Raw genomic sequence first — 144,179 nt, 5'->3', positions numbered from 1 at the left:
AAGTGCTCGGTTGCTAAGCTCTGTAGCCGCTCACATAATCGAAGTCTTTTCTTATATGACCACCCTTTTGTCGATCTCACCATTCCAGTTTCCCGTCTTTGAACCCTTTCAAGAAGCTCAGTATTTTTTTAGATGAAGTCTCCTTACTTGGACACAGTGTTCCAAATGCGGTCTTACAATGGCCTGATACAGTGGAATTGTGACCTCTCTATGTCTACAGGATATAAAATTTTCTGTTTATACTACCGAACGATCACATAGTCAAAGGAGTTTACAAGTTAGAAAGAGAATACAATGAACAGTACGGTACTTAGCAGCCCCGGGCTTCATCCCTAGTCACTCAAGGCATGTGTACTATTCGATAAATCATCGATAGGACACCATGGACTTTTCTGGCCACCTGTTTACATTGCTCGGAAAACTTCATATCCGCCCTATCCTAACTTCCAGAACATTTTCTAGTGTTTTTTATTCAAGCTCACCAGATGTATAAGTTATTTTGTGGTTACCGTTCCCCAGGTGTAAGACCATGCATTTTGTTCGGGAAAAAGTTTCATGGTGTTCCCTCCCGAAAACTCGAGATTTTTATCTCACAGAACATGATAAAATGTCCGTGGAATACACACAGTTTACATACACAATGTATATGATCAAATACCTCCAGAGAAAATTTTAAACAAAGGTTATATCTGGTGAGCAGATATAACTTTCCAGTTATATCTGCTCACCAGAACTCCTACATGGAAAAGAGTCTCATCTAACCAAATATCAGCATTAGCATTAGTAGTAGCAAATAATGCGAGAAAAGAAAGCAAGCTTATACAGCATCAGCCAGGGAAGAAGGAAAAAAAAACACTTCCCATTTCACTGATCCATTACCTCCAATAGTTTGCTAGTTCTTCCTTGAATTTATTTAAGCTTTAAGCTATCAACGTCCACAGCAACAGATGGAAGTTTGTTCTAGCAATCAATCACCCGCTGGCTAAAGTCAAACTTCTGTACAGCTATTCTGCAACCGTCCTTCCCCAACTTGGATTTGTGCCCCCTCATGTGCGTAGTCTGAGCAAGAGGAAGAATCTCATCAGCAGCTTTCCCAGTCCTTTCAAAGCATTAAACACTTCAATCAATTCACCTCGTAGGTTCCCAGTTTCCAGACGCTGCAATTTTCAGAACTGAAGCCTTTCTTGGTAAGAGCACTATTTCGTTACACTCACCAATCTCGTTGCCCTTCTCTATTCTTGTTCCAGCATCTCTACATCCTTCCTAAAATGAGGCCTCCAGACCCTTATGAAGTACTCAAGACCCGTATGCAGTACTCAATCCCATTGCGTTATACAATGGGATTATTACCTCCTTATCCCTGCTTGGAAATTTCCTGTTTATCATTGACAAAACCCCGTGAGCTGTTCTGGCGCCTGTCAGCACTGCTCAGATAACTTGATATCAGACTGCACAATTACCTTCAGGTCTTTTTCACTTTCCACAACTATGAGTTTAGTACCACACAGTTGGTGCATTATTCTAGGGTTACTGCTACCCCTATGCATTACTTTGCATTTGTCAATATTAAACTTCAGTTTCCATTTCTCGGCCCATCTACTTAACTTTTATAGATCCTGTTGCAGTAGATCCCGATTCAAAGGTTGTCACCACCGTGACAACCTTTGTATCATCTGCAAACTTGTACATTAAGCCTGATATGCCTTCATCAATATCATTGATAAATATAGAAAACAGCAATGGGCACAACACCGAACCACGGGGAACCCCACTAATAACATTAGTCCACGGAGAGCATTGTCCATATGTAATGCATCTTGTAATATCAGTCCGTTATAATGTATATTTTACATTGTAATATCGATACATTTCTAGAAATGTTCACAAAACTCTTTTAAAAAGAACTGCTGAACATAAGGCAGTACCGTTTCCACTCTGAGTCATCAGAAATTAATTGAACTGCACTTCATTCCACCCTCCTTTCTACTTGAGAACAAATAGCCTCATAATTATCTGGTTAATATCTAGCGATGATTCCCCTGTGATTTTGTCTTCCTGTGTTTTTTTACGAATTTAACTGAACAAGGTGGGCTGTGCAGAGCATATACTATATGTATTTCAGAAGACTGTCTTTCCTTTTGCAGAACAAACATGGGAAGCAGTGTCCATCTAGTTCTTCCTGCATTTGTCTCTTAATAAAACATGCATTATAGTCTCGCTGCAGCCACTCCACAGCACTCATTATAATACGGTCATAAGGTGTCAATGTTAATATTTAAAAGTATAACTTAATCATGTTTATTTTTTTGCTATTATTACTAAATACCATGTTTATTTTTTGGTATTATTACTAGTATGAGGCAGTCATACTACTGTTCATAAAATAATAAAATTATACTCTTAATTAATACTGCACTGTATCATAAATATCGATTAAACCCAAATGACAATTAAACCAAAATTAAGCTCACCTTAATAAATGATATTGCACCAGGAAATACTAAGGCGGTAAGCTTTTACTGATAGACACATACATGAATATACTGTGGTGGTGGTGGTCTATATATTTATTGGCTGTTAGCTGATAATGGATATGCAGATAATGCATTGACCAATAGCAGCAAATGACAGAAAATAATTGAAGATTAGATTAAGTTCCGAAGTAGAGACTTATTTTGTAATGTCGTACAAAAAATCCATAAATTTGAAAATAAAGTAAAATTTAACCCACATGAGGAATCAGTGAAGATAGGTGTTTCATTAAGAAGTAATGAGAAATTACGTAGATGAAGAAACCTTACTGTATGGTTTGTGATTTATGGTTAGATGTACGTGCATCTAATTGAAAGGTTCAGGAATTAGTCTAATAGACTAATTACACTAAGAGAGAAAAAGAGAACTGGGACCACTTGTCAGCACTTTTCATTTCAAACACTGGTTCGAATGATTCTTATTTTCTTGCATAACCTTCTGCTTTCTTAATCAAACTTGCTATCTTTTTATCTAAACATTATAGCAGCCAGGAAAAGTTTGTTTAATGTTATGAGGGCTATTTAGTGTACTAGAAAGCAGCATTTTATAATACGACTTTCCACATTTTTATTATGGATAGTATAACTTTACATTTCGCTGAACGATCGGGATTAACTTTATAAACAACGCATCTACTGTGCACTGCAATCGTGGGCGATCATATTGTTCAGAAATCAATGCTGCTCTTACTTTCGTTATTACAGTAAACCTCGTTAATCCGCAGTAATTGGAGGGAGAAGGCATCCGAATTACGTGAAAATCCGGATTAGCGAAGCAAAAGATAGCCTAAAAGACATAAAAAATAATAAATAACTTAGAACACAAATAAATGGAAAATTTAATGATACAGGTAGTGCTGATGAAAATAAATAAAACAAAATCACTGTAGAGCCTTTATTTAAAAACTATAAAAAGACAATAGTTTTTATGTTGTTAATTATCTTTTGTCTTTTTATACATTTATCAGATGGCGCTGGCGTCGCACACTAACGCAACTTGATCGTTGCTGTGAATACCACTTAAATACAGCTTCTTCCAGCAACACTTATTTTAATGTCTCTCTTTTTAATGTCTTTTACTGCCTTTTTAATGTCTCACTATTCAATACACTGCTTTTATCGAATTTTAAAGGAAATGTCTTTATAGATTCTTTTTGTTTTTTAATATCTGACACATCCTATTGGCCAATACCAAATTCTTCAGCATTTTTTTTTCTTCCAGGAACACCTTCAAGCTAATGATAGTTAAAGTAAAGTGTTTTCTTTTTATTTCATTTTTTAATTCTTTAGAACCCATAATTATATAAAATATGTTAATTTATGTGCATGTATACGCAATAGCATCCGTTCGACTCAGAGTCAACAACGATATTGAACAACACGCATGGCAATGTAATGTATGTTCCATGTCTCTCTGCACAGATAACCACCGCGCAGAGAGTTTGTGTGTCTTTTAAAGTACTCAACTGTGAACAGAATTTTCATATTTCGATCCGGATTAACTGTAACCGGATTAGTGAGGGTTTACTGTACTTCGAATCCCTACTCCCTCGGCCTGAATCGGCTAGTATATTAAGTCACATTATTATTCCGTAATTGCGTGAATTCTTTGGTTGGTTTGTTGTTTTTGCTAGACGAAACACCACAGTTTCTAGGAGAAAAACCTCGTAGTCTTCACTTCAGACCGACTAACTGAGCTATCTTTTGAATAAAGCCTAAAAGTTTCTCACCTCATTGACGAGAATTGAACTCAGGGCTTTTCTGCTTAGTGAAGAACGACTGTGGTTATGAACTTATGAACATTGCAAGGCTTATAGTTTGTAGTATGCCTTTTGCTCGGATTTTAGTAGAATTCTAGTGGGTCACTGGAAGTTAAGAAAAGTTAGTGATAAAGTAGAAGTTCTGAAACGTTTGGACATAAATTTGAGGACTCATCCAGGACCGAATGAAGTTCAGATCTGTATCGAAAAGTATACTTAAAAGTCACAGGATTTCAACATGGCGAAGACTTTGAAACTCACCAAAGAGAGTGATACTCATTGATCACGGAATTATGACCACTTACCGAAAACATCGTTCGCACGGATAATAAGGAGCCGCTATTCGCATAAGTATCGCACTAGATTTCTGAAGACGTTCGTAGGAAGTTTCAGCCATGCTGCCTACAAGGCTTTGCACAGTGCCGGAATAGATGATGGTTGCGTGTCCATATGGCTCACTTCTTGTTCCAAAACATCCCACGGATGTTCAATTGGATTGAAGTCAAGCGTATTTGGAAGCCAATGAAGATAGGTGATACCTTCAGTGTTCCGAACTACTCGTGCACAGTGCGAGTCCGATGGCATGGCACATTATCATTTTGGAAGATTCCGTTGTTGTCCGGAAAAAAGTGCAACACGGCAAGGTACACATGGGCTCCTAAGATCTGCCGGTAAACCTCACTAGTGAAACGCTGGTCCGTAATCATCAGAGGTCCAAGTTCTTGCCAGCAAAACATGCCCCATATTAAGAATCACCGCCGCATATCTGGATAGTGGGCACCATGCACGATGAATTCGTGAACGAGTGCTTGCTCCACACATGGAGGCGTTGCACGAGGAATTTGGACTCATCCAATCAGTATATTACAGCCCTCCATTGTGCAACCAGCGTGTTCTTGACAGACTTCCCACGGTATTATTCTTGCCCAATCTATCAAGACCTTCAGCAAGAAATCTCAACCACATTTCAACATTTTCCTCCTGGAGATAAACATGATTTAATTGCAAATAAGGAAACTTGAAATCTTCCAAGAATTTGCCAAAGAAATCTTTAACAGAGCGCCAGCTATATTGCTTCCCTGCTATCAGCATATCTGCGTTATAACGCAATGCAATCTCTTACATGTCTTGAACCGAACCTATTCTCGATTAACATAAGTACATAAGTTATATACTTCTGTTTTTCCTTTTTTTTCTTAACGTTCATGTTTTTACTCTACTTAGTATAATGAACCTGCCATCGTTGACTATATATGTTTTCTCTTCTTCCTGTGATTTTTGGCATCAACTTATGTACAATGTACATAAGTTGATGCCAAGCTGAGGATTCTGTTTTGCCACTTGTCTCCCAATTTCGTCCTAGACAAGTCTATCTGATTACTTCCATGATGAGACTTCTAATTGCAACCCCCTGACTAGTCTACATGACGACTGCTGAATAAATCTACCTGTTCAGTATCTCACTTTTCAGTATTCCTGGTGTCCTTTTTTAAAGGTATTCTCAACATTCTTTATATTATATTACTTTTTTTGTTAATTTAATTTAATTTATATACTTCTGTTTTTCCTTTTTTTTCTTTTTCTCTATCTCTCTCTTTTTTTTCTTTCTTTTTTTTTCTGGTACCACCGATTTCTGTTTCTAATGGTACGGGTTCTGCTAGCATCCACTGGAATTGATATTTCCTTCAGTGTATGCTGGATTCTTACCTTGTCACTTTCTTCTGACCGTATAAATATTGTTTGGCCCGCCTCCTCGTGGCGTGGACAGGTACTAGGGAGCAGCCTTTCTGGTGATCGCTGCTCCCTAGTAGCTAAGTCTCCAGAAACAACACAACAAGACGCACACACTTCGCAGACATAATACAATACTACGCTGGTGTGCAAAACTTAAGGACAAACACTATTTCTAAAGATTACTACCACAAAATCAAACGAAACAGCCTGTGGTGATTTGCATAACTATGGCCATTCAGTTGAAATCTGGTGCAGATGCAAAAATTTGAACCGTGATGAGAGGGCTCACATAAACAGATAAAAGCAGCAGTTATGTGAAAATTACCGAATGGTGAGCACGATTGTTATAGACGTTCGATTTGTTTCATACAGTGCTAAAGATAACGAAATGGCCGGTAGACAACATCTGGATGACTTTACCCGGAATAAAGTCATCCAGATTACCCGGAGTCGAATAATTGGAAGAATTATTCGACACTCCTCGCACTTCAACTCGAGGAAGATCGAAGTGCGAGGAGTGTCGCTGCAGAGTTCGGTATCACCCATAGCATCGTCTCACGTGCATGGTCGGCCTTCAGGACGACAGGTACAGCTGTTCGAAGGACCAGTGGTGGTCGTCCACGAAAAACAACGCCCAATGATGACCGCTATATACGCCTACAGGCCAAGAGGGACCGACACCAAACAGCGGGATCCATTGCAAATCAGCTGCACAGGGGCACAGGATGCAGGATATCGCGGTTTACTGGGGCCATGCAACTCCACAAAGGTGGACTGTTTGCTCAACGGCCAGTACGCTGTGTCCCTTTAACGCCTGCCCATCGGAGACACCGTTTACAGTGGTGCATCGAACACAAGGACTGGACAGCAGCGCAATGGAATAAGGTACTCTTTACGGATGAGAGTAGATTCAGTCTCAGCAGCGATTCTGGACGTCAGCTAACCTGCAAGAGGTTGGCACACGGTATCACCCCGCAAACATGACTGAAAGGGATCGATATGGCGGTCGAGGTGTTCTCGTCTGGGGAGGCGTTATCTTGGATGGTCGTACACAACTTCAGATACTGGAAGGCGGTACTGTAACCGGTGCACGCTACTGTACTGAGGTAATTCTTCCCTATTTGCGTCTCTTCCGAGGTGCCATTGGCTCCGAGTTCGTGTTTATGGATGATAACGCCACACCCCATCGCACTGCAGCTGTTGATACGCTTTTGGAAAGTGATAACATTGTTCGCATGGATTGGACTGTCCGTTCCATCGATCTAAATCCCATCGAATACATATGGAACGCTCTGAGGAGACCCGTAGCGGCATACACCCACCAGAAAATGTTCACTAGCTGAAGACGGTGCTGACAGAGGAATGGACGATGTTACCGCAAGACCTTATCAAGAACAGTGTTCTAAGTATGGACAGGCGGTGCAAATCCTGTATCGACATTAGGGGTGGCCATATTTCCTACTGAGGACTACCTCTTCTCTTTGTTCCATCTTTGACAGTGATGCATCTGTATCATGTCAGCCAGTGCTGCGTTGCCATTTTTGAATAAAGTCCCTCTGTACCGATATGTTTCCGTTGTTGTGTCGGTGTTCTTTCCTTCTTCATTTCTGTACCTCACGAGGTTCCTTAAGTTTTGCACACCAGTGTATCCGGCTAATTTCCAGAGTTCTGTATTCCTCCCAGTGTACCATGGCGGAGTTGAACTAACGTTTAGGTGCCGCCGTACATAAGACACAACGCATATCCACGATGGCATCACTGTCGACGATGATCAACGGTAAGGAGAAGATATCTGTTGGGTCGTCTGCTGTGGAATCTCTATGAAACTAATGAAACTAAGAGCTGCTACTAAGGCTCAATATATCCTATGTTTTGTGGATATTTAAAATTACGCAAGGATTTACCTCGATACTTCTTCATAGGATGATTTCTGCACCATACTTCGAGAGTATGGTGCAGAAGTTATCCTGTGAAGAAGTATTGATGTAAACTCGTACGTATTTTTAAGCTGTGGATCTGAGTGTGGATCTCATACGTCTGAGTGTGCGGCGCATCTTAATTTGAGATATTGTTCCTGCATTCCCCATATTGTATTGCGATGTCAACTATCGCACAGTGACGTACAATTAAGCCCGTACAACGCGATGCACCCTTCATTCACCACGACCTTGCGTAATCCTTTACAGTTCTGTCGGCGGAGGTGGTTTGACCGTTCGACACCATTCCAAATTTGTACACCTTAAGCACAGTGGTCCGTGAGCAACCTCCAAGACGTGCCTTTTCCGACATGGACGCATTCGACGCACAAGCTCCCACAATCATACCCTTTTGAAACTCCGTTATATCTTTACTACATCCCATAACTGCTACTTTATCACTTTACTTTCACGACCAGTTGCAGGTTACCACTACTCTACCGTACGAAGCCGTTCGGCTTTTTATACTGCGATGTATGCGGCATAACCCATTACGGACGGGGTCGTCATAATTCAGTGATCACTGAGTGTAAGCCAAGGTATGATCTGTTTCCCAGGATTAAGAACGAAAGCTAAATAGAGGGCGTAGAAGATGCAGTAAAGTGGTATACAAAAAACATAACATGATAATCTTCAAGAACTGAAAGGCTCAGGTTGAATTTTTGTTTCAGTTTGGCTGAAACTAGACCTTCCTGCGCCCGATACAAATTAAATTTTGTGCCCCCTAACTCCCCATAAAATAACTAATATAAGTGAATAATGAATAAATATTAAAATAGTGCAAAATGCTTGTCATGATCACTGATTTTGTAGTATTTAAAATAATTTTTTCACCCCTGATTTTGATGTGCACACAGTAAGTGCCTCTCACCCTGCCTTAATTATGGCTCTATGTGGTGTTAAAGATTAAATCTCGTAATTGCAAGTAATGCGTTGTATGGTGCATATGTTCAAAGATAAACTGTATTTTTAAATTAAGCATTATTTAAATACAAATCCATAAAGAATGATGTAAAATTACATGCATCTGGTTTTTGTTTATTCATTGGTCAACTGTTGGTATTTCGTCTACTAAATTGTAATCATTTAAGAAATACTGATCAATTATTTATCATATAATAATTAAAGCTGTTGTTTTTATCAGTTTGTACTTCATAAATTAAAAAAAAGCGTAGAGTATTTTTTTCCACGCCATTAGTAACTTTCTTTAGAGGGGTAGTAAACTAAAATGTTAATCTTAACGTTCTCGAGTCCTAATGTATTTTTCAATAATCGGTGTTTAAGTAAAAATTACAGGTCAAGGGACAGGTAATTTTATACAAACGAGAAATTTGTGGTATTATCTTTGTTTATGGTATTACTGTATCACTTCTGGCTCAAGAATGGTCCTTTAAGAAAACCACTTCGCTCATTATGAATATGAGATGAACTTATAATACTCACCTGCTCCTGGACATGACTGACTGTTTTTTTGTTTTTTTTTTTATATTTTGTATATTACTGTTTATTTTGTATATTTTTGTATGTTTAATCCTGTAAATATCTCGGGTCGAGCACGCATGTACTCTTGTCTATTGTACATGTGTTCCTCGCACCTTAGTCTGTAAATATTCACACCCTTCTGGCACAGAGCCGTCCCAGGGTGACTCAAGGTTTCTTGGGAAATAAACTGATTTAATAATAATAATAATAATAATAATAATATACATCATTTGGAAATACAGCCTTTTTTTTTTTTTTTTTTTTTTTTGGTTCTTGAAGTGCTACAACTATCTGTCCAGTGTTGTAAATTGAAAATAATTTCATCTTGATTATCAGATTCAATGGTTCCGTTTTCCAGTTTGAGCAAACTTTTATCGTACTCACCAGAAAGTTCTTTTTATCTGTGGGAAGCACATGTTAGTTGTTGTTAAGTTATTCTGATTGAATTCTTAGAAATGCATGAAACTGTTAGGCAGGCCTGTTGATCACCTTTGGTTCCTTGGAATTCCAGGCAGTATTTTGCAAAATCACCAACCAGCACCGCAGTTACTTCTCTCATTCTTATGTTCTGACAGTGGAGGTCTTGAATGTTACCAAGAGCCTCTAAAGCAGTTTTGTGAATCGTATACTCATCCTGGACAACAAGCTGGCACTTTTGCAGGACGTTTGCTTTGCTAGTTCCTCTGGAAATGTTGCCGGTTCGGCCGACTTTATTTGCAATTTGAGGGCAACTTTAAAACTGACTGAGCTGTTATTTCGCTTGCTAGCAGAGTATAAGTGGTACCTCATGATGTTATGCAAGAGCAATCATGTGTCGCAGCCCAATTTTTGCCAAAAGAAAATTAATGAGACATTTTTCTGATGCCATTTGAAGCAGCATCCAAGAAGAAACCGTCCATTGAAAAACTGCTTCGACAAATTTTAAAGACGGCTCTTTGAATTGGAGCCAGGTTCAGCTTATTTTCTTAGCCGACTGGATTCTAGTGTCACCTTTTCAAAATTTCTGACCCTGAGATGATTGTTAGTGTGGGGGGGGGGGGGGGGACAGAGAGGAAAGTTGAAACAGTGAAAGTAATCTTGAAAGTTTATCACGTAAAATGCCCATTTTTTTTTTAGTTTACTTGCTAACTTAATTTCTTAAATGTTAATTATTACGGAAAATTTACCAAAAGGAGTTTTGTGATGACTATTTGTACAGGTTTTACTTGTACAGGTTTCTAATTTCAGTGTTGGACCTTATCAAACCCATGGTTTAAAGCAGGCGTTGGCAAATAATCTACCACGGTGCATAGAAATAAAAATATAATTATCTGGTGAACTTCAGAAATCTCATTAATTGATTTTCATATTTTTTTATTTTATTTCATTTAAGGTTACTTCAAATTTTTAAGTACCTATTTACGTAAATGTGTATGTATGATTAAAAAATATATAATTTTTAATAATGTATATACGTCAAAAAATTAAAATATAAATTTTATTAATAGAGATAACGCTTGTAAAGAGTTATGATAAAATGATATCGTGACTGTGTTTATTTTTGACATATATGAGCTACTCATACATGTCAAAGGCCACCAGCTTCTGGTTAAAAACATTGTGCTACATGATATGAATATTAATGTATATAGTTTCTTAAGTTACATATTTCCTAAAAAAAGGGGAAAAAAAACATGTTTATGTTTACCGCGCGAACTTTCCATAACTGTTGCTACAAGCGCTCTCCCTGATCGCTAGTGAACAGACTCTGTGTAGGCATGCCAGTACTTGTCGAGCTAGTGTTGCGTGAAGAGTTTTTTTTTTTTTTTAAGCCGCGAGTCACTGACGATTGTTTGGAAGCAAGTATCATGTCGGACATACAGATTGAATAGCGATATGTGATTCGTTATTATATCAGACGAGGCCTAACTGCATCGGAAACAGTTAAAGAGATGAATGGAGCATATGGTAATGAATGTCTTGGTAGGACAGCCATTTTCCGGTGTGACCGAACTTTCTGGTGTGAAGTGGTTCCTCCATCAAGACAATGCTATGTCCCCTATTAGTAATACAGTCGGTCCTCGTATAACACGTGTTTGCATTACACGAATTCGATCATACACGATTTATAAATAGGGGAACGTTATCTTATATAACACGAACCGAATTCGCTTATACACGATTCGCCTTTGTGTTTACAAGAAATGGCAGTGGAACGCGGAATCACCCCAACTGAACGCAACACGATAGGAATGAAGGAGATTCTGAAAATGTATTTATGTGTTTTATATCAGTGAAGGGGAAACACATTTCACCATAATAACGTAAAAACCAACCCAATTCCAGCTATCGATATACTGTAATCGCAAATGCAATTAGATCGAGTTTACTACCAGTTTATAACAGATTCCACTAGTAGAAACGCAACTGGAAAATGTTTTTATTGTTTTATGGTAGTAACCCCTAGAAATGTGCTTTAGTAAAATGTGAGGTGTTAATAGTGTATCTCGGGTTTTACAGTGTTGTTTATTCAGTTGCTACACGCGCGCAGCTTTGTTTATGTGTATCAAGCGTGCCTCCTCGTTTTGTAATTGTGCTTTATTCCCTAAAAATTAGTAAAATACTTAAAAGGTGTGAAAAGGAAGCATCCTGGCGAAGACACTGCAGATTCAGAGAGAGAAAAAAAAGCAATATGGATAAACAGAGGCGGACTGGCTCAAAAATTCTTACCCGGGAAAATTTATAGTGGCCTCATACTACGGTTTATGGCCAAAATCACACCGGCCTCCGGCCCACCGTGGTTTCCCCCGTAAGGCTTATGGCCATTCCGCTTCTGTCGATAGAGAAAAAATATGAAATTGTGAAACGCTTTGAGCGAAATGAAAGACCATGTGATATTGCACGTGCTACAGACCTAAATGAGGCAACGCCGAGAATTACAAAGAATGCAGAGAAAATAAAAACAACTTTCATAGCGGGAACAACTCAGTGTAATTAAAATCCATTAGATTAAGACACAAAGAATTGGAAGAGATGGAACGGATGTCATCTCTTTGGATAGAAAATCAAACAAAAAGCAAGTTTGCTTACGATAGAAGCAAAAGCATTAGCAATATTTTATTACGACTTACGTATTACGTATTATAAAATACGTAAGTATTTTATTACGACTATTTTATTTAATATAATAAATTTTTTACGAATAAAATACGTATTTTATTCGTATAAAATACTTTTTTAGTATTAAAAAATACTAAAAATACTTTATTATAATATAATATTATTTTTATTACGTATTTTAATCGTTATAAAATACGTAAGTATTTTATAACGATTAAAATTACCCGATTATTTATTGTGTTTGGTAATGTTTTGGTTCCAAATGGTGTTCAATCTTGGGTGGTCGGCACCTAACCCCACTTTTCCCATAGGGCCTGTTGTTTATATTGCACGATTTTGCATTGCACGAGGTTTTCTAGGAACGCAACTATCGTGCTATACGAGGACAGACTGTATTTTGCAGCCAGAGATCACTGCTATAGATGCCGAGGTTCTGCCACACCCCCCTTATTCACAGGACTTAATCCCGTGTGATGTCTTCCTGTTTCCACGTTTGAAGAAAGCTCTGAAAGGCAAGCGTTTCGTTTCCGACACAACGATGCTCGCAGAGCCACGACGGAAGCACATCGTAGCCTTTCGAAAAATGGCTCGATGCATCGTACCGTTTTTCAACGGCTCGATTTGATAGAACGATTCGATGCGTCGTTCCCACGCATTGAATGCAAGAAACATTCAATGCGTGATTGTAAAAAAATTGAGGTTACTCGAAGCTGAGGATGATAACTTGATTGAAATCTGCAGCACTGCCCTTCATTTCGAGGTTAAGATTTTTTACTTTTCTCTGGTGTAAAATATCTTCTGACAAATTCTGCTTGTGAATGTTCATAGTTGAAGATTTGTTTTGTGGTATTTTCTGTAACATGATGTCAAACAGGTTTCGTAGCATCCTTAGTTAATTAGTTTCAAAGACCTTCCTCAGTGCGCATCAGAAGCCCGGTTAAGCTGACAAGCTCTTTTGAAAGTTACACAGTTAGGGTGTGTGTGTGTGTGTGTGTGCGTGCGTTCAGCGCCAAAGCAACTAAGGCTGTGAAGCCTTAGTTTACTGTGTTTGTCTTTTCGTGTATTCTTTGGTCAGTTTGTTGTCTGTTTGACGAAAAACTCTAGCTTATGGAAGAAAAAACCGTGATACGATACTCTTTCCCAACTAATAGCCACATTATAAAAAAAAAATACTCACAAGTATTCCTCACGTCATCGAGAAGATTCGAACTCCGGCCTTTTCCATGTGGGAGGACTGTGATTAGCTGCTGTCTCCAATAGGATTCGAAATAGATCACTCCAAACAAGTGGAAAGTTACAAAACCACTATACTGTCATTTAGTACTTGGCCCTCCTCTTTTACCAAGAACACGAGAAAAATGAAAAAGAGATCTGTGTAAAGAAAGTTAATAGAGAAGCTGAAAAGTCCCCATAACCTTGGAGTAATTTAGGAGTAATTTGTGCAACGTTGCGTTTATCCAGTATCCTTTGGGAAGCACTGTGTCCAAAAGAAATATCCTGACGCTCGTATATTACTACTGGTAGGAAAACTGGATATATCTGACATTAGCCTGATGCCTACCTTCCACACAGTAAAAAACATATCTTAAATATGTTAGTGTCAGTTTCTTAAACTCCATGGAAATTAATAGTGAGTGCTGTGTGAAGACAAATCCTAAAGAATGGGCATATTCGAGGATTTGTTTTCTACTGAAATTATAAATTGAAAAATTGTGTCGCACTAATCATACATCTAAAATTACGGATTCATTGCCAAACAGTCCCTTTCATCATTGACTTTACCACCTTATGGACTTTTGAATGTTACATACTGAGTTTTCATAATCATTACATTTCCCGAAATTTTTTAATGGCATTAGGCTGTACCAGTGTCACAGTTTGTAAATTACAGGTTTGAACATTTTTCAGTTTGATTAAAATAAATAAATGCGTTCGTGGGTGCATAAGCACTGGTACCAATGCACTGTTTGTCCGTGTGGAGGTCTGCTAGAGGTGTCTACTACCCTGATCAAGGTACAAACCTTTATCACAGAATCGCTTTCCGCTGAATGGTTCCGGGCCTATAACTGTGAATATGACCCAGAGTTACCTGTAAATCGGAAAAAAAAATCCTTATCTGTTATCATTGTAGAGCTTTATCACTTACTCCTTTGGCCTGACATAATATTTGTCACTCGACTGAGTGATAAAAGCGTAATTTTTAAAATGAGTACGCTTGCACTCTAAATGATTCCAGTTAACTGAACTTTGCTCACAATATTGATACTGGCATCTGAAGGAAACTCAGAATGACTTTTGTATTTCAATAATTTGAAATTATTTGCGACTTGTATCTGATTTCTTGCCCATTCCGCATTATTTTGCCACTTATTTGAAAAGTGAAGTGCGATGAAAGCATGCATGTACACTCCGCCTAAAAATTTGGAATCTCGTTTCATTTTTCTTAATTTTCAAAAAAGTTTTTATTAAATAGGACCAACTTGTTTACCCATTTTTATTAAAATGTTTTCTATTATGTATAAAAATAAACTTAAAAAATAATATTTAAGAAATTTCTAGAATATTCGAGAATATTCCAGAAAGATGTAGAAGACTCCTGAATGTAATGGAACATTATAGAAGATTCCTGAACGTTGTGGATGATTCTAAAAAATGAGGGTATTGTTTCAATATTATAGGAGATTCTAGATGATTCTAGAGTATTTTGCAATGATATAAATTGAGGAGTAAGAGCTGTAACTTTTAAAATCGAACACCCGTCATTCAGAAAGAGTGTTTAGTGTTAGTTTTGTGTTTCGTGAAAAACATACGAAAGCGGCAAGAAATAAGGAACTCAGTGCTGAAAAAAGGTGCTGTTATTATATTACCTACCAATTGTGACTTATACATCTGAAACTTGGATGATGAGGAAAGCAGGAGGCAGAAATGAAACTTGTGAGGAGCATAGCCGGAATTAGGGAGAGAATTCAGGTCGAAAAACTCCAGAATAGGATTGAAAGGCCCCGTTTAAAATGGTTTGGACATGTCAAGAGAATGAACGAGAGGAGTTTTTCAAGAAGAATGTTTGATTTACAAATTAAGGGACAAAAGATCAAGGGTACCCCAAGAATTAGGTGGCAGGACATGATAAAGACCGATGTCATTATGAGAGGAGGAAACTTGAATGAAATCAACGACGGAGAGAAGTACATATACAGGGCATGGTGGCGAGGATTCATACATCGACCCATGGAATAGCGGAATAATGACAGATGATGAGGATGATTATAACTTTGTATAAAGAAAGTTATTCCATGAGAAGTATTGGCAAAAATCTAGGCATTACATTTAAAGGAGTACAAACTGCTATTCGACGATTCAAGGAGACTGGCAGTTTAAAGGATAAACCACGATGATTTGGATTACCGCACATAACGGAAGCACACGATAACATCTTAACACAGATTTCTAAATGCAATCACGGCTTACCGCACCTGAAATCCGAACTGAGTTCAATAGGAACAGCGAAACTGCCGTGTCTACATCCACTTTAAAACTTCCTCTTAAACCAGCAGGAGTTGGTTGTGTAGCGTTCCGAAAACCCTTATTAAAACTGGAAAATCGAAGAAACTGTTGGCTTGGGCTAAGAGCCATCAACATTGTACAATTTAGGAGTGGGAAAACGTACTGTGGACGGTTGAATCCAAATTTGAAATTTTGACTCCAAGCGTAGTTTATGTGAGACGAGAAATTGAAGAAAAAATGGTGTCACATTGTTTAGTGCTTACAGTCAAGCACGATAGTGGTTCCGTCGTGATCTGGAGTTGCTTCTGTTTTTACTGGAGTGACTCTATTCCACTCCCTAAAGAAGACTAACACGCTCTGTTCACAGGATGTCCCCAAGGTTCGTCCTGGACCCTTTCCTCTGGAACATTGTTCTAGATGAGCTTCTTACTCTTGATCTGGGTACTTTTACGACACAGGCATTCGCCGACAACCACACCATATCGGTCGCTGCAGACCCAGGCGCATCTCTTGAAACCATCGAAAATTACGCCATTCGGATCTTACAAGATCGGGCTAACTAACTCCATAAGCTACGTATCTCCCCGCAGAAAACGCAATCCATCATCCGTAAGGGATCCTTGCAAACAAGACCTCCACAGATTAAAATTCAAGGAACTGCCATCAAACTGGTCACCGAACTTAAACACGTGGGCATAGTTTTCGACTCTAAGCTCGCCTTTTTCCCACATCTTTCTCATCTCCATACCAAGGTCAGGAATTATACAGCCCTCATTGCTCTGGTTAGTTGGTCAGCCTAGAGATTGAACCACTGCTCGCTCAAGTTGCTCTACAAATTCATATTTCTATCAATCATTATATACGGCTCCGGGGTCTTTCACGGAACTACATTGAACAGCAACCAGCGCAATCTAAAAACTATCCAATGATATATCTACGTAACTATTACCAGCTGCACTGTCAGTTCTGCGGCCCTCCAGGTACTTTCGATTTAGAGGTCATCCGTCGAGATCTCTATTACAGCCTGTCCAGTGGTTTACCAACATTCATCCTTGGGCGGAAATAAACTGGGAAGAAACTTATTGCAACCATGTTTCTACAGACTCAGACCAGATGGACAGACGCTGACAAGGGTCTAATTACCAAAAAATTTCTTCCCGACGTTTCACTTGTTTTCCCCAAATCTCCACCCTGGATTTCCTAAGGTCTCTACGCAACGTATCTAATAACTAGGCATGGATCCATCAATCTCAAATTGACTTCCATGGGCATAATACACAACCCCTAATTGTTCTTGTGGACAGATCGAGAACGGAACCATCTACTATTACGTCTGCCCACTCTATGAGGAGCTTCGTAGAATCATTTACACTAGGATCCAAGACTTACCACAGGGATATGAACACTTTTTCATTACAGAACAGTATTATTATGAGGTCACCAAATTTTCCAAAGTTCTGTTCTCAAGACTGAAGACCATCCAGTCTACTCATAATGGGGATCATGACGATGCCTAGACTTTAACCTGCTGAATGCTCCTACCATATGCTTAACAGGCTCTACTCTCCGATCAGACTTTCAATATATCTGCCTACCATGATCTTATCATGATAGGATTTGCTAACCCTGTCTTTGGACAGAGTAGGATTGTAGTGATTACCACTACCTGGCTCCCTTGCTGTCTGACTTTCTTCCCTTTCCCGGGGCCTGTTCCCCTCCAGTTTCTTTCACCTGGTGGAACAACTTTGCTGCATTGAACTCGGGCGGCTGCCTCTGCTGCAGTCGCTACACTTTCTCTTAGCTTTATCCCCTTCTTGCACTGTACTTCCTATAATAATTTTTAATTTATTATTATTTATTATTATTATTATTTTTTTATTTTAGTACCGCCATGGAAAGCTTAGGCGACTCTATGGCGGGTCCTACCAGAGTACCATTGTCTCTCATCTACTGGCTGGGCTACCTCCACTTGGTGAGTGACAGGCAACGTGGGGATCCCAGTAGGACCTTGTGTCTAAGCAGCCCAAATAACAACACAACTCATCACTACACTTCATAAATCCTACTGAATTTATACATATACATTCTGGCCTTTACGGTGCCTCCGTAGCCAGGTGGGCAGGAGCAGCAGTGCTTAGCACACGCTTCTTGATTAGACCGGGGTTCGAGCCCGTGACCACCAAATACGGAGGATGCGGAAAGGTCAGGAATGACCACCGCATATCCCCGGAGCAATATGGCCTTAGTTGCTAATGCTCCTAAAAAAAAACAAAAAAAAAACAACAACACAACCTGGCCTTTACAATGAACTGTATGCATCAGAGAGTTACTACGGAGTTGGGAGAGATTCCCGATGCCGCTTGACACTGAACACTATGTCACTGCGACATAATGTATTTATGATTCAGCTTTAGTTGCTTTGGCACATATCACACACCTACCTAAAGTAATATTCACTGAAACGCAAATATACCACAACATACATACTAGCTACCACTAACACAATTCTACAATTCTGGAGCATTTCACGATAGAGAATTGGAATTCATCTGATCCCATAAATATACAAGTTTAAAGGCGATAGCCTTAAAAAAACTATGAACAAATATCCGTACAAAATTAACGTTGGTTATGCAAGGTTGGGTCCGTTCAGGATTCTTTTTTTTTACTGCCGCCGTTCATCTGTTCATTGTATCGTTCTTTCATTGTATCTATCTGGCAGCTATCTGTGCCTCAGTGTGGATGTCATTCAGCAGATATCCACCACACCAGTTTGCCAATCCACGTGAAGCACTAAGCAGCACCTGTCACTTGTTATTGACTATGACATCGTTCTGTAGTACAATGAATTCCCACTACATTAGGTAAACTATCCAATAGTGAGTTGTTCCTTCTTTAGTCCCCAGGACACCTGGATTCCTTGCTGCATGAATTCAAAGAGATGCGAAGTGTGTCACAGGGTTGCTGGTCCATGTTACATGCTGACTTAATTTGTTTACACACTTGTTGCAAACTGGATATATGTGTGTCTGTACTTCAAAGACCTCGTTGCACCTCATCCCACAGGTGCTCAATTAGATTAAGAGTTTTGAATGGGGAGGCCTTTTGAGTAAGCTGAATTTACTCTCATATTCCTGGAACCTATTCTGTGCAATTTTGCCCTTGTGATTTGGTACGTTGAATAAATCAATACTCCTTATTATAGACTGGTGTGCAAGACTTAAGGACCAACACTATTTCTAAAGGTTACAACCACAAAATCAAACGAAACAGCCTGTGGCTATTTGCAAAACTGTGGCCGTTCAGTAGAAATCTGGTGCAGATGCAAAAATTTGAATCGTGATGAGAGGGCTCACATAAACAGATAATAGCAGCAGTTCAGCAGTTATGTGAAAATTACCGAATTGTGAGCACGATTGTTATAGAAGTTCGATTGGTTTCATACAGTACTAAAGACAACGAAATGGCCAGTAGACAACATCTGGATGACTTTACCCGGGGTCGAATAATTGGGAAGCTCAAAGAAGGTCGAAGTGCAAGAAGTGCAGAATTCGGTACCGCCCATAGCATCGTCTCACGTGCGTGGTCGGTCTTCAGAACGACAGGTACAGCTGTTCAAAGGACCAGTGGTGGTCGTCCACGAAAAACAACGCCCAATGATGACCGTTATATACTCCTACAGGCCAAGAGGGACCGACACCAGACAGCGGGATCCATTGCAAACCAGCTACACACGATCACATGACGAAGGATACCGTGGTTTACCGTAGCCAGGCGCCTCCACAAAGGTGGACTGTTTGCCCAACGGCCAGTACGCTGTGTCCCTTTAACACCTGCCGATGGGAGACACCGTTTACAGTGGTGCATCGAACATAAGGACTGGACAGCAGCGCAATGGGGTAAGGTACTCTTTACGGATGAGAGTAGATTCAGTCTCAGCAGCGATTCTGGACGTCAGCTAATCTGGCGAGAGGTTGGCACACGGTATCACCCCGCAAACATCACTGAAAGGGATCGATATGACGGTCGAGGTGTTCTCGTTTGGGGAGGCGTTATCTTGGATGGACGTACACAACTCCAGATACTGGAAGGCGGTACTGTATCCGGTGCTATACTGAAGTTATCCTTCCCCATGTGCGTCTGTTCCGAGGTGCCATTGGCTCCGAGTTCGTGTTTATGGATGATAACGCCACACCCCATCGCACTGCAGCTGTTGATATGCTGTTGGAAAGTGAGAACATTGTTCGTATGGATTAGGCTGCCCGTTCCATCGATCTAAATCCCATCGAACACATATCGGACGCTCTGGGGAGACGGCTAGCGCCACGTCCACATCCACCAGAAAATGTTCACCAGCCGAAGATGGCAGATGGCGCTGACAGATGAATGGACGATCATGGTGCAGTCAAGACTTTGACATACTTTCATATGCTTCTTTCAAGCCAACAGCATGAAGCAGAGGAATTGATGGGAATGCATTTCCATTATGCAGCATATGACTTCCCTTAAACTTAATTTAGAGGCATAAATAAATATACCATTCATTAGAATTGCGTTGAATGCACAGTTCGTTCAGAAGACAACTAATATCTTTAGGGAAGCACATACCGTCATCCATAACGAAATATTCTGAAATTTTTTTTTTTTTTTTTCCATATACTGTAATTTTAGTTCCTGCTTCAACTAACTCCCACCGTTACAACCTAGAACCAAGGAGTTCTGCTTTCTCTTCAGATAAATTTAAGTCATTTAATTCTTTTTGCTTAATTAAGTACTACACTTTATATGATTTTGGTTGGTAGCCTAATTCATTGAAGTAGACCGTCCAGCAAAGTCTGCAACATAAGTTTCTTCGCTATATTCATCAATGCTTCGTTTATTCCATGAGTTTGAGGCACTGGTATCTGCAGAACTCCGTTATGTGAACAGGCCTTATTGCAGATGATACGAGGGGAATTCAGATATAGTTGTGATAGAAAGATTAACTTTTTTTTCGATACCTTGAAATTTCTATCGCAATCACACAAACTTTAGTTTCGATCTGACTATTCAATTTTTTTTTTCTTAACAGCGCTGAATGAAGTAAAGTGTCACTATGGATAAAGTTGAATACAGATCAGTGATTCAGTTCATGTTTTTTTCAAGGGGAAATACTCCAAAATAGCCTAATAAGAAATGATGATATTCATGGACAAGACTGCCAAGGTTACAATGTTGTTGCACATTTGTATAAACAGTTGAAATGTGGAAGAACTCAATGCATGATGAAGAAATCTTTCCAGGTTGCCCAGCAACTGCCTGTAACAGAAGAAAGCGTTAAAAATTGATGTATTAATGCTAGAAGATCGCTGTATTAGCGTCAAAGAACTGCATTACTTGACAACAAAATTAATAACAGGTAGAAAACGTGGTGTAACTCGTGCAGCTTGCGATGAAGAACAAAATTTGGTATGGTGGTGTATCATAGAATAACGATGAAATGAGGAGACAGCGAGAAACTTCAGACACGTGTAAGGGCCATTTATAGAGGTTGTATCAGAATTACCAGAAAGGTCACATTACAGTAGTCCATATAAGATTCTGAAAAATATGGTCTCTGACATCAGTACGGCGTATGATTATTAGCATCACATTAGCATTAGTAGAGGTATATGATGCAAGAAAGCAAGCTTATACAGCATCAGAAAAAAATATGAAAGGAAAAGAGGAATCTTCCAATTTCACCCAGCCATTCACTCCAAGGGTTTGAGTAGTTTTACCTTGAATTCATTTAAGTTGTCAACCCCCACAACGTCAGATGGAAGTTTGATCCGGCAATCAACCACCCGCTGGCTAAATTTGCGCACATATATTCTGCAACTGTCTTTCCTCAATTTGAATTTATGCCCCTTCAGGTGCGTAATCTGAACAAGAATCCCATCAGCATTCAACTTCCTAAAATCATTCAAGGCCTTATACACCTCAATCAGATCACATCGCAGGTGCCTAGTCTCCGGACGCTGCAATTTGCAAATCACCAGTCTCGTTGTGCTTCTCTGTACTCGTTCCAGCAGCTTTACATATTTTCTAAAAGTATGCCTCCAGAGCTGTATGCAGTACTCAAGGTGTGGCAAGGCCATTGCCTTATAGAATGGGATAATCATCTCCTTATCCCTGCTAACAAAATTCCTGTATATCATTGACAAGACCCCGTGAACTACTCTTGCAGCCCGTCTACACTGCACAGAAAACTTCATATCTGACTCGTTAGCCCCAGGTCTTTTTCACTCTTCATTACCCCGAGTCTAATACCGCACAGTTGGTACGTTACTCTGGGTTACCTATATACAGTACTTTGCATTTATCAATATTAAACTTCAGTTGGCACCTCTCAGCCCATCTGCTCAACTTTTCTAGATCCTGTTGCAGTAGCATACAGTCATTAACAACACTGCCAACCTTCGTATCGTCTGAAAACTTGGACGTTAAACCTGATAGGTCTTCGTCATTATCATTGATAAATATAGAAAACAACAATAGACCAACACGGAACCCTGGGGTACTCCACTAATAACAGTCCACGAAGAGCAGTGTCCATCGATTACCACTCGCTGTCTTCTCCCTCTCAACCTCTCTACTCTATGGCTCACCTATACTTTATTTGCGATTCTGACCCTCCTTCGCTATATTTCTCTTGCTCTCTCTTCTAATAAAAACTATTTTTCACTTAGCCTCTGTCAGGAAGCTCAGGCGAACTTGGCCTGAGCTTCCTGACAGAATAATCCCTACTGACCTGGCCCTCTCCCCATTGTCTCTGGACGGTAACGTGGGTTCCAATAGGGGCCCTGCCGTCTAGTGCCAGAAGAACAACATACCATCACACTACACGACACAAATCACACATCACTCACACTTCTGGCATCTAAAGACTGTAATATTCACAAGAGTACTAACGATGCAGTTGTGGGAACCGCCGGTGACACTTTACCCTCAAAGGTATGTCCACTATGTAGCGTCTGTGCAGAACATCATCCATCAACAGTTGCATATGAGTAAAATGTCTAGTAGATTGGTTCCCAGACTTAAGAAGAAGAAATAGGCACAATGTGCACATGAAATGTAGTCGATCTGCCAGGAAAAGCAAGAGGAGTTTTTCACGGATAGACAACATAGATGAAACTTGGATTCAAAAAAGGCAAAGGTTTTGCTCGCAGGGATAAGAAGGTGATTATCCCCTTGTATAAGGCAATGGTCAAGCCACACCTTGAGTACTGCATACAGGTCTGGAGGCCTCATTTTAGGAAGGACGTAGAGCTGCTGGAACGAATAGAAGGTCAGATTGGTGAGTGGAACAAAGGGTTGCTCTTTCCAAGAAAGGCTTAAGTTCTGAAAATTGTGGCGTCTGCAGACTAGGCACCTGCGAGGTGATGTGATTGAGGTGTATAATGCCTTGAATGGTTTAAGCAAGCTCAATGCTGATGGGATTCTTTTTCTTTGTCAGATTAAGAACCTGAGGGGGCATAAATTCAAATTGAGGAAAGGCAGTGGTAGAATAGATGTGCGGATATTTGCCTTTAGCCAGCGGGTAGTTGATTGCTGGAACAAACCCATCTGGCGTTGTGAAAGTTAATAGCTTAAATAAATTCAAGGAGGAACTGGACAAAGGTTTAGAGGAGTGAATGTGTGAAATGCTTTTCTTTTTCTTTTTTTTTTTTGCCGATGCCGTATAATCTTCCTTTCTTGCATCATATGCCTCTGTTAATGCTAATTCTAAGTACTGGCAAAGTGGTGCAGTCAGTTTTTTTTGTGAACAGCATGGTACAATACAAACAGATTGCCTTCAAAAGAGCTGTACTATGACGGCGAAGTATTATTACAGCCTCCTTGTAAATCTACATGCTGCTATAAAGCAACAATTCCCATTCTCATTCCTCGCATACTGCTGTGCTGTGCCCACGAATGTGAGTTTGAAATATTACTGAATCCTGATTATTCCTGAGATCTTGCATCCACGGATTTCTTCTTCTTTCCAGTCTTCAAGTCGTTTCTTTGTGGAAAACAATTTGCTGCTGTTGATGAGGTATTTCTGCTGTCGAGTCTTGGTTTGAAAGACAATCGTGGAACTTCTACAAAACTGGCCTGCGGAAGTGTATTGAGAAGTGGCGAAAATGTTTCATTTTGTCTGGTGACTATGTTGAAAAAGTGTAATTCATGGTGCTTGTTTCAATCTTCTATCACAACTACTTCTGGGTGAATACAAATATTTTTTGAACCTCCCTCGTATGTTAGGCTGTTTTAGGATACTTTATGATATTTGATTTTAGGGTATGTTAGGATCTCTGATGCTCTACTTGCTTTCATTGGACATTCCTGATATGTTGTTATGTAGCAATAGCAATCATCAGTGTGGTTTCGCGGTTCTGGACACACATTTATAGGTAATACGGGAGTCCAAGGTTTGTCCTGTGAACACCAGTTTGACACCAAAGTAGAAAGAATATGCACATTTGGTAATACTGTAGCGTCCATACAAACTTAGCTAAAATTGTTAGGGTAATTCAGACACTCTTTGCTTCTGCTCATAGATTTTAACAATACAGTGCTATGCAAAATACAAAAATTATGCAGCAGATACGCAAGTAAATTGTACCCTCACTCACAGTACAACTGTCTTTCCATTACTAGAAGAGAGAGAGAGAGAGAGAGAGAGATGGAGGCAGACAGAGAAGGTTGAATACGTTTACCTTTTCTAACATCACTGCCATCTATGAACACATGCAAACATTATTATTTACAGGTAATACAAGAGATCAGTATCAAATCTACTTCTCTGAATTGTAGTGAGGAACTCGTAAACACAGAAATCTGTATATGTAGAAATTGTGACGTGAGTGAACTTTTAAGAATTATTTTCGGACTCTACTTTATAAAATTTGACTGCAAACGGTTGGTATATTAGTGGAGGTAAAACTCATTTGACTAATGTTATTTTGGAATTTAACATTTTAAATATTGTAGCGTAGGATATATTTAAAAGTATACTGCTGTATTGTTTGTATTGGGAACTAGTTTCATATAAAACAGGACTAATTTTTACCTTATTCATTGTTAAAAATATCATAGTAATACCCTATTACTGGTATTATTATGATATTTTTTGCAATTTTGGTTTACTTTTCAAACGGGATATTTTAACATTATGATAATATTATATTTTTAATGTTGTGATATTATACTGGATATTATGATAACTCGTGAGTGCTTATTTTGATCATTATGTTATTTAAATTTTTACTTAAAGAGAATTATGTTGTTAATTAGAAAAGGTACGCATAACACGTTACGGAATATCATGACTGAGGGAGACTGTCGCTGACTATTCGCCTGTGGCTTATGGCTTTTTTTTCCTATAGTCGCTATCACACGTGAACTTTGTCTAGCTTTCTGTGTGCTAGATGTAGGGAGTGTAAGGACTTTAAATTATAACTCCGTGTACTATTAGGTAAGGTTGTTTCTGAAAACACAAGCTGATGCTCAAGAGAATATTCGAAATGGGGGGGGGGGCTGAAAAGAGATCTATGTGTCCGATTCTATACCGAGCTATGCTCTCCTGTGTTCGGCCCAAGTCAATGCATTCTGCATTGAAAGATTCCGTCTTAGTGAAGAATTTAATTGTAAGGAAACTTGGAAATATATATTTTTCGTAATAAATACATATGTAACGTATACATTGCCCTACCATTAATATCCGGACACCCATCCATGGATGGGGAAACAGGTTCTGTGCATGCAACACGCCACAGAACTTGCTATAAATATGCACACTGCGCTTCGAACAGACAATTGAAAAAGTGGGCATGCAAGATGACACGTTCAACCGAATTACCTCAACAGTTCAACAGAATTGATCGCCTCAACAGTTCAACAGAATTGATCGCCTCAACAAATTATAGACGCCTGTTAACATGGTGTAAGGAGCGCGAATCCTGGACTGCAGAGCAGTGGAAAACAGTCCTATGGACAAACGAATCGAGATTTGCACTCTACCAGTCTGATGGCCGATCGTGGGTGTGGCGAATGCCAGGAGAACAGTTCCTTCCTGATTGGATACTCCCAACAGTGAAGTTTGGTGGAGGCGGCGTCATGGTATGGGGCTGCTTTTCATGATTTGGCTTGTGCCCATTAGGCGTTATCGACAAAACCATGAATGCTGTGCAATACCAGAACAACCTGGACAATTATGCACTTCTAACATTATGGCATTACTTTGGGGAAAGCCCATACCTGTATCAGTAAGACAACGCGCCATGCCATACTGCTCTGGTCGTAACAGAGTGGTTCGAGGATATGGGTGTGTAAAAGTCGGATTGGCCAGCCCAGAGTGCTTATCTGAATCCTATCGAGCATCTTTGAGATATATTGGATCGTCGGGTACGTGCACTTCGAGATCGCCCAAAGAATAAGGCCGAACTGGCGGCTGCGTTAAAGGCCAAGTGGAGGAACATATCACCTGACATTTATATGCATTTAAAAGCAAAAGGTTTCAGTACAAAACATTAAATGACACAATAAAAGCTCTTTTTTTTTGTCTAAAGGAAGGTGTCCGGATATTAATGGTAGTGCAGTGCATGTATGTTCCTATGTATTTATTACAGATGACCATATGTATGAACATTTGTAATAAATATTTATATTTATTACATAATAAATACATATGGTCATATGTATTTGTTTTGTAATAAATACTTAAGAACAGCAGTATGTCTGCCAGGTTCTACAGTAGACGACGTGATTAACAGGTTATCAGTTTTTAAGATAATAAAGGGTGTACGAAGTGATGGGACTCGACTTATAAATATACGTAATGCTGGGAAAATGTCGTTAAAATTACTATTAGTGTACGTTACTGTACACTCCGTACTGAGAAAATGTCAGGTTAGTTTGTGCCAACAAATTCGGGACGGATATAGCGAAAAACGCTGTCCTTAATGTTCAGTATGCACCGTTTTTCGCTTGAATCCATCCCAAATTTTGTAGTGTAGCATTATATGATCTTCTTTCACTAGTGAAAATGAAAGTTTGAAAACTCCTACTACAAACGAAAGTTGGGGTTACTCCTGTCTATCGTATTCCTGCCAGCTCTACCCGCTTGCAGAATGGCATTCACTCAAAAGCAAAATCGTAGTGATTTGCAGCCACAGCAGTGGGCAAATTAGATCTGGCCATCGTTTGCTCAAATTAGATCTGGCCATCACAGAAATCCATGGGTAAGGATCTTATTTTGAATTTACACAAAATTCTATTAAACCAGGGCATGTCACGCGCGCTCCAAGTAATAGAGGAAATTTGTTTCGTAAAGAGAATTCATTTGAGGAGAGAACGTTCAAATTTTTGCTGGTGTTATTGGGAGGCTATAAGATTCAGGGAAATTGCTACTTTGTGGGGAGATTAGGGGAGTAATTGAATGACATGCCTTATTGACTTAGGCCAAAATCACACTTCTCCCAGTCCGACACAAAGCACTTACCTTGTGAGTTCTTGTGTCGGACCTGTAATTACATTATGTACAGAAAGAAACATGAAATAAGTGTAGAAAACTTCGTGTGTCATATCAGGCAAAACTTCTTTTTGAATTGGCAGGTATTCATTTTGTGTCACTGGAGGAATGGTTTGTTGGCATAAGAGATTCATCAGGATTGTAAACAGTCAAAAACTAAAAAAAAAAAAAAATAAATTTGTCCTTGTAGTAATGCCAGTAGTATTGTAAGTAAATTAAAGGAGGTTGAGTTTTCATTAGGTTATGGAATTCTGATATAATCGACTAACGGAGAACGCAGTGTGTCATTCAGAGATAGAATATGAAGAATTTCATTATGATGAGTATAGCGTTTTTAGGAACGAAGGGGAGGTGGGAGTCATGCTTCTTATCAAGGGCTTTCTGAAAGTGATCAGGCTATATCCGTAGTCAGATCAAGTTTAGATATATCCTTATGTTCTTGTATAACCCCTGGAATGGTGCCGTGAAGGGTATTGTAAAGTCGTGGTACCAGCGTGTACCGGTGAACCTTACAATAAAGATCATATTTATGGTCGTTGAGTGTGTATGGTACGAGATGACATGCTGTAAAAGGAAGATAATCGGAGTATGTTACAAGACCATGCGATTGTGAGGAGTATTGCAAAAATCAGTTTAGTCAGCCTGAATAGGTAGCCAATTGTGATTGCCTTATTTGTGCTGATTTCAACCTACCTTTCAGTCTATAATCTTATAGACTGGAAATCATGGCTTGGCAGTACGATAAGGGAACATAGATGTTTGAGCATCTGAATGATTGTTATTTATTCCCTGTCAGAAAAAGTACAAGAGGTTCTCATCAGTGATCCAAACAGCATCCAAAATTTTACAGTGAAGGAACAAGTAGTGGATAGTCACCACAATTTCCTAAAGTGGGAATTTCAAAAGTGATTTCTGTAGTCATGGAAAAGGTGTGAGCTTAAATTTCAAGAAATAGGACTGTAAGATCCAGTTATCTGGTGGAGCGACAGCTATAAGCATTGGTTACGAGTTCATTATGGGAAGTATTCAAGGGATTTATCCTGGAAGCTACAAATGCATTGGAAATTCTCCCCTGGAACAGTGGAGAATTTCCGCAAAAGAAAGACGTGTGTGATAACAGCGGTTACGGATTTAATTGGGCAAAAAGAAAAAAAAAAAAGCATGGAACAGTTATTCTGTCGCGGTGTGCTGATTAATATGAGTAATAAAAGGGTAGGTAACAAAACTACTAATGGTGTAAGAGAGCTAATTACGAAAGAGTAAAAGCTGATTACGAGAATTCACTAGCATAGATAGTTAAAATGAAGACAGTTCTTTTCCAAATTGAATACAATAAAGAAAAGATAGTGAACCTGTTTGGATATTTACTTGATCGAAGCAAAAAAGTCTCTTAGAGAGACTAGCAGAGGGCAGACGAATTGAATAGTTACTTTGCAGTGATTTTTACCGTTAAGACCATTCAAACCACGAGAGAACGTTTAAGTGAACGTTTCAAGCCAGCTTGTCTACTACTAAATATGGTAATGTTCTTGTATCTCTCTCTCTCTCTCTCTCTCTCTCTCTCTCTCTCTCTCTCTCATGATCTCCTCTGACTTTATGCGGTTGTTCCAGGATATTTAGATGAATAATTTATTTATTTATTTATAGACCAGCGAGATTGGCTTCAGTGGTAGGAAAGACGTGTGTGGTGACGGATACGATACAGGAACATGTTGATAGGAATGGTGTCCTTAATGGATCAGAGCATGAGTTGGTAAGGGGAAGTCTTTTGCTTGACCAATGCAGTTAATTATTATAACGACGCCATAAAACAGTTAAATGCAAAAAAACAACTTTGAAATTATTTACATTGACTTCAATAAAGCTTTTGATGCGGTTCCCCATGATAGGACATTATATGAATTAGAGCAAATTGGTGTTAATGACAATGCCCTTTCTCCGTTTAAATAACCATCAGGCTTTTGACAACATCTGCTGCACTTCTGTTTCTCATCTTCTTTAATGACTGATATGGTAGTGCAGCGGATGTTGTCAAAGCTTGCTCATTATTTAAAGGGAGAAAGAGTAATTAGCGATCAGAACCTAGTCATTTTGTTTCAGATGACAGATCGGTTGCGCACTTGGTCTGAAAAATGGCTAAAATGTTTAATGCTTTTAAGTGTAAGGTTTTGCACTCAGGAAATAGAAATCCAAGAGATGCTTATAAGCGAGAGAGAGGGAAGGAGTTTAAAACGATTCATTACGAAACTCATTACGAAAACAATACCTTCATCAATATCATTTATCAATGATATTAATGAAGGTATATCAGGCTTAGTGTCGAAGTTTGCAGGTGATACAAAGGTTGGCAGGGTTGTTAATGACAGTGTGCTACTGCAACAGGATCTAGATAATTTGGGCAGATGGGCTAACAAGTGGCAACTGAAGTTTAACATTGACAAATGCAAAGTACTACATATGGGTAGAAGTAACCCCAGAGAAACGTACCAACTGTGTGGCACTACACTTAAGGTGGTAGAAAATGAAAAAGACCTGGGAGTAATTGTGCAGTCAGATATGAAGTTTTCTGAGCAATGCAGACAGGCTGCCAGGGAAGGTCATGGGGTTTTGTCAATGATATATAGGAATTTTTCTAGCAGGGAAAAGGAGGTGATTATCCCTCTGTATAAGGCAATGGTCAGGCCACGCCTTGAGTACTGCGTACAGGTCTGGAGGCCTCATTTTAGGAAGGATGTAGATTTGCTTGAGCGTGTACAGAGAAGGGCAACAAGATTGGTGAGGGGAATGAAGGGATCCTCTTATCAAGAGAGGCTTAAGTTCTGCAAATTGCAGTGTCTGGAGACTAGGCACCTGAGCGGTGATCTGATTGAAGTTTATAAGACCTTGAATGGGTTGAGCACGCTGAATTCTGACGGGATCCTTCCACTTGTTCAGATTACGAACCTAAGGGGGCATAAATTCAAATTAAGAAAGGACAGATGTAGAATAGATGTGCGGAAATTTGTCTTTAGCCAGCGGGTGGTTAATTGCTGGAACAAACTTCCATCTGTCGTTGTGGAAGTTTATAGGTTAAATAAATTTAAGGAGGAACTGGACAGGCATTTGGAGGGAATGGTGTTTTTTTTTTTTTTTTTGGCTGATGCTGCATAAGCTCATACACTTGCGTCACATGCCACTATTACTACAACACGGATGTCCTGTTTGTGATGTATACATTCGCCCGTATGGAAAATGATCTCATTGCCATTTTATATAAGACAGTGCCGAGATTACATTTAGAATATTATGTTCAGGTCTGGAGGCTACTCCTGAAAAATAGACAGAGCTTCTAGAAAGGGTTCAAAGAAGGGCAACCAGATTGGTTACGGATGCTAATTCGATGTGAAGAACAGCATAGAAAGTGCGGACTGCAAAGCTAGGCATCTTGGTGTGCGAGTGGGGGGGGATGACTAGATATAGGTATATAAGGCCCTCATTGATATCAGTGAAGGAGATATGTTTTTTTCTGGCAGAAGAGAGAAGAACCAGGAGGTACAAATATGAAGTTCTGCGGAGTAACAGTTGACTGGATCTTATGAAGTTTATATTCGCACAGCGTGTTTTAGATCATTGCAATATTCCTGTGGCGATCGGTGAGGTAGAGAGTTTAATACAGCTCAAAGCAAAATTAGATGATCAGTTTTTTGACGGTGAAAGTAAGCGTGGTTGAATTTTTTTTCTTCGCATAAGCGGATGAAGTCCAATTCCTTGTATCATTTGGCCATTATATGATACTCGTATTAATGGGAAACGCGCTGGTGGTGCGTTTTCCATTAGTCTGCATGCAGAATGGTCGGCAGTTTAGTCTTATTTTCCTTATTTATGTTAATGCTTTATATAACAGATTCATTATGTTAAGTTAGATTAAGGATTTATAAAAGCTGACAGCAAGTAGTCAAAATTTAGAAACGAGAAATTTGCAATAGAGAACCGCAAGTTGCGAACGTTGTTTGCTGCCCAATAAAACACGCTACTGGACTTCGTATATTTACTTCTTATTGGATTTTGCCCATAAATCTTTATTATACTTGGAATGCAGTGTAATTTGTAGCTTCAGTTGTTTGATGTAGAGCTCGTTTTTTACGGATTGATTACATACGGCTACGCTGTGAGTGACATTCAACTGGGAAACGAATTCGCTCACCTGCGGAAGGATTCTTCTCCCATTGAATGTCACTAACGTTAAAAAAAATCAGTGCAGAATTTGAAAACAATTAATGAAGCTGATATTGTTGCTTTAATCAAAACTTTGAACAAGTTCTGTTTCTTTGCAGGCATTATCCATAAAAACTGATACCAATTACATTCTTTCTCGTGGATGAATAGTAGATCCTTGCGTTACCCGAGTGGTCATGTAAAGGTACAGAAAGACGATCTCTTCGGGTGACCATGGTGTTCAATCCCACAAAACCATTAAATACAGTGATGTTCTTGTATTTTTTTAATATTGTGTTACCTCTTCTGACCTTTGTGGTGGTCTTGGAGTATAAACAAAAAACTTATTATTATTATTATTTTTTTTTAATTTTTGATAGCTTGAAAACTGGATTGAAGTCCGGTTAATAAAAATATAATTTCCCAAGGGCACGTGGAAAAATGGACTGGAACTCAATTTCTATCCGTTCGTCATATAACTGTTATTGAATAATCCATTCCAAAGGTCAAACAGATCTGTCGTTTTTGTGTTGAGAGTTTGTTTTTGTTGCTGGTTTTTTTTTTTTTTTGCAGTAAAAATACTTTGATTTTCCTTTTAGTAAAATATTTTCTTCCACGAATGCTTAAGATACTTTCATAAATGCGAAGTTTAAGTCAGGGGTGTGTGAAATGCCAAAGCAGTTAAGACTATGGGCATCACAGTATATTATATCTGTGATTGCGCTAGCGAGTAGCACAATGGATATAATCATATCCTACCCAACACTGGGTTGAAAAAGCCTGGGTTCGAATCCCGTAAATGAGTTTAGGAAGTTATGGGCTTTTTTCACAATATAGCTAAGTTAGATGGGCGAGGGTTGCATAGTTTTCCTTCCATGAAATAAGCAATTTGACCACAGAATTTACGCAGTTTACAAATACAATATGCTGACCTCGTAGCCTTAGTCGCTTTGACACACTAGACCGAACTCCTGTAACTGCGTGTATTTTTCGTTGGTTGGTTACTGGAAGAAAAACAAGTTTTCGGGAGGAGGAGGAAACCATGCTACCCTTACGTGAGACTGATGAATTGGCTAATATATATATATATAATAAATTAAATAAAATAATTCCTCGCGTTATGGACGGAATTTTAACTTATACCTGATCCACTTGGTGGGAGGACAGTGATTACGTTCCACTCTGCTACTCGCAAAGTTGTCTTTTAATGAGTTCCCAATTAAAAACTTTCTTGTTTTATTTTTGGACTGGAACTCGATTTTTTTTCTTTATTAAACTCCTTTAATGTAGGACACGGGTTTTGCCTCTTTTATCGAATTCATTTTCAGTTTCTGCAAGGTTTCAGTACTTTTTACTATCTCTATTATAAGATCACGTTTAAATTCCAAGAGATCATGTTTAAATTCCTTTCAACCTATCAAATGTAAGTAAATACAACGCAATTCAAATAAGTATACGATACAGCTAACCATGTATTTCCAATAAATGACGTGTTGTTGGTTTAATAAACAGAAAATAAATTCTCCATAAAAATTATTCCTGAATTTATTAATATTATTAGTAATCTTGTAAAACTAATTTTCTTTGTAGCTGTTACAAAGGTGTCTTTTTCCAGGATGGTTGAACAAGCCCTTCATGGTCACAAGAAGGCCAGGAGTTAATGTAAGGTATGTTAATAATAATCAAAACAGATTATAATAATCAAACTATTCAAATAAAGTATGTTAAGACTTGCACAATTTAAAAATGTAAACTACACGTTTCAAAGACAGTTTGCATCAGTATCTATATTTGCTGGATTGGAATGGAAGCAGACTGAAGGATCGTTTCACGATGTTTTTCTTTTTAATCAATGACGAGTCTGTTGGGCTCGCAGTACAGCTTCTGAATAATGGGAGAAATTATTTTAGTTTGAGCCTGTTGCTGTCACAGTTAAGTGCAGGTGGTAGCACCTGCCACTGATCTGGATGTTTGGTTTGCAGATTGCGCTTGAAAACATTTTTCTTTATGAAGATTATTCTTCTGTGCTGAATAGTTGTGGGACAATCTTTTTTTTCTCTATTGGTGTGAAGCTGTTGGGCCATCAATGTAGTGTGCTGGTGTGGATGTTATAAATTTACTTTTGTGGTTTTCAAGTCCTTTTAACTATTTACGTATGTAATTTCTTAGTTCCGAATGTCACTCATTCCTTCATATGTACTAAACGTATTTACCATTACTGGCCTTCCCAGCATTTTCTGCTACCTAGATGAAGTTGTAAACTTAAAGTTTGATTAATAATAATATTGACTTCAAGTTTCGAAGCAGCTCTTCATTCACCGGACGAAATATTGTACATGGGTGCATTGCATTAGTCTTAAAAAGATTCGTTATGTACCATCTGGAGTTTCCAACGTTTTCCAAGTGTGGTACCCTTGGTACTTTTTTTTAGAGTTCAAAAAAGTTGGTAGCTTTATAATACAGTTTTGTATATTATAATTACAGGAAACTAATACCATCCCTAATTAACACACGGAAGACTTGAAAAAAAAGTTCCAAATAACGATTTATTATATGAATAATCCCGGAAAACATGGCTGTGAGGGGGCTACAGAAGTTTATTTATAAAAAAATCCTCTTAATTAATCGATTAGCATGTGAGCCAAATTAAGCAAAAAAATTAGCCGCTTGCAGTTTCTGGAAAATACAGGTCACGCAATTTTACTTCGTATAATCATCTCGCGTGCTATCTTTGGCATCTTGTATTTCGTTTAATTGTCCAAATAAAGTACTTTTATTATAATCATAACAAAGATAGGCAGTTTGTCTGAGTTTTAGTTTACTTTTGAAACGTTTCTTAAATGCTTTTTACAGGTTGTTTCTAAAAATGTTGTAACTCCCTGGTTTAGCCTTTGCATTTATGTACAGAAATTCTACTGCAATTTTAACTGTGTGTTTACTGTTTGCTCATTATTACAGAATTACATTTAGCAAAAACAAATAGTTATCACAAACTTTGTTTTATTCTTTAATTTACAACATAATTCAACATATATTACACATTGTTCTGCTATTCTGAAGAAATTGTAATATTATGCTATAAATAAATATCTCAGATGCGCGATTAATTATATTTAAATCATAAAAACAATGAAGTTTTACACTCTTGGATGAGAAGCGAGAAAATGTTTTCCACTAACAATATTTCCTTGATAATGTACATTTTGATGTATTACAGATAATAATCTTCATTGAAGAAATTCCTAACTGATTGATTCATTTTTTACAGAAGCTCGTTTTCCTAAAATATTTTCAGAGATAAAAGTATTGATGGCGTACAACTTTTAATTAATAGCCATTGGTTCTCTGAAAACGCAGGTATGCTCATAGCCCTCGAAACAGCAATTTCGACTTTTTAAGGAATTGATAATTTATTATCGTGAAATATGATAGCACGGCAGATTAAGAATGTCACTTCGGTTTGAACCGTTCTCTTTCCTTTTAAAGATACCCCAGGTGCAATTTTTTTCTCCCATCAAGTCCATGAAAAACTTCCATTGTCAATAACTGTAATAATTGTTATTAATATACCACGTGATATCTGTACGTTGTGCATCCACCCTCGTTTTATTTCTTTAGCGTCAGATTTAACTGAAGAAATTCTTAACCCATTTCGATCCATTGACGCAGAAACTCATTTATTAACGTTTTCCAATTGTGGTATCCTTGGTACTTTTTTTTTGCTGCAGAAAACAATTAATTAAAATTTAGTACAGTGGGTTCCGCTTATGGGAATCACTGGCTAATGAAACAGCCGCTTTATTGAATCAAAACTTGAAAACCTTTATACGTTGCAGTGTGTAAAACTCTCTTATTAGAATCACAATTTCAGTTTATTGAATCATAAAAGATGATAGAGCTATATAACCGTCCATGAAAAAAATTTTTTTCTTCTTTCTCTTTACTTTCACTAAATTCTATTGGACTACACGTCTTAACAGAATCCGGTGTGTGTGTTCCCATGTAGTGACCCAAGCAACGTTTTACAGGACATTTGTGGAAAGTTATCACTTGATAATTATGCTCTTTGTTTACTGCTTGTCTACCCTTTCTGCAAATGAATTCCATTGTGTTGTACTTATGAACAGTATCTGGGTTAATTTTAGAATGTCAGCGAGAGTAGTCTCTTCAGAAAGCACGTTTTCTTAAATTTTGACAAATCCATTATTCAGTGAATGTTGTACGTTATCATGTACAACGTTAAAGGTGCTTGGTACGTAACAATTTAATTTTCATTTAAATCTACACATTTTAATACCAATTTCAATACCAAAATAGTAAGTATTAAAAACGTGCTTTCTTCACTAGCTAACATGCGTACTTTAATTTACAAATGGTACGAATCCCCCATATATACTACGCTATCTTGTCAGAATGTGTGTTGATTTTTATTACTACTTCCATTTTTTAAATTATTATTTCTATGTACAGTACATATATATCTATAACTTTTATTATGTATTAATAAATAAATACCATATATTGTACTGTATTTGTCTAGTCCAGACAAAACAGTATTATTAAAACTACCCCCAAATTATCTTCGCCCGAGAAGGGGTACGCCGGTAAGATAACTCTCACTTGGGGTACGCGATTATTGTAAGTTTGAGAAACATTACTTAACAACAAAAATTTAAGGCTACTCTTCTCTCAAGAACTCAACATCGAAATGGACGTACAGTTAATTTCTAGGTACAGCTCTTACATACACGCCTTTAGCCGGATGGATCATAACCGTGTGACAAACTAGACGAGAATGAACGTCCGTTTTCTCACACGGAAGTAATTTATAATTCTTAATAATCCTTGCAATAGTTAACTTTGCTTCTAGCAGAGCAAATCGCATTCCAATACAGTTGCGGGGCCCAACTCCAAAAGGCATGAAAGCTAATTTATTCAAGTTTTCTCTGTTTTCTGGTGAAAATCTATCAGGATCAAATTTCCACGGGTCGGGCCATAGCATCGGATCATGATGAATATCCCAAATTGCAGCTTGTATCATAACTCCTTTAGGGACTGTTTTTCCATTGATGGTAATATCCTCTGAACATTCTCGTTCAATAAAAGTGATCACTGGAGGATAGATACGCAGAGATTCATTTATAACCTGATCGAGATATTGAAGATTTTGTATATCATCGTAGTTGGGAGTGACTTTGTCTTTCAAGCAGTTGGATATTTCTTGATGAAGTTTTTCTTGAATCTCCGGATGTTTAATTAGCAGATATGCAGTGAATGCCATGCATGTGGCTGTTGTTTCATATCCTGCCAACAGAAAAAGACAAGCATTTCCAATGACTTCCTCCTTGGTTAGCGATGAAAGGCTTTCCGATTCTTCCGAAGTATCGTGGCTTGTTGAATCTATCAGTAACTGAAGGAAGTCGATTCCTCTCTCTTCTGGATGTAGTTGCCTAATCTCAATTACTTCTTTTAGATTTTCCGTGATCATCGATAATATTTTTCCTGCTTTCACATAGTCATATGCGATATGCATAAATTTAGCAAGCACAGGAAACATATTAGCGATGTCCACAATAGAGTTGTGGGAATACAGAAAGAAGTCTTTAACTGCCAATAGAAAAGGATCATTCTCATCTCTCTGACATGATAACTTCATAGCCAAGGCGCAGTTGCCAATAACATCAAGTGTTAGTGCCTGAAAGGATTCACTAATATCAAACATTTTATTTTCTTTGGCATTTTTTGCAATGACTTCAAGAAGAAGGTCTACTTTTACATTAATGATTTGGGTCATGAATTTGATCTTACCACTGCTGAAGGTTGGAGTTAGAATTTTTCTAACGTCTTTCCATCTCTTGTTCCTGAGAAAGAGCAAACTTTTATTAAATGGTTCTACACAGAGCACTGGCATTTCCCTGTTTGTAAACTTATGAGCATCTTTTATCATTATATTTTTGATTATATCCAGATCCTTCACATAAAGGCGAGGGACGTCTCCTATGTAATATCCAAAGATATTCCCGTATTTTCTCCTCCACTCACTCATGGCGTGACTTGGAGTTTCATAAGCACGCATCTGATAAAGATTACCAGTAAAAAAGTTTGGCTTTGGTCCTGGAATTCCACAGCGCTTGAATGTTTGGTACTTTTCATGTCGTCTGTATACCCAAAATATCACATACACTGAAAACAAAGCCAACAAGGCAATTGCTGTCGTGTTGAAAAGTCCAGAAATATATAAGAAAATATCCATATTTGTTTCAGGAACCTGGAAGAAAATTAAATTATTTTGAGATGAGTAAAAATCCCATTTATTGTCTTTTATTAAATAACACTTGTTATATATTTAATCTCTAACTAAATAATACAAGGAATTTTTAAAGAAAATAATAAATATATAAGAGGGTCAAAGTTTTCATTTGTCCTACCCTTATATAAATAATTTTTAAACCAAAAGCACAACTAAAACATAAACATGATGGTGACCCCGGAACAGTAGCTTCCCTAGATGTGTACAAATAAAATAAACTCATCTGTAAGAACGTCCGAAGAAAAAATAGAAAAAAGAAACATCCCTATTGATTAGAGCAGGTCACCAATTAGTTTTCATCAGGGTCCGTATTATAAAACATATAAGTCCGCTGCCTTTCCCATCTGAAGAACAAGAGTAACATTGATTAACGGAGCTCAGTATCAGGTGTTTTTTATACCGTGTCCCGGCCCTTGCTCGCGCCGTAATTCACCTGCAGTTGCTTCGATTTTCATAACAACTCGTTTGTCATAATGTTTTGGCTCATCAGTGTGTGCGTGTATACAGTATATATGTGTGTGTTATATACATAAACGCAGTTCTTGAAACATGGTCAGGTGTAGGCCCCTGACGAAATACCTGATCATGTATTAATATTTATTTATTTTAGCTGACATTTGATAAAGCATATTTGCCTTACCTATATTCGATCATTTTCTTAATGTTCCCCCCCCCATATCTGATGACAGCTATACCACTAGCATTTTATTTTCATTTTCTATTTATTTATTTGCATTTTTATTTTATTAGTATTTTGATGTATTAATTTTAATTTACAGTTCTGTCACTTTCTATTGGTTTAGTAATTTAACCCATAATTCTCTTAATTCATCATAACCTCTGGGATATTATATTAACATTCTTTCACAAATCTACTACACTTCTTTTTCTACTTTCTACACCCTTCTAGTTACTGGCACTTTGTAACTTTCACATCCATTTATGCATACTTAATTCAATATATTAATACAAACTTATATATATTCTTGCGTCCTTTAATGTTGATTTGCGCTTTTAGGTGCCATCTGTCGTACCTGATTTATTAATCTTTTATTCATTGAAACCGTTGCATCAACAGAATACCTCTTCATCATATGTAACTTTTTAAACATTGCTTTTAAGAGGTTACATTTACCTTCTAAAGCAATGCTTACAAAAATCTTTTCGTATTCCTATTAGCGTCACCAATTAGATCCTATGATCCAATTGATGACCCCTGAATTAAAGGATGAAAAAAATCGTTAATTGTAGTGTAAATCCAACGGAGAAATAAACAGAAAATAAACAATTTAATTAATTGAAAACAGATAAATACTAGTACAGTATTTACGAATATCGTGTGCTCTACTTGAATTGCACCGAGCATAGATAATCGGACAGCCACAAGATCAGTGGCAGTTTATTTGCATTTTTATATATCTTGTTGAAAAGTGAACCGCAAAGAACCAACCAGACTTCTTTCTTTATATTGGATACAGTAGAAGAGACCAGGACCAATTGTAGCAGTTTGGCATTACTTCTATTATAATGAAATTTAGGTAAAAGAAAGGTTGTTCTTTTCGTGATAATATATATACTTTTACAAGAATTGTTTTTTGTTTTATAGTTGTAAATATTTTCAAAAGTTCAATTTATAATCCTGGACGACCACAAGAGCCGAGGAGTTCAGTCTCTCTTGTTCTTTTCCAGCCATTTTGATTAACTACTGTGTTCATAGTGCTTGTTATCCTGTTGCTTTTCAGTACGCTCACAATTTTATGAAAAAAAGGGAAATATAACAGATCCCAGTGCTTTCTGTCCCATCACAATATTTAGTGCTATCGCCAAAATCTTTGAAACCACCCGCTGGCTAATTTTAAATAATCTCAATGTCGGTTTTTATCGATTGTAACCACTGCAACTCTCTCCATACATATCCACTCCATCCAATCTCGTCGTACTGATCCACTGTATTAACTCCAATCTTGATATACCTGAACAGATTTCTCAATATATCTCATGCATTCGATTCTGTTCATCTTGTTATTCTCTTTAACTTTTCTATCTCGTGTGTATCTTTCTCTTTAGTGAAGTTTGAACAGTTGTTGAATTTGATTAAATAAAGGCAACCCATCACTGAAGGTTATACAATGCTGTTCGTCACACCAATCCGTTTTTCCCTGATCACTGCAAGCGTTGACAATAATAATATATTGTAAAAGGTGCATGGTGCAATAAACGTCGAGAATGTAACTCTCTGTCACTCCGAATATCCCGGAAATGTAGATTTTTCATTCCGACACCGGAATGAAAAATCTAAGTGAATGAATCTTTGAAAATCCAGATAGCAACAACCAGCTTGAGATAGGAGATCATCACCACTCTAGAATTAGCTTCACTGTTGAGGAGAATAAACTCAGTTTTATTCCAGTAAGGTTGTCATTTTCTAGAGTAAGCCAAATGTACTCGTATACATCTTTTAAGAGCGTTCATTTTCGTTTAAGACAATTTTTGGCGAATTAATAATATAACGGGAGTGAATTAGTGCCCTTTCTTTAGATTTTTCATTTTAGCCGAGAGTACGCAAATATATCCATTGGATGCATTCGAAAAATTATCCCGGACAAAATTTTCAAAAAAGCACCCCAATAATTCTTCCAAAATAACATCAGTGGACGATGTCTAAATATTTTAAGTTATTGAAAAATGCATGGTTGACCCAGTGAAATGTGTTTTTTTTTTATTTCTTCTTGCAGGAAATATAGAAACTGCATTAAAGCATCGTTTAATGCAATTCATTAAATTATTTGAATTGTATTATTGTTTTTATTTATTTATTGCGGCTGTTGCAGGAACGTCCGCTTCCTTGCATCATATGAATATTCTAATACTAATAATAATTTCCTAGACAGAAAGTACAATGCATATATTTTAAAGATTATAAAAATAGTCACACTTAGTACTTACAGATGAAATCATATGAAGTTTGGCCACGGAGTTGATATGTTTTCTTCACTTCAGTCACTGGGTTAGAGTTGTAAAATAGTTGCTTATGTTAAGTAGTTACGCCTTTGTGTTCAATTTATTAAAACGTTTGTTGTTAACGATCGCTCAATCTATGAAATCTGCGTGTGCGCAAACGAAAGGACAAATCAGAAAAGAGGGATGCTGATAATATTAAATAATATCAGTTATTTTGTATATAATGTATTCTGGAATACGCCTGTTTTCACTTTCTCTCTTTCTGTTAGTTGCTAACAGGTAATTGATGTCATGTGTCTACGATGTTTGGTTATCTGTTCGCTATTAACGTCACCTGCATGATTTTAAAGTCACGCTACTCAGGCCTTAACTGAAGTGATTATAATTTACAACATTCTTTATCTTACTTTTCCATCCATTTATCTTGTTTATAAAATGAAAAATAAGCTTTAGATTAATAAACTTGTTTGTACAAAAAAAAAAAAAGCAATCGGCTACTCTCCGTTATAATGGCTTGCCCCTGTTTTCTCCTCACAAAGATATGTTTTTTTCCTATCATCAAATATACAAATACAGAAGGAAATCGCATGTAATGAGATGTAAATATAGCCGCTATAGTATTGTAGTGAATAATATAATTCATATAAGTATACTGCTGATATTACAGTTTACACTGAGCGGCCAGCTTATTGGGTTTACTGACTGTCTCTTTTAGCATTCAGAATAGCATCGAGCCATGAGGCCTCAACTTCACGAAGTGCCGAAAGCGTTTCACAAGGATGCTGACTAGATTGCATCCGGCAGTTGTCTGCTATTGGACCGCGACGGATCTCTGTCACGAGCAGCTTGCTCCACCTCATCCAACAGATGTTCATTTGAGTTAAGATTTGGAGACAGAAAGAACAGGCCAACGGAGTGTGGTAAAGTCACTCATGCTCCTGAAAACATTCACGAACGATCCATCCCTTATTACTACTACTTCTTCAAGAGGAGTGTTTCCATTTACAATGGGTTTCCTCAGCCTACAAGTTATTTTTTGGTAGGAATTTTTCCGTCATAAAGTGCGGCTCAAGGTGTCTTGGTCTGTTTGATCTGTTAAACCTCTGACTGTCATGCACTCCCGTACTCCATCCATCCATGTCCTCCTAGGTCTTCCTCTTCTCCTTCTTCCAGAAGGTATCCATTCCAGGATAGCCTTTGGATATCTGGTTTCTTGCATCCGTTTTACATGTCATATTAAATGCTTTTCTTTGATAGTGTTAATATTCTTTTTCACTTCCATTTTCTCTCTTATGTCTTCCTTCCGTTTTCTGTCACTTCTTGCTGAGCGCAAACCAAATATCCATTTATGTGGAGAGCAATTTGTTTTCCCCTCGCCTATTCAACGTACAGGTTTCCGCTCCATACAATAGAAGACTTTGCACAATCGTTTGAAATATGTTTCTTTTTTTTTTTCATTTAGAACATTTCTGCTCCATAGAACAGAATTTAGCATGGCAATAGCCATGTTAAATTCCGTCTGCAATTCTCTTATTGATCTCTGCTTGGGATGATCCATCACTTTGTAAGATTGATCCTAAATATTTGAATTTATCGACTTGTTTGATTTTAAAACCTTCAATAGTTAGAATGTGTCCTGATCCTGAAGACAACATTTCAGTCTTGTTAAAATTGATTTTTAGACCCCATCGTTTATATTCCTCAAACAAATGACGATATGCATGGGCTGCATCTTCTAAGTCTTGTACTATCACCACCTGATCATCTGAAAAAAGTAAATTGTGAATATAGATGTTCTTGTTGATCGGAAATCACATTTTATCGCATATTTTTGACCAGGATCTTAGGCAGATGTCGATATAAATTTTGAAAAGTGTTGGTGACATGCAACAGCCGTGTAATAAGCCTTTTGAAGTGTGGAATTCAGGTGACAAAGCTGATCCCACTTTAATTCTGCATCTATTATTCCTGTAAATTGTCTTAATAATGTTAATCAGTTGTCCACCAATATTTGCCTCTTTCAGTGCTTCCCATAAGAGTTTTCTTGGAACAGTGTTGTATCCCTTTTCAAGGTCAGTGAAAATCATAAAGATTTTTTTCCCTTTCGATTGGCATTTTTCAAGGATCTGTCGTACTGTTGAGATATGGTCTATACATAACCTTCCGGCTGAAAAACCACTTCGTTCTTCTGACACTTCGATTCGGGCTTCTAAATGGTTCCTGGTCCATTTTCCAAGAATCTTTAACAGCAGGTTAAAGACGCATATTGCTCTGTAATTTGAACAGCTTTTCCGATTGCCCTTCTTATAAATTGATGTAATAATCCCTTATTACACAGCGCATTATTTTACTGGAAGTAGTAGTAGTAGTTATTTCTTCAGAAAGCGTGAGGAAGTGAGCAGATGAATAAATAGATGTACCTGATTGGCAACAATCTTCAAGTGGGCTGTGGCATTCAAACGTTGATTCACCTGTATCAGAGGCCCCAAATGTGCCATGGAAACTCCTCACATCATTTCACTTCCACCGCCAGCCTGCAATGTTGACACCTGACATCGGTAGTATGAATAAAGAGAACAAGAATCATCAATCATAGAACTGCTGGAACTGGAATTCGTCTGACTGGCATTTCTCTAATCATTCTCTATTCTCGACTTAATCGAGGGTGGTTAGAGGTGACCTAATAGGAAATCTCATATAATAAAGGGTGAAGTAATCAAACGTAGCTTTACAGTAAGACCGTGTCATCCGCTCAGCGCATTTAATGCGTGCTATTATGATGGAATCTTGCCGTGCCAGTGGAAGCAGGCACTGTTGAAACTTCTGAAATCTTCTGCCAAACTCAATAATAGTGTGGATTCAACTGCTGGCGACAAGAATTTTGAGTTTCAGTTTGGGTTTACGCCAGGGAGATTTACGGACGATGCCCCGGAAAGGAGAAAAAAAAAAGTACTGTTTGGGTCTATTAGTAGCTGTGCAGGCTCGTTTGACACTTTGAAAGGAACAGTGTACTAATGGTGCTTCGTAATGCCCGGTGCAAATTTATTCAGTTATTAAAAAATATTTTCCAGATCGATTTGTTATAGCAAATCAAGCAGTGGTACTGTTACCAAACAAGTGGTTCGGGGTTGTCTGCAGGGATCTGTCTTTGGGTCACTCATGTGGAATTTTGTACTAAATGATTGGCTACTCCGGATGATAGCGTAGCAGATAACCTGGTCATACTTGTGGAAGAAGACTCACGATTGCAACTAGAAGTAGATTCAAATTTGTGTTATCAGAGCTGCATGGTTGGTCTCCTCTTCATAGGTTGACAGTATCAACTAAAAAAAGCAAATCCATACTCTTAAAAGGCATCTGTCTGTCACGAAGAACGCACTCAGTAGGATAGGAGATGTACGCCTACAGTGTCTGAAAACGATAACGTATTTAGGGATAAAAATAGACTGAGGTCTAGGATTTGTGTCGTACATTGGCAAAGGATCCGTCATTTTGTCGCTACGATAGCAAGAATAACCAGATCGGAGTAGGGAGTTAAAGGCAGAACACTAGGGCTAGTCTACGACTGTCTTTTTACCAATTGTCAAGTTATAGTGCCCATGTTTGGATAGAATGTTGCAAAGGACAAATATGCGCAAGATATTTGCATTTCAGAGAGCAGTGCTCTTAAGGCTCAGTATAGCATGCCGGATGATGCACTGCAGTTATTAACAGGAAGAATACCTCTTAATTTGAGTATACTTTTTAGGTCAATGTGCTTTCACCATCGGAAAGGACAGATGTATGAGAATCTTCCAATTGTCAAGAATGGCAATTGGAAGGTGGAGGAAAGTTATTATTATCGTCTAAACATTTGCTTGTGGTGCTGGGTATTGTTGTCTGGACTGGGCAGTTCCTTGTGCTATTTAGTTCTGGACTGCCGAAATATGCGGATGGACGACAGTTCTTATCTTTGTGAGAGTGAGCCGAATGAACTGTAGACATTGCTGCATACTTTTAAATGGCTGTACCTCATTTTCTGCACGATAGTGTAAATTGTATGTTACGGTATTGTAACATACGGCGGGATGCCATAATTTGGCAGGGAACAACTGGTACAATAAATTTTAAAAAAATAAATAAAAAAAAAACGACCAGGCGACCTTTTTATCGCTCTCCAAACTAGTGTTGTTTCTTCCTTATAGCTACTTTGTTCGTAGTTGCTTGTTTTTGGCTAACAAAAGGGAAACCCGATGACGTCTTCTGCACTCCGTCTGTGACAGGGCCAAGTCATTGGATATACCCCTTGCACAATGCCTGTTAAACTGTCCTGCCATTGGACTGATTGTAGTTCATCTGTTAGACTGCACGAGTACTTACACTTTCAGTCGATTTCTCACATCAACAAGCTGTGCTGACTTTTTTTAGTTATCAACTGGGCTACCCGTGAGGGCGCAGTAGGCAGTAGCGTCAGTATCTGATTACCTACTTTATGTAGCTATTGGTGTGGACACATGACATTATCTTTGACGAAGTGGTCGATTCCTTTGATGATGATGGGAGGGAGTGTATCTAGTAAACTGTCCACTGAATGTACACCAGTGGATTAAAGTATTTGTATTAAAATTTTACCTTGCTTACTTGTTAACATCTTATTACTAAATTTATATTATTTAGCAAAGAATTTAAAAATGCATTTCTTAACATATCCAGGTAGTAGTGAAAGCCTCTTCAAATAAAGAAGCATACTTGTTCGACATGTCAATAAACTGGTACAGACACTAACTTCATAAGTTAAAGGTTTCGATTTTCAGAGGAGTGCTCGAAAAATGAGTTGGTATACAGTTGGTTCGAAAATAGCAGCACATAATTGTTTACATTTTGATAACCTTATCTTTCGTTTTCCATTTGTTTATCTTGTTTATATGGCTTCTGAACCCTTTCTTAAAGAGGGGCGTTAATCCCACTTTGTTTTCCTCTCATCAAATATCACATAGCTTATTCGAAACAAGCAACACATTGCGTGTCCGAGAATTCATGTTGGCCCTGCTCATCACATTGTTGCTGATGATGTTTTTTTTTTTTTTCTTTTTAAAATTTTTAACAGTAACGGTCTTTTCTAAATGTTCAGATTTGATATTATGTAACTATCACGTAATGTTTATTTCTATGTCACATTACGATATTTTCTCAGTTCCATCCTCTTGCAATTCACTGCATTTATTTCATACAGCAAAACAGTTAACTGACCATAGACCCGGAATTTGTGGGCACAATAACCGATTCCTCATATGCTTAGTTGCTGTAGAGCACGGGTTCCCAAATTGTGTTCCGCGGAACCCTAGGGATAACATTTGGGGTTGCACAATAAAATTAGCTTTTGAACTCTAATTAATAGTTTAAAATATGTATGAAAAATTAATTTAAATAAAGTTTCAAAAATTATTAATATTCCATAGGGATAGGGGACCTGCGCACAGACTCTGCACGGCTCGCATTTGTGGAAAATAAAATCCGGTTAGTCTAATGGTGGATGAATGAATCGAATACTTGCATTCGATTCGCCCACCACTAGTTGAGTCATATCCCCTGACGAAATCATCTGTAGTGAGGTGGGGCGCTGCGGTACAGCGTTCGAGCAGGCTTACCAGTCATAGATCGGTGGTATTTTGCGCTGCAATCATTTTGTGATGTCTTATGTACTTTTCATATAAAAATAAAATGGGCATCGTATTAATTTATAATATTACGATTGTGTATACCCCAAATTAAAATATCATGGATCGTTGTTTGAGAGAAGGAGTTTTAAAAAAAAGTGTAGCAAGCAGTTCACATGTTCTATTGACAAGGAGACTGGTAAAGCGGATACTGACGAAAATACGATCAAGGCACTAGCATTATTTGAGTAGCAGATGAATCGAGGAAAAGGGAAGTGTTTGTCAATACTAAAACATCGCTAAGTCATAAAAAACGTAAATACGACTCGAGTTATTTATTACTAGGATTAACGACCACAGGAAATACCGAGGCCCCTGATGCGTTATGTATTTTATGCAATAAGATCTTATCAAATAGTTCGTTAGCACCAGCTAAATTGCGCAGACATTTTGAAACGAACCATTCAGAATATAAAAGTAAAGATGTCAAGTTTTTTTAAAGAAAACTTGAGTCTCTTGACAAAACTAAACATTTTATGTTGAAAATGTTGTTGGATAACGAAAAGGCAAAATGGCTTCCTACAAAGTAAGCTACCGTATAGCGCTCGCAGGTGAAGCGCATACAATTTCTGAAACTCTCATAAAACCATGCGTCAAAGATGTTGTTCGGTGTATGTTCGATAAGAAATCCTGTCAACAATTTGATAAAATTTCTTTCTCAAATAATACAGTTTCAGGCAGAATTCATGATATGGCTGAGAATATTGAGCAGGAACTTATTTTAAGGCTTCAGTCATGTGATGAGTACTCTTTACAATTAGATGAGACAACGGACGTTGCAAACTTCTCAATTTTATTAGTTTTCGTTCGTTATTACTACAATAATTCTATTGAAGAAGACATGTTACTCTGTGAAAATTTACAAACCATACAACAGGAGAAATGATATTTAAATTCATCGACGATTTTATGAAGACTCGTGGAATAAGTTGGGAGAAATGTGTCGAAGTACGTAACGATGGCGCGAAGTCAACGATAGGACCTGTGAAAGGGGCAATAACACGAATTAAAAATGCTGCTGAAACGTGTACGAGTAGTCACTGTGTTCTTCATAGACATCTTTAAAATGTATTTTAGATGAAGCAGTGAAAATTATTAACTTGAAACAAGATTATTCCAAATTATATGTGAAGATATGGGCAGCCAATATGCATCTTTGCTGATACATACTGAAATTAGATGGCTGTCACGTGGCAGAGTTCTTGTCAGATTGTTTGAATTATGAGAAGAGCTCGCCATATTCTTACACAATGACAAATTTGTAGTAGTAGTAGTAGTAGTAGTAGTAGTAGTGGCACATGATGCAAGAAAGCAAGTGTAGGAGCTTATGCAGCATCAGCCAAAAAAAAAAAAAAAAAAAAAAAAAATCATCACACCATTCCCTCCAAATGCCTGTCCAGTTCCTCCTTAAATTTATTTAATCTATCAACTTCCACAACGACAGATGGAAGTTTGTTCCAGCAATTAACCACCCGCTGGCTAAAGGCAAATTTCCGCACATCTATTCTACATCTATCCTTTCTTAATTTGAACTTATGTCCCCGTAGGTTCGTAATCTGAACAAGTGGAAGGATCCCATCAGAATTCAGCGTGCACAACCCATTCAAGGCCTTATAGACCTCAATCAGATCACCGCGCAGGTGCCTAGTCTCCAGCCACTGCAATTTGCAGAACTTAAGCCTCTCTTGGTAAGAGGATCCCTTCATTCCCCTCACCAATCGTGTTGCTCTTCTCTGTACACGCTCAAGCAAATCTACATCCTTCCTAAAATGAGGCCTCCAGACTTGTACGCAATACTCAAGGCGTGGCCTGACCATTGCCTTATACAGAGGGACAATCACCTCCTTTTCCCTGCTAGCAAAATTCCTATATATCATTGACAAAACCCCATGACCTGCCCTAGCAGCCTGTCTGCATTGCTCAGAAAACTTCATATCTGACTGCACAATTACTCCCAGGTCTTTTTCATTTTCTACCACCTTAAGTGTAGTACCACACAGTTGGTACGTTTCTCTGGGGTTACTTCTACCCATATGCAGTACTTTGCATTTGTCAAGGTTGAACTTCAGTTGCCACTTCTTAGCCCATCTGCCCAAATTATCTAGATCCTGTTGCAGTAGCACACTGCCATTACTGTCATTAACAACCCTGCCAACCTTTGTGTCATCTGCAAACTTCGACATTAAGCCTGATATACCTTCATCAATATCATTGATAAATACACAAAACAACAGTGGACCCAACACCGAACCCTGTGGGACTCCACTAATAACATTAGTCCACGAAGAGCAGCACCCATTGATTACCACCCTCTGTCTTCTCCCACTTAACCATCCTTTTATCCATTGTAGCAACTTACCCTTAATACCATTGTGCTCCAATTTGTACAGTAGTCTTCCATGCGCAACAGTGTCAAAAGCTTTCCTGAAATCCAAGTATATGATATCAAAATTATTTTTCGCATCCAGTTCCTTTGTGACCACATCATAATAACCAATCAAATTTGTCAGACAAGACTTTCCCTTAACAAACCCATGCTGTGTTTGAATTATTGCTGCAGTCTTGTCTAGATGATCCTGCAATGCATCTTTAACCAGTGACTCCATTATTTTACCCGGAACAGAAGTTAAACTAACTGGTCTGTAATTACTCGTGTCACCCTTCGATCCACCTTTGTGAATTGGGGACACATTTGCACATCTCCAGTCCATGGGAACCTCCCCTGAGTCCAAGGATGCTCTCATAATTATGGCTAAGGGTTTGCTTAGTTGCTTTGCCGCCTCCTTTAAAATAACTGGATAGATCCCATCCACCCCAGGTGCCTTTCTTATGTTTAACTTCAACAATTTCTCCTCCACTTTGCTCTCAGTTATTACAAAATCATTAAGCACACTGCTACAATTTGATAACCTTCTTCCATTTTCAAACTGTAATAATTCCTCACGTGTGAATGTAGATGCAAAATACTCATTCAGTTTGTTTGCTATCTGAGCAGGATCATCAACAGTCGAACCATCGATGTCAAGTGGACCAATCATATTCATCCCCTTCCTTTTAGAGTTTATATAAGTAAAGAAATCCTTGCTGTTTTTCTTAGCATCTTTTGCCAAAGATTTCTCGTAATCCGCCTTCGCCTGCCGAACCTCCTTTGTGACCTGATTACAGACTAGCTTATATCTGCCACAGGCTTCTGCGTCACCTGATAATTTATATGCATCCCATGCATTTTTCTTCTCTGTCACGAGTCTCATTAGTTCATTTGATAACCATTTAGGCCTAAACCTTGAACGATATTTCTTAATCGGTATATAAAGTCTAGTAGCTTCCACGATTAATTCCTTGAATGCTTCCCACTTAGAATTTACTGTTGGTAACATCGTCAGTTGATCCCACTGTACAGAATTTAAAAACTGTTTGAGACCACTGTACTCCCCTTTACGGAAGCAAAAACCCTTTCCTTTACCCCTGACGGTAGTTACCAGATAGCTTTAGAAACGTTTGTGGTTGAGTCTAATTGCCTTTCTGGCGGATATATTCACAAAATTGAATGATGTTTCTCTCCCCCGTCAAGGAAAAAATGTAAATGTTTTCAACACAAAAGATAAATTACGATCATTATTACGAAAGTTACAATACTGGACCATGGCTGTTGAAAAACTAATATGGATCCATTTCCAACTTTAAAATGACTTTTTACAGGAATCGAACTGTGTGAAATTGACGAGGAATTCGAAAAGAAATTATTTCTCATCTAAAATCAATTACTGTGGCATTAAATGAATACTTTCCTCTACTAAAAGATGACAATAACTATTGGGTTTTCAATCCTTTCAATATTAAAGAAAAACCTGAAGAACTATCTACTTCGCAGTATAAAAATCTCATCGACCTGACATTAAACAGCCAAATAAAAGTTTTTTGGTGTGACTGAAAAGAATAATATCCAAATTTATTCAAAAAGGCAATCCGTTGTTTGTTGCCGTTTAATACCACATTTATGTGAAAGCGGATTTTCGCTCTACACTGCGACAAAAACAAAATACAGCAGAAGTAAGTTGAATGCCACTCCTGACATTAGAATTCAGCTGTCCATAATTAAACCAAATCTCGAAAGAATATTGAAAGAAAAGAAGACGTTTAATCCTTCAAATTAATTACCAGTTTGAATATTTGTTTTTACATTATTCTGATTTTTTTTCCCTTTGTATTTTCAATAAATTATTTTTGATTTTTTGATTTATTTATAATCAGTAAAAGTTGTCAGGGTTCCAAATTTTTTTTTTTTATCAAGGTGAAAAGCGTTCCGCGATTAAAATAAGTTGGGAACCGCTGCTCTAGAGTAAAATGACCAGATATTTTATATGTTAAAGCGGGACAATTGAAACTAAAAAAAAAAAAAAAAGTACTATTTATTAATACTGTTGCAAACCAGCAAGTTTCAGAAGGGGTAGAGGAACCAGAGATCAGATCTTAAGTCTACAACTGATTATTAAAAAATGCAAAGAATTCAATGTTCTAGACGTTTTGTGTTTTATAGATTATGCAGAATCATTTGATTGTGTTCAACATGAGAAACTATGGGAAACGATGACTATTATGGGTTTCCCAATCCACATAATTCAGCCGATTAAAGAAACTCTGAGGAGAGTATGTGAAGCAAGTAAGGAAAAAGGATTGTTTCTGAATGTGTGTAAAATGTTTACGCTCACAAAGACCTTGGAGTTGTTTTTGATAAAAATATCTCCTTTAATGCCCACTGTTTATATGTTGCTCAAAAAATTCAAAAAGCAAAATGGTTAATCAAACAAGAAACAGCAGCGATTCAAGACAGAAAAACAGTCATTAAACAGCTTTTGAACATTAAGCATGTTCAAAGATGCATCTTTCCCATTCTGTCCTATGCTTCCGAAATCTGGTCTGGTGCTCCTCAAGTAACCGTCAAGAAATTCCTTGCCCTAGAATATTGGATTCTTAGATGGCTCAATAGTAAGCTTCGTTCTCCCCATACAATATCCAGGCAACAGCTTTATAAAAACCTAAAAACAAAGCTTCTGCAACAGATGATCAACGAGTCTGGAGTCATACTTCTTGCAAAGCTAATCACCTCTGCATGCGATTCACCAAACTTAGCCAATATAATAGCTATCCCCAACAGGGAAAATTCAAGAAACCAGCAATTCAAATCCAACCTCTCCAGGCTCAAACAAATGGACAGAATGTTCCCCAATGCATCTCTTCACCTCATAAATCATCACAACATTGATTGCAACAGGTTAATCAACTCTGAAGCCTACAGGAGTCAGATCTCCGATAAAATGAAGAAAAGTAATCCAACCCAGTAATTGCAACTGAAAGCCAAATGTCCTGTTCTGCAATTTTTAAATTCATAACTAAAATTCCTAGGCATTGTTAATATCTATATAAAATCTGCTATGTACATATACTCGATTATTTTATTCATTCCCGTTCTATTTTTACCTGCCCCTAGCCATGTGCTGTGATGGGCTTGCTGTATTTGCAATAAATGAATATTTATTTTTTATTAAAACTAAAATTATGGTGATTGGCGATAATTTCGGTTCCAGTAAAGTGAAGGTTAATGGGCAAGATATCGAAGAAGTTGATGAATTTGATTACTAAGGGTCAAAAATAAATAAAAAAAGTGACTGCCTAAACGATGTAAAGAAACGACAGGCAATTTCGAAAACGTTGGTCACTGATCTGATAAAATTATGGAGAGATCATGATCTGCCCCTAAAGACGAAACTGATAATCATTGATTCGTTAATTTTTCCAGTTTCCACTTATGGATGTGAATGTAGTAGTAGTAATAGTAGTGGCATGTGATGCAAGAAAGCAAGTGTATGAGTTTATGCAGCATCAGCCAAAAAAAAAAAAATCACACCATTCCCTCCAAATGCCTGTCCAGTTCCTCCTTAAATTTACTTAACCTATCAACTTCCACAACGACAGATGGAAGTTTGTTCCAGCAATTAACACCCGCTGGCTAAAGGCAGATTTCCGCACATCTATTCTACATCTGTCTTTTCTTAATTTGAATTTATGCCCCCTTAGGTTCGTAATCTGCCCAAATTTTCTAGATCCTGTTGCAGTAGCACACTGTCATTACTGTTATTAACAACCCCGCCAACCTTTGCATCATCTGCGAACTTCGACACTAAACCTGATATATCTTCATCAATATCATTGATAAATATACAAAATAACAGTGGACCCAACACCGAAACTCTGTGAGACTCCACTAATAACATTAGTCCACGAAGAGCAGCACCCATTGATTACCACCCTCAGTCTTCTCCCACTCAACCATCCTTTTATCCATTGTAGCAACTTACCCTTAATACCATTCTTCTCCAATTTGTACAATAGTCTTCCATGCCAACAGTGTCAAAAGCTTTCCTGAAATCCAAATATATGATATATGAACATTATTTTTTGCATCCAGTTCCTTTGTAATCACATCATATCCTATGAAATTTGTCAGATAAAACCTTCCTTTAACAAACCCATGTCTGAATTATTGCGGTAGTCTTGTCTAGATGATCCTGCAATGCATCTTTAACCAGTGACTCCATTATGTGGAGGATGGAATCTGAAAAGAGTTGACAGGAAGAAAAGTGAGGCATTTGAAATGTGGTGTTAGAGGACAAATACTGCGTATATCTTACTTGGATCGAAGAACAAATGAGTGGGTATTGAATAAAATTGGCAGGCCTAAAATTCTTCTTCATAGCATCAACAAAAGAAAACTCAAGTTTTTTAGTCATATACTAAGAAAGGAAAACTTTCTGTTGAAGAATATAATAGAAGGAAAAACCGAGGGAAAGAGGTGCAGAGGAAGGCCTGCAACTAGATGGAAGGATGGGATCAGTGAACTTCTGGACATGACACTCTCGATGCTGCTAGTATAGCACACGATCGACGCAGTTGAAGGAATTTGTTGGTGGCCACAACAGCTCCTCAGGAAGCTATGTGACTGGAAGAAGAGATACAATCATAGTGTCCAATCAATTGTAATTTATATGTAGCGTAAAAATTGAAATGGTTAAAGTTTGAAAGGATAAGAGTTTTACCATTTCTTTTTTTGAAAAAGCTATATATATATATATATAATTTCTGCTTTAAAAATGGAAGAAATTCCATATGTCATGTTTACCCCTCCTCCTCCTCTTGTTTATTAGTATACTTTTTTCTCTTATTATGTACTTGCCTTCCTATTTTTTGTTTTACGTCTGTTGTCAGTAGTAATCTTTCTCTTTGGTTTGATGACAGGTTTTTACACGAGAATCCACTTTTTGGTCTAAATTCAAAAGATTGCAACTATGAACAAACATGTTTTAATTATCAACAAAAACTGTTTAATAAAGAACTTACTTGGTTTTGAAAGCGTATATCGATTTTTGACCTGAGGTTTAGCTGCTCCTCAATCGATAAACTGCCATATTGCAAATACACTTCTATGCGAACGAATTGCAACGAACGTCGAAGGTTCGTTTCAGCGTTACAATTCAGTAATACTTTCTTCCAAAATTTGGTTTATTAAATGTTAATTTTTGGCATCGAACCCCTTTCTTCAATAATGATAACACATTTTTTTCCACATCCTTAGAACAAAAAGAAAAAAGCCTTCCCACATATTAACGCCAGTATTGCCAAAATTATTAGATAAATAACTTTGGTGTTTTAATGAATATTTTTAATTTCACTAACACAGTGCAGCACTAATTATATTCTTATTTTTATTTCAAAGTGATCATTTTATAGTAGGAAAAGCACTTGCAGGAATAACAAAGTAATGCAACAGTTTTCTATATATATATTTTTTTTTAACAAACTCTCATTTAATTTTTTATTTTCATTGTATATTTTAACACGAATTGTGTAATTTTAAATACTATCGAATATAAAACATATTTCATTATTTTGTTTAAAATGCATACTCGGTCATCTTTTAAACAAACAGATCACTCATTAAATGATAGGGTTTTTTATTTTTTTCAATTTAATTATCCAAATATGAGAAAAATAAATAAAACAAAAATGAAAACCACTAAACTAAATGCATTTTACCCATTAGATATTTAAAACATGAACGAAACTACACAGCGCATGTTATAGCTGTCCCCTAAAGATGCGGCATGTTGTCTTCATTTATCTTGACAATTAAATTAGTGTTCCTGCATTATTTTCATCATCAATTAATTTAATGAATGATTACATTCATTAAATTTAAACTAATACTTAGTTTAAATTAATATAAAAAGAGTCGATACTGTTATTTCGTCGTCTGGCGTAGCCTGAGCTGTCAATTAAAAGTACAGTAGTACTCGCGTTTGGGTTGGCTATAGTTTGAACTCAGGTGATCAATAAATGCGATTAATGATGATATTCATATCAAATGGCTACTTATGAATCCCTATGATTTACGTGGTAATGCCGGAGTAAAAACAGAATAATTTTATATCATTTAACGTAATTTAAATCGGCAGTGATCAAATCCCCATTTTGGTGCGATGAGGTCGACTACCGCTGTCAGGTGACTTTTTTTTTTTTTTTTTAGAACACATGCAAATTGGACATAATATATATGGCGTAATATGGTCACTGATGCAACAACAACCTACGAGCATATTTATAAAATATTTTTTTGTTGTTACTTCGAAATGACAACACAGTCAGACGAGTTCACAAAGATAAGAAAGAGTACAAGAAACAGCACCTTATTTAGCACCAATGGTTTGAACCCCGGTCACTCAAAGCACCTGCGTTTATGCATCCTAATACTTACCACTTGGCTACGGCGGCCCTATAGTTTTGTCTAATACGTGTATTCCGGAAAGGGAATGTATTTCTGCCTTGTGATTTATGCGTTTCCACTTAGTATTCTGTTTGGAAGATATCCATAATATATATTAAATCACTAGGATTTGACCTACCGAATAAAAGGATTCTTTTTTATCTGCAGAAGCCTCTTCACAAAAATAATTACAATAATGATTGTGGCGAAAGAACAAACCTTTCCATAGTTCTCACGTGTTTTTTAGGTAATTATTTTGGGGAAAACAATGTTCCTCCCAAGGATGAGACTTTTTTTTTTTTTTTTTTGGTTTTTTTCCCCTCCTCAGTATATTAAGTTGTATTTGCTATTATTTTGTAAAAAACGGATTAAACTAATACTGCCAGTTCTAGCAATCGGTTTATTGCACTATCAGGAATAATATATTAAAGCTACTTTCTTCGAGGAATCGGTTGAACTAAGAGGGAAATCGTTGGTATCAAGCAAAAAAGGGGTCGTCACCTGTCAGAAGAAGCAGGTGAAAAATCTAAAATATTGAAAAAAAAATTGGCGCTAGGAACCCATATGGATTTTTTCGCGCAATTACTCTACGAAAAACATTAAAATATCGCTACAGAAACAAGTTGAGTACATCTAGGTCTGTATTTAGTAAAAGTTTCAATCATTGATCTATAAAAAAAAATAAATAATAAATAAAGCGCAAAACATTTTCTCCCGAGTCACCTGACAGGTCTCGTGCGACCACTCCTTGGTTAAATTTAACTTATGTTAAAGCCTAAAAGCAGTTTTAACCTAACTAAAGTACATCATTTTAAACAATTTTGGGATTCTCTTACGAAGAGCTTAACAATTAGAAATATCGTATCACAATAGTACATGGTTATTTAAAAGGAATTTAATTGTACTCTTTGTAACAGGTAACAATATGGATATTTCAACATTTTATTAACTAATAGCTGTACTGAAACATAAATGTATTCGTCCCTTTCGTTGGTTTATTCCTTAATTCCTCTTATTGCATTCTTGCTAACACTTACTGGGGGGAGGACTTCAAAGTGATGGAGTATATTGATGATATTCGAGTTCCAATGATACACTAGTTGCACTAAGCACATTAACAGCATTTCTTTTTCTTTGCTTCTTGATGTAATTTTAGAACTCTTTCCATTCCTTCGTCTTCCTTTTCTTGAAGTAAACTATTAAAAACAAGAAAATCAGTATACTTCATAATACGTAATCTCATATAAGTTGTAAAGAGGATGCTTGCAAACGCGTACATTGAAACACTGCATAAATCTGTACATAATATGAACAAAAATATCCGATCAAATACACTGAATGGCTTTTATTAGGCACACTTAACCTTTTCATGAATGGAGTGCTCCTTCAGTAACAGAAACACTTGAAATGCACAGATTACGCAAGGATGCTGTATGTATGCAATTCAGCGCGAGAACGATGCATATGAAAAATTTAAGCGACTTTGAAAATGATATTGTAGTACAGCGGCAATGTGAGCTCGTAAACTGCAACCCCTCCAAGGTTTCACCTACTTTTGTGCCTCGGATGTACCGAGCTTCGTCCAATATCCAAGACCACAGAACAACCAACGACAGTTCTGTGGTCGGAGGGAGTTTGTTGATGCGAGAGACCCACTGAAATTCATAAGACTTCAGTAGGGTAACAGAAAGGGCAGAGTCAATCAAATGCAACACTGGTAACCAAAGAGGCATTTTTGAACGCGAAACACATCGTACCTTTTCACGTAAGGAGTATCGCAAGAAACTTGCTGTACACGTCTGAGACTGCTTAACTCAGCCACGGAGTGTGAAAAACCCATAAGTTCCTTGTGTCATTGACGAGATTCGAACTTGCGCCTTTTCTACCCAGTGTGAGGAAGACGCCTCCATAGCCAGGTGGGAAGGAGCAGCAGTGCGTAGCACACGCTTCTTGATTAGACCGGAGTTCGAGCCCGTCACTACCAAATACGGAGGATGCGGAAAGGTCAGGGAATGACCACCGCATATCCCGGAGCAATATGGCCTTAGTTGCTAATGCTCCTAAAAACCAAATAATAACAACAACAACCCAGTGTGAGGTTTGGTTTAGGGTTTTTTTTTTTTTTTTAGCAGCATTAGCAACTAAGGCCATATTGCTCCGAGGATATGCGGTGGTCATTCCTTGACCTTTCCGTATTTGGTGGTTACGGGTTCGAACCCCGGTCTAATCAAGAAGCGTGTGCTACGCACTGCCGCTCCTGCCCACCTGGCTACGGAGGCGCCCAAGTGTGAGGAGGAAGACGGTGATTATAACAAAGTCCCGACGGGACAGAAAAGTTTTTCGCGCAAAAAATGATTTCATTTGCCTAGAGAACCAGGGCCTTGTACTTTCACAAATTCTTATTTTTCTTGCTGCTCCTAATCGAGCGATGGTCCAAAGGTGATCTGCGGTGCAGTGTATTGCTTGAGATGGAGGTAGTTTGTAGATCGCGTTCCACTTTATTGCTTTCAGCTTCTGAAGAAGTTTCTTCCTGGATGAACTTTGTGGTTGTTGCTTTTTTGTTTTTATCCTGGTTAATATTTTTAAGTGAGGGGCTAAATTCGATGGCAAGAGGACATTGATCTGAGTTAAACCTTACAAAATTCTGCAGAAGGGTGGTTTTACTTATATTTAGGTAGTTATAGAATCCAGCTTTTGATCCTATCTTGTTGATGGGGGGGATCTGCAGAGGGAAAATATCCATTGATGAAAGAAGGATATCCAATTTCTGTTTTTGCTTCTGCATAACGTGGAAGAGGCATATTAAAGTACCCTGTGATGATAGGGGAGGAAGGTGTTTTTTTTTTTTTTTTTAGTGTAGGGTCAACCAGGCGAGTAGTTTCGTTCTAGATTCCCTATTGCGACAAATGACACTCACGCCCTCAGTGTTGCAGTAGTCGCTTCTGATGGTATTTGTGATGTGCAGGCGTATATTTCTCAGTGATCTTTGAGTGGTATTAAAATGTCTATTAAGTATAATAAAAATTTCAAAGCTTTTAAAAATAAATTAAACTTCGTTTAAATATGTTTTTATTTGAGTTTAAAAGTAATACTAAACATTTTAGCTAAAATACCGAACAGTTAGGTAGATCTGCTTTGATTCAAAATTAAGTGCAACCACCCTATGGAGAATATTATTATTAAATTATATATATATATATATTTTTTTAATAAATCAGCTAAGTTGTTTCCCGCCTTCGGTTTAGCCTAGTAACGTCACTGGTGGGTGGACATCTGAAATGGGTATATAAACAGATTTAATTTTATAATTTTAGTAGGTAGAGGTGTGTGGAAATATTCAAATTCTTATTCAAGGTGAATAGCATGCGCTACATAAATGTACGTAGTATCAAATTATAGGAAAATTTTAAGATATCTGCAAAATCTAAATATTAATCACTTCTTCTTTCAGTGCCATTTCTGAGTTCAGAGTTCGGTGCTCACTTTTTTAAACTCCTTTCTATCTTCAGCCCGTCTGACAAGTTTTTCGAACCCCAATCCCGTCCATCTCTTCTTATCCATAGGCAGAGTTGAACTAACGTTTAGGGGCCTCCTTATATAACATACATACACAACATCCATGAGGTTTTCAGTCCGCCAACTCCTCTCTTCCCTTCCAGGACCACCCGCAACAACTCGTACTTCCTTCCTCTCATGATATGTCCCAGGTATTTACCTTCCATTCATAAATATTTGCGGTTCGTGTTTTTTAGAAATGCAGATTTTACTGAATAAAATGTATGCATGCTCGTATTTGTCTGCTATGGGAAGAATTTATCATATTATCTTGTGCTTCATTGTGCACGTGCATCTGTATCACTTAAAACGGAATTTGTATTTAAAAGTTGGATACCTGACTTGTTTCCAGCCGATATGGATATTTTTTCATTATCATAACTTCTACGCGGTTAGTTAACTATCTTTGCTTATCTCCCCATAGCTGGTTGACCAATCACTCTTAGGTGTTCACTGGTGGGTGCGGCAAACGCAAATTTTGTATGTAAGGGCATTAAACCGTCTGGATTTGTGTTTCTGACTGTTTCAGAATTTCAAAAAGGAAGGATAATACTGTTAGTAAAATTCTTCAGTAGTTAACACATTTATATACGAGATTATTTAAATAACATTGGGCCTTAAATATCTTGCAACAGCTGTTGTAAACAGTTAATATTCTAAAATATTAACTGTTTACAGCAAGGCGCCTAAGGACTTCCGTCCAATCACCATAGGATGCACATTATTAAAGATATTTGAAAAACTCATACACCCAGTGATTATTCAACACTGTTTTGCTCACCGACCACCCTGCCTCCACACAGATACTCTCTTCAGAGCACAAAAAGCCTTGAATGACAGAGCCCAAATGGACATAATCTTCTTCGTTATCAAATCTGCCTTCGATACTGTCTCCATTCCTGCTCTTATAGGCATCTTATAAATAGAATATTTCAAAGTATCTAAACAAATTGTCAGCATTCTGAAGTCCTTACTACAGCGGAGACACTTAATTATAGCCAATGTAACTCACCAGAAAACAACTTATGAAACGAGGGATGTACCACAAGGTGGGGTGATGTCGACAACCCTCTTTGCAATCCTACTTGAACCATTCCTCAAAAAAAAATTCAAATTTATCTAAAATCTATCAAATGATCTAAAATTCTTTATCAATTCAAAAGAACCCCAAACAGATGCAAGAAATTAATAATGAAACCTCCAAGCAAATTCAACAGTAATTGACATTTTTTCAGCGAGCTGGACTCCAATTTAATAATGCCAAGTCAGCCCACATGACAATCACGAAGAGGAAGGTCAAGAATGACATTCGAGTTACAGTTAATGGTGAGTCAGTTCCCAAAGTTTCATCTCATACTGACCTGGTACTAACGTGGGATGAAGATTTAAATTTCAAGGAACACTTCCTAAAGGCAAAGAAGAAGACCTATGCTGCTTTCTAGGCTATCTTCCAGGAGCTCGCAGGCTGTCACAACACAAAACTGATTGGACAGTACATTAATAGATGTCTCACACCCATACCACTATATTCCTCAGAAATCTGGTCCTCTGCATCTACCTCTCGATGTAACAAATTTCTGTCAATGGAATATTGGATTCTTCTGTGGCTGAACTGTCTGAGATGGAACCCGTTCACCATCTCGAAATCCATTCTCCTAGTCAACCTAGGCATGACCTCCTGGAAGCTCACTGTCCTCAAAAAAAATCCGTCGACACTCACCAAGCTGCTAACTTGCCAGATTGATGCCCCATCAATAGAAGATATCATCGCACTAACAAGAGGAAGAAATAGAAGCAATCACCCACTTAGGATGAAGCTATCAAATTTGGATTCCCTAAAAGGAATGTTCCCATGTAACACCATTGAACACTTCAACACTTTCTCCGTTGATCCGGTAAAGTTTGAAGTCAATAAAATCTACAGAAGCCAAATTATAGGCCAAATCTGGACTAAATCACCAGGATTGCTGTGAAAATTGAGCTGTTTTTATATGTTATTTCAAAGTGAATACAATTAAGTAAATGTATGTATCTATTTAATAATTATTACTATACAATAATTATATTGTAAAGATCTGAAAATTTGTATAAAAGTGTATAATGTATATTTAAAAATTCCTGTACACCCACCTAGCCCACTCCTAGCTGTACAGGAGTGAACCTTGTGTTGATAAACTGATAGTAATAATAATATTCTAATATTAAGAATACGACTTTGCAACCAGTTATAAATGGTTATTATCAGGACAAATAAACTGACACAAAAAATTACAGCAAAATAATTTTCAGAATTTTTTTTTTTATCTCAAATTTTACAATATTCCTTCGATATGACCACCACTAACGTATGTAAAATGTTGCTTGCTGTTGATCGACGGTGGAACAGTTGAATAAAGTATCTCTCGTGCCATGTTTGTTACCTCTAATTGAAGCCGTTTTCAGTTATGAGATTTTTATGGGAAATATAACTTCCATTCTAGGACAGCGAATATCCCAATAACTACACTGCTCGACAAAATTAACAGAACACGTAGAAAACGTGATGTTAACTGGTGCAAATTGCGATGAATCGGGACAAAATTTGGTATGGTGGTGTAACATAGAATAACGATGAAATGAGACAGTGGGAGCCAAGGGACATTTATAGGGGTTGTATAAGAATTACTAAAAAAGTTACATCATTACAGAAGCCGATACAAGATGTTCGACATTATGGTCACATGACATCAGTACGGCGTATGATTAGGGCTATAGTGGAGCTTGTATGCCCTCTGGATTTTTTAGGTGAATAGCGTATACGGTATACCTTATTGTTTTTGAAAGACTAAAAAAAACAAATATTAAAATGTTTAACATTATAAAATTCACAGAGTATACCTTCAGTTAATTTTACGACTACAGCACCGTGTATGATTCCATACAACGGCTACAGAGGCCTCACAGCGGTGAACCATGCTCCATATAAAGGTGTCTATAAGATTCTGTGGCAACAAATCCCATTCTTTGCCGCCTTATCAAAAACTGTCTCAATACAGTGCTACGCCTAAGGGGCTTCCACACATGTTCGATCGGATTTAATTGTGGTGTCGTGTCGTGTCGTGCTGGCCTCTGCAGTCGTTGAATATCTTCAGTTTCAAGGTAGAAGTTAGGGCAAACGCATCGTATTAGTACTCTGAATTAGTACATCGTTTAAGTTATATCTCATATTGTGAATACCTTCTCAACGAGTTGCCATGATATTGCACTACTTTGAATAAGTAATGCTTCACAAAAGGAGAAGACTGTCGTTACTTATTCTCAGCGGATACCACCACCAAAGTAACAAGTATTCTCCTTTGGTGAAGCGTTACTTATTCGAAGTAGTGCAATATGGGTACTCGTTGTGAAGGTATTCACAATATAAATAAATAAATAAATTTTCTGTTTATACTCCGGGACGACGAAACGGTCAGAGGAGTTCCAAGATAGCCAGAATACATGAAACAGCACCGTATTCAGCAGTCACGGGCTAGAACCCCGGTCACTCAAGGCACGTGTACTTATGCACCCGCGCGCCTGACCACTAGGCTACGGCGGCACTTAAACGATGCCACATTTGCATGTTTGTGCTAATTCAGAGTTTAGCTGCGTACTGATATGATGCATTTTCACTAATTTGTACGTTGTCTAAATCTCTCACAGCCTGAGGCTAAAGCCCTTAACACATTTCAGTCTTCAGTTTCAAGATATTCCTCACACCTGCCCAGTCCCTACTAGCCATTCAGATTTTGGAATCAGGTGGGGTGGATATGGATAAATTGGCAACTCAATCCTCATACAGACGCCGAATCGCAGTGCAAATGCCCCCTTTACTCAGTATGTAAACGGCTCGGCGCATTTAATGACACTCATCGTCTGTGTGTGCTGCCTGATGAGGCCTAAAGATGTAAAGTTCGTTCCAAAACGGCCCGTGCTTCTTCAATCCAGTTGATGAACTGTCTAATTGGGATCTGCTACACGCTATCACGTAAAAAAAACTAATAGTGACTGACAATGACTCCAACGTTTGGTTTGCATTTAACATTGAAAATCTTGGCAGTAATGTGCAGCTGGTACCTTCTTTCGAGTACTATAATTGCACATTTTGACAGTTGTCGACTGGAATCGATTTTTGTATATATTTCTCAAATTATATGTAATTATCGTACAATTTATACTTTTAACTATAATTTACCGTCCACTTTTTTTAGAAAATTGTGTACTTATTATGCTTAACTTTCTATTATCATAATGGTTGGTAGATGACTTTCATCAACCGGTTAATACCACCACTTTGCTTATTGGAAGCTTTAAGTGGTGAAACCCATGTTTAGTCTCTAGAGCAAAGTTTCCGGCACACCCCCCCAACCTCCCCCCATACTTCTCCTTCAACCCATGCACGGCACTAAATACTATAGGTTTTGATACCTTTCGTGTTTGGGGTTTTCATAAAAAAAAAAAAAAATGTTAACATAACCTATTAATTTCCTTATTGCTAATCTCTAATTGTATGTTGATATACACGCACACTGGCCAAAAAAAATAAGAACCATTTTTCGAATAACAGCAAGTGTGCAGTGCGGCATGGATTCTGTAAGGTGTTTTGGTCTAATTTTGCAATAATCATTCTCCAGAAAAATATCTGGCAGCTGCGACAAAGTTGAAGAGGACTTCGTTGCCGAATAGCTCTGTCCAGCCTATCCCACACATTCTCAGTAGGATTGAGATCAGATGAATGTGGGGGCCAGGGAAGATGGTGGAAATCCGTGTCATACTATCCGAACCATTCTGGAACGAAGCTCTGTTGCATTATCATCCATAAAGGGGCCATTACCTTCGTGGTAAACGTGTAACATTGCATGATGCAGTAGATCTGATACAAAATTCAGGTACTCCCTGGATGACCTTCCACCGGTATCAACGGGCCCAGTTCGTTCCAACATAACGTTCCCATGCCATGATACCACTTCCAGATGCTCGAGTTGTCTTAACAAGGCAAGTAGGATCCATCACTTTGTGAGGTTCTCGCCATACAGGCAAAAGAAATGTATTTACTTGCATTTCTTCTGCCTACAATTGTCTTAATACAAAGGTTCGTATTTTTTGACCTGTGTGTCTACTCAACTTGTCAAACCATTTGAGTTGTATGCTGTGATGGGTGTTTATTGCCCACTCTGTCTGGTTGATTGCAATAAAAAGATTATTTATTTATAGTTTAATTGAATGAAAGAAACAACCACGGATTGTTACAGACAGTCAAGGGATTCTAATTGCATGAACATTATAAGAGAATATGTAACAAAGCCAGTGACTGGGTAGGACGGGGAATGATTATGAGAAAGCACTAGTTAAGACGATGATCAGGAATTCTTCTCATACGTGTACACGATAAAGAAGACAGTAAATCCAACACGTCCCTTAAATGATTGCAGCGGAAGGTCCATAGAAAGCGCAGTAATAATGGTATATAATTGAACAGATACTTTTTATATTTACAGTCGAAATAAAGCTCGAAACTCTGGGGAATGTTAAATCACACTGATATAAAATAAGTGATATAATTATCTCAGATGTTCCTTTCTTAGAAAAGCTACTGATATTAAAGGAGGGAAAAGCTCCGATAGTTGATCGTATGTATTCAGTTATAATTAAACACTGCATGTTAATGTATCAAACTACTGTGAATGTTAATGAGCGGGTCTTTAGACTCCAGGACGATTCCTTTGGACTGTAGAAGTGCTACTGTCTCCCTCCATCCACAAAGGTGAGTTAGGTTCTGTCTCCAAATCTTATGTGGAGTTAAGTTCCGTCCCCTGACTCTACTATAAGTTAGTATTGACTTCTGTGGTAGGGAAAAATCATAAAGACGCAATTCAGGACCATCTCGACAAGAATCTTGGCCCAGCATGGGTTCGTTAAAGAGAAGTCATGCCTGACCGACTTGGTAAATCATAATGACGTAGCCATTAACGATTTGGATGCTGGTAACAATTTTTGCATTATGTATCTATATTCAGGAAAGCTTTTGATACGGTTCCTCGTAGAAGGCTGCTCTATAAACTGGAAGAAGTCGCAGGTTCTGGTAAGATCCTACGCTGGATCGCAGACTGGCCAAAAGGATACAGGTTTGTCATCCTCTTGGTTTTGGGTTCCCTCTTATTTCTAATTTTCATAAAGGATGTTGACGAGGGAAGACGTCAAAGTTTTCAGATTATTTGAAAGTGGGAAGGGAGGAGGTTAACGATTCTTATCAGGCCATGATACTTCAAAAAAAACTTGGATTGGGTGCATACATGGTACGAAAAATGGCAAAGTTTAATGCTTCTAAATGAAAAGTTTGGAGAACAGAGTCCTTGGAGACACGTATACGCCATGGGAGAGGAACTAAAAGTAGTTCAAAACAAACAAAAAAAAAGACTTGTATTACGATTAAATCTGATATCAAATTTCCATCCAGTGTAAACAAGCAACTAGAAGGACACAAAGTATCCTGTCCATGATTTATAGGACCTTTACTAGTAGGGGATAAAGACATCATTATCGCTCTATGTAAGATGGTTAGATTGTATTTTGAATACTATATTGTATTCAAGTAAAGATACGGCTCCCTAAGAAAAGATATACAGCTTCTGGAGAGGGTTCAGAGAAGAGTGACTAATTAGCGAAGAGTGAAAATCGATGTACATATGAAGAACTGCTTAAAGGGGTGCAAAGTTGGTCAACTAGACATCTGACGGGTGTCTGAGTGAGGATTATAGTAAATTGATTGAGGAACGTTTGTTTTCTCTTGTAGGTGAGACGAGAACTAAGGAACACAAATATAAAATCTCAGCAAATAATAGAAAATTTGATCTCATGAAGTTCACCTATGGGCAGCTGGTTGTCGAACACTGGTATAAGATGCAACCTCTTAAATTGCAGAGGCAGTGGAGTCTGAATAAATTCAAAGCAGAACTAGACGAGTACCTTGTATGAACGGGAACAGTATGAATATTCTGTTTTATTATTTTATTTTATTTTATTTATTTTATTTTTTTTGGCCTGATGCAGAAAAAGTCCGTTTCTTTGCATCATTTGGCATTACTTATACTAATAAAAATAACAATTTGTATTGATATTAGTACTGGAATTTCGTTTTTACAGAAATTGTAATATCGGAGACCGATTTTTACGGGATATAAATCGGGCGACTTTATAATTCACTTAAGATTACCTGCCCCCCCCCAAAAAAAAAACAGAGTGAAAAAAATATAAAAATAAGATACAAGGGTTGTGAAATTACTGACCTTGCCATTGCCTTTATTGCTTCGGTAACACTCTCTCCAGTTTTGGCACTAGTTTCGTGGAAAAGTGCTCCGAATTCCTGTAATAGCAAATAAGAGAATGTTCAAATTTATCTTAAACAAAATTTACATTGGGGGAATATTCTGTAAAAAAAAAAAAAAAAAAAAAAAAAAAATTGTTTAATTCCAGAAGCTCCAAAGTAGAAAACTAATTAAATTGTACTCAAACATTCATATGAATTCTGAATAATTGAAATAATTAATTTGGCGAAAGTTGAAATGCACGTGATATGCAATAGCCAATGACAGCTAAAGAGGGATCACATAAAGCTGATCCATTAGTTCAGTCATGATGGATTCGTTTGCTTATTTATATATTATTGAAATAAGTAAAAATATTATTTTTATGGTCCTTGATTTAGCGAGTGACGTACTTGGCATAAGTACGTCACTCTCTAAAAAAGAGGCTCTCCACAAGGTTCCATAATGGGTCCACAGACGTTATTGGACTATGGATGAGCTTACTGAATTAACTGAGATCTCAGAACCATATGTGTATGCTGGCGATTTGGCCATCCTCGTGAGGGGAAATTTGAGGAAAGAAATAGAAGTAAAGCCAAGGAGGCTATCATTAGTCTGTAATTGGGAGGAAATAAATGTTGCAGATTTCTATGGTCAAATCGAATATAATGCTTTTGAAGGGGAAACTTAGTGCGAATAGAAGCCCAGTGGTTAGCACACCTGCTGGATCTCTTAGATATGCCCCGGTGACGAGGTGGATGAGGGACTGACCTTTCTACCCCACGTAAAATACTTGAGCGAAAAAGATTCGAGTGTTTTACTCTAAAATGAGGAGAATTGTTAGATGTGAGTGGGGTGTGAGAGGAAAGTCCCTCGAGCTGTTGTATAATTGCATATTTGTGCCAATCATAAGCTTTTCAGCTGGAGCCTGGGGTCACAGGGCCCAGTATGGGCTGATCAGACGGCACCTTATAGCTGCGCAAAGATTTGCTCTTTTAGCAGTGGCTCCAGCCTGCAGAACTGTCTCGAATGATGTACTAACTGTTTTAGCTGGAGAACTATCTGCAGATTTGATTGTGATTTCAAAGTTCTTGGAGTATTCAACGATTCATAATGTTCTAACTGAGATAGTTGGAGTTGTTCTTGCCCCAATGAAAGTGGAGTCTATAGTAGGCAGCATAAAAAATTGAAACGAAGAGAATTCTTTCAGAATTGGAACAGTTGCGGCAAAAACGTCGGGTTGGGACGGTCCTGATAAGGGAAGAGTCACTTATGCCTTTCTTCCGGATGCCTTTTAAGTAAAGAAATGTAAAGGATGGCCTGATTTGGGTCTATATTCAACTCTGATAATTACAGGTCATGGACTAAAGGAAAGACTCTTTCGTTTGGGGGTTGAAGAATCTGCGCTGTGTCAGTGCGGAATGGTGGAAAATATTGAACACATTATGGCTGAGTATGTGAGGTATGAAGTCCATCTATTAGAACTATTTTCGGAATTAGAAATAGTTCAATGGTCCCCGGATAGTTTCTGCAACCAAGAGAAACTATTTGGCTTTCCTGAGCTATGTGAAACATGTTTTTAAAATTTGGGTGCCAAGATGAATGAGAGACATTGCTATGAGTTTTACTTAAATTGAAATTTTATTCGTTTTAAAAATGTATATAGAGCTTTTAAAATATACAATTTTATATGTTTGTTTTTTATTTGTAAAGCTAAGGTTTATGATGAGGCGGAATAGACATTAGTTTCGCTCAGGGTGGCGGCGCGCTCTCAGTTGTCCTGCCACTGGGAAGCCAAAGTTGTAAATATGTATATAGTCCAAATTTTAATGTCTCGATACTTGGAGTTAGATAGTAGTGGCTTACCTCCCCGAGGTAAGCCACTACTATCTGTTTAAAATATTTATTTAAAATATTTATTTTAAATAAATAAATGTTTAAAATATTTATTAACAGTGGCTGGGGCTTGAGAGGTCATCAAATATAGTCAAGAATTTTTAAATTACGTTTTATTTTTAATTGAGGCCCCGAACGTGGATCCGCCTATGGCGCAGGAAACGTGCACGGAGGTTGATTTAAAAATGAAAATGAATGTCAGTTATGATGGAAGAATTACGGACAAGGGCAAGTATGGGCACAAAGAGAAGTAGAAAGGAAGATTCTACTGAAATAAATGTTCCAGAGTTTGATCCTCTGACGGAATTTGAAGATATAAAGAAAGAAGCTGCACTTCTTATTTCATGGTCCAAATAAAGTCACTCGTGCTGCGATGAAAGAGATCTTGAATATGTGGGATGTGCTTGAAGCAAAGATAATTAGAATGTACATTGACAATCAGGTATTGCGATCCCGGGTTCGGGATTGTCAGATAGCAGGAAAGGTTGAAAAAGTTATACAAGTGCTCTGAAAGAGTCTGCAGTGAGCGTACCTGAGAAGCGTATGCCAATAAAGAAAGACGCCTTTGCTGTGATAATTAGATCAGATTGTGAACGTTACAAAACTAGTGAGAAAATTCAAAGGAAGTGTTGGTGGCTCTGAAGCCTATCCTACAAAACGTGAAAGTTAGAGATTTCAAGACTATTAGAGACAAGGGAGCGGTTATCGAGAACGATACACAAGATGCTTAAGGAATTGGAAAAATCCCAGAAATAGGTCTCAGAATCGAAGCACCGAGAAAGACTGTTAAAATGGCTATAATATATGAAGGAAGATTATATTTTATGAAGCAATTATGGGAAAGGAATATAAAAGATATGGGTTTGACCCATATCTTTTATATTTCATATGGCTTTTTCCAAATTTTTGGAAAAAGTGAGTGTGCATACAGTTAATTAAGCAAGAGATCGAGAAGTGAGGTATTGGATATTGGGCATAATGCTAGATCTTGTAAAAGCCTGGCCCTCTGACCCTCTGCGGCACAGTGACCGCACACGGTCACTGTGCCGCAGAGGGTCACTTTATAAGGATTGTCCTCAAGACTGAAGTGGCTATTTGTGTGAATTGTAAGAGACGTGATAGAAGATCTGATCATTCAGTGCGAAACCCAGAATGTCCAAAATATAAGAAACAGATAGGGTTGTACAAGAAAGCGAATAATTATGGATAGTACAACTCAAATAAATGATGAAAGGGGTTTGAGAAATAGCACAGGTGAATGGACAGCGATCCTATCAGGTTGCTCTTCGGTTAGCAGAGAGAGTGGTGGTTGAAGGACTGTGATGTTCTGTTGGTACAGGAACCGTATACGGTGGCCGGCAAAATTAAAGGATATCCAATTGGTTTTAGGGTAGTGCAGCATGATGAAGGATGTCAGGCTGCTGTCGTTATAAGGAATGTTGATATAGGAGTGACCCGGGTGTCCTCTTTGACGTTCACGCACGGAGTGTGCATGGAGTCGATTGGTGTATTTGGAAGGCTGTATGTTGTCAATATTTATTGTCAGTTTAGGGGGGAAGCCACAGCCATAACTACAGTATATTGACAAGGTGGGTCAGGAATTTCAGAGTAAGCATTTTATTATTGGATTTGACTCAAATGCAACCTGTGTTATGGGGTGGAATTTAAGCAGATGATCATGGAAGATTCGTGAAGATTGTATAACTTCCGATAGATTAGAGATTCTGAATGGATCTGGGCAATTATCCACGTTTGCCAATGCATTGGAGGAATTATTTATTAATAATCCATTCTACAATCTTACAAAAGATTGTAGAATGGATTGTAGCATAAGCTGATAATCTCTTCTGCCAAGGCCCTTATGATGAAGGAGAAATGTAGTGGAACTAGATTTCCTACAATTAAAATAGAAGAAAAAAACTGTGGGATTTGTTATGGGTATGAGGTATCTCGACGTCGTGTTTGGAGAGAGAGAAGCTGAGCTTCATCCCGCACTAAGTGTAAGTGTGTTTATGGACAAGCGGCACCAGGGGTTACCCCATCTCCGCGTAGTTTACATTGTGGTGTTACAGTACGCTGTAAATGCCAGAGATTTAAAAGTGTCTGTGGGTCTTGGATCGTTTAGTGTCATGTACCGTTGTTCTTCTGGTCGTTTAGCTGCTAAACCCCAATTGGGGCCCAACGTTGTCCCATGGAGGCAGACCAGGAACCCAGTAGCTTATGTGGACTCTGGCAGGTCTGCCACCTAATTTCCTGAGATTTCGGTGGCTAGGACCTTAAAAAAAAAAAAACGGGGGCACTTAAGTTTAGAAAAGCCAGGAGAGGTTAATATGGTTCAGTTTTCAGTTTAGAAATCGTTAATTTTGATTAGTTGTGTGGGGTTTACGCTGGCGTATTAGTCAGTAGGAGGAAGAGACTGAAGACTGGGGGAAAGACAGAAGTATGGGGTCGATAGGGAAGGCAACCCCAGGTGGTCAGTAAGGCATGCCCATGCCTCACCAGACGAAATATATGGGGGTGGTAGGAAACAGGAAGACCATCTCCTCCTGCCCCCTGCCAGGGATAGGAAAAAAGGTACCAGGCAAGGGCTGGTAGAGATCGCCATTTGGCTACATGGCAGTGAGGCTGCATCAGTCGTAGTGTAGTCATAAGATCATGTCCGGTAGTAGAGTCACTCGTGGGATAGTGTCCCGTCCAAGTTGAATGTCTTTGTTTTTGGATCTCTATCTTCATTCAGTATATTTGTCAGTTTCACTTAGGTCTCATATTTGTTGGTACATAGGCAGGGTTTTTTGGTAGACAGCCAGTAGCTTCCACATAATTTTCATCCCGCACTCTGAGTTTTTGAGGAATAAGTTGAAAACTATATATGCCAAGATTAAGAGAATAGTAAGAGTCAAATGGGGATTGAAAGGAAGAGCGCTGGATGTTGTTTATAAGTGTATATTCATGCCAATTATGACTTATGCGTGTGGTGCATTGGGATCAGCGATTCAGAACTCTCATATGAAAAGGAAATTAATATCGGCTCAACGGTTTGCTCTGCTGGTTCTGACAAGGGCTAGCAGGACTGTTTCGAATGATGCGCTGCAGATCATTGCAGGTAAGGAGCCGATTGACTTGGTTATTACTGTAAAGAGTTTGCTATATGTAACTGGAAGGAATCACTCCAGAACAATTTTAGGAATAAGATAATGTCCATTAATTTCAAGAGAATATACCAAGATGGATATAAAAGAAGAAAGGAAGATGTTATTATAAAGAGATCTTAGATATATGGCAAGAGCGATGAAGTGATTCCGATGAATAACTTATAAATTGATACCAAAAGTAGGTACTATGCAGATAAAGAAGTGACCAGGACTGGGGCTTGAACAGACTGAGATTGTCTCTGGGCATGGTATGAGAATACGCCTAACTGAGCTGAGAATAGAGCAAAGAATCAAGATGTATATGGTGAGGTTGAGGAGGAATTTTAATGTTTAGAAATTATGTTAAAATATATATTATATATTTATAGATAGTGTAGATATGATTGTTCGTATCTTATATAGTTTCACGATGAAGCTTTGGACAAATCGCAATCATCTAAGTTTTAAATGCTATGATAGTGGAAATCCGCCTCCTCGTGGCAGGGGCGGTAATCCTGCTGCAATGCCTGACTGAGTCAGGTGGCAGCAGGGAAAAGAGGTTAATTCAAAATTTTAATGTTTTAAGCATCTATGAGCTTTAGCTCGGGCGATGCTATATGTTTAATATGATGATGGTGATGATGTCGGCTAATACGTCCGTGTGCGAGTGGCACAGTGGTTAATCACTGTCTTCCCCACATGGGTGGAAAATACCCAGGTTCGAATCTCGTCGATGACGTGAGGAACTTTTTAATGGCTTTTTTCACTCCTTGGCTGAGTTAGTCGATATCGCCGGTGAGGATAGCTTTTTTTTCTCCCGAAGATCGGGTTTTTCGTCAAAACACACAAACCGACCGCATAACACACGCAGTTTATGGACATAATACACATGGGCAGATGAGGTTATTCTCTGGTGATTTTTTTTTTTTTTTTTGTCGGATCAATAATTTGGATTGGGTCTCGCATAGTTTTTTAGAATATACGCCGAGTCAATTAAGACAATGAGGTTTCAGTGTATCGTGTCTATAAATTAGTTGTATTATATAGTCGTTTGACTATTTTGCGGGTTCATGATTTTCACTTAACTAAGTTTCGGTTAAGTGAAAACCATGCAACCCTAGACCGTCCAAGTCAGCCACGGTGTGAAAATCCTATTTCAGCTGAAGTTCAGAAATATATTTCCAGTTATTCTCAGCTTCTCAATTTTTTGATTGTTCATGCAGTGAAATAATCCAAACGATATACATTTTCCCCTAGAATATAAAATATTATATTTCTTCTTCTTCTTGGGCACTTTTCCAGAATTTTCCCCCTTTCTGTTATTTATAGGTGGCATCAGTCCAGCACTGGGTTTATATATCGATTCAGTAAATGTTTATCTTCTCGGTCCACATCTCCTTGGCATATTTTATTTATTTCTTGTTTGGCTTGCAAGAATTTGTTCAATTTATTTCTTGTCTTTTAACCATAATGCTCGAATACCGTTCATGCATGATGTTCCGTTATTTGGGCGTGTAATCATAAAACAGAGACTTCTATGTTACACGAATCACTGAGTGCAATATGTCAAACTACAGAGCACAAAGAAAATGAGAAGAAACCAAAAAAAAAATACAAATGTAAGTCAGACTTCCTTAGAAAGAAATAGCCACGGGTAATGAGCGTAGTTCTCGTGGGTGCCAAGTGGACAGCGGCCCTGCTACCTCGTATATATAAGGCCTGGGTGCGATTCTTGTCACTGACCAACGTTGAAAATTTGAGTAAACTCCTTTAATTCCAACTTTTGATACGACTGCTAGATGGTTTCCTTAATATTTATGGATTGTAAAATCATGATTTTTGGTGGCGTTAGCTTGTGCAAAAGTGTCAGTTGTCTTCATCGTGGCTGTCCGTCTGTCTTTTTCTCCTAATGTCCCCCGGTCCACATCTAACAGAGGGATACGCAGTGGATGGATTTTCATTAAATTTTATATATGGTTCCTACTTTTTTTTTTTTTTTTTTTTGTAAAAAATGCTGGGTTTTATAGAATTTCGAATTTTACAGTATACTTCTCATCGAGACGGAAGGAACCGTTATATGCTATTTTTAAAAAGAAGAATGAGTTACTCGTTTAGCTGGTTGTTTGTAGTTCCCAAACCCCACCCACTGAACTTGGATTTTCATCCGAAACACCATAAAAACCCCACACTAGATGCAATAAACACTATATACTAACGCCTGGTGGCCTAAGCTGCCTTGATGCAGTTCTAAATAACGCGGTATTAATGAGTCAGCAGATTTTCCATCAGATTCCTTTATGCGTAACCCTGATTCGAAGCAAAAATATTTTAAAATGTTAGACTTGTTAATTAACTGAAAAACTTCCACATCACTGACAGGCGCAATATGGCCTGAGTTGCGCCATTCCAAATTTTATTAAAATTGGACGAATAGAAATCCGACAATTATTTATTTTTTTCGAAACAATTTTTATGTAAAAAAAAAAAAAAAAAAAAAAAAAGAAATTCATAGATTAAATGTACGTAATCTGAATGCATGTAGTATTGCTAGCTTTAGAGAGTCCGTACACGCTTCGCAACTGCGTATATTATTAAGATTCGTGAACAGGTGTTGTTCATGAAGAAATACAGAACTCCCAGACTTACGTAAGGGCTGCGTTCCGCGTAACGCTACGTAAGTCGCGGTGAATATGCTTGCTTTTAGTAAGCAAGCAAGCATATCATCCCCCCCCCTGTTAACTTTTAAGAATCGTTCGCTGTCAGGATCCATCTTCTCGCCATTGCCGATGCAATTTCGCGAAATGCTATTGCCATCTCTCTAGTGATGAAGCGTCTCCACTCCTCATTTGGTTCATCTTGAGCTTGGTCAGCATTTTCTTCTTTCACTATCGCTGCCTGCAAGCCAATAAGTTCTTCGTTAGATAATTCATTCTCTTCTTCCTCTATTAACTCGCCCACGTCTTTGGCATCAACCTCCAACTGAAGTAGCTCTGCAACCTTTACAATCCTATCTGTAATCTCTTCATATTGATTCGTATTTTTCAAATCCTTCGAAGCCTTTTATGTGCCGTAGGCATATTTTATTCCATGCGCCATTTAAACAACTTTTAGTAATTTCCGCCCAGGAAATTGCTAAAAGTTAATGTTTAAGATGGCGTGGTAAATATTGTAAGATTTCCAAAAGTCTCAGAGTAAAATTTTTGTCACCGTCTATTGCAGACAATGCCTGAGCAAATGTTGTGAGTAAACAGTATGCTTTTAAATTCGAAATAACACCCTGATACATAGGTTGGATGAGTGAAGTCGTGTTTGGCGGAGAGAAATATGACTCTCACGTTCGAATTGAAATCATCTAGATGCGTAGGATGTTCAGGAGCATTTATCTTATCTAATAGAAGCAGAATCTTAACAGGAACGTCGTTGTCTTTACAATATTTTTCAACCTCGGGAATGAAGCATCATTTAAACCAATCCTCAAAGAGAAATATTGTTATCCATGCTCTCTTGTTCAATCGGAAATGCACGGGTAGGATAGCTTTACTGATGCTCTTAAATGCACAAGGATTTCCAGAATGGTACACAAGCAGTGGTTTTAATCTGTAATCTCCTACTGCATTAACTCCAAGCAAGAGCGTGGCCCTATCTTTTGAAGCTTTGAAACCTGGCATTGTCTTTTCCTCTTTGGCAATGTATGTTCGATCCGGCATTTTTTTCCAATACATAGCAGTCGCGTCAACGTTAAAAATTTTGCTGCGTTGAATAGCCGCCTTCATCAATTTTTTTTCCCAACACATCACAAAATTTCTCTGCAGATGCAGAATCGGCACTGGCGACTTCACCGCATACTTTAACTTTGTGGAAACCAGCGCGATGCTTGAACCTATTAAACTACCCGCTGCTTGCCACGAACGTGGCTAGGGGTTCGCCGTACTTATCCTTAATATCTTCTTAAATTCTTTTGCTTGAATGGTCTCAAAATAGACTCAGGGGTACTTGCTTCTGAATATGATTTTCCATCCTTATTATTAATAGCTTTTCTATTTTCCATATAGCACCTGAACGCTGTTTTGTGATCACTGTTGATCTTAAGTGCGTTGATCCTTTGACCCAAGGGGATCACATCTGTTGAGTATGGGCTTGGCACACCAGGGCGCTGAGCTGGATATTATCATTCTTCTTTTCCTTGGTGATTCCCTTTTACTTGTTCTCTCTCTCTTAGGGTAACTCAGAAATTTATTTTTTGGCTGGTGCAACGTAAGCCTCAGGCTTCCTTGCACCTTACGGCTAATAATAGTAATAAGGTTCTTTTTTACGCGCACTTTCCCTTAAAATAGTATTCACTGTTGAAGCAACGAAACCTAATTCCCTTGCAATAGATGATAAACTTTGTCCTGCTTCGTACTTCCTAATCATTTGCATCTTCATTTACGAATCAATTTTGTTTCGCTTTTGTTTCGGAAAGTGCAGGTGATGGCACTACCATCACTTGCACTTTCCGTGGTAGCTTTCACTTTTCACCACCACTTGAACTTTCCCTGGTCATCATTGTAATACGTAAATAGGAATGAAGATAAGTTTCTGAAAATTTGTTTTTTTTATGATTGAAGAATTCATGGAAGGAGAAACACATTTCACCATAATAACGTAAAAATCCATACAATTGCAGTTATCGGTATTATCAAAAATGCAACAAGATCGAGTTTACTACCCGTTTATAATTAGATGCACTAACAGAAAAGCCCAATAACCCTTAAAGTGCAAATTGTTTTTGTTGTTTTATGGTAGTGACCTCCAGAAATGTGTTTTAGAAAAATATCACAAAGGCATTCAAAATTGATTCGTATAACGGAACATATGATAACAATGAAAGTGTAGTGTAATTTCCATTATAAACATGACCTTTTAGAGAAATAAATAGCTTAGTAATATAGCGAAATTTTCAACTTCCAAGGACTTGGGACGAATAAAAAAAAAAAAAAAAAAAAACCCACAATATTATATTGGGTTCACATTACGATATAATCACTATACCTCCATATTTATGCCTACAGATGCAAAATACGTTTTCATATATATTTTTTTTTCAGTTTTCACCTGCCGGCAAAAACTTAAGTCGAGTATTACGTAAGTCGGGGAGTTCCTATATGTACATATTACTCTAAAAGCCTAAAATTCGGGGAGTTCCTATATGTACATTACTCTAAAAGCCTAAAATTCAGTTAAGTCCTAGATTATACCGGTAATCCTAGGATTTACCAATTGCCTTGGTAAAAGTCCGAAATTCAGACTGTTACCAAAGCGTTTTTGTAAATCCTAGATGCAACAGAATAGGAAAATAAAGGCGATTTGTAGAAACCAACAATTCAAAATAAGTAAAGTTCATTCATTTTTAATAAAGTTTTTTTCGCAAATTCTAGTGTAAAAACAAAAACATAGAAATATAAGCCATAATAAACAGTTGATTGAATACTTTTTTCACTTTATTCGGAATAAATATGTCACCTAAGCAACTTTTCAGGATACGCAGATATATCCCACATGTTTAATAATCGGAAAAGTGAATGAAGTAGGAAAGGTTTTATTATTACTTCCAAGCCTTTTTGCACTGTCCTACCACCTGTTTTCCCATTTTTAAACGAGGGTGGAGGATGACTCTACTATTCCTCCAAAGATGTGTGGGTAACATATTCAATATAGTGAATATCCTCCCGAATTCCCTTATTTAAAAATCCGAAAAACAGATAATCGGACAGTGCGAAAAGGGAGGCAGTGAAACTGTCCTGCTTCATTCACTTTTTTTCCCCGATTTTTAAACGAGGGCATAGAGAGAATATATCAGCTATATACTCAAGGTTGTCTGGGTTACATATTCACTATATGCCGAATACAATGAATACCCCTCTATATGCCCTAGTTTAAAATTCGGCAGAGAGATAATCAGACAGTGCGAGAAGGGAAGCAATGATTCTTTCCTGCTTCATTTACTTTTCCAATTTTTAAACAGGACATAAGTGAGATATATTTCCTATCCCCCACAAGGTTTCTCGATAAAATATTGGCTATATTCGGAGCGTCTAACTTTCTACCAATAGAAAGTTAGCGAGCAGCTCATGCACTATTTATGGTACATATTCCGCAATTTTGAAAATTATTCTTCCATCATTTTGCAAAAGTGGTTAGTATTTTCTGACCCCGAACACGCATTGCTTTGCGAATAGCAAAAACTAACAGTAACTGGTATAGACTGTTGTCGTAACAGTTTTCCTGTGATTGAAAAAAAAAAAAAAAAAAAAAACACAAGCTTCGGGCAGACAATTTTTCTTTCTTTTTGTTTTTTCATGAAATGTTTTGTGATATGTGGCTGTTTAATACACTTCTTGCCTTCATCCTCTTTTGATACTTAGGTTATACTGCTTCTTTTAGCATAACATCATTTAAAAAATAAAATAAAAACTTATTGAGAGAAGGGCACTACGTTCATAAAGAATTAATGTGAAGATGAATAACGCTAATTAAACTACGTAATATGCTACAAATTTATTGCGTAAGGGTTTCAGCTTGTTATAAGTAAGCTAAAATTCACACGCAATACGACGTAACAGTTGGCGACGTTTCTAGATTCTGTATCGATTTCATCATCAGGCCCAATTACGAAGGAATGAAAGCCAAAGAAATGTCCAGGGACGAAAACTATATTTTGTCTCCTGTACACATTGTTCCGATCTTGATTCGTTCGTGATTGGCTCTGATGAGAGGAGTTGTATTGTATGAGCTTACTTATAATGAAATATAACCCTTTATACTCAATACAACTACTTAAAAAAAGAAAAATAACCTTATTAGTTTCCAAATAGTTATGAGAAGCCAGCCTTTGTATAGGTCTGTTTGTGTGTGTTCGTGCGAAGCGCTAGAGCAGTTAAGCGTATGAGTCGACAATATATTATCTGTAAATTTTATGGTTGATTTGCCTGTTTGCTGGATTAAAAACCTGTTTCCGGGGGATATAAACCATGCAACTTTCGCCTGAGGCAGACTAACTCAGCCACAATGAAAAAGCCCATAAAAATTTCCCGCGTCATTAACAGGATTCGAATCCGAGAATTTTCCGCCTGGTGTGGGAGAACGGTGATTATAACCACTGTATTAACTGCGAGAACTATGTATATATAAATAATTATCATTAAAGCGATAATATTAATCTCATAATAACAGGCTTAGCTATGGAAATCTATTTAGTTAGGAAACATTAAACGTGATCGAAGTTGCTGATTGGTATTCGCCCATTCATATTTATTTGGCAATGCCGTTCCGTGACTAACAATATCATTTGTACTCGTGGACGCCTAGAAACAGCAACCCGCTTAAATTATTCATAATGTTGTTGTGGTTGGAGTTTTTTTTTTTTTTAGATATGAAGGTTTCCGAGATACGCTATCTGCCTATCTTGAGTACACTGTCGTGCTTTTTTTCGGTACTTTTCCGCTGTATTTCTAAACTTGAAGATATCAATCTACCTTCACTATAGTTGATCATTTTTTGACGAATACAGTTTATTCATGTCGATTAAGGCCCATTGATTCCTGTTGCGACATGCGTGGACTTCTCCGCACAGTATCTTGTGTAGAAAATTGCAGATGTATCAGAATGGGAAGCAAAAATCATCATTATAACGATTCCTGATTTTATCAATATTGCCATAAGAATATCATTTGATCTTCTGTCTGAATGTGAAAAGTTCATAGAGACATTTTAAGAGACTTTTGTCCGCCATTTCTCCTAACTTGTCAATTTTAAGTATTTCAGTTCCGCTTATTTCTATCCATTTGTATATATATAGTAGCTGTAGCTACTTTGTGGCATAGTGAAGCCTCAGAACTTAGTTTTTAACAGCCGGTAATATTACGGTAAAGAAGTGTCTAGACGCACTGATATGGTACCATTACCAGAGGGTTTGCACTCCTGTTAAGTATGAAAAAGCATTCAAAATACTGTTATTGTACTGAGCTGTACAAACGCGTTTTTAAAAGCCTGAAGTGTATGTTGAGTATACTAAAGAAACCCATCATTTTATGTCCCCTTTGCTATATAACAGGCATCCAAACGAACTTATTTTGCCGTGAAAAGACAGCTTTTCATAATAGCACTGCTTTTCAGCATTGTAATATAATTGTTAAGAGTTGCCACAGTTCTGCATTACGAATAAATAGCACTGCTTCCTCGGAGAAGAAATGTCGTATCGACTTTAATTTTATATTGTCACTATGTCAGTTGTAACTGATAGATTCCAATCCGCAGTCGAAGTAATTTGGAAAAAATAAAAGAACAAATGGATAACAAGGTAGCGTCATTTCATTGTGCATAAGGGGCAATGCTTCTAGAAAAAGAAAGCATCGTATACTTATTAATAATAGAATAACTCCAATAGGCGACTTAGAATTACCAACACATCACAGATGAGATATCAGATTCTGTAATATATTAGGATTCTTAACATCGAAAGAAATACACGAAAATGAAGGAATATAAGAGAGCGCGACTTGACTCAGCAGAATGAGATTTTCGTAGATACGATGGTAGCCTAGTGGTTAGTGTATTCTAGCGTATTCGAATCCACACGATACCACAAATTGTAGTAATGTTTTGGTACACTCTGTCTTGTAAACGTCTGCGATCCTAACGTCGCCGTCCCTGAATAAACAAAAACTTCATTTCGTTTCATTTTAAATAACTAGCAGCACGGTAGCCACAATCTTCCTTATGTTTAAATTACAAACTTTTAATATTAAAATTTAAATACAGCATTTCATTGCTATCATATTCTTTTCTCTTGAAATGTTATGCCAATCTTATGTATGGAACTAACCAAAATTGGGTCGGCGTACGTACTCTTAGAAGACTGCACCGACCGAAATTTTAGAATTTTACCTGGCCCAACCCGAAATACCCGTACCATAGTGTGCATAGTGTTAGGGTCAAGCGCCACCTGTGGTTTCCCACATCGGCTACCCGAACCGTTCCCGGCCCTCGGCTGAGTCGGACGAAACACGAAGACCAGTCCCGCCAAACCCTCTTAACTTGGCTATCGAGTAGTGTGCCTGTCCATACGAATCGCAAATTTCGTTCGGATTTCTTTCCTTCATCACAGCTGTACCATGTGATTAATCGAGTTATAACTCCTCTCCTGATGTTTGTTCTTGAAATAATAACAGTTCCTGCTCTTCCTTTTTTTGCGTGCTTTAAGGATTTAACGTATAAATGAAACCAATATTGACTCATTCCACTTACGTACGAGTGTATGTGCTAACTTCTACTCACCAAAGTTCCACTCACTCGTATGTGCTAAAGGTTTAGCAGACCCTAATTCCATGGCAGCACTGTCTTAGGTAAAAACTGGTATACATCATTTACGGAATTTTGTAGAATTATTCCACGTATCACGAAGCCTCTGCATTAACCTGTCTGGTGTCTCCACGCTTATAAGATGCTGTAAGTTTTGTGTATTTACCGTGACAGTGTATCCTGGACAGTATTGTGGAATTAAAAGTATCAGGTACCATTCTGAACATCGTGCTGTGACTATAAATAAATACATGGCGAAACATGGAGATACTCTGATTATGAAAGAACACACCAACCTGTATTTCATTTCATTATAGTCTTTAGAAAAATAAAGACTTAACAAGTATCTTCTTTCATCTTTTCAGCCCATGCACGGTACTAAGTACTATAGGTTCTAATACCTCACGTGCTTGGGATCTTCATAAAAAAAAACAAAAAAACACACTGATTTATGAAATGCAGAATGTTCGTGTATGGAATGTAAATAAATATTCATCAAATACAGACTGAAGGAAAAGAGTATTAAATGGGGAACCATGCAAACGCAAACTAATCCAAAGTTCCAATATATAACGTTAACTTGATAAATTGCGTGTGACCCAAGTAGAATGATAAAAAATACAGTTCGATTATGTGAAAATTGTGGTGTTGGGATTCCAAGTGAGTCATCTGTAATCATTATGTACAAAGCTTACTGTTAACGAATAGACTATTAAAATCACATACACGTATTGAGCAATGCTTTTAAATGAGAGTATTTCATTAGAAGGGGGAAAAATATTTATAAATATGGATTTGCAAACATTTAAAGACGAATTAGTGAAGGGTTAAATAAATTCTCAACTCGCCTCATTCGACTTACTTTCAAGCTGAACATCCTTCGGTTCATTTTGTTCCATATTGTTGTGTAATAACAAAATGGAATCGACACTTTCACTACTTAAAGAGGTTTGACGTTCCTGCACAAAGAGCCTGGCTGCACTAAAATTTCTTTCACTGATTGCGCTGGTGGCAAGTACACAAATAATACATGATTGGCAATTCTTTATAGAAACTTAAAATCCTGTCCATGGTTTCTCCACCAATCAAGTAAGTCATGAAGTTTACCATAATCTACGTCAGTATTCATATTTTTCTCAATTTCATCTTCTTGACTATTCGACTCTTCAGCAGTGTCTTCAAACATGCTGAAATCCAAAATCCTTTGTCTTCTTTCTTATATGTCGGTCACTGTTTCTCCCACTTTCCTCTCAAAGGTTTCTTGAGATAACTGCAGTGGTTCAGAATTCTTCGTCACATTAAAACTTTTCTATTAAATTTTGCACACTACTCTATTTCTTGTCGTTCTTCGCTTGAAAGCATTTTTGACTGGCAGAATTTGGCCATAAGAACAAAGCGACTCCATACAATTTGTGCTTTGAATTTTTCATTCAAAGTCACATGAGCGTGATTTTTTTCAATTAAGCCAATTCATGAGTATCCGAAACCAACACATTCAAGTGATTTAGTAAATAAAATCTGATTGGAAGAACAAGCGGAAGTGTTACATGTGTATCTGCTTCAAGTTGCAGTGAAGCGTCTTTGAATGGTGTATGGAAGTTCACCAGCAGCTGTAGAATCTCATGTTGAACGTGAAAATTTGTCTTCTTTTCAGCGTTCTATTATAATGTTTTCAATATCTTGATAATGAGCATCAAATTAATCATACATGTTTATTCTGTTATACCAACGTGACTCACACCCTTGATGAACAGTGGTTTTCAGATTATGCACAAGACCAGACTGTTTGAGGTATGTCACTACATCTTTAAGCTCGCGTGTTAATAAGTTAAAACGAGATAAGTTTGTTTCCAGTAATTCCCTTTTGGAGGTGTTAATCATATGCGTGCGTACTGCAGCTTAGTCTGATTCACATCTGAAGGGCACATAGTGTTAGCTTCATGATCTGCTTCAAAAATTAACTTGGAGAGAATGTCTGGCTGAAGACCTAATTTCACAAGCCTGCGATTCAATTCCTTTCTGATATTAGTGGCAATTTTATGATTGTTGGGGAATTGACAGGTGAACAGTACTTTATTCCACGGTTCCAGTTGTCATCAGTATAGTCCAACGTTAACGTTATATAGAATATGTTCTTATAGTCATATGTCCACATGTCGGTAGATGCATTAACGTAGATCAATTGTAAATGACTGAATACTAGGGATGAGTGTTTTGCGCAACTTTTCAGCTTCGTTTTGTGTATTGCGGGAAATTGTAGGATGTGTTAAGAAATTTCTAACGTTCAGATTTCCGTGCAGTGACTCTACTTTTATTAAAACTTGGGATATTATATAAAGCCAGAACCAGTCACAATTTCAAAGGTTTTAATGTCTTTGCAACATAGTGAGACAGAAGTTTTAGGCACTTCGCCTTTCACTTTCTGTGGTAGGCGTAAAGAAGGTGGATAAGTGTTTCTCCATGCTATGTTTTTAGAAGTACTGATTTTTACAAGAATGACGACTTAAATGCGAAGTTTTTTTTTTTTTTTTAAGTAACTTAAGAGAGCGGAATTTTCTCTTTAGTAGCTGCATGTTGTATTTTATGAAACAATTTCATACCCTCACTTTTAGCAGTTTCCCTTTGATTTTATCAAAATTCGTCGTTTTGAGGGCGTTCTTTTTAATTGGTTTTTCAAATATAGGACATAGTCATATTTCAAAAACCAATTAAAAACTCAAAACCTATTCATAAATATTGTTCACGTACTCAATTGCAACTTTCCTGAATGCAAGATCAGACAATACAAGTTATCCAGAAATCAGTGTTGCCAACTCTCGCTGCTAATAAGTTGCAAAATCAAATTTTATAATATTAAAAAATACAAAAGTTGCCAATCCTAAAAATATTTCATCTTCATCCACATTTCCTTCTGCTGCTTACAGGCTTTAATAACTGGGAGATACAATCCTCATCCAGTTCTGTCTTGCATTCAGCAGAAGATTCACTCTCCATGAATGTGAATACGATATCCGCTTCTGCTGGAAATCCCAGCCACGTTGGAATTAGGGGAAATGTTTTGGCTGACACCGCAGCCAAATCAGCAATTTCCAATTATAATTGCTGCCTGCCAGTCCCCTATACAGATACAGGCAAATAATACACCAAAAGATATACTGTACTCCAAATGGCAGGATTCGTGGAATAGACAGACTACGAACAAATTATATCATATAAAGCCTGTAATTGAACCGTGGCAGTCTAGTCTGCGCAGGAATCATAAGGAGGAAGTTGTTCATGCCTGGACCTGCATAGGATATAGTCATTTGGCACATTCGTATTTGCTGAAGGCTGTTGATCCTCCTATGTGCAGCCGACCGGGCTAGCCGAGTGGGTAAAGTACCTGCCCGGCAACCCAAAGGTCGCGGGTTCGATTCCCGCCTCGGGCTTGGATCAAAGTACTGCAAAAACCTTGGGAGGTGCAATATGGCCACAGAAGCCGATGCGCCAACAACTACCAAATCAAAAAAAAAAAAAAAAAAAAAAACCTCCTATGTGCGAGTCCTATGACGCAGTTTTATCAATCATTTTAATTGACTGTCTTACTGCTTTTAACCATCTGACTGAGCCGTATACACTCAGTCAGATTTTATCCGACAATGACAATGTGTCTGCTGTTTTTAAAATTTTACACCATATTAATTTCTATAAATTTATATAAAATCCTGGAATATATATAAAATCATAATCTAACCTATATATATATATTTTTTTTTTTCTTTTTTAATGCCTATGCTGTTTTTTATCATTATATGATTTGGGACGAGGTAAACTTTTTTTTTTTTTTTTTTTCAAAAGTTACCACTATTTTTAAACTGATGTAATTATATACTGGCGCATAATAGCCGTACATGCTAATGCGGCAATAAAATCATAATCTAATCTAACCTTCTGCTGCAGCATGAGTAAGAATCAGATTGAACTGCTGCGGGTGTAACAGTAGCGGGTTATGAACACGTCGCGATTGGTTTATTTTTGGCAAATTAGTTCCTGGTATTTCATACGAACAGCAGTTTGTTCCCAAACTTCTTAAAGCATTTCTAACCGTTTGTCTTTAACTCACTTTACAAATCCTCTACAATTTGCGACTTGTTGCTATAGTTGGAAACACTGCCAACTATGGCATTTCATCCCTGCTTTTACATATCAGAACGCTACCCCTGCAATGCAACCAAGGGGAAAGGAAGGCTTTATTACCAAGCTGTTTCTGTTATGATACTCATATCATGACCAGGGCAGTTCAACTTGATTGTGTTTTATTTAGCTCGATTGAATAGTCCGCTTATAATAACACGGAACTATCCCTTTCTCTTGTGCCAATCGGGCATTCCTAGTCCACGCGCTGTCCTCGATTGTAATATAAACCGTGCCAGATAACTTTATGTTCTCTGTTTTCTCTATCACGAGCTACCTGCTAATACAAGTAACTTTTTCTTTGGAATAAAAAAATGATTCGAGGAAGCCTGAAATGCTTATAAGGTTCCACAAAATTTGAACCCAAATATTACCCGACCTTTACTGAACCTGGATGTCATCCGTGCTACTGAGTCCGACCGACCCGAGCTCAATTATGATTTGTGATACCAGGCCCAAAGGCCAATCCCTGGCCCGTGCAAACCTCTCCCTACTCAGTTCTGCATCCCCCATTAAAAGTTTTCCCCCCTGCTTATTTAGGATAGTTCTGCCCCCAAGAATAGTTAAACTATATGGCGTTTGTATATGTGAATTAATTCACCGAAGTAGATTATTTGTTTCTGGTGCATGGGTATTTGTGGAGCATGTCGAGTGGTCATACGAAACGAAAGGGTGCAAAGTACACACGTCTTGAGTGACCGGGGTTGAAGCCGGTGCTGTTTCTCGTATTCTCTGTATCTTTTGAGTTTTTATGACCATGTGGTCGTCCCATAGCATAAACAGAAAATGTATTTATTTCAGCTTACAGCAAGGTTAGTTATTGATATAAAGGAGTATTCCTATAAAGTAAGAGATTTCAGTTTTGTGAGTTGCGAATTCTCTAGCTGTATGCGTGGAGTCTTGATCAAGTTGATTAAGGCCTCGAAAAGCTCGAGTAAATTAAATTTTGCAAACCAAAAATTTTCCCAGGAAATTTTTGGTTTGCAAAAGAATTCATTGGCGAAAGAAATTCAAAAACCTTGTCGTCATCGTAGAATTTTGGTGTATTCGTAATGCACCTGAAAAACACATAGCAATTGCTTCTGCAGTGCGACACATCATTGCCATTTTGAAAAGACTTTTCGATCGCATGTTTTAATGGTATAAAAACAAGCGATGGAAAATCGTTTTTGTTGAAGAATGGCAGAGGAGTGACCTGCTTTTCATAATACAGCCTTTTTTTTTTTTTTGTCTGAAAGTCTGAAACCATACACTGCTGAGGGTTTAATAGTCACACACACTCGTGAGGAGTCACATGGCATGTGACTCCTCACGAGTGTGTGTATACCACTATTTTTTTGAACAATGCTCGTAAAATTATATTAAAAAGCTGTAAAAGTTTTAGTTTTTTCAATCAAAAATTGAATTTGCGAATAAAAGATCGACTACCTGGACGTGTTATTGACACCAATTTATCTCATGACTGCGGACAAGTGTCCTTGTTCTCTTATCGCAATTAACGCATATCTATCGCCTATTCCTTTCGCCTTGGTCGTCTATTTAGGTTTCTCGCTTGGCTTCGCTGATAAAAAGTGCGCGTTGTGCCCAAGTGCAGGAGGACTTTGGAGCGATTGACAATACTTTCTCGTGTGTGGAATTTTTCGTCACGATCAAATAATAAATTAATGACGTGGTAACATAAAAAATTTACCACTGAGTCCGTTGTTGCCATAATTCCGTTCCATTTGATAAAAGAAAACAGTACATTAAGAATATACTTACATCAGCCAACCAGCTTCCATCCTTTGTTTTCACTACTCTGTCCTCATCACTGTCGCAGAGGTCAGTTTTGTTCCCAATCAGCACTAGTACTAAGGAATCATCAGCTCCCTCCTTAAAGAAAAAGATATATATAGATATATGTACACACACAATAAATCATGTAAAGCATATTTCAGTATCGTTTGTATGTGCCACGGGTTTTATAAGCATTCTGAACGTTTCAAGTATTAATGCAAAAAGATAATAAATAATAATAAAAATACAGAGGAACATAGGAATCTTTTCCTTTCAAGGATAAGTTCAAATCTTTTTTTGGGTAACAGAAATAATTGATTATCCTAACTAATTACGAAATGGCAGATAGCACCTGCCACATGCTTTGCACGCATCAGTTTTCAACATCAATAATGTGTTTTAATGATAATGCAAATCTGACAACAAGTTCGGACTTGCTCTAGTTCATTAATAGCCTGGAAAAAACCTAAATGGCGTGTATAAAAGATCTAGACTACCTGGACGTGTTATTGACACCAATTTATCTCATGACTGCGGAGAAGTGTCGTGCTTTTAGTTTCTGCTGTATTATATATTTTATTCACGTTTTGTATTATTTTGGACAGATATTTGTAACTAATAACAAATAATTGTTGTGTATCTATCTACCTTCACATGGGAAATCCAGTTTCTGACGTTTTTGAACGAGACTTCTGAAGTGACATCATATACTATGACTATTCCATCTGCTTTTCGAAAATACTGCTTAGTAATACTTCGGAACCTAAACAAAATAAATTGAATTTTCATTGCACAAAACTGAATTTTTTTTTTTTTTTGTAAATATCCAATCAATCTTTGGAATTTATGGAATAAAACTTTATTTAGTTCCAAATATCACAAGGAGGAACGCTGCTACATAAAGTGACTACATTGAATTATACAAGTTACATTAGAGGGCACGTTATGCCCTTTAAAACGTTGTGCCATTAGTGTGAAAACTTGCGCAGTCACGCATTAGCGATATGTTGACCTTTTTAGCTACATCCTCATGCCTTCAGGAAAGAAACGCAGTCTACACTATAATGTTCATGCGTGGTGGCATCACCCATATTGCGCGCACAATAAAATGATTGAGGGCAGGGTAGAACTATCGGAGTCCAATTTTGGTTTATTTTAAATTTCATCCTTTGTGCGTCCATATTAAACCGGAAAAGAGTTAGCCTTTCTATTTTAAAAAAAAAAAACTTGATCGCATCAACAAACATGAGAAAAAAAGGGGGGAAAAAAGTCTCTATTCGTTAAATGGAACAACAAGGAGACGCCGCTCTCGCTGACAAGGCGATTCTTCAAAATTTACGAATGCTAAATTTACCGTTCGCAAGGAGGAAAACAAACTTTATTGTTTTCCTTTTCAAAAAGTATAAGTACACATTAAATTTTATGTTCTCTTCTCACGCAGTAGTATTCTTTTATAACTATGAACACAGTATGTATGTTATATTTACAGTTTTTGTTTCATTTTTTGGAATATCCGGGATTTCGTTTGTGATAAATTTATTTCTAAGCCACTACGGATAATTGAGAGTCTATTCGTTTATTGTGACAAATTTATTTCTAAACCACTACGGATAATTGAGTCTATTGTAACGGTAGCAATATGAATAGTTTTTTTTTTTTGTCTCTACTTTATCAATTTTTCATAATTTAATACAAATAATAACATTATGAAGAACGACTTCATATAACTGAATGATAAAAATACCAAAAAAAAAACCAGGAATGCAGTATAATATTAGCATTAGAAGTGACAAATAATGTAAGAGAGCAAGCTTATAAAGCATCAGCCAAAAAAAACAAACCCTTCCCACATCACTTGTCCATCCCCTCCAATAGGCCTTTTATTTCTTCCTTGAATTTGTTCAACCTTCCACAACAACCGATGGAAGGTTGTTACAACAGTCAACCACCCGCTACGAAGGCAAACTTCCGTACATCTATTCAACAACCATCCTTCCTGAATTTGAATTTGTTCCATCAGTCTGGGCAATAGGAAGAATGCCATTAGCAATGAGTTTGCTCAATCCATTAAAAGCTTTAAACACCTCAATCAGATAAACTCGCAGGAGCCTAGTCTCCAGACGCTGGAATTTGCAGAATTGAAGCCTTTCTTGGTAAGCGCACTCCTTTGTTCCACTCACAAATCTCGTTGCCCTTCTCTGTATTCGTTCTAGCATCTCTACATCCTTCCTAAAATGAGGCCGCTACACTTGTAGGCAGTACTCAAGATGTGGTCTGACCATTGCCTTATACAAAGAGATGATCATTTCCTTATCCCTGTTAGCAAAATTACTGTATATCATTGACAAAACTCCATGAGCTGTTTGGCAGCCTGTTTACATTACTCAGAGAACTTCATATCTGACTGCACAATTACCAACAGGTCCTTTTCATTTTCCACTACCCTGAGTGTAGTACCACCTATATGCAGTACCTTGCATTTGTCAATGTTAAACTTCAACTGCTATCTCTCTGCCTAATTTTTGTAGATCTTGTTGCAGCAATTCACCTTGATTACTGTCATTATCCACCCTGACAACATTATATTATCTTTTTACTATTAACAGTCTTAGATGTTAAGCCTGATATACCTTCAATATCATTAATAAATATAGAGAGTAACAATTTAAAATATGCTGAAAGTAACTAACCTTTCCTGTCCTGCTGTATCCCACAGTTGTAGAACTATCATACGCCCATCCACGTTGACTGATTTCACTTGAAAATCAACTCCTATGGAATTAAATTATAAATCAGATAAAATTTTTTTCTTTAATAGAACACAGAAATTTTTTTTTCTTTAATAGAACGCCGAATATTTTGCACAAAAGTATTGAACAGTGCTTCTCAACCTTTTCCCTCCGCGGCTTAAATATTTGCTCAAATCTTATGGCACATAAATCCTCTCCTTTTAGTTTCACTGTTTTAATGCATATTTTAAAGCATAAAACACTAAAAGTATAATAAAAATGTTTAATACTATCATTGCTGTTGAAATAACATTTACCATATTAAAAACGTTTGTTGCAAATTAAGTATACATACATAATGCAACATTAAAAGCACTTTCATTTTTTAGTAGGAAACCTGGGTTTGCCTTTCGGAATAAATACTCTTTGTTTGGCTTAATTATAGAAATAGCTACGCGAAGTTAGTATTAGTAATGGCCGCATGGTGCATGAAAACCTATGGCTTATGCTGCACCAGCCAAAAAAAAAAAAAAAAAAAAAAACGAATAAAACAATGATGGGAAAAAAAAAAAAACTTCATCTAAGTTCTTCAATCTTGTCCTTTTATTGTTCTTAATAACTAATTCTAGAAAAGCTTAATTCGCATAAATATGTAGTTGGAAACTGAAGCAACACATCGATTGCAAACTCAGCTGTTGAAGGATAGCGATCCCTAGCTTTGAGCCAAAATTCGTTCAAAAATATCTTACTAAATTTAAGCTCAAGTGTGCGATCGCGGCTAAGTTCTATCAGTTTCTCTCGCAGTTTCAGAGTAAGTTCTGTGGATGATTCTCCTGTCGAAAAGAAATAAAAGGATCTCGAATGCAGTCAAATTATTTTGTATTTCTGAACTTAAGTACTAATTGAGTTTTTCGCAAAGAACTGGTAAGATGCTACACTTAAGAAGTTCTTATCGACTTCCGTCTTATTTATTCCCTTGAACATTTTCAATGATCCAATTCTGACTTCATCACTCCAGAGCCGAAATTTATTTGTAAATCCATTAATATGTTTTGGTTATGTCCTTGCAGTTTTAAGTTCAACTCATTGAGATTTTAGCTATGTATGCCAGCTTTGCTAACCAGTTGTCATCTTGAATTAAAATTGGCAAACCTCAAACAATTATATTAGGCCACCCATAATTTCTTACTAGCGAAAATTATAAGCTCTTGTAATTTGTGGCGGCACACAGGTTGAAAAGCTCTGGTTTAGAATATTGACCAGAATTACAAACCTAAACGCCTTAGCCTTTAACAGGCATTCAGTGTTCAGTTGTATTTGCTTTTTGTTTATGGTAACTAGTATACCCACTATAGAACGTGGAAAAGCAAAAAAAAAAAACAGGTTTTAAACTCTCCATATCTGTCAAATATGTAGAGATTTTGTAGCATTTTTTTTTTTTTTTTAAATTTATCACCTCTAACTCTTCCGAACCAGTTATGTCACACGGAGATTGATAAAATAGCAATCTTTTTAAATACAATATTAAGTACTCTTCTTCCAATATCAACTGCATTCTCCATCTTGTAATATCCTTGCATGAAGTGAACTCATGATTTGGTTTCTCTGCTTTCAAAAATACAGCTTCATTAGATATTAGGTAGTTTTTAAGTAGCTTTTCATCTTGCATAATAAACGCTGCTCTGAATCCTAGAAAAAGGCTCTCGATAAAGAAAGTTTTTTAATAAAACGTGATCTCTTTAAAATACCGTTCCCTAGAAGATTGAGAGGTGCCGCAATTTAGACAGGTTATACCTAACGATCAGTTCTGGTGAAGCATATTTCAATTAATATTAAAAAAAAAGAAAAACCCCGAACATCTGTCAACATTTATAATCACTAATAATTACAAATGTAAATAATAGTTCAATTTGCTAAAAATTTAAACATCTAGTAATAAACAGTCACAACAAATGCCTTTTAGTGTAATGTCATAGATGCATGCCTAGTACTATATCAGACAGAATACCAATGAATGTGCTTCAGAAAAAAAAAAAAACTTTCACATTGGAGGGAAAAAAAAAATTAACTATTCTTCTTCTTAAGGAATAATTATAAGATATGTGAAATTAATCTGTTGTTTGCGCGCGTCAGTTAATCTACTGAAGAGAGATTAACCATACATTTAATCATGCATGCATTTTTTCCCCACACTGGGCATTTCTCTTTGCTCCTAGCTGTTCTAAAGGTACGTTAAACTGGTCGCCATCTCACGCTAGTGCTACGTTGCGAATTTCAATAAATAAGAGATAACACTAAAAGAAAGAAATTTAGTGTTATGATATACCTAAACCTATAGTGACTTTAAAAATTTATAAGATGTTAGTGGACTAACTTGTCTGTTTTTGTGGCCAGAAGATTTAAACTGCATTGATAATGCAATGATGGGTAATTTTAAGAGAGGAGGACTAACATGTCTTTGTGTCGAATTGCGCAACTTTCAAAAAGGTGATTTCGTCAATAGGTTAATTAGCCATTTGTCAATTAACCTATAAGTTAAAAGACGAGGCTACTGTGAACAGTATGTTTCAGGACTAACCGGTCTCTCTTCAGAAAGCAGTGATCTCTAGTTGCAGCGCACCTTTATGTATATTACAACTTTTAAAAATGATTTCATATACCGCATAGCAGCTCACATCGAACATGTGGACATGTGTTTTTGTAAAGGACGGTTCCTAGATCGTGAGTTCATCTCCGCCTCGTATCTCTGTGAAGAACAGTATCACTACAAACGGGCCAGATATGTGTGTGATGTAGGTTTGTGTGTATTATGTGTGTGTTCTGTTGTTCTGTTCTGGCCTCTTGGCTACCCAGAAGCATCAGTCACCTGGACAGTGATTCTGGGTACTCGTCCACACCACGGGAAGGTTGGCCAGTCCCAATGGAGCACATACTGTCTCGATACGAGACTCTGAACCACCTGATGTTGCCAAAAGGTGGGCCAGATTTCTCTGGGGGCTCACTCCAGAGAGGAAAAAATAAATAAATAAATAAACTAAAAACAAAAACAAATATTTCCCGTGGCGCAAAATAAATAAATAAATAAAAATAACTAAAAAAAAATAAATAAATAAATAATTATAATAATTCCCCGTGGTGAAAAAGAAAATATATTAAATAAATAAAAAAAAAAAAAAAATAATAATAATAATAATAAATAAAATAAATAAATAAGTTCCCTGTGATAAAAAAAAAAAAGAGAGAGGGAGCTATCTGGCACCAATGACAGCCCAAATCCCAGGTGTCAAAACAGAGCGCGAGTAAAAAAAAAAAAAAAAAAAAATGAATATAAGTAAATGAAAAAAATAATAATAATTACAGAATAAATAAATAATTTTAATCCCACAGTGAAGAGGAAGATGTAAGTCGGGGTGCCAGCAGAGAGAGAGAGAGAGAGAGTAAGAAAAAGAAAAAAAAAATGGGAGAGTGGTTATCTATCCTGCACAGAGTGAGAAAGAAGAAAAGGTGAGCCAAGGCTGCTCCTAGTTCCAGAGCAGGACCCGGAAACAGTGCAGAACGCAGGTTAGAGAGAAAAAAAAAAATGAAGCTAAGTAAATGGGGAAAAAAAATAATAATAAATAAAAATAATTAAAGAATAAATAATTTTAATCCCACACCCTGGCTACAGTGAAGAGGAAGATGTAAGTCGGGTGCCAGCAGAGAGAGAGAGAGAGAATGAAAAAAAAATGGGAGAGTGGTTATCTATCTTGCACAGAGTGAGAAAGAAGAAAAGGTGAGCCAAGGCTGCTCCTAGTTCTAGGGTGTAGGACCTGGAAACAGTGCAGAACGGAGGTTAGGGGAAAAAAAAAAAAAAAAAAACAGTCAGTAGAAGGAGTGACTTTCAGTTGGCAGTGGAATTGTTAATGATCGGTATTTCCACGTCGGTGATTGGCGATCAGTGTCCTCCTCCATGCAAATACCTCAGCTGCAAACGTCTGGAAGGCTTCGAGGTTGTTCTGGGTACATATCAGTTGATGCAGATCTACTGGTGGGAAGTCCTGGATCTTATTCTGGGGACGGTTTCTGATGTTGTTGTAATGTACACACTCCAGAAGCAAGTGTTTTCAACTTTCACTTCGTCCACAAAAGCAGTAGGGAGTGTCGATGAGTCCCAGTGTATGCAGTTTCTCATTTAGAGAACCGTGTCCGGTAATGAGAAAGGAAGATTCGAGGCTGAGGGAGAACCATCGGGCATTATTTTTAGTGGTTGCAAATGTTACCTCCGGAAGAAAACTCCGAGTTACAACCCCTTCAGTAGAAGAATCCCATCTGGTCTGCCATACATTGAAGAGTTTGAGACATCGAGATTTCTATTGCTTTATATCCGTAGTTAGTGAGAGTTCTATATCCAGGATCGTTGCCGGAATACCTTTTTTAATTCGATAGCAGAGCCCCTTGTATGCAGTTTCTCATTTAGAGAACCGTGTCCGGTAATGAGAAAGGAAGATTCGAGGCTGAGGGAGAACAATCGGGCATTATTTTTAGTGATTGTGTAAAGGTCGAGAGGGGGAAGGTGTCTGCTACAACTTGGAGAGCTGCTGTAGAGACTGTACGGCAGATTCGATGGGTCGCCAGTAAGATAGCTCTTTGTATAGAGTTTAGCTTTTCTTTCAACTTAATGATGGGAACTCTGTGAAACCAGACCCTCGAACAACTGTTTTTGCTGATTTTTGTCACTATGGCCACCAGCTTTCCAATGAGGGACTAGTTAGTCCTGAAACAGGCTGTCATAGGATTGCCATTTAACCTATTTGTGAGACCATCTGTTTGAAAGTAGTGCAATATCGGGGATATTGGTTGAAAAAGTAAGTTTTATTTTGCTCCGATAATTAAAACCATTGCATTCTTTATGAACTTTAAATCCTGCCGGATACAAAAACAAAATAAAGGAGAACATAATCTTGCAATTACCTTATAAAGAGAGAAATGTCAATTTTTTTTTTTTTTTTTTTTTGCATGGATTCTTAAAGACAAATGTAATCGTTCGTACGAGTGCGGATTGCTTTCTTAATATTTCCGGATTGTAAAATGTATTGTTTTTTTTTTTTGTAAAATGTGCCAGATTGTCCAGAGTTTACTGTATAATTAACGGGGCCGCATACGCCGAAATGTAAAGGGGGGGGGGGAGATGTAACACATTAATTGGGGCCATCAAATTTTCTTCCATCGTTACAGTATTATTTTACAGGAGTCATTAAAAAGTCTTAATAATTTAAAGTAATAAATAAAGAAAATTAAAAAGTTCCAGAGATTTTATCACTAATTATTTTATTATGACAAATAAAGTATTTTACTCGTATCATATGACTTTAGTTTTATTGTCAACACAATCCAATCCAGTCCACATATTTTGAACTAGGCAGGTAAAACTTTCCACATTTTCTTAGCCAGATACTTTAAGATTCCGAATCTCTAACTCATGTCTAGATAAAGAACACCGATTCAATAAGGGAACAAAAAAAAAAAAAAAAAAAATTGCTTGAGAGTATCAGCACTCAATAGGTACATCGCAGAAGGTGGGTCGTTATTTTATACACTTCACCTACAAGTACACAGTCACATTAACTCATAGAGTTATATAGGTATAGTTCGTTGGACTACCTGAAACAAACTCTGTGCATAAAAATGCATAGAGCTGAACATACCACATAAATCTCCCGAATTTTACTTTTCTCATTTAACCACACGAATGCCTGCCTCCTGAGTCGAACGAACAGCTTAAAAATCGCGTAAATTCTTACGCTTTACTACATTCGAATTTTGATTATGGGGATCGTTCTGCTCCCACTTCCCATGATCCTCATGAGCGAAAATTCAACGCAGTAAAGCATACGAATTTATTTGGTTTCAACTTCAGAGTTGAAATACCCCACACTTATAATCTTGTGGTAACATATTGAAAGTAAATAAATAACACACAGCATGTCTTATTTGTAAATTTGAGTGATTTTTTTTTTTTTTTTTTTTATGTTCAATGTAGGCTAGAATTGAATAATGGGGGGTTGAACCCCTAACCCGCCTCTTTTTTTTGTACAGTAGTGTCTCGACATCTATGCTTGCACGCCTAGATTTTGGACGCCATGAGACACTTCCATTCTTGATGAATTTCTTGTGCCATTCACATATCGGTGGTCTGCTTGGTGGTATCCTTTGATGTTTTGTCCGAAATCTCAGCTGCACCAATGTCTGATTTGGTCTGAGTGAACCATGGCACTCAGACCAAATAATATATTTTTTTTTAGCTTTTTAAAGAACAAAAGAATAAAATTCCTTTTTTATTCTCAAACTCTTGACACACAGTGAGCCAGTATATTATCTGAATGTTAGGTTTGCTGAAAAAAAAAGTTGCAGGAACTATATCTCGTAATTCTTCTATAAAAGATGTTTAATTTGGCCAACAGTTAAATTAAATACCGCCCTTCATAAATTTTTGCAATAAAAAAGTCAATGTCATCGATTAATAGCAGTTTGTTTGTTCTATTCAAAACAAAATTTCATTTAACGTTAACGTAGTCTATTAAAAAGAAAAAGCATCTCTGCCTAAAGCTCTTTAAATTGACTATAGTACAACACATTTATGATAGATGGCGCCAGAGCATATTCTAGAATTGAAATGAAAAGTTAGGTGTGCCGTATTTACATTAAAAACTAAAGGTTTCAGTCTAACGATATACTAAATTTATGTATTTTAAATGTTATTAAATAACATTAAAAGTGAACCTGTTTTTTTTTTTTTTTTGAGATTTTTGAAGAAAGGGGTTAAACATTTTAAGCTTACCAATAGTGGCGCTGAAATTAGAACGGAATTTGTTATGGCAAAATCGATGGATTAAGCTGCTCTTGCCAACCCCGGAGTCTCCAAGAAAAACAACTTTAAACAGTCTCTCTGGAATTATAGTGGACATCCTCTAGAACAAAGAACAAAACATTCTAAATGGAATTGCGAAATAATATTTAATAACTTAAGTTTTTGAAAAGCTTTTCTTTGGGAAGTAAGAGTATAAAGACTAAGGAATCTTTAGTTTGATGAAGAAAACCTAGCGAAGTGAAAGAAATAGATTAATACGTTAGAAGTGGAATTCATTGTGAAATACAAGTTTAAATCGAATCGTAGATAACGGTGTCGTCTCCAATGCGGACTTAAAACCAAGTCAATGAAGACTAAAAGTCGGTCTCTATCACTGGAGGGGCTAAGACGCCCCCAATTGAACACAAAAATTAGTATAATATTTAAAGAAATTATTTTATTTACAATTGAAGTTTCCTGAACAGTGTAAATGCCACCTACCCTTCCTGGAAATTCATCTTTTCTGTTCGGAGAACTTTCTCGGTGTTCTAATGGGTGATCATCCTCTAATTCTGTTATGAGTTGCTTGGTTTCCAAAGAACTTCTGTTCAAAAAAAATAAATAAATAAAATAAAAAAGAGCTTTAAATTTTTATAGGGATACCTATATAAATCTTCCCGTAAAAGTTTAGTTAAAAAAAAGGTTTGTGATGTTATTAGTGTTAAAAGTAAAATTGGCAACAATTGCAGGTTATAAAGAATCTACACAAAATAAGCAGTCGTGACTATTGCTATTTTGTGCAGATAATTCCATGATCTTAGTATCTACCTTTGTTAAACTGTTGCCCAGTTTTTATACCACTTTCGGTGATAATGTGTAGGCGCCTGTCAGTTTTAGGCTGGAATATTTGGGGATCATAAAATGGTTTTCGATCTCTTAATGTTTCCATACTAAGAGGCAAATAGCAATATAGTATTGTCCGCCACTGGCAATTTCAAACAGTGAAGTGCGTAGAGTCATGGGAAATTTATCTCTGTTGTAGTATACGCTGTTATTAATATCATTAAATATCAGTGATGAAGAGAGGAAATAAAAATAAATCTGTTTAATAAAGATTATTTGTTCTAATGTAACATATATTTGAAATAAATGAATGAACGCGATAGTAGCTCGCTGTGTGGACAATAACCTTTTAAATTATTTCGGAAATATACTGAAAAAATTAAAATTAGTACCCTACCATATTAATAGAGAGCAAATTATAAAGGAAGAAATCCTTTTCTTCCTTTTTTCTAAAAGCTTACTTACTTTCCAGTGGATGGGCGTTGTCGGTAATTGTTATTATTTACAAAGGTGATAGTATCATCTTCGAAGAAATCCCGAGGATTCCTTTCTAAGTTGACTTTCTTCTTGATGTTGAAACTTAGATCATTTTTGTGCGTTTCCAGTGGAAGATTTGCCGTTAGATAAAACGTGTCGTCTACTTCACAGTCTTCTTCGATCCATGGACGGCGAGTTGCCTTCTCAGATAACTTACTGTGAGTACAAGAAAAGACATACGAATTAAAACTAAATTGCAGTTAGAGGTTTAACAAATAAATAAATGCACAAAAATATTTTATATTGCGATTCTGTGAGAATATATGGAATAAATGTAACTGAATTACATATTTCGTTCAATCGTACCTTTTTTTAAAAATTAAATGAGTACCGAAATTTTCTATCAGAACACACGATAGCAAGATTTCTAGATAGTTATATCCCTTTAACATTTAACTTTACCTGGACATACATATTTCAACCGTATTTATTTGCATGTGCTTTTTTATATACGAGATTATGTTTACTTTGGTAAATATATTTTCAGGAAATAACTATTTACAAAACAATTTTTTAAAATCTGTTTCTATATTTATTGTACATACAAATGTGCAACTAAATTATTGGCTTACCTAGAAAATTGCATTTCGACAGGAGTAAGATTTTCTAAGTCCTCGACAGTCTCCTTTTCTGATGGAACATCTATAATGACAGGATTCTAAGGAGTGAAAAAAAAAAATAATGATGAAGGCAGCATTACTGGCTACTGAAATGCTCAGTAGGGCCTACAGATGGATATAGCAGAAACATGCGCTATTTTCCCATATTAATCAGAATTTCCTGTTTATATATACATATATATATAATATTATTACTGGATATTAGCTTAGCATAGCTGATTTACACATCTAAAAAGCGTTAAGTTTTTGATTTATAAATTGCACTAATCATAGAACCTAGCTGAAATTACTAATAACTAATCAGTGGTACTTTTCTTAAACGTTAAAAAATGGACTAAAAACCTGTGTACTTACCAGTGGATTCGACATCACAGCAGTTCGTTCATCCTTTTCGTCCAGCAGTTTCCGGTTAACAGTTCTACCAAACACAGAAACACCTCTTTTAAAGTTATTTATCTAGGTCATACTTACTGTACCTGCTATTGAATGCAGATAGTCAGTTTTGGTGTTGTGTGTGTGTAAGCATAAGCCTGGAAACTCATAATAATGACTTGATTTGCAAGTTATTCTTTTTTCTACCAAGCTGACTACGGCCTGAGTAGCCGATTCGAAAACGATTTCCAGTTTCAAAAACATAAGAAACTGCTTTCCCAGTGTTTTTGTGGTGAAGAATTAACTCCATAAGAAGCGCCGATTCATCAATCAAGAACTCTGAACGTTTTATAGAAAATATGAACTCTGTGCTTATATAAATACGAGTTCCTTATTGGCGATCATAGAAAGCGAGTCCGCCACAAAGAAAGCCGAACCACCTTATATACAAAGGGGAAACCCTTGAACACTTGGAGCTACCTGGTCAGGAAAATTCGCTCGTACTCACGATTTTCTAAGGCAGCACTGTCCTCAGTGGACAGTCACCCCCCACATCATTAAACTGGATGTGTATGACTGCCTCACTGTCCTCCCTTCCTTCTAGACGACGGGACCACATAACTGACCAATACAAAAACTGAGGATTCACAAAGAGGAATGTCTACCAAGGAACAAGCTAGAAACAATGAGCAATATACATTCCCAACTGGAACTTTCCTAAATCTGAGTAGAGAAAGCCAGCTTTTGTGGCACCTGAGGCAAAACCTTGTAACGGCGCCTAATTCATATTGTATCTTAACACTCATGTGTTAAGATACAATAAGATGCACAGGCAAGTGCGCAAATGAGGCACTTGCCTGTGGCAAGTGCCTCATTTGCGCACCTTCTAGCGCCGGGTTTGTACAAAGCTAAATTTCTCTCTCTCAAAGTAATCAGATACATCAGTATATTTAGTAAAATAAAAGAGACTATGGCAGATAATGTCATGAAGATGATCTTAGAAAATAACTTTCATTTCAACGCAACATTTACAAAATATAATTGTTAAATAATTGAATATTCTGCTTGATGCAGCTTGACAACCAAATCGAACATAGCGACAGTTGAATGACATGTTATTAAAGTTACTTTCCTTAAATTGCAAGTTTATAGGAGTGTCTATAAGAAACGGTTTTATTTTTTTTTAGAAACTTATCTCTTTATTGGAAAAAGAAAGATAAAACGATCCACATAAGCATTATTTTGAGTAAGAAAGATGCTATATTGTTAACCTGTTAAAATCAACAGTTTGGTAGCGACTGCTTTGAAGGTGGTTTTTATATTAAAGTTGTTTCTGTTTATTGAAATATGGATTTAACGTTCTCAACTGATATCGAAACTGTAAGAAAAGATTTTCTTATCTAAAAAATACGAAGTCTTTACAAACTGCTTTAAAAAAAAAAACCTGAAATACTATACTTAACACTGAAGCCAAAATAAATGTAAGAATAGAAAGTATACATTTTAAATATATCATTTTTTAAATTTCTGAAAAGGTACTGTTGTACTTAAATAATCGATGATATTATTTGTTTTGGATTAATATAAATTACTCACCGTAATATGTCTAGTTGTTTTACTAGCCCTTCACGTTCCAGCGCAATCCCTTCAGACACCTGAAGAGCAGCCCTGGTAAAGAGAAGAAAGAAATTATAATTTTAATGAGTACAGCTTGATTTAATTGTTTCATTATTTTGCACCAAGACTGGACCAACATATCCCAAATCTTAATCTCTCGTGTGTAGCACATTTGGTATTAATACTGCTCTCCCCACACCTGGTGGAAAAGACCGAAGTTCGAATCCCATCAATGATGCCAGGAATTTATATGGGCCTTTTTCACACCGTGGCTGAGTTAGTCGGTCTCAGGCGAGGTAGCGTGGTTTCTTTTCCTGGAAAGTCATTCCAGTCTGAATAAGCATTAGTTTATACGCAGACCACTGGAGATTGTGGTGCAAGATTATCATGACATTTGTCATGCTAACATTATTAAGTACTGTCGAGAGCATACGTTGTAAATATACAGTTCCTTGTGATACTTCTCTTCAAGAGAGTCATATGGTTTCGGTGTTTAGCGAATAAATTCTCTCCTTTAAATATCTCTACACTTAAGGTACCCTTTGGTTTAGGTCAGATGGGTAGGTTGGTTAAGAATTAGTAAAATTTCAAAAAATAATATTGTTAGTTAAATTGTGAAATAGAACAGTGTTGGGTGCTACTCCATCTTGACAAGCAAAAATAACACCGTTAGCAAGCAGCTGATGGGCTGCATCTGTAAAACATAACTTTTGAACTTCCTTGAATAAAGGAAGTTTAAAGAGAAAAATGTAAAGACAGATGGCATTTCGTGTTCAGTTCTCAAATGCCATTGCAGCATTTAGTTGGGAAATATGTCATCCCTGACAAAATGTTCTGTTGTCACGTTTCATCCTAATCAAAACCAAAACTGTGAGATTGCATTATGTGGGTTTTTAAGGATCCCTTGCACCGTGTTGGATGAAAAGATATTTCCTTTCTTATAACTATAGCAACACTGATTTCTTCAAGGATAGCAACCTCAAGAATTACAGGTTGTGCAGGCAGGATGCTTGCTCTCTCTAACTTTGTCATTTTCGAGAAGCGAGGAGAGAGAGAGAGAGAGAGAGAGAGAGAGATTCCATATTGACTATCACAGGGCTCCATATTAGCTATAATTGTAATCACTCTGTATTTTGGAAAATAAATCGGTAGGAAGAAAATATTGAGAGTGTTGTGGAATTCTAGTATCAAGAGATTTCACAAGACAGCTACGAACAGGGTTCGTAGCTGTCTTCGGTTGATAGGTTACAACTAGAAAATAACCCTGTCGAGATCGACAGGGTTATTTTCTAGTTGTAACCGCCTGATTAGTTTCGCAAAGAGGACTGAAAAGCTTTGCCTGCAATTTAATTAGTTTAGGAATTTGCTTATTGGATTTTTAATATATTTTTTTAATTGCGTTCATTTACTAATTAACTTTTTTATCACAAACGTGATGTGAAGTGTTTTTCGTTTCTAAAAGAAGCATTTTTTTCTATTTATACACTTACTTAGCCCGTCGTCTTTTTTCTTCCAAACTTTGTTTCTTTAGATCATCTATATGGTCCTTCATCTCTCTCATTATTCTTTCCGAGTCGGCTAGTTTTCGCTCCAGGCTATCTCGCTCCTGACCAAGAAAATCAAATTGTCTATTGATTATATTGCAATTTGATCAATGGTAAGTCATTCAAATAATCTTTGTTATATTAATTCAATTCATTATTTAATTATAAAATGTCATTTCCGGTCAAACTATAAAATAAGAAGTACAAACTACAATGCAGTTATGTAACTGTAAGAAAAATTCTGTGATTTGTTTTTCTATAATAATGTTCCACAATTTCTAGCGTGCAGTGGCTTCAAAATTAAATAACCAGAGAGAGTCAATGGCATAACTTGGTGTATCTTATTTGGCATGTTAAAATTGCATGTATAGTTTTGTTGTATTTGACACAGCGTCAAATGCTGAAAACTATTTTTATACACTCATAAAATAATAAAGGGAATGATATTTTAATTACACACATGCAAGAAAGTATGGGTCAGAACTTGTCCAATCAGTTCATTTCTGCAGTTCACGCGCTGACTTCATTCTAATTATAAAATGCCTTCCGATCCATTCATCCAAGAAATTTAACATCCAAGAACATTAGAAAATACAGTATTCAAAAGTACTACAACTGCCAACAAATACAAGAATCTCCATTTTGCCATTGAGAAATGAACGCACATTTAAATTCTTCTTTGGAGATATAGAGAATTTAGGGTAATTCTTCAAACTAATTTGTCATTCCAGTCTGAACTAGCCATTAGTTTATATGCAAACCACTGGAGATTGTGGTACATTAGTATCATGACATTTTGTCCTTGCTGACAACATTTTTATGGATTTTTGGGAAATCGCACGCTAAACTCTCTAGTTTTTCCCAATATTTTAATTGGACGCAGACGCGTTGGTGCTCTTTGTCAAGCCCTTATGCGTTTGATATCCCTCATGTAAAGGGGATGGATGAGTCATTTTTATTTCAAGAAAAGTGTACTAATAACGATTTAGCCAAACCTAACTATTATGAGGAGAACTGCGACCACTTTCAAATGAGGGTGGCGCCTCCGTAGCCAAGTGGGCAGGAGCAGCACTGCGTAGCACACGTTTCTTGATTAGACCGGGATTCGAGCCCGTGACCGCCAAATACGGAGGATGCAGAAAGGTCAGGGAATGACCACCGCATATCCCCGGAGCAATATGGCCTTAGTTGCTAATGCTCCTAAAAAAACAAACAAAATGCTGGTTGGCAAAACCAACTCCTCTGACTTCTGGTACGTATGTCAGTGGCATGTACCACCTCCTTCCCTAAGAGCTACTCCTCTTCTTCAGCTACAGCGGTTGAAGATCGGTGACAGATTTCTACCCGGCCAAGTACTTCCCGTAATACAAGCCCTGCTAATGATCGGAGTAGACCTCCAGAAATTCACTTCTGATCGCAATTACAGGCGTTCGTTGGCAGAATTTGTTTCGCTGTTATATGGCCCCTGATGCCGACTCAAACTGATATCCCCTCCTGCTATCTGCTACAAAGAGCAGAACGACACCTCGCATTTACACTGACGAAGCCTTTCACAAGAAAATGCGAAACCGTATACAGACCAACTTAATGCACGCCTGTGAAATATGTTGACTTAAGATCATATATGCGCTTTGTAATTACTTTGTACAAATGTATGTGTACACCTTGGTGTACTGTCTGCCTCAGATCTATCTATATACTCATTATATACCCCATAACCTTGTCAAGCTCCTGGACGTGGCTGGCATATATTGTATCTTTACTGTACAATAAAGATTTCTTCTATTATGTTAGGTTTGAATAAATGCGCCGTTTGTTTATTGTTAATATGTGAATTTATCACATAACTGGACGGGAACCCGTGAATTTTACTTTATCGCTAGTTCTTACCTTCTGAAGTTTGATGTTTTGATGTTTGGTCGCTGCCTCTACACTGTTTAATTCTGCTAGCTCATGTTCCATCTGAAATTAAAAAGACAAAGGAGTAACTGCAGTATCAATTATAAACAGTTTATTGAAAATAAAAAGAAAACATACAAACTTATTTATACATTTTTAATACGTAAAGAAGAAATTCTTAAACTACAGTTCTCATTTTATTTATTTATTTATTTTATTTTTTATTAATGAGAATTGTAGTTTAAGAATTGTGCAAGGAAGGTAAGTTACAGTAACTTTTGAAAATGCCCTTGGCCAACGCCCACAAACATGTACAGTCGGCTACACATATTTTCAGAAATTCAGCAAAATCTCACTAGGAATGCTTTCGATAAGGTTGGCAACGTTAAAATAACTCCATAAGAAATAATCGGTCAGACACAAGATCAGGAGACCGCGAAGGCTATAAGTCTTCTCTGACAAACAGGATTTTCAACCACTGAGGCAATATCAGCCATTGCAACACGGGATGTATGACATGCTGAAAGTGGAAGTAACCTTCCTGGCACTGCGCCATCCAGCGGATCGGAATAAAAGTTTGAAAATTACTTTTAATTAACTGTTTTCAAAGAAAAGCGGTCCGACCATTCCTCAGCTGCCATACGTAGATTTTGGAAGTATGTAGAAACGTAATGCGGATTCTCGCTGCTCTAGATTCCCAACTATTTTTGTAACCTAAGAGGTGAAACCAAGTTTCATTGCGGTGTAAAACGTGAGATCTAACACTTCCAAATCCGATGCACTTTCCGGTTAAGCCATTGGCCAATAAATTAATCGTTTACGTTTTCTTTGACCATTTACATTTTCTAATCGTTTACATTTCCTTAGTGAGCAGTATGGTGCGGTAATGGATTGATTGGAGCCCGTATTTAATTTGACACCATTACTACATGCAGTTCATCTTTGATTCATTGTTTCTCATATTGACTAACTTTTGTTAATTTAACTGTACCACGTTAGATATCTTTAGCATAAGAATACATCTTCAAAACAATGTAGGTGATATAATTATAACGTTATGTTATTTGGGTAATCTGACATTTTTATATAAACTGACCTGACCTGACCTGTATAAAAGTTTTAACTCATTCAGGTAGCCTGATCTTTTACACTAATATACGTGAGGTATTTTAGGTAATCAGACCATTTTACATATTTGAAGTTAAGTTTTTGTGATGTGGGAAATAATATTAAACTTATTTGCTTTTTATTATTTACTTTTCATAAGCTCTAGTTGGAAAGTAAATTTTAATGAGAAAACAATACTTAGAAAAGTGACAAACATCTTGGATTATATTTTGATCTGTATTCAATCCGCTCATAATGTCTTCAGTATACACCGACTATAAACTGTAATGTGCCGAAATTACTAGAGAACAACCACATTGCACCATCTATTATGCAAGTTTTAAATTCAGAACCCTTATTTTCACAAGATCTATATCTTACTTATCAGGTGGTTTAAATATAACCTTGTATATTTAAATAAATTTTGGGTTTCCAAATTTTTGGAGTCACCTTGAATATAAAAATATTGAAGAGTAGCTGGTTCAAATGGACCACAAAGTAGGCATAGATATGTTATTCGAGTGTTGACATATAGAAGAAGAACTTTTTATTGCATACAAAAGGCACACGCCGTACACAGTACCCTTCACGACCTAGCATACTGTGGGTGACGACCCACGTGCGAACCAACGTGAGCAGGGGTCACGGTGTAGCTCACGGAGAAATACCGTCCCAATGCGTTACCAGGTGGTAGAGGACTCTCTTGAACCGGTGCAATACCACCTCTTGGCTCATTGGAAGCTTGAAGTCAAAGAACCTAATCTACAGACCATAGCTCGGGTAAATCCTTCCCCATCTCTTCCATCATGCAGTATGATTAATGTCTTTTGAGGTTATGATGGACACCATCTTTATGCCTTTAATGGTGTGAAAGAGGCATCATCTTTTATTCTTAATTTCATTCAAAAGTAGGGATGAGGCATAAAATTCATTAATAACCACAATTTTATATGAGAAAAGAAATTTAAAAAATATATTTATTTTTTCCTCCCTTTTATTGATTGTTTTAAAAACACTGCTTTTGGCTGGCTTTTATTTATTTATATGTATTTATTATTATTATTATTTTGCTATTCTGCATTTTATTTTGATTAATTTAATTTTAGTGAATGCTAATATTCCGTTCGTAATATGTCGCACAAGGCTATGTTTGTATGTTCGGCCTAGTTACAGCAAAGTCGATGAGACTGGTTTTCACCAAGCCGCCATCATCACATCCAGCTCATTTTTCTATAACCCCTTCTCTTCTCTTCTTTACCTTATGGAAAAGTCTGAGTTTGATTTCCGTCAGGACAAATAGAAATTGTGTGGATTTATTATTATTTTTTTTAATCGGTCTCATGTTACTCGGGATAGTGACGTTTTTGTTCAGATCCTCTTACGCCTTCTGGTCTTAGGCGCCTTGGCGCATCCACTATATATGTATGCCGCATCCACTCCATTAAGAACAAACTGATGTGTTTATAAGATGTTTCACATTCATAGAGTATATTTTATATGGTAGATATTTAAGCCAGTACGTACCAGCTGGGAATGGTTAACTTTAGCAATTTTCTTACCTGCTGAAAAAATCTTAGTTTGGTACCGATATATCCGATTCACTATTGGGAGAAGGCCCGGGCTCGGTTATTAAAAAGCACGAGAAAGAGTTTGAGAATATCTCCATGGAGGTGGTGGCGGGAGGGGGGGGGGGAGGATTATGAAAAAAACCTTTCTGGTACCGAACATATTTTTGATACATTCGTGTTGCTGTCGCTTTCCGAATTGAATTTTTAAGTAATAAAAATTATTACATAAGATTTTTATGGGATATTGAAGCTGAATACAGGGGTTCGAGATCTTTTTATAATTACATATCAGGCATGGGCGCCGGCAGGATATTTTGCAAGATATTGCACATGGGAATAAATTTTTTGTTGACCAAATTTTTGAATACATATACTATCTTATGTTTCAATAAATTAATGAAAATATTAAAAATTGTGTATTACTTCGAAATCCAAGGGTGGTGCATTTGCCCACCACCTTGCACCACGCTGCCGGCCCCCATGATATCAGGCTTTGAGTGACCGAGGTTCAAGCCCGTTACTGCTGAATACGATACTGTTTGTATTCTCTCTGTCTTGTGAACTCCTCTGACCGTGTGGTCGTCCCGGAGTATAAACAGAAAATTTATTTATTTTTTTTTTTTTTTTACCACAAGCCTACTTAGCAATTAATGTCTAGACAGTGCTGCCAGCTAGCGACATTGTTCTGACTGAATTGCCTCTCACTTAGGTGGCTAACCGTCTACTCTCGTTCTGGTCTGTAATTAAAATTGAGGAACGGTCTTTCATTTTGTATCCTTGGCTTTGCTGTTTAGCCCAACATGGGATCAAATTTTATTTCAGACGAAACTAATTAACACCGCTATAAAACAGACTCGAAAGTTAGCCTAGTGGCCTAGTGGTCAACGCGTTTGAATTAATCGTAGATCTAACTCACGCGATCGCTATCAAATTGATTAATTATATAAACGTCCTCTGGCTTAAGAGAATGCGTTAACGCAGCTTCTCTTTTATATTCATTTTTTTTTTCCATAATTGCTTTTGTAGGAATATTTTTGGAGTTTGATGTCCTGTGGATATCTTATCGATGTGGTGTTGATTGGAACAATCTTGCTTATTAACTGATTGAGTAATCAGTGCATTTCAGTTTAATTCAAATGCAAGTTGCTAACGTCGATCTCATTATTTGCTTGACTCAAACCTTAATTTAGAGTGCTTCCGCTGCTTTTTTTACTAAAATATAGAGTTCGTAATCCTTAGTCCATTCGTTTAAAGTACAGTACTTGTAGTCTGCATTAATACCTGCCTAAAAGAATAAATCTTCCAGCCATGTTCAACGTTACTTACACGGGAATGCTTTAACAGAAAGGTCTGCAGTTGCTCATCCTTTTCGCTTAATTCTTCCTCCAGCTCTTCGCGCGCTCTCCTTTCTTTGAATTTTTCCTATAAAGTAATAAAATGAAATATAAAAGCAGTAAAAATAATGATCTTTTCAATTTTTTTTTATTTTATTTTTTTAGGATAATTTAAAAATACTCTAAGGTAGTCTTCTGTTGTGTGTAATGAATGGACAGGTTGTTTGTCTTGTGATTAATTTCTTATCGTGTTATTAGACTATTTGCAGTTGCACTGAGAGAGACAGACAGACAGACAGACAGACAGGCAGGCAGACACCAGAATAATCTTTTATCATCTATATTTTGAAATTTAGCCTACATTTGCCCAACCCTTTCAACCTCAGGGGCTCACATCTGGTGAGTATGGGCTTGGCACACCCAGGGTCCTGAGCTGGATATCATCACTCATCTCTTTCTTGGTGATTCCTTCCTCTTCCTCACTCTCACTCTCAGGATAACTCGGGGAATTTTTTTTTTTGGCTGGTGCAGTATAAGCCTTAGGCTCCCTTGTACCATATGGCTAATAATAATAATAAATTCATCTGGGAAAAAACCTTCTAACCAAGGCTTTGGATAACATGCATGCCATCGGAGGCACACTGGATATTTTAAAGCAATTGGTTGTCTGATCTGCATTTGTTTTATTTAAATGTAGATTCCATTCTCTTTTGAAAAATGGTGATAATGGTTTCAGTTTGCAAAATGGTGATAATGGTTATAGTGATTATGTCTAGAGACGAATGCATGTGTACAGTACACGTGTTTTCACCGCTGTAATATTATATTTCATTTCAAACCATCTTCTGTTTCATTGGATTTCTATTTTTCTCCCTTACAATTTCTTCGGGTTGCTGTTCTTCATTAAAACTAGCTTTTTGTGATGGAGTCGTTTCTATTCCTTGCAGTTTCATTGAAGCCTATGCAGAGACCATTTCTTCCTCATTTTCCGCGTTCTGTTCGGAAATGTTTTTGGCTGGAATGAGCCATAGTTCTGTCTTCCGTTATTAGCTAGCCAAGTTGTCAAATGGAGGGTGAAGTACGCGTTTCAGTTAATCGTTAGGTTCTGCAAAAAAAACAAAAGTCCAGATGTGCGGCATGCATTTATCTTATAAGCTCATGCAAACGGAGCATTTACAAAATCTTAGGTTAAAAAATGATATTAAAAAAACCGTGGATTAAATAAAAGGCGGTACTGTTTAACAATTTATATTAAAAATAATCTTCAAGAAAATTTTCATAAAAGTTGGAAAATCTGTATATACTGATTGCGCTGCATAAAAAAATTACCACCAGAGCACATTACTTACGTATAGTACACATTTGTATCGTAGATTATGCGAGTCTGTCCTTTGCCCAAATTTGTCTTTCACCTTCATTAAATATCGGAGATGCGCAAAAAAAGTAATTTATATTTTAATTTTTTTAGCACTAAGAAATTTAAAGATCACCAATCTTTTTCTCTAGGCGAGTACATACGTTCGTTCGTTCGTTCGTTCGTTATTTGGTTTTTAGGAGCATTAGCAACTAAGGCCATATTGCTCCGGGATATGCGGTGGTCATTCCTTGACCTTTCCGCATACTCCGTATTTGGTGGTGACGGGCTCGAACCCCGGTCTAATCAAGAAGCATGTGCTACGCACTGCTGCTCCTTCCCACCTGGCTACGGAGGCGCCCACGCGAGTACATACATGGTATTCCATAAATGTACACTGGAAACATTTTCTACATGAGCACTTGCCACTAACAGTGGTTACTAGTTTTTTCACACCGTGTGGAAAAGGTATAGATTCGATTCCGTCGAGATGGGAAGAAATTTTCTGTGGTTTAGCATATCGTGGATGAGTTAGTCGGTATCGAGGTCGCGGGTTCGATTCCCGCCTCGGGCTTGGATCAAAGTACTGCAAAAAACCTTGGGAGGTGCAATATGGCCACAGATGCCGATGCGCCAACAACTACCAAATCAAATTAGTCGGTATCGAGCGAAAGTTTTGATCCCCTTCCCGGAAATCCAGCAAAACAGACAAGCCTACTATAGGAAACACTCAATTTTTCGAGAAATTACATACCGACGCCTCATGGCCCTAGCTACCTCAGCGCTAATTCTCGACACCAACCAAATGTTCCACATGACCTCGCATTCTAATTCTGCATGAGATTACTGGTACGTTATTTGAAGAGGAGCTTTTGTGCCGAACACGTTTTTTAAATTTTACTGGAGAAGATAATCGCAGAAAAGTGTGGTGGGAAGTGAGAAAATATGCTTCAACTTCGATGGCATGTATTCTACTATAACTATTCACATCAATCATCATCTCACCTCGGCCAGCAGTTGTTCCTTCTCGGTCTTCAGCTGTTCCTCCATTTCTTCGTACAGTTCTTTTACCTGAGCATCGTGTTCATTAGCGCGGCTGCAAAATAAAAGCATACTGTATCTTATCCTTGAGGAAACCATGATAGACAAAAGATTAATTAGACAGAAATGAAGCGAAATATAATCATACATGTTGGATTTTCCAGTCTGAAAATAATAAATCACTGTATAATAATAAAATGGAGGAAGAAGTAGCACACACAAACGGCGATAGTGTTTGTGGCGCCTGAGGCAAAACCCTGTCACGGCGCCTAATTCATACCGTAGCTTAACACGCATATACTGTATTTGTCCGCTAATAAGACGCTGTGGCGTGGACGACGCACACTAATTTTGGAACGGTAAATTTAAAAAAAAAAAAAAAAAAACCTTTTGAAAAAATTTATTGTTAATATAATGGAAATTTAAATAAAAATAAAACCCAAAAGCCAATAAAGAAAGTATAGGATTATTACTCTTATTATATTAGTATTATTCAACTTCAGATTCATTACTGACTTGATCATCATAATCCTCAACATCATCCTCTTCACTAGTATCACTGTCACTCTCATACAATAAATGATCTTCAGTACCATCCATTGCATTACTGATACAACATTTTTAAAGGCCTTTACCACAATTTCAGTCTTAACATCATGCCATGACTTCAGCACCCATTCACACACTTGTGTTACTGATGGACGTTTCATCCTTCCCGTATTATGATTCCCCTCTATCATCCATTCATTCCATTGCTCCCGCATGTTATTCGTGAATGGCTTATTGATGCTGACATCTAACGGCTGTAACTGGGTGGTAGTTGAGGCACCCGGAATTACCACCAATTCTGTGTTCATCATATTGGCCAGTTTGATGTTTTCAGTCCTATGTGTTTTAAACTGATCCCATACTAGTAGTGCCTTTTTATGCAGTAGTCCTCCAAGACTGTGGGACCAAACGTTTACAAACCAATCCTTGATACATTCTTCATCCATCCATCCATCCCTTCGGTTGTAGAAGTACGTGAATTCCATTTGGCAGTTTATCTTTCAGTAAAGAAGTTTTACTTTCAAAAATTAACATTGGCGGAAGTTTGGTCCCATCAGCACAAGTTAAAACTACGGTGTAGTGTGTCTTTTCATGTCCAGTGGTTTTAATAGTTATAGATTTTTGCAATCTCAGATTTACGGTTTTATTGGATGCATCAAACGTCAACGGAATTTCATCCATATTCCCGATTTGGCTAAGTTCGTAGTTCCTTCATTTTCTAGCATTAAGGACAAATTTGTGGAAATGTGATATTTTCTGTTCGAACTCAGCAGGCTCTCTCTCTCTCTCTCTCTCTCTCTCTCTCTCTCTCTCTCTCTGGGCTGTTCTAGTTCTTGTGAGTAAACTTAACCCGTTTCTTCTCATGAAGTGATAACACCAAGATTCGGTTCCTTTAAAGTCGTGTATCCCAAATCAGCTGCTCTTTTCCGTGCTTCTACTATTATCAGGGGCGTTCCTAGGGTATGTGGCTCCCGGGTGCAAATTTAAATTTGGCGGTCCCTTTAAAATTCTCTTCATATGTGTATGTAGGTTTCAGGTTTTCAGGTGCTCCTTGAACGTTGGTACCTGGTGCAGTGCACCCCTTTCACCCAGCACAGCTCAGCTGCTGCCTAGGCCTTCCTAGCCACCCTTCCTCGCTACCCCTCTTTTCCCTCGGGGGGGGGGGGGAATGGGCCTGCTCCACTGATTTGGGGGTCATCTTCTCTATGGACCCCGTATCTCTGTCTTTCCTCCCAGCCTTCAGTCTCCCCCCTCTCTAACTTACAACTAATAGCGCCCGAATCATCTCTAAATTGCTTGAGCCCTACATCCCAAAACTTAATATGAAATCGCATAATCGCAAAAGCAACTTGGTAACTGCAGTTCAAGTTTAACTACGTCAAACATTTTTCCACATGCAATATTATTGTTGCGAACAGCTCTGAAAAAGGTAATTTGGTGGAAAGAAGACGGAAGCGTGTCCACTGAAAGGAACCAGAAAATTAAGTGGTGTAACATGCCGGTAAATGAATGGTACTTTTCTTGAACACATCTATCGTGCCGAGCGAGGAATTCCAGTAAATTATTACCATACATCTGCTCTGTACGAGGGACGGCTAATAAGTATTTACCCTCGCCTAGAAATTCTTGAGTTAGGAATGTGATATTATGTATAGAGGTACCACTAAGTCTCATAAGTTAATGTATATTTATTTGTTTTCTAGTTCCGTCGGTTACTGAACTAGAGCCATGAATACAGATTAATTAGATGATCCGATCAGTCAATTTCTTCATTTGCAAGGCAAAAAAGCAAAACAAATCTGTGAGGATATGAAAGTTTGCTCATTATGTGAGACTGTGAAAAATTGGAAAAGTCAATTCAGATGACTAAATTTTATAGTAAATGAAGTGAACATTAGTCATAAGTCTGTTTGGACCTTTATGCATGAATTTTTTTCTCATATATAAGATGGAAGTCCGATGGGTTCCAAAATTGCCGACACCTCCTGAAAAGGTTCACGCTTTTAGAGAGAGAGAGAGAGAGAGAGAGAGAGAGAGAGAGAGAGAATGTTGAATTTTTTGACCGAATTATGACGATGGATGAATGTTTGGGTACATCACTATTAACAGAAACAAAACAAATGAGTAAACAATGGAAACGTTAATCTTCACAATCCTCCTCCCGAAAAGCCAAGCTTCGGTTGTCTGGCAACAAAAGGTCATTTGTTAGTATTCTAGGTCTCTAAAGGTATCATTCTTATAAGTCACCTCCCTAAAGGCAACAGCATCACTGGGGGATGATACAACAGAAACCTCCTGGAAAAGTTAAAAGAAAGGCTATGGCTATGGAGTTGAAGATGATGCGGGAAGCTATCCAAAGGTGTCCGTCTCCTATCTAATAACGCTCCTGCTCACCAGGCTGCTTTGCAGTCAGATGTGGCTTTGAAAATCTGCAACACTAGTCTTATTCTCCGGACCCTAAACTAAAATCAAGAAACCATTACTGGAATGCAGATTTCAGACTGAGGCGGTAATTAATGAAGTAGAATCCTGGTTTTTCTGTTCAAAGTAAGGAGTAAACCTGAAAAAGCATTATCCACAGATGTGAACAATGCATAGCTGAAATTGAGAGTCAAGTTTTAAATCCTTATCTGAAATATTTCTAGTTGAGGGAAAATGCTTATTGACCACGCCTTGTATATTTTCTGATTTATTATACAGTACTATTAAATAACTGTACTATTAGTTCAGTTATTCAGATTAATCTCTTGAAAACCCAATATTTTAAAACAATTGAGAGACCATAAGATTTTCAACATTTTTCTATAGCTAATTACACTAATTTGCAAGAGAATTATCAAAAAATATGAATTTTCTCTTGAGATGGAATTTTTTTTTTTTTTTTGTTTTTGAAAATTGTTCGCACGTCGTAATTTCTAAACATTAGTGGTCTTCTTGTATTAGTATCTCTTTTGTTGTTTATAATGCGAATCTTAATCTGATTAATGTACAGTAGGGTGAATTAGAAATACCAGTCTCTTTCACCTCAGCACTTTCAGAAGAAAGAAAAATCTTTGGACACAAATCCAAATATTTACGATAAAGTGGCACAAAAGGAGGTAGAGATTCTTACCTGATGATAAGGCGCTGCCTGTTGTCTGTTCAGATAAGAAAGAAAGAAGGAAAATTCTCCACTTCTTCAAAGATTAGATAGCGGTTGCTTTAGCAACCGTTATCTAATTATTAGGAGGCAAATCAAGGACACAATTTAATATTTGCCATTTTCAAACCTTTACTCTGTATTGTAAAACAAACGTAAGTAGCTTTTATTATTTTTTATTTATGTTTACATCACAGACGTACACCCTACAGAGTACACCACTATTTTTCATGACCGCTGCTTTTAATACTCAACAACTTTTTAACTGTGTCAAGTATTTTATTCTTAATTAATTTAAAGTCGCCAGCCTTTCTGAAAATGATAAATAGAAATTTTTTCAATCAGTGGCGGATCTTGTGCTGTTTTGGGGAGGGAGCGAAATAATTTAAAACCTCATATCAAAATATAAAACTAACCTTATATTAAAAATAATATAAAACTGTTTGCGTTACATATTTACGTTTATGTAGAATAATTACTGTGGTACAAAGTTCCCACAAATGTAAACTTTGTTTAAATTGATTTAAGCTTGGACAGACAGTAATATGATCTCGAAAAGTCAGTTTTTGAATCAGAGATGGAAAATTCGATAGCCCTGACATTAGGCAAACATTTATTAATGTTGGAGAGCAAGATGGAATTTGTTACGAATGAAGTGGTAATATTTCAGTAGCCGCACAAGTGCGGCTGTCTCATCCCAATTTTCTTTATGGAACATATTGATAAGATATATTCGATTCTGATTTGACCTCTCTACTCATCCCAGATGTAATCCTCGTTCACCTTCTACTCTATTGCGCATGAGTTAACTAAGTGTTGCTTATTTTACTATGTATTTTTTTAATTATAAAGTTTAATAAGTAAGCAATTACCGTCTGCTCAGTACTGCTAAAACTGGCTGACTCTTCTATTGATGTTTACATATAGGTTTTCGTGATGAAATAGTGTGTTACTCAATTTTCACTATCTGTGGTCACTTTTTTTTTGTTTAAAATATTAATTTACAAACTTACGTTTTCAATGTTGTCTCCATACTGCAATAATCAGTTTCAGATCTCTTAAGGTCATTAGTAATCTTACTCAGAAACTTTTCGAATCCAGAGAGCATCTCGGGATCATCTTCTCTCAAGTGATTCCACACTTTGTGGATATAATCTTCACTATGGATAAGAAAAAGAAAATATAATTGATATAACTTAATGTAACTCTATGCTATTAAAATACACGTGATCCTATCATGATAATATCCGAAGAATATTATTCAAGAACTACTGAATCAAATAAACACCATCATAAAATATACTGTAATAGAGAAACTTGGTGAATATTTTTATTAACCATACTGTATTCACTCAGTAAAGCGAACATAAGAAAAAATATATTACAAAAGAGAGGAAAATCTGCACAATTTCTTAAACATCCTGAAAGGTTTCTGTGTACCTTTCTTGTATGAGCGAGCAACTTAAAGATTTCTGCAAGGTCGGTGGTCAGTAGCCCTTGTGTCGCTAAGCCCAATACCAACGACAATGTTGGTGGGGGGGGGGGGTTATAATAATAAAATAAAATTGTATGAACTCGCTCTAAGCCCCTAAGATACTCCTCTTTAGGAATGCTATCAAAATTTGTTACTGGTTAATGACCCAATGAAATATAATAATTTTCACTGTTTTTTTTATTTCTGCTTGAGAATGAAGAATGGCTAACTCTGATGGAAATTCATTTTTTAATTACAACATTTGATTAAGCGCAATAGTTGTCCTATAAGAAGGGAAAAAGAAAATAACAGTATACATGCGTACAGAAATCAAAATTCAATAATATAAACATTGTAATATTGTTTTTTCATTTAAAAAAAGGAATCTTTATACAGTAGCTATTAAACAATTTATAAACTGCCACGAAAGCTAAAATTTAATACAGAGGGAAACTTTATGTACAATAATTCTCTATGTTAAAGTTGAAACCGAAAAACAAAATGGTCATATTGTAGACATAAGAGCTCAGAGACACCGGCAGAGTACTGAGTCGCCTGTTCTCCACTACGAGGGGAAGAAGGAAGGAAGATATGATTTGATATGCTTGTTAAAGAGTATGGAAATGTTCAATTAAAAAAATCTCGCAAGAAAGGTCTAGAATTGTAGTTACGCTTATTAATATACAGTGACTACATAATGTTTAGCTACCCACATTAGTTTGAAATTGTTGAGACAAAAACCACCCAAGTTACATTGCATTAAAAAAAAATACAGAGAAAAGACAAACGTCTTGTCCACAAAGTTACCAATACCATGCAACAGTAGTGAAATCAAACGTTATCTTCACCTCAGACAGTCTGATCTAGCTGTAAATTAAGGTGATATATGAAGCACAATAGTTTATGAGTTTTTAAAGTATAAGGAGGCCTTATGGTAAAATAATTGATGCTAGGAGATTAATATCAGTAGCAGCAAATCTTGCAAGGAAACAAACTTATACAGCATCAGCCAGAAAAAAAAAAAAAACCCTACCTAATCCACATCATCTGTCCATATCCTCTAATGATTCGGATAGCTGTAATAATTTAACTTTTGTTTCTGTATTTTTAATGTCTACTCATTTATCGTGGTTGGCGCATTATACCTAGGTTGCTGTTGCGCCAGTAAACCCAAAATCAAACCAAACTAAATCCTCTAATGATTTATCCAATCTTTACTTAAATGTATCCAAACTATCTACTCTCACAACACCAAATGAAAGCTTGTTCCAACAATAAATTACTTTCTGACTGAAAGCAAAGCAAATTTTCCACATCTGATCTTTAACTGTCTTTTTCCAGTTTGCATTTGTCCCCTTTGGTGTGTCGACATGAGAAAAAAAAAATGGATTCCAATCAGCATTTAGTTTTCTCAGCCCATTTAAAGCCTTAAACAAGTCAATCAGATATTGCTGGTACCTAATTTCCAGACTCTGCAATTTGAAGAACTGAAGTCTTTTATGGTAAGAGTACCTTTTGTGTCCCTGGCTAATCTTGTTCTTCTCTGCACCCGTTCCAACAATCTACATTCTTCCTAAAATGAGGCTTTCAGACGTATATGTAATTCTCAAGATGCGGCCTTATACAACGAAATAATCACCTTTCCCTTTTCCCTCTGGAAAAATTCCTGTATATCATTCACAGAAACCCATAAGCTGTCCTTGTAACCTGTCTCCACATCTCTACTTAGAGGACCTTATGTTAGACTGTACAATTACGCTCCCCAGGTCTCTTTTGTTCTCTACTACGTTAAATGTAATAGGTACCGCCTTATTGGTATGTTATTCTCGGCCCATCCATCTAATTTTTCTAGATCTTGTTAACCAACTTGCCAACGTTTGTATCACTGCAAACTAGACATAAGCTTGAAATGATTTCATCGATATCGTTAATGAATGCTGAAAACAATAGAGGGGCCCAGTACTCATCTCTGATGGACACCACTAATAACATTAGTTCAAGAAGAGCAGTTCCATATATGACCACTGTCTTTTGTCACTCACCTCTCCCTTTCTACACAGCAGTAACTCGTGCAGCAGGCTTTTATGTGGAACAGTGTCAAAAGCTGTACGTTATCAGATATGAGTTCAAAATAGTTTTTGTTTATACTCCGGCACGACCACTAGTTTAGAGAAGTTTGAAATTGATTATTTTGACAGTGAATAGTTAATCGTATTTAGCAGCCACGCGGACTTGAACCACGGTCCACACAGAGATGCTTGTTCCCCGAAAGCGCACCATATAGTAAACCAAAAGAAGGTGCTTATTCCGGGAACGAGCACCTTCACGCAGTTTAAATACTGTAACTTTGATGGAAGGGTACACAATAACAGCGTATGAAAATTGGTCATCCCGGTTCTGTTAATACGTCTGCTTAATCATATGATTTTAGTTTAAGCTTGCTGGTTTCACCGGCTAAAGCAGCGGTACGTTGATTGGAGGGATGAATGGGCAATATGGCGGATGCGCAGAAACGAAGTGCGAAATGTTGTCGGTTTGCGCATTTCTTTTATTCGTTAGTTTTTTCTATCTATATTCGTTAGTCCGTATTTTTTGTTAATCGAAGATCATTCTTTTTAAAAATGTAATTAAATGTTTTTCAAAGTTGGCAAACCAAATTGTATGTGAACAAAACCACACATAATTGTATGTGAACATAACCACACATACAGACTGGCATGTATGATAGCTTCGAATATAATTTTTCGGAACTGATAACTTGCATTCTGTATGTCCATAGTCAGTAAAGCAGGTTAACGCAGTTTCTGGGGGTCCGCAATATACTCTGGTCAATCTGCTTTCTACGTGTACATACTGAAATGCCGGTGCGTTATTGCACTCTCGCTTGACCACTTCGGACAGGAATTACGATAAACAGGTACAACCATGCTTAACAATATCTATTTCTGTATTTATTATATTTTTTTAATAAGGCACTGATGCGTCTTCCGTGTTATATCTGAAAGCTGCAGAAGGTCATGCTCAAAACCGACTAATTGAGATCACACGAAGAAAGTTTAGAAAAAGAGTTTATTTCTGTCATTGGACGTTTGCCCAGTAGAAAAAGTCTGTGTTGACCTGTCCGTAGGCAAACATATTCGATCTTACTACTTTAGAAACAGACGTAATCTTATCGGTAAAGGACACCACGGATCATGATCAATTATATTCATGATTTATTATAAACTTTTCTGGGCTGGTGGTCGTACCGAAGTATAAACAAGAACATTTTTTTTCAAACACATACAATTGTTAATCGTATTTAGCAGTCAGTGGCTTGAACCACGGTCTATTCAGAGCGTGTGCTACATCACTCTCGCTCCTGAAACCTTGACTACATCAGTCCCTCGCTATCATGGTGTGAAATGCACTAACTCAACAACGAGGCGAAAAACGGCCATTGAACACACGTAGTTTTCAATTCTGATTCAGTCTTGAAACAACAGTGAAACAGATTTACTTATTCACTTTGAAAAATGTCGAAATTAGATTCCGCTACTTCTTTCTTCTCAGAATTCTTGTAGATTAGAAAGTTCGTGGGTGCACTTAAATCATTTGGATTTCTGGAATCCTGTATATAATGAGACTTTTTCGCATCCTAACCTGATGACTGGAAAACAGTGTGCGCCGATCTTTTTTTTTTTTTTTGTTTTTTTGTTTTTTTAAAGAATGTTTTAGTTGCTACTTAGACAAATTGTCATTACTTATGCAGATTACATTACATGGAGTTTTGAATCATCATGGTCCGGGTGACGTAAAGAACCACGCGTGTTTATCACGAAATTTTATCAATCTGATAGTGTTATAAAAGTGCAATTTATCGTGAATTTAGACGGGAATTTTGACTTATAGGAGGTTCCTAGCAGATCGGTACTAAACAAGACAGCAAAAAAAATTAAATTACTCTTAATGTGAAAAAATAAAGGAATGGAAGAAAGATGAAGGAAAGAATGCTATTGTTCCAAAATCCTTATCGCACTCACGGTAAGGTGTGTCCTCAAATGGCAAAAACAATGTTGAAGCTTCTCAAAACGACTTATTTCTCTAAGTGCGAGTAGATATCATTAAAGTATCTGATTTTTGTTTTGGCCCGAATAGTTGTCTGAAAAAAGGCGAAGTTCGGTAAATTTTTGAGGGCCCCTGTTTCACAGGAACTCGGCATGAGTTCCTATGCAATTAACGTGCGCGTCTCCTTTGATTTTAGACGTTTAATTTTACTTCTCTTAAATTCATCAGAATGTCTCCTTTTTCTGTTTGGAATGTCCATTCCATTAACACTACTATAATTACATAAATAATTACATAAATTTATAATTTCTGTTTATAATTACATAAATTTATGACTTTCAGTCATATAAATTTATGTAATTATAAACAGAAATAAACGGCTTATTTACTAGATGATCATTAGAAAAGTTCAACAAGCAACTAAAATTAATTTAATGTCTATAGTTTAGACATTAAATATTAGACTCTAAACTAAGGAACAGGTGGAGAGAACAAGATGGCGCTGCCACACATGCCCTGTTCTGAATACCTGCAAGACCCAGTCATTGACTTATGACCTTGTAACAAAAACCAACAATTTTAATTCTTGATTTTTCATAGAAAATAGATTTGATTGATGCTCTTTTAACACCAATTGATAGAGCTATTTCATATTTAACGAAAACTAAATAAAATCAAATATGGCCTGAAAAATGACTGATGCGCTTTTAACAGTGATTCATTTGTGATAAGAATGAACCCGCGATGCATTACTTTATGCTTATTGGGCTACATTTTGCTCCGTTTCCTAACCGAAATAAGTCTCTGTAGTCTACTTATAGCGAAAGGTATACAAACCTTGAGATGGAAGTGCTGAGTTTTTAACCCACCTCGACATTGAGGTTTCGAATTTGTTTAGTTTCAGATACAGTGGTTTATTTTTTTAGATTCTAAGAGCTTAAAAATTGACGAAAAATTGATTTTATACATGAATATCGGTAATCAGTTGATTAAACCTATGAGTAGCAGCGTTTGCAATAATACCAAAAATAAATGCAATTACTGCACTTACTCCTTGAAGAGATTCTGTGCCCCTAAATTTTCCAGAAGGTTCTGGAATTCGTCGTCATCTTCTTCGTTGTCCGATTCGGAATAATTATGGCGGTATTCATTATTCCCACTGTACAGTGATGAATCATCTGCAGTAATGGAAAATCCTCTGCCTCGAAAATTGGTCTGGATACCAAGGAACATTCCTGAAATAATCACAATCAGCAGTTAATATATGTGTATTAGGTTATAATCCTACAGAAAGAATTGTGGTAATATCAGGAGCGATAATATTCTTTAACCCTTAGCCACCAATGTTTAATTAATATCAGGAACATGAGTTCTAACGCAACATGTGAGAGACTGGCATTTTTTTTTTATTATTTCTTTGTTAAGCACAAAAATGAGTGCATATAATAAGTGAAATTATTCGGTGTGCCATGCATGCGTGTCAATACAGTGGGGCCCCAACATCCGATGGAAATTCGTTCTACAAAACCCATTATATGTTGAAAATATTTTTTTATGAGATGAAACAGGGCTTACCTTTATTTTTTGCTATAGGATGGCTTCTTTCGACCAACTCTCCTAGTTTAATGCATTAACAATTAAGTTATAACAACGATATGATATTTATAAAATTATTAAACGTCTTCCCCCACTGTCAGAACAGCAGCGGGCCAACCCCATAGTATCACTATTGGGTGCCCACTCAACTCAGACTCCAACCACTGCCTCCCCATCAGTAAGGAAAACATCAGGAGAGTTGGTCGAAAGAAGCCATCCTATAGCAAAAAATAAAGGTAAGCCCTGTTGCATCTCATAAGATAGTAGAATATAGGAAAAATTGAGCATGTTATAGCTCACTATTGTCAAGTTGAAACCAATAATACATTGATTTCCTGTAACTCTTTCTCCAACAACACATGAAATAGATTTCATGATAGATAGGTATTTCTTACATGTTATACTTCATTTTTACATTAAAAATTTGTTTTTTATAAAGATTATTTAATAAATAGTCATAAAACATTTAAAAAAAAAAACAATAAATTAGCATTTACCTTAGACTTGAAGTGCAGATCTGATGAAATCAATAGTGGCGTAGTGGTGGTGGGACTATATCAAGCGTAAGGTGTCTTTTCAATCTTTTGTTGCTACTGGCAAAGAAACTGTCCAAAGTGGACTGTTTTTTACGGCTTTTTTGCAGCTTGCTGAAGTACGAAATGACTTAATCTTCCATTTTACACATCATAAGTTCAGTGTTTTCAATGTCGGGGTGTTTTTTCACCACTTCTCTTAAACGCTTCCAACAAGAAATCAGCCTTCAGCTGACACTTTTTTAGTGTCTTTTTCTTCCTCTCCAGTGTTACTCTCCCTAATTATTTTCGCCAACTCTTGTAGCTCCTCTGTTGTTAGCTCACGCCCATGAGCATCAATAAGGTCCTCCACATCCTCTTTGCTAACCTCCAGACCCATTGATTTACTAAGAGTGACAATATCATTTGTCAAAGCACCATCATCTTCAAATCCGTTATTGTTATGGGTAATTAAAGGCCAGGTGTTTTTAAAGGCTGAATTGAAGCACTGGTGGAAACATCGTTCCAAGAACTTACAATCAGCCTCACACAATCCAGCATGTTGAACTTCGGCCTCCAAAAATCTTTGAGTGTGACAGCATTTTCACCAGAGGTCGCTGCAAAGCAACTTGCGAACATTTTCGTAGTGTAGATTTTCTTTAAGTTTGCAATCACTTGCTGGTTCATTGGTTGAAGACGAGGAGTGGTGTTGCGTGGCAAAAATTTTACTTGAACAAAATCAAATTTTGTCTCAAAAGATTGAACAAGATTGCCTTCACAGGAAGCTTATTTTTCTCAAGATTGCCTTCACAGGAAGCTTATTTTTCTCAAGATAACTCTTCACTGAAGGGCGGAAACTTCAAGCTCCCATTCATTGAAGAGATATCCTGTAACCCAGGCCTCCTTGTTACTGCGTCAAAACACTCCCAGGACGTCTTTGTCCACCTTTTGTTGTTTAAATACTCTGGGAGTGTTAGTGATACACAAGCAAAAGCTTCATCTTAAAATCTCAAGAGGCATTGGCACCCAATAGGAGAGTGAGCCTAGCATTCATAGGCTTAAGCCCAGGTAAACTAGCCTCATACTTAGTTCCTTAGTGATGTACGTTCTCCTGGGCATTCGCTTCCAGAAGAGGCCGGTTTCATCAAAGTTAAAAACCTGCTGGAGAAGATAACCCTCCTGATCAACAAACTCTTGGAATTCAATTTTAAAGGTCTCAGCTGCTTTTTTTTTTTTTTTTTTTTATCAGCACTGGATGCCTCCCCATGCCTTTCAACACTTTTGATATCCTTTTTTTGAAGCACTCGAACTTTTAAGAATTTAAAGCCAGCCTCTGCTGGCTTTAAAGCTTCAAAGCATACAGTACTTTCACTGGTTCATGGAGCTTTAAGTTTCAGATCGTCATGGATCTGAAACAGTCATACGAGTGATGTTCCGCGTGTCACACGTTGAACAATAAAAAAGATGCTAATTGGTTGAGAACAATCGTACGAGTGACGTTCCGTGCGCCACGCGTCTGAAAATTTCGATGAAAATTTTCATCGAAATTTGTCTGAAAAATACATTACTTCATTATTTAAAAATAAATTATTTCCTTAACTATAGGAAAAGGAGACTGTCACAAACATTCTCTCAGGCATGAAAAGCTACAGCTTGTACCTGGCTAAAACGCTGATGGAACTAATATTCAGGACACTTGATTCCAGTGGACCGAATTTCATCGAAGTCCGGTTATTCTGCGACAACCAAATCCTCTGCTTGCACCTCCATAATGGTGAGAATGTTAGTAACCTTGGGTATAACTCCCGTGCAAAAGTCCTGTAACACGGCACTTAGTATACTGGAGATGACCAGCCAGGTGTAAACCAACGTAAGTTGGGGTCGTGGTGTGTCGTCCGCACCACACAGATGAATGCCGCCCCTCTGTGTTACCAGGCAATACAAAGTAGTAGATGACTCTCATCAACGGGTGCAATACCACCACTTTGGTTATTGGAGGCTTGGAAGTGACGAAGCCCATGTTTATTCTCCAGAGCAAACTAGCAACCCTCATCTCTTCTATCATGCAGTATGATTGAACTTTTGAGGTTATGATGTGTATCATGGCGAAGTCCAATCTTGTTTACTTTTGGAGGGTACAGCTGTGAAATGGAGTTCGCAGGCTGGCCGCTAGATAGTGCACCTGACCGGACCGAACCTATTAGTAATTCTGTCTGTTTGTTTGTTTGTTATTTGGTTTTTAGGAGCATTAGCAACTAAGACGATATTGCTCCGGGGATATGCGGTGGTCATTCCCTGACCTTTCGGCATCCTCCGTATTTGGTGGTGACGGGCTTGAACCCCGGTCTAATCAAGAAGCGTGTGCTACGCACTGCTGCTCCTTCCCACCTGGCTACGGAGGCGCCATTAGTAATTCTATGGGAGGCGTCCGGATCAGAAAGTGTATAATCTCGCTTCCTTTACTCTGATAGATAGTGACTGAAGGAAGACTGCAGGATTCGCCATATACTGCAAGGAAGCTACAGACTTTTGCTGTATTGGCAAAAAAAAAAAAAAAAACACAACACCAAGTAGATAAAAAAAATACAAATTATATGCTTCCCTCCTCATACAGGTAACTGTCCAGTTAACCTTTGAATTTATTCAATCTGTCAGCCTCAACTACCTGCGAGGGCAACTTGTTCCAGAAATAAACGACTCGCTGGCTATAAGAAAACTTCCTACAATCTAATCTAAACCTCAACCCCTGTTATTTGAATTTATGACCCCTAGTTCTAGAATTATTTATAACATTGAGAATTACACTTTCATTCATTTTACTGTTCCATCTCATCTCAGAGCCTTATAAACCTCTAAGTTCACCTCTGAGGTGCCTGTTTGCCAAGCTCTGTAGACCACATAATAGGAGTCTTTTCTGATACGGTTGTCCTTCTGCCGATCTCAACATTCCAGTTGCCCGACTTTGGACCTTTTCAAGAAGCTCAATGTCTTTTATCAAATGAGGTCTCCATACTTGAACGCAGTATTCCAAATGTGGTCTTACAATTGCCTTATACAGTGGGATTATGACCTCCCTATCTCTATAGGATAACGTTCGATAAATCATCGCTAGGACACCATTGGTTTTCCTGGCTGCCTATTTACATTGTTCAGAAAAATTCATATCTGCCCTTATTGTAACTCCCAGATCCCTTTCCTCCTGCACCGTTTTTAATTCAACCCCACCAAGTGTATAATTTATTTGTGGGTTGCCATTCTCCAAGTGTAAGACCATGCATTTAACAGCATTAAAACATAGCCGCCACTTCTCTGACCATCTTTGAAATCTGTTCGAGTCATCCTGAAAGAGCGCTGCTTGGCACTGATCATTAACGACTCTGCCAATTATTATGTCAACTACAAATTTTGACATCACGCCTTCCGTCCCTTCCATTTTATGCTCGGGGCAATGTCGAGGCCACGCTATATCAAGTATTTGGGTATATTCTTGTGTTGCACGCTGTATCCAAAAATTTTATTACTTCATACATGTCCTACGCACATTTTCTGACTACTAAATACATCATGAATTGAGATTGTAACAGAGACCACGTATATTTGTAAGCGAAAAGATCTAAACCTCCCAAACACATTTCGCTACCGCCTCAATGATGTCCATTTCTACTTACAGTCTGCCAAGTTCCACTTACTTGTTCTGACAGAATCCCAATTTTCGGTTGATTGAACCGCTCCTCATTTCAGTTGTTTTAATTATTCGCTATACGATTCCTTGCGCCCGAAAGGTGATATTTATGCATACGTCTGCTCTGATATTCCTGTCAGGGACTTAGTTCATTTGGAATTTCCTCTTTTCGATCTTCTCTGCTTAAAATTTTTACCTCATTCTGTAAAATTTATTTGTTGCCTCTATCGTTCTCCTAAGTTCCAGTTGCCCGTCTTTGGGCCCTGGTTTCTTGGTACTTTATTTAATTAACTCACTAATTACTTTGACTTGACTTTACTTTCTCCAGTTCAACTTTCTTAACAGTGAGGTAATTTTACTTGGTAATTTAACGTCCACAACTCCAGCTGGCTTACATTTTCTAGAGAGAAAAAGAGAGAAATCTTTATTGCAACGCAGATGACGATTACATAATAGTGTGGTTGCAACTACCCGTCACGGCACAGTGGCTAGGGGTTAACAAAGTAGTATGAAGGCAAGGTTGCCTGAATAAATCAAAAGTATAAAATAATAGTGAATAAGTCAATGATAATAATTAATAATTATAAAGTATACTATACATTAAGTGATTATGCACACCCTTAGTTACAAAATATACAGCATATAATATACATTGGATTTCATGATTATATACATTGAATTGAATAATAGAACGTTGATCGGGGTCAGGTTATAATAGTGGTGGCCTTGGCCACCCACCATGGAGTATTTTTTTATTTATTTTTTTGTCAATTGTCGTATTGTCGTTTCTGACTGAACTTTTTCAAGTTGGCTTCTAGATCTTGGAAGCGTGCTAACATCTGCTGAGGAGGGAACCGGTCCGACAGGTGAAGACATGTTCGAGGAGGGCATAGCTGTGGAGTTTCTCGCAGATGCGCCACCGGAATTCTCCATGCACAGTTGTCCCAGAAGGAAGGAGAGGAGATGAGACCCGTCATGAGCCTGACCGTAATGAAGTCTCCTTTCATCAATGAGCCACATAAGCCTTAGGATGTTGAATGTTGTTGGCCATAGCAGTGGTTTGGAGCTGGGGAAGTAGGTTGAGATTGTGGCAAGCCCACTTGAGGAGCCATTACTCGGAGCAGAACACTGGTTTTCTAGTCACACGGAGGACTCAGCTGGTCGAGATGCTGAGGCTTTTGCAATTACTAATGACCTCGCACAGATTGTTTATTTACCTACCAGAATACCTGACAATTCTAAACACACAGCCAACACTCTTGAGCTTTGTCTCACAACAACTCTGTCAAGTACATGGTCAAGGTGAGGATACTTCTGAACACCTCAGATCACAACTTAATGATGATCTCTTCTCCAATCGAGTCTTTCTCTCGTGTCCATTCTCAGCCTCGTGTTGTTTGGCATTACAAGAGTGCAAAATGGGATGACCTGTGAGATTTCTATTCTTCTTTTCCTTGTTCTTTTCGTTCGCTAGATTAATGTTTTAAATCTTCTGATGTCAATGTTTGCTCAGATTGTGTCAGTGAAATATTTGTTATATGGATGAATTCCTTTATTCCACACTCTACCATAAAATCTCTTCCTTTATCTAAACCTGATTTTCCAATAAATGTACTAAGGCTGTTTAAGATAAGAATGATGCAAATCGAATTAGCTTGCATGCAAATCTCCAGGTTCATTTTCTGCCTACACTGAAGCTTGCAACAATTACAAAGCAGTTATTAATCAATCCAAACTAGATTTTGAAATGGCTAAGAGTAGAAACTTTGCTTTTTTGCAGACTGTAGTCGAGCATCCAGGTGTCCTGTCAAAACTATTGACCGCAACTCTGGCTCATTTATACTCTTCCCACCTCTTTTAAAATCTGATGTTTCTGTTGTTACATCAGCTAAAGATAAAGCTGCCCTGCTTACATCCTACTTTTTGTATTGACGATCATGGTAAACTACATCCTACCATTTCCAGTACATCCTACTCAATGTCTCCTGTGGTCTTCCTTCAAAAAGGATATCAGAAGAAAAATTTTAACAGTCTTGTGCCAAGAAAGCGCCAGGTCCTGATAGTGTTTCTCCACTTGTTCTCACAACCTGTACTCCTGAGCTTATTCCTGTTGTGTGATGCCTTTTTTGCTCTCTTATTCCACTGGCGTTTTTCCTTCTGCTTGAAAATTTACTCATATCCACCAAGCTCTTAAAAAAGGGTGAAAAATCCCTCCCATCCAATTATCGTCCCATTATATTTACTTCTACTCTTTCTAAAATAATGGAGAAAAATATTAACTGCCAACTCCTAAACTAACTAGTCAATAATTATTACGAAACCTTCCACCTGATCAGTGATCGCCCAGTATGAATTCTGCCATTGTCGATTCACTGGTGATATACTGGCTTATGTTACTCATCTATGGACAGATTCAATGGAAAAGTTTGACGAAACTCAAGCAGTCGCTTTTGAAATATGTTTGGCATAAAAGTGGCCTTAGGCGCCAACCATAGCTGTTGTGTTATAGCACAGCAGCTATGGTTGGCGCCTAAGGCGTTCTAAATAAGGTGTTCTAAATAAGCTTCCATCTTATGGATTGACGTCTGTTTTCTGTAATTGGATATCTAGTTTTCTGACCACTCACTGCGATTGATGTTAGACGGCTCTCTGTTTTCTAATTTTCCTACTATTGCTGGTGTTCTCCAAGGTTCGGTTCTTTTCCTCTTGTATATTAATGACCTTCCACTGACCGGAAGTCCTATCCTGTCAGTTGGTTCTAAACAATTTTTTTTTATTATAATCAGTTGAAATATAGTTAATTAAGCTGCACAAAAGCGTAGTTGTCCATAATGAATAGGAAATTTATGATTGAAGAGATTTCCCCACTTTCCATAATTTGGGTACCGGCGCATACCCTTTAAAGTTTTATGATATATTGGTTGAGAAACAATACTATACGGCGGTGGTTTCCAATCTTTTGGTCGCGAACGATAATAAATTGAAAGCTCAATTGTATTTTTGTTTTTTTTTTTTTTTTTTTTTTTTTTGATTTGGTAGTTGTTGGCGCATCGGCTTCTATGGCCATATTGCACCTCCCAAGGTTTTTGCAGTACTTTGATCCAAGCCCGAGGCGAGAATCGAACCCGCGACCTTTGGGTTGCCGGGCAGGTACTTTACCCACTCGGCTAGCCCGGTCGGCCTATTTTTGTTCTCTCAGAAAGGGTGGCCAGAGAGAGAGAGAGAGAGAGAGAATACATAAGAATAATTGTGTGGGAAGAATATAGTCACATGTGGAACATATTAAGGAAAGAAATGATGAAATCCCAATGAGCAAAATAAATAAAATTTTGCAAACCATATTATCGATCAGCTCTTACCGAATCCGTCCGTAAATTCTTCGAAAGTCAGGCATCCGTTTCCATCCACATCCAGAGTATCAAAAACTTCTTCTAACTGCTCTGACGTTAGAGATAGTTCGCCAGTCAAGCGGTGCATGTCGGATTTTATTATCACCCCTTTTTCCTCTTTGTCGCACATAGCAAACAACGTTTTGGCTTTCTGTAGTAAGATTTGTCGAAGTTCATTTTGCGGAACATTTTCAAGAGATGACACTGGTAACAGGTTAATTTCGTTTTCCATATTTATCTCTATGGTTACGACTCATATAAATCGTTAATCAGATTAATGTTTTCACATCAAACTGTACTAATATTTACATGTCCATGGTTAGAAATATGGCTAACATAACGTACATCCATACACTAGTTCGACTTGGTAAGAACTGCGCCCGGAAAGGAATATTGATAACACTGGTTAGAAAAAAACGGCTTCTTTATCAACTTTCTAGTCATCAGATGGACAGCACATGAAGACTACTAGAAAAACTGGTTTCTTCACTTTTACGCATCGTGCGTGCAGATATCCTCTTCCATGTTTCACCCCTAAAATGAAAACGTAAGATTAATTCAAAGCCGATCACAACATATTAAAACAAAAAATATTTCCCGAATTTGAGAACAGCTTGTTGAGAATTCGAACTTTCGTGGGGCTTTATGGTATCGTATTTATATCTATATTTAAACTTGAACTCTCTTAAAATAGTTTAATAAATTGTATTTAAATAAACTAATGCCACCTTCGACACACTGAAAAGGCTACATTAAATATCCTGAAATGAATAAAATAAAATTTTCATTATTCAGCGTAGAGTCTGTTGTTGTTGAGTTTTAGGAGCATTCGCTACTTAGACCAAATTGTGTCATTGGGTCTGTAAAAATGTGTGTTCTCGGGCCGAATTGCACGTTGTGGAACTGAAAAAACTCAGAATGACTTACTGGGGAGAAACTATACTCCCCCCCAAGATTGGCTAACTACAGTCTGGATTGAAGAGGCCTGTAGAAAATTCTCCAGTCTTTGACAGCACTAACCCAGACCTCTTCAAACGAGTGACAAGTGGCGAAACCACTATACTGTCACGGAGGACAGTAGATGTCCGCTCATAGCACTAAGGTTCGCTTAGAACCTTAGTGCTACGAGCGGACTAATCGAAGGCTACAGACTCTGAAAAAAGGAGATAATGAACTGTGACCACTATCAAAATGCTGGTTGGCAAGATCCACTCCCCTGACTTCTGGGATATATGTCAGTGGCATGTTCCACGTCCTTCCCTAAGAGCCACTCCTGACTTTCAGCTACAGTGGAACAGGCTGAAGACCAGTGACAGATTTCTATCCGGCCAACTACTTCCTGCAATACAGGCCCTGCTAATGATCGGATTGGAATTACAGGCGCTCGCTGGCCGAACTTGTTCCACTAACTCAACTGATGTCCCCACATGCTCTCTGCTATGAGATGCAGAACGGCACGTCAGGTACACCGACGAACTGTTTCACAAGAAAATGCGAAACCGTATACCGAACAACTTAATGAACGCCGTCGATGGATTGGCCGTGGTGGACCCGTTGCTTGGCCCCCACGCTCACCTGATTTATCGAGCCTTGATTTCTTTCTGTGGGGGAGCCCTCAAATCTATCGTGTATGGATCGCCTGTGGAGACGGAACTGGATCTCGTGGCGAGAGTCGTCTGCGCTGCTGCTACTGTCAAAGAAACTCCATGGATTGGCAGACCGTGTCTGCCAATCCATGCTGCGTCGGTGTCACGCATGCATCGCGTCTCATGGTGGAACCTTCGAGCATCTGTTGTAACATCGTGAAATGCATCCATCTCGTTCTCCCTTGTTAATATTATGTCAAATAAATGTTTGCCACTAATTACTGTCTTGTCATTTCTGCTCCTTGTGCCTCTGCTACTACTTTCCCGTGACGTTTTCGGTTATGGGTTCCTATGGGATTCACATTCCTTTGGATGTTACCTACCTCCCCTAAACGTTTGTACCAATATTTTTGAGACACCCTGTATACCTTGGTGTACTGCCTGCCTGAGAACCATGTATATACTCATAGCTATATATCTATAGAATGGTTTAATGCCACGTTTTTAATTTAATTTCATGTCATGTCATCTATTTGTAATACTGTACATGTTTTTATATTACCCCATAACCTTGTCAAGCCTCTGGCCTCCTGGCTGGGGCGAGCACATTATTTTATCTTTACTGTACTGTACAATAAAGATTCCTTCTTCTTCAATATTACTTGTACCTAAATTCCACATTTGATTCCAAGTTAAGAATATTATAATATCGATGTCGTCGAGCTCCGAAGAGTTAGTGACAATCCAAAGATATTCTTTATCTGATGTGACAATTTTTTTGTACATGAAAATTGAAGCATAAAAATAATTCGCAGATTTTTACCTAAACATTTTTTGCCCTAATTGTGACTAGCGATAGCTGAAAGACTTTCTCGAAACTGAAAGTAATAAATTTATTTTTCGCGTTTTTTATAAATCGGTAATAACTGTCTGGCTTGTTTCTTTTACTTGAACATCGGGTTGCCAATATCGATTATAATGACGTAAAACGAGATTTTGCATTTTATAACTCCAAACATGAAAGGTTTTTGGAGCCCAGTAGCGAAACTAAAAATTTTCAGTCCCCCCCCCCCCACACACAGATCACGAACGCAATCCCGTGCTTTTTAACAACGTTGCAAAAACAACCGTCTGGACCCTGTTGGAGCTTATCGCATTCAAATACTTTACAGAAATGCAAATACTGAGATGGATGTATGGGGTCATAATGAAAGATTGAGAATGGCAGCACCCATTCAGGTTAAATTAGGTTAAAAACAAATTAAGATCTGTCTTACGTGTCCAAAAAACACTTTACCGACAAGTAAAAAATAAAAAATAAATTTTCTGTTTATACTCCGGGACGACCAAACGGTCAGAGGAGTTCACAAGATAGACAGAATACAAGAAACAGCACCGTATTCAGTAGTCACGGGCTTGAACCCCGGTCACTCAAGGCACGTGTACTTATGCACCCACGCGCCTGACCACTAGGCTACGGCGGCCTACTGTAGAAAGAGAGATTATGTCGGAATCGGATAAAAGAATTGCAGATTAGTGCGAGAAGAAAACAGGTAGACCGGAGCGATGTCGTGAAAGAATATATGAAGAGCCAAGAGAGAAAGTAGGAGACAAAGGAATGTGGAGGATAGACAACAATAGCTAACACCAGTATCATATGGAATAAAAGAAAGAGGAAAAGTTGATGTGTGGGTTGAAGGCAGTGGCGAAATTACCATAGTGGCGCGGTCGCAGGTCGGCAACTGCCAGCGGGTGTTCCCCCAGAAGGGTCGGGGAGGCCCGCTGGGTTGGTTTACATTGGTTGTAAAAGAGCAAAGGAGGCCCGTTCGTGAATATGGCTGGAGGGGAGGGTAACGGAATTTAGTTTCGCTACAGGTTGAGAGTATTAAGAAAAAAAATATCTTGTTGATATGTTGGTATTAATTTTGTAAAGTTGTTTTCAGGAAATGCATGTGATGGACCGTTTTAACAAATAAGAGCAGAAGGGATGAATGAGAAAAGAAAAAGTTGTGGAAATATTATGCTAATTTAGAAGAATAATGTCCAGGGAAACTGAACATCCATGTGATAGTGAGCCGACTGAGTTTGTAAGACCGTGATCATTAATGAACCCGACTTCTTTTGGATAGAGTCTGCGAAGGTGATGGTTTAGTGTGAGTTTATATGAAAGTGACTTTTAATTGAAGATTTCTTCATAGCATCAATTACATGACTTGCAGGATAATGACATTCATTTAACTAAAACTGATGATAAGAATAACTATTAAGTCCGCGAAATAAGCGACCAATTTAATAGTCAGAACGATTTATTTCGATTTTTTCCATTCTTTTGCCTTTCTTTACCTGTCAGTAACGAAGGTCATGATTATCAGAAGTTCAGGAATAATTCCTCAATCATTCCCTCTTCAAAGGCCCAGACGAGGAGTTCACAACTATTTTTTTTCTTCTTTTGAATACCATATAGAAAAGTACAGTTTTTTTTTTTTTTTTGTTTTTTACCACTTCCTTATCCCCTGTCCTGGATGACGAACCATACTAATAATGACCTTATTATTTCATCATTAGAATTCTCGATTTCCACAAAATAAATCCAGTAAAAAATTTTGTTTACTCTGGATCAGTGGTTCCAAATCTTTTGTCTCAAGTCACACTTTAAGTTAAAAGACAAATATTAACGGAACACCGAAGTAGTTTGTTCGTTATTTGGAGCATTAGCAACGGCCATAAGGCCATATTGCTCCGGGGATATGCGGTGGTCATTCCCCGACCTTTCCGCATCCTCCGTATTTCTTTGATGTCACCGGCTTGAACCCCAGTCTAATCAAGAAGCGTGTGCTACGCATTGCTGCTCCTGCCCACCTGGCTACGGAGGCGCCCACCGAAATAGTGATTACCATAGAACTCAATGGAATTTTAACTAATCTCGCGGCATATTTGAAAAGGGTCGAGGCCGGTTAGGAATCACTGATCTAGATCTACCAGCTTTTCCTTTTAGAATTTTCTGGCATGCAACCTATAAATATAATTTTCTGATATCACAAATTTTAGCATCATATAAGGAAAATGAAGTTAGTTTGCATTTAATAAGAAACATGAGTCTAAGTAATTTGGGCGCAAATTGAATTGGATGACAATAGTCATCTACGCGACCACTGTTTACGATTCCAGTTTGGATTTCAGAATGTACCATACTTGTTCACTGTATAATCATACAGTTAGTCAAGTCCGAACTCGTTATTTTGATGTTTCGATTCTAGGGTGCAACGTTCCTTTCACTTTTTAATCACGCAGTGAATTATTCGTGAAAATAGATGTCGCATTATAGAAGAATTAGTATATTTGAATTCCAGTGCTATGACTGAAACACAACTGTGAGTGGATTAATGAATGTACAGTTTATGAACTAAATAAAGGTAGTGGGGGAAACTAGGACCACAGCCATGAATTACAGAAAAGAGAAACTGGAGGGAAAATAGGACTCAGTGTTTGTTCTGGGATCCATGCTATAGTTTGACACTCTTAGATCTAAATAATTCTGAAGATGCAAATATGAAATTATATATAAGAGAAAAGGGCATGGCCGTAGTTTAACAATGGCACGACCGGTTTGACCTCAAATATTGATTTCCAGGATTCTCCATCAAAAATTACATCCGGCCACACATTTTTCTTTGTGATATACAAAAACAACCATAAGAAGAATGAGTATTGTAACTTTGCTTTTAAACTTGCATTGGTGAAAGTATATTTAAAAAGTTAAAGGGAGCATAATATTGCAAATCTGTGTTAATTAAAGATCTTTGAATTCTGCTACGAACAAAAGTTGCATGACGTAAGATTGCTGTACTATATAAACGTAATAGACTGCTAAATATACAGGATGTATGGTATATCTATATATGTGACGTAAGGATATTTACATTTGCCTAACACGAAACGTGACGTATGATACGTCAGACATGATGTAAGATTGTTGTGGACTACGAGAAGAATCCGCAGTGATACACGCAATAGCGGTGCAACGACTAAAAGGACAGAGAACACCAAACATTGACATATTAGCGCAAGATGAAAAGTAAATTTCAAAAATAATACTCAAACTAAATATTGCTGAAGAAGGCTCTGCGATATCTTTTTTCCAATTCCGATTTTGTTATCTTTGATATTTGGTTCTTTAAAATTGTCAATCGACACGTATTTGGACAAGGCAGATTATGACCGTCCACGACCCGAAGCTTCTTCAAGTGAGTTGGTCATTCCAAGTAGATAAGCTGGATTTCTTTCACATTTGTTTTTATTCCACAAATGAGTTCTCCCCGGAATACACAATATTAATAGGCACAACACGCTGATTATCCCTCATGACCTGAGTTCCCTTGGCGCTAACCTAAAACAAGTGAACTCGACGCAACTTTTAAAGTTTAAGATATGAGTTTGTTAATGGCAGCAAGCTGAGATACCACCCGGGTCGTCGACATATTCAGATGCGAATGTTGATTCATAAGGCCGTCTTCGATGGTCTTATGCAGTGGAAGCTATTGATTTGCTACCCGCATTGTCACGTGAAGCGATCTGCGCCCAAGTTCCTCCACATAACGGGGAGGGGGGTTCCACCGCGAAACGCTTTTCACGAGGTGAAAATGTTGCGAATATCACAAAGCAGGAAATTTCTTAAGGAGGAAGTGTTCGTATTATCTCTACAATTATCAGATGGCCAGTTCCCAAAATGCATGCGATTAAAGCGCATTTTCAGGTTTTCTTGATTTATATTTTCTCTGTGTGATGTGCTGTAACATCGTTGTTTTCGGATTATAGATTCCGATATTTTTTTTTTGTTTTTTGGAAAATCAATCCTTCAACAACAAGGCACTTATTGTTTTCTTCTTCTTCGGCCTGAAAATGGAGTATCATGGACACTACGGAAGTCTCTTTGGTCTAGTTAAAGGTTGTGAGCTTCGGTGGTTATTGTTGTTATTTGGTTTTTAGGAGCATTAGGAACGAAGGCCATATTGCTCCGGGCATATGCAGTGATCATTCCCTGACCTTTCCGCATCCTCCGTATTTGGTGGTGACGGTCTCGAACCCTGGTCTAATCAAGAAGCGTGTGCTAGCACTGCTGCTCCTTCCCACCTGGCTACGGAGGCGCCTAGCTTCGGTGGTGTAATCGAAAGCCATATTCTCTTTCTTAAAACGCATGAAGAACTCAATTCTGACTGATCGATGCAGCCGTCTCACCTATGAGGGCCATTTCGTGCATAGACGGATTTGTCCGGACACGTTTCTGGATGGTGTACTGGCTTGATCAGTCATTATTCCAAACAAAAATGTAATAACTATTTTTAAACATATTTAAACGTTTGGCAGCTGTAGGAGTAAAAGAAATTACGAGCTTCCTGTACATTAGTTCTAAAATGCGAATTAACACTACTATCCGCTACGTGTACAGTATCTAACAGAGTTAAAGAGGAAAAGAATATTCATAAATACAGTAACTGACATTACAAGAGTAGTTTATTTTCTAGGAACCTCTGTTCATAAAAGATTTTACATTCTGCCACGTCATATCATACGGCGCATACTCTCTGGGTAAATTCTATGAATTCATTGTAGTTGAATTTTCAGCCACAGTTCGAAGAAACTGCAGTGTGCATGAGACTGGAGCTACTGTAGCTCTAAGGTTCTACTTTATTCTAATAGTTAAAGAATTTGTAATAAGATCACAAATGATGTTCAGCTTAATTTGTAGTTTCACCTGAACTGGAAGTCTATCTCCCTGCATCTATTACAAATAACGGGAACTAAAAATTATCTTTTCGGTTTAACGAATTATCTGTTTCTGTAACTGTTGAACCAAGTTCATTTTTCTGAACAGTTAAATGTCTAAGCACGTATAATTTACAGAATGCATTAAATGAGGTTAAGAATACTTTATCGAGTTTCTCTGTAAGAAATTTATTTAGAAGATATACATATTTTTGATGGCGTACAAAACAAGGAGGGGAAACTTATCCTTTATGTTGTGAACTACCATATGGTCGATAGCTTTCCTATTGTGAACTACCAGGTGTAAAACTGATCTGTTTAGAAATAATCTAACCCTCGATGAGATCGTTAAACCTTTTATTATTTTTCATTGTAATTAAAAACGATAAAATAAGGAGTGGCTGTGTCATGCTGTGGTACCTATATGAGATGTCCTTGTACAGGGTTATCTTCCTAACGGGTACAGTTGATATTTATGTGCACCTCAACACAGTTCAGAACGATCGCATTGACACGTAGACTCATTTCAGATGATAATTGATATATCGCAGCCTATAATTTTATAGGCTTTTGATTTGAATGATCACAGATGAGTATCTGTTTGGCAGTCAGAGAATGAATTTATGCAGGGGAACTTCACTATTTTCATAAAATTGATCTAATTGTTCATATTAAATATTGTTTTTAATTCACTTACTTTTTTCCCGTATTATAATACAGAAACTAATCAGTTTAGCAGGTAGATATAATATCCAGTTTCATCGTCTACATTTCCTGGGAGAGGCACTTCGTACCTCAGACACGGAACTTCGTAGCCTGAACATATGCACGCACTTACCAAACGGAACACAACTGATGTCGCGTGATTCATACTGACACCTGCTGCTAGTGTTGTAGTGTCTATGGACAAGGACGATCACGTGGAGAATACAGGGAGGAAAAGTAGCTGTAGTAATGGGTGGGGAACATCTGTTGTCCCTGACGACACCGTTTTGTTGACTATATTAACACGTAAGATTGCCAGTTTTACACTGGGTCATTAGAATTTTAGGACAGAACGAGATAAAATGTGGGGTGGGGGAGACCAGAAAGATGAGAAAGCAAAAAGCTGATTATAATGTTTAAAATATAAGACACTAATGGCCCCGGAGCATCGAACATCCGGTGTGACGAAAGTCAAATATTTGAAGAGGAACTTAATGAATACGAGTACTTTGCTCATGTTAATGGATATAAGGCAGGTTGATGGGAAAGTACCCCGAAATACACAGAAATCTCCGATATCATTTAGGAAGTAATGAAGTGGGAAGACCATTATTAAATCATTTGACAATTTTTAAGTAATGAAGTAGGGAACATTGCATATTTTCTAGGTTTTTTTCTAAATAATTTAAATTACAATACATTGGTCCAATGCTGATTTTCTTCTTAATGTAAGGACGGTTGATTTTAGTGATTTTCATGTGCGGATTGCGAAACCATTACCGCAAATATTCATCACCCATCATTTTTTTGGAAAAGTACATATATTATTTTTCTGGGGAATAGGAGGAGGGGGGGGGAGAAAAGTACGGAAATTACACAACTCAGGAAAATTCAGCTTAGAGAGATTCAATCGTGTAGCTGTTTGTCAGAAGAACGTCGTATCATGCACTGATTGGCCGAAAAACTGCACGTCATATCTGGCTTACTGCCTTAGCCTTTTTTTAATGCCTGTTTAATGTTACTTTTGATCTTTGTTTAGTTACTCTCTGGTGTTTCTGCAGTTACAGGCAGTGATGAGCTGGTTGTTAAAATTTTTTTATTAAGGTTATTGTTCTATTAATATCACTCTTATACCACGTGAAATTAATATAGTTTATTAGGCTGTTCGCCTACATTACTATACATTAAAGTGACGTTTCAAGTATCTTACCGATACCCATCATCAGCCCGTGGGTATCGGTAAGATACTGAAACGTCACTTTAATGTATAGTAATGTAGATGAACAGCCTAATAAACTATATTATTCATTTCAAGTGGTATTAATATAAAAATTTTTACTTTTGAAAGTTTTTACAAACACGTGTTATGACATGATCTCGGTGTACAAAATAAATTTAAAATGCAAAGGAACGCGACTTTCTAGTGGGTAAAGAGCAGTTTCTGTAACAGATGGGTCAAGAGTTATATTAGTTTGTGCTTCTTATTTGTCGCAGGCTGCGATACCCATTCAAGTTCGTCCTGATGCAAGACAAACCAGTCTACTTTCTTATTTTACTAACAAGGGTCGCTAAAATTCTTTAAAATATTGTTTATTGCATTGTATATTTCAACACGATTATATTACGCTTTTTATTTTTAATGACCTAAATAGTCCACGTGTAATATTTCATAATTGAAGAATGATAGGCATTTCTTTTTTAAACATTATTATGGTTTGCGTACTCATACATCTCTTCTTCGTTTCGAATGTACATATTTTAAATTCGTTTAATTAAGCAATACTTTTTCTATTGTAATAAACATTTAAAAATGTTGGTTTTTTTATTGTCATGTATCATTCTGAATGGCTCAATGCATTGCCACTTCTTATGGAGAAAGGTATAAAAAAATACATACTGCGTTAAATCCCTTAAATCAGAACTTTTTATAGGGAACCGGTTGTTAAGATTTTGGTAGCTCATCACTGGATACAAGTATCTGTTTAATGTCACGCGTAATATTGACATTAAAATCCACAGAACGAGTGTCTACCGAATTGATTAAGAAGAGCCGAAAGAAAATTCTGTAAAAACAAAAATAAGGACAGTTCAGTTCAAGTTTTTATGTTTTATTTAAAGAATAAATTTCTCAGAATAAGCAAAGAATGTGATTACAATTTAAAAAAAAATTATGCAGGATAGCAAGTCTGAAACCACATTAAACCCAATTGAAAAAGCAGCATAGAACGTTTAAAATGAGCGCTGCCAGTTTCCTGAGCAATTGAACAGAAGGTTAGAGAACATGGCTGCAATATGTCATTAAAGATCTTTCCTCCTGCATTCATATTTAAATCTCTTCTGTCAGCTCCGTGTACTGTGAGTGACGAAAAAAATATGTTCCGTTTGTAGTCCTCCGCGGCCACTAGGTCAGAGGAATTTGACAACTAATCATTTTGACATTGAATACAGTCATTAACCATATTTAAGAGTTACATGCGCTCGAACCGCTGTCAACTCAAAGTGGTGTGCGCGCTACTGCACTCAATTCCTGACCACTAAGCTATGTCACAGATTTTGATTACAGAAGATATCTCATATGAAAGGGTGCTGTAGAAGGTGGAATTCAGATATGCTGGCCGACTGTTGTTGATCAGAGTGGATCGAGATATCAGACATCCAGATACCAGAGGATCTAGTTTTAAAAGGAAAAATGAACAAAACTATTTTGGAATTTAATTTATTCCATTATCAGTTACAATAAAAATTTTTGCCATGTAAATCTTTCTTTCCCTTGAAAATGGAGGTACAAAATTTTCATTTTCAGATTTAAATTCATCATATTCAAATATGTAGAATCACCTGTTTTTCTGTAAATTGGGATTACCCTTAAATCAGAACTTTTTATAGGGAACCAATTGTTAAGAATTTGTTAGCTCAAAATCTTAACGACCGGTTCACACATTAAACAGATACTTGTACCACTGGATACAATATCTGTTTAATATGTTGTGAGTAATGCTGACATTAAAATATGCAGAACGAGTGTCTACTGAATTGGGGTGTGTGTGTGTGTGTGTATTTTACATTACTCAAAGACAATCATTAAAATAAATTTTGCATTTTTTTTTCTTAAGTTCCTTTATTTGCACTAGAAATTTTTATATATCTTTAACTGAATTAGCAATTTAAGGATAATTACAGTGATGGGAAAAACGAAGCATGTACTTCCTAGACTTTATTCAAAAAAAAAAAAAAAAAAGAAATTAGATTAATTAATGACCATCGCTTACAAATTCTCTCCACACTCTCTATCGTACAGGCGTTCAGTTTCTGCTGTATTCCTTTTGTATAGATATTTCCCGTGGAACTGTTCTTCAGTTCTGACATCTGTAATTTCATCTCTTTCCTCCAAACCAGTCCGAACATGGATCTCAGCCAATCGAAATCATTCACTCTGCATTTCCCAACTCACAAAACTAATTTCTCTTCTTTCTTGTTTATCTCCTCTACTTCTGTTCATCGAAACAGCTTTTTCTTTGCATGTATTTCAGCCCTCATGAGTGGTACAGTTGGTACAATCATACTTAACTCGTATGATTGTCATCCCCACTATACCTGGTGGAAAAGGGCTGAGTTCAAATCCCGTCAATGACACGAGGAATCTTTATGGGTCTTTTCCACAACGTGCTCAGTTAGTCGGTCTCAGGCGCGGGTAACATGGTTTTTTCTCCCGAAAACAGCAAATCGACCACAGAACATACGCGATTTGCAGATACTGTATATTACTTATGGCGCAATATGGCCTTAGTTGCTGATGTGACTGAAACCCTACAACACAACCAACCAGCATATATTCCCGAAAATTACAATCTACAGAAACTCAAATTGGTGACAGAAGAAAGCTGAATGAAATGAGCTACTCCTTCCAGGAAACGGAATAATAATACTTATTTACGCTTCATCTTTAATGTTTCTTATGACCGAAACTTTAAAGTATTTAACATTTAAGAAAGTTCGCGTGGTTTTAAATCGATAAATTTGTCTTTCTGACACGGAATAGTGTTGAGCCATCTTGCGATTTTGGCCACATAACGATTTTGTCGTAAATATTTTGATAAATATACTTGGATAACGACTTTCTCATGAGATTTAAAGGAATTTCATTCATGTAGCTTAAAAATGAATCACATGATCAAAAGTAGACGTTACATGATTAAATTTTTAGCGTATATTATAACTTAAATTTAAACACTGTTGCGTTACGTATACTACTGGAATATGAATATTTTAATTAAAAAGTTCTTATCTGCCTTATTATCTAAGATCAGTATACTGGATTTCCTTGAAAACTTCCATAAAAAATCTATAAATTACAAAGAATAGTGATCTAACGTGTGTCATTTGTATAGCTCGATAATAACAACGCTAGATCCTTTAGGTTTCTTGGAGCTGGAATCACTGAGCAGGAATACATACACCTGTATGCCTCTTTAACTGTCATCCCCTAGCATTGTTGCTGTTATGGGCATTGCATCAGGCATGCATGTAAAATTTTCACTGATTGCAATATAGATTTTATATTATCTATATACTATAGCTATTGTAAACTACTGTAAATGTCACTCGAGGTTCGAAATGCATTATCATAATTATTAAACCTATAATAAAATCTACCTGATTAAACTTGGTGGTAATCTGCTCTGCTGAATTTTGAACTCAAATTTGATGTATTTGTTGCTTACTGGTTACGAATATCGTGACGTAACATCACAGCTCTACTGAGGGGCACTTGCTGGAAACAGAGTTAAGAGTCAGGTGGGATACCTCCATTTGTCTAACTTGCTTTTAGGTGTGTTTGATCAAGTTGAGTTCCGTGTTTACTTCTACCAGTGATGGTATTAGTATGCCACCATTCGATTCTCTGTTAGTCAGATGTTTTGCTTTCTTAAGGATCTTTATCATATTTTGTTTCTTATTTCTTTTTCAGTCTACTTTCTGGTTTTCGGAGAGAACAAAGAGAAAACCATATTGTATTTTATTGTAAAATGTCCCTGTGTAGTCGGAGCAATGAACGCAGTAGATGTCTGTATTTTAACAAGGAGACTTGAGATGTGGATAAATAACAAAGCGTGTTTATTATACAAAAAGCAGTTATTTAATAAGAATCATTTCAAGCAGAAAATAACAAAAATTCATGATAACGGTGTACCAATTCCTGTTAAACTAAATTGAGCTGTGCCTTCAGCAGATAAACATGAAAATGATGCCACTGTTACATGTTACACCAAGGTATTAATTTATCCGGTTATCTTAGGTGTATAATCCACCAAAAAGCAGTATTTGAAATTCCATGGCATACTTGACCGTTTCAGCTGAACTACTAGAAGTAGAAGTAATTTATTTATAAATTGTCCTTTGACTTCAGAACTCATTTGCATAAACAACTGCTCCCGTGTACGCTATAAATTAAAGAGAATAAAACTGGCTGCACTTTTAAACGTATGGCATGTGAAAAATAATGGGATATTTTAATTTTAATATTAATAAAAGTTAATTAATAGAGACATGCCTATGAAAATAATTAATTAAATTTAATAAGAGATGTGCCCACGAAATCATCTGAAAAAGTTTGAAACAATTTTGTGAAACTGAAACCGTATATGCTAAAACTCGAAGTGTAAGGCTAACTGGTTTGACTCCAAAAAAGTATGCAAATAAGAAAAGTTAGTCTTCGTTTTGCTCACAGTAACATCCATTTCACACGGTCAGCTTTCTATTTAAAAGGGCCAATTATTTCCTGTGGAGTCACGTCATTTCGTTGTACGACAGTTCGGTGCATGACAATTCGCTGCATGTGACAATTTGACTAAAGCCAGTTGGTGGCTAAGACAATTCGGCGAATACGATTGCTCAGTGAATTCTTTGAGAAAATTCGGTGTATGGCAAAGCAAGATTGAAAATGCAAACTTTAAATGGTGAATTTAGGGATCACGATGCCGTTCTTGATGTTTTATGTTTTCGTTGGAACTATCCACCTGCGTTTTTCAATGTACATTCTACTTTTTTGTTAGGAGAGCCTATTAAAAAAGCGCCACGGACAGGTTAACGATTGACGTACAAGAGAACTTTCTTCGCAATATACTTTCACTTCTGTAAGTTGCATTTTTAAGGAAATACACATGGGGGTTAACAATAACCTGTAGCTACCTCGATAAGTGCCTCATTCCATTAATGGCATCATCGGAATGGAGGCGAACCAATTGGTGTAGGCAGATCTGATTGCTGTGAGTAGTGAATGCGGCTGTTGTAAGATGTGCATCATAATGTACAATCACTGGAATTATTGGAAAACGTGTGCAATAGTGCCTTACTGAATACCAGCAGGATGTATGCATTGTTCTCAGCATGCAATATCTTGTAGTTTCCTGGGAGTTGGCGGGTGCAGCTTCCCATATCAGCCGAGGACGAATTATAAATATATATATATATTTTTTTGTTTATTCTCCAACATGGCTCTAACATTTTACCGTATTTTATGGCTTCGACCAGGGGCATATTTATCCTTTCCAAGCACTAAGCGGGAATAGTTTTCTGGAGATCAATCGGCAAAATACGATTATCTTCACTATTTGCAAGGAAATTCTAGAAAGCTTTCTTCGTTTAATACGATTAATATTTTATACACTTGGTTGCGCACAACTGCAGTATTTGCGTATTAATTAAAATAGCGATGGTTGAAAACGGGAAAAATATCTGTTGTTCTAATTCTTCCTTTTATTTTTCTTTCAACTGTCCATTCGTAAAAGCATTTCATGTGTTTATCACTTTTCATTATTCAAATTGGTGAAACCGAAAATATCGAAAGGCTGTTATCTAAACTGGACCAAATTGTAACTACTGGTAAGATCCTTCGTTGGACTAGAGGCTGGCTAAAAGATAGGAGCATAGTCATAAATGGATGTTTTACAGGACGGACTATTGTAGCAGGTAGTCTTTCCGGGATCAACGCTGAGGCTCCTTCAGTTTCTTATCTTCCATAATGACATTGATGAGGGATTACAGAGAGGGCTATCAAAGGTTGCTGATGACTTGAATATAGTGAGAGAGTGATTAATGACGAGAACAAGGTCGTGCTGCTCCAAAATGACTAATCGGTTGACGGTATGGTCTGAATAATGGAAACTAAAGTTTGATGCTTTTAAATGTAAGATCAGTTGAGAAAGAGAAATCCAGGAGCTACTCTTAAGATAGGGAGGTGGATTTAAAAGTGGTTCAGGATGAAAAAGATGTTGGGCTTATAGTACAATTAGATATAAAATTTGCTATATAGAGTAAACATGGTCTTCTGTCTATGATTAATAGGACCTGTTTCAAGTAGGGAGAGGATGTCATTGTGTTCCTCTGTATGACACGATGGTGAGACCACATTTGAAATATTGTATGCAGTCTGGAGGTAACTTAAAAAATAAAGAGAGGATTATTCATAGAGGGAATCCAAAAAAAGACTGCTAGGCTGGTGAGGGGTGCTAATCGGTGCACATGCAAAGAACAAGGACCAGGAAAGGCAAATATAA

At 37.3% G+C, this 144,179-nt stretch overlaps 1 protein-coding gene and 1 pseudogene across 1 annotated transcript; both read right to left on the bottom strand.

Moving 5' to 3' along the window:
- Nucleotides 1-36,536: 36,536 nt before the first annotated feature.
- On the bottom strand, nucleotides 36,537-38,030 carry LOC150081609 (cytochrome P450 3A8 pseudogene; annotated as a pseudogene).
- An 18,276-nt stretch (nucleotides 38,031-56,306) lies between these two features.
- Nucleotides 56,307-136,743, bottom strand: LOC150081608 (EF-hand calcium-binding domain-containing protein 4B-like). Its single transcript, XM_090379467.1, has 19 exons — nucleotides 136,619-136,743; nucleotides 128,543-129,106; nucleotides 120,445-120,628; nucleotides 114,886-115,032; nucleotides 110,149-110,239; nucleotides 107,782-107,877; nucleotides 103,772-103,843; nucleotides 101,828-101,943; nucleotides 100,317-100,388; nucleotides 98,703-98,766; nucleotides 98,301-98,386; nucleotides 97,657-97,884; nucleotides 96,850-96,952; nucleotides 96,340-96,469; nucleotides 89,484-89,565; nucleotides 87,442-87,556; nucleotides 86,779-86,889; nucleotides 66,461-66,537; nucleotides 56,307-56,797 (listed from the first exon to the last, which is right to left on the bottom strand). The coding sequence occupies exons 2-19, from the start codon at nucleotides 128,802-128,804 to the stop codon at nucleotides 56,716-56,718; spliced, it is 2,118 nt and encodes a 705-aa protein (XP_090235593.1). The 5' UTR covers nucleotides 128,805-129,106; nucleotides 136,619-136,743; the 3' UTR covers nucleotides 56,307-56,715.
- Nucleotides 136,744-144,179: the final 7,436 nt, after the last annotated feature.

Source organism: Mastigoproctus giganteus, chromosome 8, assembly GCF_048544385.1.
Source record: "Mastigoproctus giganteus isolate SK-2022 chromosome 8, ASM4854438v1, whole genome shotgun sequence".
Classification (NCBI taxonomy): domain Eukaryota; kingdom Metazoa; phylum Arthropoda; class Arachnida; order Uropygi; family Thelyphonidae; genus Mastigoproctus; species Mastigoproctus giganteus.
This window is presented reverse-complemented; position numbering and strand designations above follow the sequence as displayed.

Excerpts from the sequence above, each read along its gene's own strand:
- LOC150081608 (XM_090379467.1), bottom strand. The coding sequence starts at position 128,804 with ATGGAAAACGAAATTAACCTGTTACCAGTGTCATCTCTTGAAAATGTT. Across the intron at positions 100,389-101,827 it reads GAAAAAAGACGACGGGCTAA|GGCTGCTCTTCAGGTGTCTG; the intron begins GTAAGTGTATAA and ends TCTCTTTACCAG. Across the intron at positions 66,538-86,778 it reads ATGGAAGCTGGTTGGCTGAT|GAATTCGGAGCACTTTTCCA; the intron begins GTAAGTATATTC and ends TTGCTATTACAG.